The sequence below is a fragment of the Diadema antillarum genome, unplaced genomic scaffold (assembly GCF_040938485.1).
Source record: "Diadema antillarum isolate AM-2024a unplaced genomic scaffold, OU_Dant_1.0 scf00000134, whole genome shotgun sequence".
NCBI lineage: Eukaryota > Metazoa > Echinodermata > Echinoidea > Diadematoida > Diadematidae > Diadema > Diadema antillarum.
This window is the reverse complement of record NW_027271023.1, coordinates 1,687,860-1,820,031: the sequence shown is the minus strand read 5'-3', so window position 1 is coordinate 1,820,031 and position 132,172 is coordinate 1,687,860. Positions and strand designations below refer to the sequence as shown.

General features: G+C 39.0%; 2 protein-coding genes and 1 pseudogene across 3 annotated transcripts; 1 reads left to right on the top strand and 2 right to left on the bottom strand.

Annotated features, from left to right (window-relative positions):
* Positions 1 to 24,212: 24,212 nt before the first annotated feature.
* LOC139720883 (protein lifeguard 2-like) lies at positions 24,213 to 59,276 on the bottom strand. 2 transcript variants are annotated; one of them, XM_071632213.1, is made up of 12 exons: positions 59,193 to 59,276; positions 47,949 to 48,107; positions 43,647 to 43,839; positions 41,559 to 41,665; positions 36,160 to 36,224; positions 34,082 to 34,135; positions 32,183 to 32,273; positions 30,952 to 30,989; positions 29,563 to 29,617; positions 28,967 to 29,098; positions 26,357 to 26,404; positions 24,213 to 25,650 (listed from the first exon to the last, which is right to left on the bottom strand). In XM_071632213.1, exons 2-12 carry the CDS (start codon positions 48,057 to 48,059, stop codon positions 25,504 to 25,506), a joined length of 1,041 nt encoding a protein of 346 aa, XP_071488314.1. In that variant the 5' UTR covers positions 48,060 to 48,107; positions 59,193 to 59,276; the 3' UTR covers positions 24,213 to 25,503. The 2 variants fall into 2 exon arrangements, with proteins under 2 accessions (XP_071488314.1, XP_071488313.1); XM_071632212.1 differs by having other exon boundaries at positions 59,188 to 59,266.
* A 3,985-nt stretch (positions 59,277 to 63,261) lies between these two features.
* LOC139720881 (probable acyl-CoA dehydrogenase 6) lies at positions 63,262 to 88,656 on the top strand (annotated as a pseudogene).
* A 7,338-nt stretch (positions 88,657 to 95,994) lies between these two features.
* LOC139720914 (cysteine sulfinic acid decarboxylase-like) lies at positions 95,995 to 124,843 on the bottom strand. Its single transcript, XM_071632241.1, has 14 exons — positions 124,553 to 124,843; positions 121,989 to 122,339; positions 120,908 to 121,033; positions 119,078 to 119,168; positions 114,842 to 114,948; positions 112,908 to 113,023; positions 111,557 to 111,636; positions 110,656 to 110,710; positions 109,454 to 109,570; positions 105,669 to 105,812; positions 97,771 to 97,973; positions 97,397 to 97,448; positions 96,746 to 96,835; positions 95,995 to 96,187 (listed from the first exon to the last, which is right to left on the bottom strand). The coding sequence occupies exons 2-14, from the start codon at positions 122,218 to 122,220 to the stop codon at positions 96,008 to 96,010; spliced, it is 1,593 nt and encodes a 530-aa protein (XP_071488342.1). The 5' UTR covers positions 122,221 to 122,339; positions 124,553 to 124,843; the 3' UTR covers positions 95,995 to 96,007.
* Positions 124,844 to 132,172: the final 7,329 nt, after the last annotated feature.

Here is a 132,172-nt window from a genome sequence, read left to right as displayed (position 1 = left end):
TCACTTAGCCTTCAACAAAGTGAACAGTGTAGGCTTCTGTCAAATTAAGGTAGAAAATTAAAGAATGATTTAGACATCAGTTACAAGAGAAAATTAAAGTTGATAGCATCACATTACAAGTTTTCAACTCTCTGCTAAGTAGTTCCTGCTGTTGACAGGTTTTTATCTTCTTTTATTTGAATGTAAGATATGTATTCAAGAAGTAATCTACTTCACATATCAAATCTGAAATTTCAGCACCTCCGATATTCGTCCACCTCCTCACGTTATATTGTTTTAATTGCTCTTTGAACATTATGAAGGTGTAGGCGTACCTAACTGAGTTCGTTACAATGAGAAAATGAAGATTTACCAAAAGGGGCAGATTCTACCGAATTATTTAAATAAAACTGGTCAAGACTTTTGCGTACAACCAAACGAGAGCATGTGCGAGAAGACGTCATCTCCGCGTCTACATTGGTTGCTGAGAACGATTATCATAATTATTGGAATCAACTTGAACACGGAGAAGAGTAAAGTGTCCCTTTAATCACTGCACGGCTAGGAAAAGACATTGCGTCAGTGGCGTTGTAATACAACTCATTGCTTTGACAGGTCGCTGGATGGTTCCTGTTTTATTATTGTTGGGATGTGACACCAGGGTTGGGTCGCACATGCATGTGGACTTTTGGAACCCGCCACGGTCCTGGGCAGCGGCAAAGAGCAAGTCGCTCAGTTTGACGGTCAGATGGGGTCAGGAGAGTGAGAGAGAGAGGGTACAGTGTACTTGATCAGGAAAAAGAAGAGGGTGTGACTTACAAAGGGTGTCACAAGAGTCACATTTTGTACAGACTGTACCCAAGAAGAAATGCACTAAATACATTATCCAGCCTAACCTCTTCTGCCTAATCATTGCTCTTCCGGAGGTTCTGTCATTGTCGTCCCCCCCCCCCCCCCAAAAAAAAAAAAAAAATACCGTTAAAAGTCCACGAGGAAAACAAGGAATAAGACCAGTGGTCCAAGGATCGATGGGTGGGTTTGAATCCGGAATCTCCTCTTAAAGAGTCCAGGGTCTATAGCTTATCCTCTTTACACTCAGGGAGGCGAGACGTCTCACCTCCCTGTTATACCGCAGTGCTCCACATAACGACAACCATGATAACGAAACTGCGAAGAGTATGCAAGCTATCTACCATTTATCGCCCCTGTATTAAGTATCAGGAACGAGTATGAAATTTGCTGAACGGTCTTCTGAGAGCTGGATTACTTAAAGTTAAAAAAACCCAAATCTTGAAATATGAATACGAACGGCGAAAGTGTTGACACAACTTTTCTTCAGCAACAATGTCACATCTACGGATGACGAGGAATCACATATTCCACCCAGCGAATCAATCACAAGTGGAAGGCGTCTGAAGCAGTTAAAGAAGATGTAAGCGTGACTTTGTTTGTTGGTGTGTGTGTGTGTGTGTGTGTGTGTGCATGTGTTTTTGTCTTTTGACACTGACGAAAAAGTTGTACCGCTTCTTGCACCAAAGCCCGCTATAAGTGGTCAGACGCATACTTGGTTCTATATATACTGTAACCTATTGTCATCTTTGCTTACTTTTTCGTATTAAAAAAAGAGGATGGGAGATTGGGTGTGGTAAAAATAATGAAAATGCTGTCTTTAACGTAATATATTTCCATGCATTTCGTTGCTAAGTGTTGATAGCTGCATTTTCGTTAAATGTGCAGGGCTTTTCTTCTCTAAATGGGGGTATTAGCAGCAATTACACCCACCCCCCCCCCCCCGAGCAACTCCGAACACTTTGAATACACAAGTCGATCAGGCTTTAGCAGAATTCCACGTATTACAGCGGATGTACTTCGAGTAGCATTGTACCCTTAGAGTGATTAGTATGACTCGATGCTTTTGTTTTGGCTTGAGGTGCTTCTGTTTTGCTTCTCCGATCGAAGGGAAATTAAGTAAGGCCAAAATACTTGTCAAAATAGTTAAAGGACTGCTAATGGCCTGCGACCCGTGAGACACCCATTCAGCTTCTTTGAACGCATCCTTTCAGCCGGGACGAAGTTTCAGGAGTCGTGGATGTGCGTTTCCGGACAAGAACTGAAGAAAAAAAAAAACAACAACTCCTACTGCTACTACTTCTTAACTCTTTCATTACCGATAACCAATTGCTTGTGTACAATATAAGTAGTACTTTGAGACTGTAGTACTGTGAGGATTAACTATCGATTAAGCAGTGAATCATTGGAAGAACTACGCTCGATGGCCTAGCTTCCAACAAACGAAACTACATTAACCTTGCTTCAGGTCATGGGCTCTGAAGTTGGGAACACAGATAGCGATATGTCTTGGGGTTTTCTGAGTGTGTACGCAACACTACTCCTGTAGATGTAACTTGGTACATGTGTGTATGTGTGTGTGTATGTATGTACATGCAGGTTTGTACATATGTGCATATGTATGTAAAATGAACAAATAACTCCTAAACATAAATTCTTGCTGCAAGGCCTTATCATTTTTTTTTCTTTTCAGATCGATGATTTTGACCCTTCGTGACAAAGGTCAAAACTCAAAATCGAGAAAGACTGACGAAGAAGCTGCCTTGCTCAGCATTTTTCCCAAACAGGTCTGTCACTCAGCTGGCGTGTACCAAATTCTTACGCTCCTAAGGGTTGGCACAATCGATATCTTATACACCGGCATTCTGTTTCGATTTAAGCTCATATTTACTCGTGGTGTTAACACCCCGCCGCGGGAATAAATACGCGGGACTAAGCTGGTCAAGCGTTCCAAATTGCTCTGGAGTAGGTGCAATATTTACACCTACCCAGCAGGCAGGCGCATACGATGAAATACTACGATTAAACATGAGTGATTCTTGGGGATTGGGGGGGGGGGGAGCCAGTCCCTAAGACCCCTTGAATGTTTGCCCCCGGTATGTCGGGGTGGTCGTCTCTCAGCAAACCAAGGAGACTTTAAGAAAGGATGGACGCTGCAAGACAATTTAAATCCGACAACAATTGGTAGGGTCATTAGCAGTGACTTCAAATCTCCTTGCAAATTGACGCCGGAGGAAAAGGGCTTGGTCTGGCTTGAAGATATATGGTGCGTGTAAAAGCACCGTCTATTAAATCCGTTTGGTTGTTCATTCCGCAAAATACAGGGCACCGTAAGATATTGTTACCATTAGGGCTCTTTATTCTGCATGATCTACTGTTCACTAATCTTCCAATCGATTTGATAGCAGCTTTTATATTGTGAAGATTCTTCTAACAGTCCCTTTAATCTATAGTAATAGAATAGTCTGATTATAGTTAGTAGGCCTACTGGTGGGTACTTAGAGACCACGTGGATTTCCATGAGCCATTTCCAGGCATGTACAATGGCAGCATCGTGATTATCATTAAGAGTCAACTTCAAAGGGGTTATTTGACTCTGCCATGAAACATCTCATGTACATTTAGCTATAAATCCTCGAAGATACAAGGTTCCTTCGTCATTAAACATTCAAGCTCACTGCATATAAAAGTAATTGCTCATGAAAAAAGTCAGAACCATGTCCACGTAACCCTGGAGTCCTTGACCTAGTGCATCTCGCGAGAAGAGTTGGTCACCGACAGTTGTCAATGGTTGTGGCGATGAAATAGCCTTCAAATAATTATCTTTTGCCATTTTTTTCAAATACTTCACATTGACAATGGAGACGCCGAATGACAACTAATATAATCATGGGCGCATATACAAATATGTGGCCAGTTTTAGAGAATCAATACTGTAGTAGAGAAAACATGCAAATCTCCAAATATCGTTCAATAAAACTGTGTTAATGATGGCGAATTACTGGAAAACAACGAATTTGGAGAGCAAAAGTTCATACTTTCCGAACAAAACTGTCTCAACATGCTCTAAAATATTCTTCACGTATACACATATATACTTTGTGATCTTTCCTACACCCCTCCTACACAAAAAGAAGAAAAAGAAGAAGAAGGAGGAGGAGGAGGAGGAGGAGAAGAAGAAGAAAGATGTAAATATAAATAAAAACAATAAGAGGAATCTCTCTCCAAGATGCATGTCAAAAGTATAAGAGCTCTTAAATAGGTTAGCACCGTCGTGTAGAGATAGGTCTTCGACGAATGAATAAAGGGACTTGGACAATTCAAAAAAAAAAAAAACACCACGGTCTACGTACATTGTAATTAACGTTTCAGACGACGAAAGACGACGCGCTGACGCAAATCAGTCATTCTGGCCACGTGAAGAATGGATGAAAGGGCGGAGGGGGCGGGGCGAGATTAACTTGTGAAGAGCACAGTTTTGTTTGAAACATCTACTCCTACTTCAACTTAAGGTTTCACAGGTTCCCTCCCCATTGTTACCAGGTTCGTTAGTGACTGGGTAGGTACTTGACCGTCGCTGGCAACACAGCTGATGTTCTCGTCCGTACGTTAACATTTTTGTAAGACCAACTAAATCCACGGAAGTCTCCTTTGTCGAGAGTATTTGAGTTGCGGTGTGGAGCCAAAACAAAGCGTGCAGTCTCTGGCAGTCAAAGACGTTTTGTTTGGCGGGTCTCATAATAGGTTCGGCGGATTCGAACTTGACTTTGGCAGCTCATTGTGTCCACGTTTTACACACCGCTGCATCCAAGGCCCAAAGCGCATCATTAAGTATCATAAAGCATGGGTCGCGAGGGCGAAAGGGGAGGGGGTCTCCCCGTAAGGCACAGTGAGTGTAAAAGGGCGTGATGAAAACTTCCTGAGTACGTCAAGTCAAGCTACATGAATTGGGGAGTCAGGGAGTCAACACAGACCACAAGCACTTTTCTCTTCTCTTTCAGGGTTACCTGCCGTGTAGTGTGAAAGATATAAGTGAGTTGACTGTTCGTACAGTAACTTGTGGTCAAACAGAGGGAAAACAATATCTATTAGCATACTCCGTGTGTCTTGTTTCTGCAATCATGGACAATAAAGATAAGGATAGTCAAAAATGTTACGGTTACGATGACAACAACAGGTCTAGCGATATCGGCAACTTGACAAACTTGAGCTAACACTAATCGTGCTCATGTACAGCGCACTAATGATGTTATCTTGCTATGATGCTCTTTTGCCGAGTTCCTTGCTTCGCACTACTATATACAGCACACTCAGGACATTGCAAAGCCTGGAACTCATGAAATTCAGAAAAAGTCCAGATGCTATGTACGATGCACTGATCTACGAGTCAATATGTATGGTGGGATTTCGTCGTTGAATGTTGCGAAATCTAAAACCAAGGACCGGTACTAGATATGATATGATAAGTTATGATAGTCGAGCTTGCTCGCATAGTCATGAACTCGGATGACAAGAAGCTGCATCTCTCGTTTGATGTCAGGGGATGAAGAATCTTTCATCTGGTCCAGTCGCGACTCGGAGGAATTCCTCCTGTGATAAAGCCTCTCTCTCTCCTGTCACTTCGTGCGGGGTGGAAAGGGAAAAGGGTTAAATTCTCCCGCCCGCACGGGGATGTGGTTACTACATCGTGGCGACTCCGCGACGCGGACATCGACCAGACTTTCCCCATGTTAAAGTGAGTGGATGCAGGCCAAAAGTTCGGGACAAAGTCGCAGATGACGGCTCTTACGCCTCTATCGCGCTTACATTTTCGAGCCAACGTGAAACAAGAAAGCAGTAGACAGTGTATTGCTTAAATCGCCTTTGTTGTAGTAACCGTGGATACATAAGACAGGAGTGTTTTGTTAGGAAATAGTTCTTACTTTCTCCAAGGAGGTACTAGCTTTGCCTAGTACCTCCTTGCTTTCTCCGAGTCCAATTCAGACAAATTCAGCTCATTTAAAAGACAAGTTCATTTTGGTATAAGCCTACATGTGGATTGAGTGAATGCAGCAATATACGTAGAGCACATCAGTGAAAGTTTTTCTCTTTTTTTTTTGGGGGGGGGGGTCTCTGCACAATCACTACTGGATTAGAAGACTACTACAGTTCATCATGCGTATAGCGACATGAGAAAAACATAAAGAGAATTCCACAAAGTTCACTTTTTTCGAAAAAAAAAAGTATACATTCCTTCGACTTGTTACTGACATATAGGACCTAAAGGGTAATATCATTCCCCTGCCTTCTGAAAGAGGCAAGCCAAGTGCTCTTTTTTTATGCGAAAGGAGAGAAGATATTTTATTTTTTTATACTTTCTTTATATAATTCTACACATGCGACATCACAAGCTGGAGTAGTCTTCTCATCCATCCATCTCATCAAACATTCGTAACGTTTGTACGGATTGTCTGATATTCTTAAACTTTCACATAATTATGTGTTCTAGAATTACTTCTACTAATATTGCTGCATTCTTTCAATCCTTATGAATATTAAGGTGAACTTGTCCTTTAAAGGCGTTTACAAAATCCCTACTTTTCATCTCATTCGAAAAAAAAAAGAAGAAGACAGAGATGGAGTCGGACTGCTGAGCACAAAATTGCCCCTAAACCAGCTGAAGTTATTATGAGTCGATAAAACTGCCGAAAAGACACAAATAATCTTCGACCGAGTGTGACACGGAGTCCCCATTGAGAATCCCGAAATGTATACAAAACAGATAGCACATGCAGGGAACTATCAACAAGTCTAGAGCGAACATGTAAATACAGATAGGTGGAAGGGGCGTAAATCAAGGTACGTCACCCTTGTATGAATAAGTTATGATTTACGTCTTTCGAGGAGTATACCGATGTCCCTGGGTATTCTTCCCTTAATACCCTTGAAGTCCGCCCTACTTTTGATTCATGTTGAGTTCCCTCTCTCCCCCACCTTCGGAGGAGTGTTTAGACTTGTCGCGATAAGAATGTACCATATTGCATCGGATGGCAGTGAGGTTATTGTATATCCTGGATACCGCATGGAGAAGAAACGATTATTTCCGGAGAAACTTTGCCAAAAATGGACATGGGTAGTATATCTTCGATGATCGTCTGGCGTTGCATGTGGAGAATGTTGTAATTTTAATTTCTTCACACATAGTGATAAGACATCTTGAAGCAACACGCACACACACACGCACACGCACATACACACACATACGTGCACACGCAATGTATAAATATACATATGTATATAATGATGTACATTTATTCATACATAGGCACAGACAGAGAGAAGGGGAGTAATTCTTGTAGTCACCAATAAACATCCATGCCCACTCTAAAATATCATCATGATCATCATCATCATTATTTTACTATGATCCTGCGAAGAAGCAGCAGAAGAAGAAGAAGAAGAAGGAAAAGAAGAAGGAAGAGGAGGAGAAGAAGAAGAAGAAGAGAAGAAGAAGAAGAAGAAGAAGAAGAAGAAGAAAAAGAAAAAAAAAGAAGACTGTAATTCTGGTAACGTAAAACACGTCCACAGGAATATTCACGGCCTTTTTAAGTGTCCTTGTATTTGAATATCCTTTAACCTGATGGACAAAGGACAGCCCTAGTCTTTTCAGAAAAACGTGATGAAACTACCGTTATATCCTGTAAGGGACACCAGAACACAAGAAAATAGTGCACGACCCTTTTGCGAGATCGAAGCTCATGTTCTGGGATAGCTGAAGAATGCATCTCGTGGCTGGATTTCGTGAAAACTACATTGAATCGCATTGGAGTCGGAAGCTCACCCAAACGCATTTCCTGGGGCAAATCTCCTGTTTCGAAACGGTCGTGACGAGTCACGATTCTAATAAGACGTTTTCTGTGTAGTTCAATGATTTTCGCACAATAGTAGGAGGAACAGGCCTTCATCATCATCATCATCATCATCATCATCATCGATCATCGATCATCGATCATGGACCAGCCTGTGTGATATGATAGTTGTAGAAATGTAACAATCGAAATTTATGCTGTGCGTCGGATGCACTAAGTTCATCAAAATTAATCACGCTGAAAAACAGTTCACATCAAAATGAGGGACAAACCGGAGGTGAAAATGCGATTACAAGAAGACACGGCGAGAGACAGAGAAAAAAAGAAAACCAGCAGACTTTGATTCTATGCCTGGTAAACATGCACCTACAACCTCTTGATAAGGGGACTGATCCAAACACTGGATCACTCTTTGAGTCAATACCCACCTTTCTTTTCATAAACTCATTATGGCGACAAAACAAACGCCAAACCAAAAACTACGGATTGCATGCACTTCTCACCGTCTCCCGCTCCCCCACTGAGAGTCACAGATCATAGATGCTAAAACAATTATTTGATTGTCATTTCGAGTGAGACACCAGGACTTTGAGCTCAGTTGCTCTTGAACGACAACTCACGTTCATTATCGGCATCGAACGATAAACTGCCACAAACTGATCAAACACAATGCATGTTAATGGCGATTAGATTAGCAAATATTTCTTTTTCAACAGCATCAATACAGACCACGAAATTCTTCTCTTCCTCTCCATCGTTATTTGATCCGTATTGTCACCTTTCCTTGCCGGTGTCATCAGGATCATTGTCGTCATAATCGTCATCATCATCATCATCATCATCATTTTCACCATCACCATCATCACCACCACCATCATCATCGTCAACATCTTCATTGCGATCAACAACAACAGCAACATCCTTGACATCAGTTATGTCAAAATCATGTTGATCCTGTAGAACAATGGGTAGTTTACATTACTGTTGTCCCTTCACAAAATGAAACTTATCATTTATTAATTCATGCTATGGGTAAGAATACGTGAACGTGTATCTCTCTTGGTATAAGGTCGCAGGAAGGTCGCCATGACTGAACTTTCCCCACACCTACTTAAGAGGGTCTCAGTATCAGTGTGAAAGAGTTCCCGGAAGATGATGACCCCGTCAATGCGGAAGGAATCCCGCCTTCTGGGATAAGAACAGAGCCAGCGAGACGTCCTGAGGTACCATTAGCGAATCCAATAATATTGAAGAGGAGGTACACCGTAAGCCACATCTTACTTACTCAAGGGTGCAATCAGAAAAGTCATGGAACGTAAAAAGCATTCTTTCATAAGGTGTTTCTTGTAGGATACAACACGGAAGAGAGCAATAAACGAAATTCTCATTGATATCCGGATTATCAACCACATATCTAGCGATATTTAGGAAGCATGAAATTAAATGAATTGTTTCCTCCATGGGCGTACAGGAAGGAGATTAAGCCGCGAGTTATCTAATTTGTCGGAGGATCCACCGGCACACGTCTGGGTGTCTAGCTAACTAAGCGCTGGATTTGATTTCATGTTTCACTCCCACATCCGTTCCGCAAAGGGAGCCGAACCTATTCACAGTGAATTAAACTTATTAGCAAAATCTGGTTTCGGGGTTTTCAAACATTAGCGGCATACATGGATGCTCATCCTACAAATCATCTTAACCCGGGCAAGTTTAAGGGTCGACTCTCTTGAGAATACAAGGAAGAGACAAAACGAAGGCATGAGTGAAGAAGAGGTTGGCACGGAAGGATGATATACGAAGGTGGAAAATGAAGATGATGCTGATGCTGATGATGATGTAGAAGAAGGAGAAGGAGAAGAAGAAGAAGAAGAAGAAGAAGAAGAAGAAGAAGAAGAAGAAGAAGAAGAAGAAGAAAAAGAAGGAGGAGGAGAAGAAGGAGAAGAAGAAGCAGACGGGAAAGAAGTTCTTATAGAGGTAGAAGTGGTATATAAGCAAAGGATGAATTCATGAAGAGCAAAATGAAGAAAAAAAAAGAAGAAAAGGGGGAAAAGGGACGAAAGAAGGGGTCAGGGGGCTCCGCGGACAACCCCTCCCCCCCCCCCTTTGCTCCTTGGTATTGCTCGGTATGTGTAAAATAACGGAACTGAACATGAACTTCAACTAAAAAGGTCCACTTTTTCTAATTCTGAACCCCCCATAAAAATCCTAGTTACGGGCCTGATTTTTAACCGACTTCCACTGACTTTTCAATCTCTTAAAATGTTCCGAGAGTGACTTTACCGAGCCTATATGGTACACACGTATCGCGGTCGCGACATCCGATTCGATGAAAATATTCGACTGTTCCCTGCTCCTGACAAATGCCGCCATATCTGCGACGAGGGAGGTGTGGAATACATTGCAGGTCCACATTCCTTTTCTGATCATTCTACCCATGGCCAGCTTTAAAATGACTGACATTTCACACCGAGTGTCTCATATTTACCCGCCATAACAATACTGCCCTCGTATTGATCCTCTCTGTTCTCGATTAAAGGGAGTACCTCTCCCTCCCCCTCTCTCTCTTTCTCTCTCCTCATATACATCCATATAATTATACACTTGAGAGGATAGATAGATATACAGATATAACTATGTATAGATTGACAGACAGAAAGACAGACAGACAGACAGATAGATAGATAGATACGTACATGCATAGCACATACATAGACAAAATAGATAAACAGATGTACATAAAACTAATTCCTATCATAATGTGATATCTAACAGCATCACCTGGCTGAAGCGTTAGTGCATTGATAATTATACGCGAGTGAATTTGGCTGTGAATTGGGTCAAAATTGCTTCCTCTCCCCCGCCCCCATCTCTCTCTCTCTCTCTGATTTTTCTGCACATTTAGATCTGTCAGATAGCCATCATCTTATGCCTGATTAACAGTGACATCCGTCATTCATGAGCGATTGATCACGAAGTATACTACGGAAGAATCACGGTATAGTCCCACGATTATCTGTTCGAATGCATCCGTATGAATAATGCTCAAATCGAGTCTTATGAGGCAATGACAGGTGCAAAAGCGACCTGCATGCTCACTTGAGATATAGAATACAAAAAGTTACACACAAGATTGTTGTGCGCACAACCAATACAAATAAATCAAGTTGAGTGGAAAATGACGGAAGGAGCCGCAATAATCAATATAATTATGATAATGAGGCCGAGAACGAAAATACCAAGGAATAATCCCTTAATATTGCGGTTTTTGATAGATGAGACAAAATCATGAGGAGATAGTTCTTTGAAGCAAAAGGAGTGAAATGCACGGGACAGATCAGAGAATCAGATGTCTTTCTGGAAACTGAGAATCTGTAATGTTTAGGGTTGTTTGATGTCAGTAAGTAGTCATAATGTAACTTCATTCTCTAGCTACTTTATTCATTTTAGGTGACGTCACATTGCAGTGCTTTATTTTCTGTTTCGATCAATCTATTCGAGTGCCATCTTTGTTTGTTCAGTCATGTTGCAATGGTCACTAGATATGTTATCTCAATATTTACTCTATTTCATTGATTTGAATTACAAAGAAACATTCATCCAGGATTTCGCGTATATCGATCATCTCATGAGATCTGGGTCGATCTCATTATGGGTTTCACATCGTGATTGAAAATTTTCAGGCAAAACAAAAAAAAAAGCAAGAAAGAAAAATTAAGAAATGGAACTAAACGCTCCAGATCAATGATCACGGTAAGAAGAACAACATTGCAGCACTGTTTGTTATACATATACCTCTCTTACAATCTCACAACTATTCTGCATTTCCCATACATTTGCTGAGACTGTGCAAACTTATCGCCAAATAGTGCCTTCAATCAATTATCTGTTTTTGTCAATTCCAACTCAAATGCTACCTACCGTGTAGTGAGCATTCGCTACCACAGGAAAAAAATGGAGGTAGAGTCTTTGATTGTGAATCTTAAATTTTGCTTTTATATACACACTTATGATATTTTGCAGTTGCACCTAAAACGGAGTGTTCGCTTGTTTCCCTGTCTCATTTGAGTTACGCCGTCTTGTCCTTGATCAGTAACAACTTTTCAGGCATGTTAAGGGTTATTTCTGGGCAAGGATCACCATATAGAAATGACTGCAAGGCAACACTCGTATAACACCAGCTTTCATATCATGATATTGCGGACTAAACTCAAGTTAACAGGAGGGGAAACCTCCAGATATACTATTATTATGTATTCATTTATTTATTTTTGGTGGGGGATGCGCGCATAACATACCTGTATAATATTTCACCACAACGGTTAGAAGGCTGAAAGGAAATACACATACAAAACAAAATCAAAAACACAGTCTATCATTGCTTTCTGAAGGAAGTTCAATCATTTCTCGTTCGGTTGTCACACTGTTATGAAATTATTTGTGACTTGAGTTTCCTGTGTTGTTTTTGTTGTTGTCTTTTGTACATCTAGTTGTTGGTTGACACCTTGTTTTCTTATAAAATATTCACTTGCATCTTTCCAGTATCTTTCCTTTCTCTACTGCGAAACGAACATAGTCATATGCGATATGATTTTAAATGAGAGTTCCAAAATTTAGTCGATGGGCGATGGTGAGGTTCAACTAATTTCCACACCATCCACTTCGTTGTGATAATTGTTTCCATGGCAACAATTATCATAATCCTTTAGCATACACATGAAAGCCAAAATCAAGATTACACTTATACTCTCATTTTCATCGGCAATGTTATCATAATTATCACCAGCAACAGCAACATGGTCTTTGATATCAGTTATCAAATGACTACCTGAGCTGAGTACCGTCATTACAGTAACTATCCCGTCCTTCACATGTCCTCATACGGTAACCATCTTCATCGGTTTTTTTTTCTTCACAATCATCACTGTCGCAACACTTCTTGTGGCACTCAAGCTTTCATTAGCACTTACCACATTTTTAAGGTGAAATTCGCAAATAATGTCATTGGTAAACGTTAGGAATATTCTTAAAGCCGTTAAACTCACACTGTGCCGTTATTGCCCTCCTCACAAGAAGCATGACGGAGAAAATAATTATTATGGCACTTTAAAAAAAGCGGAATCCTCTGTCCTCCGGTAGCGCGGAGGACAAGCTCGACACATGATGTAGTCCAGAATATCGCATTGTTCAACTTCATGATGTTATCAGGTATCGAATACTCACTATTGTTACGTCAAAACAAACAAACAAAGAAACAAACAAATAAAATGGTGTGAGGGATCCTTGACAACCCATGGGAGTTTTAGGTAGGGGAAGGGGTGAGTTTAAGCATACATACAGGAGCAAAGGTATGATCAGTCTTTCTGCTGTCACATGCGTGAAACGGCAGGTCTACACGGACTTGCATCATCGCACGCAGACCTCCGAACAATCATACAAATTGTGCGCTCAATCGGACACAAAGATAGATGGTGGGATGGAGACAGACATAGAGAAGGATAGATAGAGACAAGATTCACTTCAAAAGTTTCACTCACCCAAAATCTTGAGCATGTTTTCCTCCGTCTCAGTGTCGTAGTTGACAGCAGCTCCCGCGACGTCGTCATAGCTGGCGACAAGCCTGACTCCATCCTGCCGTGCGGAAGCACCAGCCTCAAGATCCCCTGGAGACGGGTCTGTCGTCAAGAAGAAAATGTAGTTCTTCCCCTCCATCACCTCGGCCCAGCACTGTTGTGGGTCGCCGAACCGCCCGACGCGGTAAACATGGGGGTAGTACGTCCTGTACTCGGCGGGGATATCCGCGGTCGGCAGCGCGGTCGCATTCTCGAACAGCTCGTAGCCCTTGTAGACGTCCGCCACGAGCACGTCGGCCGGATACGTGCCGTCCCACATCTGCTGTTCCCGCAGAACGCGAAGGACCGTGGCAGAGATGATGACGTCCGCCAGGGCTGTTCGCTCCTCCACTGATTTCGGCTCGAAGTTGACATGGAGCAGGATGCAACCTTCCGATGCCAGAAACAGACTCATCAGCACCATACCAAAGAGGCCTCGGGACGTTCTCCCCGACGAGCTCATAAAATTTCGCTTCCGCGATGCCATTGTCTTCCGATAATTTGCGTCCAAGGTACAGCTGTAAAACAAGTCCATGCACAATCAGGGATAAAAATAACAGAAATGAAAATGGTGCACTGAGTTACAAAGAGACTAAACTTGGTCTGCGGCACCTGCTCTGTGAACCTCCTATGGCAATCCCATAAATCCGCGGTACGCACTATGATGAAGTCAGAGAAATATAGAAATGCTGTCCATACATTCAGATAGTAAATAGAATCGTGATAAGGAATTTAGTTGGTAAGAGAGCACTATCTATTCCTTTTTATTTAATGAATGTTATCATTTCCCTCAGCAAGTAGACGACGAAGATACGCGAAACTTCGAGATTTCTTCACACCTTTAACAGTTTGGGTGAAATGCGGAAATTAATCACAGCAAGGCGTGTGCCAGTGTCTTAATCCCCTGAAAATCCATTCTCTTTATTTAATCCTCAAATGGGTTCAACTTCAGATTGTTGATGCAATCCACGTAAAGAAAACATAAAAGAAGAAGAAGCACTAATCAAGCCTGCATGGCCGATGCTTGCCCAAGCAGTACCAGGGAGCTTAGTAGTACGCTGCAAGACATCGACTCGACTAGTGGTAGGTACCTCGGACGATCCGATCCCCCTGGGCGCAAAACCTCTGTGAGCATTAAGCTTGTGTAGTGTGAGCTGTGTGCGTGCGTGTGGCTCGACGGTTACCCGAGAAGTGCACGAGCCTGGGCATAGTCTCACCGAGCGTTGCGTTGGTATAGAACTAATCTCCAGAATCGTCACATGAGTGCTTACATACAACTGGCCAGTAGCACCCTGTCTTACGTCCAGCAACTACTGTCAAATACTGTATGGCCCTCTGAACATACACTACAACCGCGCATGCGTCAGTGATCCTCTTCTTTCTTTCTTTCTTTCTTTCTTTCTTTCTTTCTTTCTTTCTTTTTTCTTTCTTTCTTTCTTTCTTTCTTTCTTTCTTTCTTCTTTCTGTCTTTGTTTCTCTCTTTTTTCTTTTTTTCTCTTTGTCCGGCTTTCTTTCTTTCTTTCTATCCAGTCCTCTTCCTTAATTATACCCATTTTCTTCCCCCCTTCCTATCCCCCATCTCTTCCTCTTTCCCAGTATTTTGTTTGCTTTTTTTTTATAGAATTACAAGCACTGAGCTGAAATATGAGCTCACAAAAAAGCTTGCGTCTTTAAAAGATACGTAGATGCTCTCCCTACTTGAAACATGCGAGATACTTTCGCGTTATGCGGGGGGTGAAAGAGCGGTACAATCACACACACACAAACAAACATTGAAAAGTCATTGTAAAGTTGACACTACGAGTACTTAAATTTTGAAATTGATGGAAATAGACTCCAGCTCTTTCTTTACTTCCCCTTGAGCAAGAGTAGAGCTCTTCCAATAGGCGTACATAAACAATGCGCAGAAAATAATATAGACCCCGCCATTACCTCATTCTATGAGCTTTAGATGTCAATGTACTCATGAGAAGTGAAAGTCAGGAGGATGTGCTTTTGATTATTACTCCGATAAGTTCCTAACCCTGCGATGACACAGAGATTACTCGTAATCACAAAACAAAGTATACATTTAAAAAAGATATCGTTATCTGTTGAAGCGACATGTACACCGGGGCTATACCGTCTTTCCTTTGGTGAGCATGCTTGGTGCATGAGAGCCTATAATTCACTGCACATGAAGATGGCAAGACTTGAATGTATTAAAGGGTCGGTCTATTTCCGTCGTTACATACGCTAATAAAATCACGAGAGAAGCGAGACCGGCCCTTTCCGGTCAGTCAATGGACTTTAATCCTTTAAGACTTCCCACTGACGTGTCAATTTCGATCGGTCTGGATTAGTTTAGGCTATTCGAATAGCCATTCCGAGATCGAGTAATCTTAACAGCAGTATAGGCCTATATACTACAGTTTTATTTCTTGCTTATTCAAAACTGTTGTTTGAGTTTTTCTCATTTTGTCCGTGCAGGAGAATTTAGCAACTTCGTGAGAATTTCAGTCAGTAGCAGGGAGTGATTTGATGTGATTTCCTCATCAAATTATCCGGAAGCAACGAGAAATAATGGATGGCGTAATCAGTTAAACACAATAAGACGACAACGGGATAGCAATGCGCTTCTGACATGTTTGAGAGCCTCTCTCAAAACAAGTTGTAATAAAATCAATGTAAACACTGGAAATCCGTGCAACAATGTTTCTTCTCGCCGACACTTCGAGATCGTGCCCATATGTATGTACTCTACCCGATGGAACGTTAAACAAAGCCATATCGATTACAATAGCTTCAAATCAAAACAAACACAAACTCTGCTCTCTGTTCGCTGGTGGTGTTTTGGTGCACGCCACAGTGCCAACGCAAAACAAAAGCCGTGCCCATAATCAACAGTCCTTCCTGGCGACCCACCTTATCGCACATCGAATCGGCTACCCGATACCGTCACATTACAAACCTCATCATGAATGATATAATGTACGTATAGAACCCAAGCCCCTCTTGCAATGTTACCTCATATTTGCAGGTAACTCGTCCCTCCCACAATCATTTAACCCTCCAAGACTGAAAGGCAATCCATGACAGAGATAATGACGACGACGGTATCATCATTAATTATGATAACAATAAAATAATAACGGTAGTAACATCGTCATAATTATAATTATGATACCAATGATTTTTTTTTCTTCTCAGCGAAAGACTTAGCATTTTCAGCAACCTCAGGTTCTGTTTCCCTCAAAGTATACAGTGTATAGTTTTGGTTGAGATGGGGTATTCAGATTACATTTTGCGACATGATTAGAAACTACTTATATAAAACATTAAAGAGCAAACCATTCGAAGAGGAATTAAAAGTTTATTTGAGGAAAATCGGTTTTGAAATTGTAGAGATATCAAAAAACAAAGTAACACCATAAGTGGTCCTAACAAAAGTTGGGACCCACCTTTTATAAGGACCACTACAGTCTTTGATTTTTTTCTTGATATTTCAGCCATTTCAAAAGCGATTTTCATCAAGGAAATTATGTTGAACGTGACTATAGTAACAAAAGGTGTCTGTTATCATCAAGATGATAGTATCGGTCATCGACAGGGATCAATAAATTGTTTTTATCTGGAAGGACCGACTTCAAACAATGCCGAGAAAATTATATTTTGTTGTAGTTTTAATGCATACATGATGTATATTCAGAGGTTTTGGTGCTGGCGTGTCTGACTTTAGTTTCCACAGCCACTGACACAATTGTTTATTTTTGTAAACGGCAAATAGGCCTATTAACACTCGAAACCACTACAGTCACGATTCTACACTTGAAAATGTGTCCTTTTCAACTCTCTCTGTGGTATTTATGATCTCGGAATGTTTAATGTTCACGCATTAATGTGTACCAGATCTCTCACAGAACAATACAACGAAGTGGTGCGTTATGGGCGCTGACGAAGGACAAAAATAAACCAAAACCAAAATACCTAAACGACGAGCGAAGAAATAAATCATGCAGTGATACAATACCTGTATATTACAGTCCTTCGACGTATACGATACCAAATTTCTCTTTGTGGATGTTCTTGTTTCGCTTGCTCCGCTGCATTCTTATCCGCTGAGAAATCTCGCCGCGACGGTAAGGAAGGGTATACTTTGACCTGTGTTTTAGCGATGCTGTTGAAGTACTGCAATGTCGAAGTCGTGGAATTTACTCGAAATGCTTGGAGAGAATGACCGTGAATAGAACGAAGATGGCAATTCTAGAATCTCGACCCTCCTCCTGTTCCCTCTGGTTTTTGGCTCTGCTGGAAGATGACAGAGAGTTCTTTGCTGATCTCCCGCTGCGCTGTCGTCTGGGGTGAAAGATGCACATCACAGCAGGTCAATTACACCAAGGAGGTACTAGGTAGTACCTCCTTGATAACACCAAACCATGGAGCCTCTCCAAATGGAAACGAAGAAAAAAAAAAGGCAAAAACAAACAAACTAAACAATATATATATATATATATATATATATATATATATATATATATATATATATATATATATATATGTAATGTACATACGTGGTGTGTGTGTGTGCTTTATGTGGGTGTTTATGTTCATGTGATTGCGACTTTTACTCGAGATAATTCGAAAGTCAATAATTACTACATACCGTATGGCGAGGTAGAAGGATGCAAAGTAGAAATCAAACATGACAAAACCATTGACCTGCCGTTTGATATCACAAAACATGAAGTGTAATGTGTAGGCCTATATATTGCTTGATATCTTTGATGAGATGAAAACGAATATATGTTTTTATTTGTTTTAACTGAAATCCGCCATCACAGCCTTGCTTGGCAGTGATGAAGGCATAGAGATTTTTTTTTTTTTTTTAAGTAACTTTCACTGGAAATCTACATGAATTAAAGGTGGCACACAATTTCCCCTCTCCTTAACCGCCCCATAAAAGTCTTCCCCTTAGATGAACACCTGAGTGTTTGTTTTAGGATGCGCTATGAGTTCACCGGGTTTAGCTGTGGTTTTGGAATGAGTGGAACACGAGATCTCTCTCGCGCATGCTGGGATGTCAGCTGCGTGTTCGACAAAAAGCAAAGCGTGTCAAGTTAAAGTGAGCCCTCAACGACTAAAGACGTCATAATAAAGCTCTGAGCGGAGTACATTTACCACTGTGGTACAACCAATTCGAAATTGAACAACGGATAGAAATAATACAGTACCGCGTATAGTACATGTACCAATGATCCGAAAGGGTCAATAAATGCTTTATTGTTTCCAAATGCTTTTGAAAGCAGACTACAAAACAACGACAATTATCAATCATACCAAAGTCTTCTTTCGTGAAGTTTGCTTACGGACCAAGCAAACTCTACGGCACCTGTCCAGGCAAACTCCATTGCTGAACCGCAACCATTAACAGCGGTAATGAGCACCTCATGACCATAAAACCGGCCATTCCAGAGAATTCTTTACATAATATAGGTCTTTGAACTTCATGGTTATTATCTCCCTCATTTCTATAAGGTAAGATGGGTAATTCTATTTTATGTGCTTGTTATTGTGATGCGTGTCGTTGTCATTGATAATGATTGATCATCAATCATTATTATTGCTAATTGAACTACACCCCCCTCTTTTTTTCGATTATTATGCGATTTTTATCCTCCACAAAGACCTGGACTGAAATTAAACATTTTGGTGAAATGGCCTTATAATCTTTGCAAAGTAAATAATTATGATAATCAACTTGGAGGTATTATGCAAAACACAGGGGAAATCGTTCTTGCCCTCAGCACATGTTAACGAATAGAACGATCAGGAACATAATGGTTACATTTTGGCTAAAATTGCGCCCATTGATTTGGACTAAATTGAGTTGATCGAAATCATGTTTGGAAATAACCTCTTCAATGAGAAAAGGCTGAACACTGCACAGGTCATGTTAGTGATAATGATTGCAGGGGCGGATCCAGGAATTTCGTAAAGAGGGGGCGCGTTTACAAAATTAAAGGGGGGGGCGCACGTACCCCTCCCTCATTTTTTTCTTTTTATTTCTCTTGTTTCAACAAAAAATAAAGGGGGGGGGGGCGTGCGCCGGTTGCGGTCCTCCCTGGATCCGCCCCTGGATTGTTAAGACACCACAAACAAGGACTGCCTTTTTACTCTCCCTCCATCAGCGTGAATCAATCAGTGTCTTGTCAATGCTTCGACAATTTTTACAACGTGGTTTATGTGCTTGATTTGCTCCTCCATTGCTCATTATGTTTTGATGCCGACTCAAATCAAGCGAATCAATATCAGACCTATTATCTTCGACAAATGTCTTTATGTTATCAGTGCTGCCATAGTAATGCTTGTTTTCCTGCCTATGCGAGTATTACTTAATGTTAAATACTACATCCTAATTATTATCTCACAATCTGTCCTTTTTTTTGGGGGGGGGATGGGAAGGGGGTGGTATCAGTGGAAAAAAATGCAATGCATGATTACTCTTATGGATAAAAGGTGGAAGATAACATTGAAACAAGTGAGAAAACTAGCATGAAGGTTAACTGCCATCATGAGAGAAATTCCAATTATCTGAAATGCCCTCGTGAACCTTCGTAATTCCTATGTTTGCAAAAGAAAAAGAAACTTCTGCGGTTTGTATACTATACTCAGTAGACGAGGCATATCTAGCATTTATTGCGCTTGATCAAACATCCAGCGAATAACGGGCTCGAATCATACGTCAGTCATGCTCGCAAAGTTTATTTTGGCGGCAAAATAAATAAATAAATAAATAAAAAATAAAAGAAAGATGGAGAGAAAGAAAAAGAAAAGCCGTCAAGAGTTACTCATCCAGTACAACAGACTCGAAGTGAATGTGAGTGCAAATAATGCATAGGGAGATATAAATGTGCTAATGAAACATGGCAGTCGATGAAGCTGTGTCAAGGGTATTGTGGCTAACGGATTATGAAGGCCGGATTCTCTTCAGTAATATCGCGCTAACTTGGCATAGAATTTATAATGGCTTCTAATCTGCTATGATGCGATTTAATTCATTCGATGTATTCCTCCCCCTGTTCTATCCCTCGCTCCCTCCACATAGTGATTCGTGGTGTAAGTACAATTTTGCGTAGAGAGAGGACAGCGAGAAGGGAGGGGGGGGGGGGGGGAGAGCTAGAGATCCATGACACCCTCCCCCCCCCCTTCTTTGACTTGTGTGTGTATAGGCCAATTTGTGTGTGTACATGTGTGTGGGGGTGTGTAGGGGGAAGGGTGGTTATTGGTCCTGTCACGCTACTTCAACCCTCTCCGCCATCCACCAAACTCAAACAGGGAGAGTGAAGACTCTTCTATTATGAGAAACATGTGTAACACAGGGTGAGCCACGCTGTCCTTCTACGAAATCGTATGTTGCCGATTTTCGAGGTCAAGTCCAATTATTTCCGGACTTGATTGAGATGGACGTTTGCAAAATAAAACCACATTACCCACATTCAGCCTCCCTCCGTGACAGACACGCGCAGTGGAATCAGTAACAAATATTTCAGTAAACTGTAGATTGCTGATTAATTCCATACCTTCACTTCATTTCCAAACTAATTCGTAACTATTGTAAGGAATGCAGAGGAAATCCGTAAAGCTGTGGTTGACAGAATGCACGACCTATAGCGAGAACTGCTGTGTTTTGAAAGGTTATCATCATCATCATCATCACCACTACCATCATCAACGACAGCCAAAAAAAAATATAGATAAATGAATATACCAGATAACTAAATAAAGAACATGACTAAATGAACATACCCAGCGATTTACTACGTTAGTAAATAGTTCAGTATGCATACCACACTGTGCTAAGTGGCAATCACCAGAAATTGCTACTTGTGCTTTTTAATAGTGCAAGTGCGTATTAGGTACGTTTGACTACGATTATATTAAAAAAAAAAAGAGAGACAAAATACATGTATGTATGTTGAAGGGTAAACACTCATTACTCTTTCTACGGTTGTATATCCATCGTTTGGGGGGTATTTGAGAGTATATAATAATACACTCTACGTTGACATACATGTAAAGCAGCGAGAACACAGACAAGTCGCATCATCAGCACATCTGGTATACAATGAATAATGACAATTGCGTACGACTCGAGTTTTTGATGACTATACATGCACCACGTACAAACATATTTATTCAACTCAATATAAGACCACATAATTTATCATCCCATGTACATTTCTCCATCTCAACACGGCACATTCGTATCAAGTGTAACACATTGACAACCAAAGGACCTAAACCATACAAGACTTATTATTTCGAAAGAGTTTCCATTCAGCTGTTTGTAGACTGCCACGGTACTTGAAAAGAAAGGCAAAAATACAAAAACAAAAACAATAGTTTGATAAATCTCATTATAAAATTCCATTGCACAATAATGAAACATGAAGATACCAAAGAGGAATAGGGTTTACAGAGAGAAAAAAAACAAAAAAAAAACAAAACTGCTTATGATCTAAAGGGACATTTTCTTTTCTTCTCACAGATGTCTGAATGTCCTGATAGTGCATGTAGTTGATAAAGCAAAGGTATGGCAAACATGGACATAGCTTTATTTATTTATTTCTTAACCCCTAGCAAGTCGCTTAACTGCTTAAATGGCAACACTCTATTGCCTATATTTGAACTACAATGCGCACAACTACCGTCGTGCCATTCCATACTTCATGGGTAATCCCACCCCTAACATTATTCTGCAACGCGATGCCCGCCCCACTTGCTATAGAGCTCTTTAGCTCCGTCTCTCCTTCCGCTTCGTCTTCACACAGTCATGTGCACTGCCATCTGGTGAAACTGAAAACCTTTGAGTTGCTTCAGCATCAGGTTCTCGTGCGTGATGCTGTAAAACGCACTATCATTTGTACATAGATATCCTACCAATAGCCAATCTTTATAAACGGATACAGTTGCATAACTAATGCTTATTCTAATTCACTTGTCGCCTTTTTACAACAAAATGCAATGTAAAGTCTGAAGTATCTTTTGAAACACACAAGTACATAAGCTATGGACCAAGGGGCCTGTGGCAGCTACTCTACACTTTGGCTCTTAAAAAAAAAGAAGAAGAAGAAGAAGAAAACTAAAGTAATGCAAGAAAACCCATGAAATTAGAGGGCTCCAGCCCAAGTTTCTTTATGTGGAAGGGGGGTAAGGTGCGTTGAACCCCTTGGTTAACCCGACCAACCACGAGCGCTTTCCCTCCCCCGCTATAAAATGTTCCACGGTCCTGTTTTTATGCTTCTAAGTGTGCAGAGAAACATTCATTCATTATGTCATGCTCAGCTGACAATACACTGTTCCTCTTCTGTTACTTGTTACTTCAGGTTTCAATTTTCTTTCTGGCGAAAAATAAAAATGACCAGCTGCGTGTGGTAACCAAACAGTACAACCATCTCCCTCTCGGCCTATCCGCAACAACTGCAATAATAAAAGCTATTTTACGTACAATCACATGCCCTAAGCAGTCACTTTGGAACTACAAAGTATGAGCGTTCATGAGGTATTTTCTTGGGTAATCAAAGCTGTGTCAATACATTGACACTACAAGGAATAACTGACTTGCTTTATATGCTACCCTTCATTCACATCATAAACAGCCTCTATGCAGATGAATGGGTACTCCAATGTACTTTGTTATTTCTGTTTTGTGCAAGCATGCAAATAAGATAAACAGCTCTCTTTTCACTGACTTTACATATACAGAACACAAATACTAGTACAACTATGCTCATAGCTATATATATATTTATATACGTATATGTACATTGCCACAACACTTAAAAAGCCTAATCATGATACGTAATTGAAGATAGCATGGCACTCTTTCCAGACACAGCTAAGCAAATGAAGTGATGTAATGCAGCTGCTATACCTAAAATGTTTCATAATATCTATTCGTGGTTTGAATTAAATCAATAATCACCACACCCCACAGATATCACGTAATACCAAAGATAATTTCCAAGCAACCATCTTTTCATTTGATGATATTGCAAAGTGCACTGTGAATCATATCGTTGATGTACACTGAGAGAAGAAGTATATTTATGAAATATTTTGATTGAAATAACAATTAATGCTGAATGTACAAATGAATCTTCTTGGGCCATGTTTGATGAAGAGTTATAATTGATTATATAGTTGATTTCTACAGTAAGTCTACGGCAGCCTGTGTGGTAAGGAAATTTATAATCGATTATATCTTTTGATTAAAAGGGGCCTTGGATTGGCAACATACATTATATTATTACTGAGTAACCACAAATAAGTCTATCACTGTAATCCAATACAGGTAGTGGACACTGACCAAACTAGTACTCAAATGGAACCAGAATGCTTTGGTTTAGAAAACAAACAAACAGTTAAAGGATAGTGAGGGTACCACTGGGCAGCGACGATATCAATGCCATTACAGCAACTTATGAGGTACACATCTTGCCAGTCAGTATAACTAAATACTGACTTTCAGTTTCAAAACAGTCCTTGTGCAATTATATTAATATAAACTGCCTTTCAGCCTAAAAAAACAAAGTGCGATGTAAATAAGTGACGAAACATACTTTTTTTAAAATTTTGATTCTCAGTGATATGAAACAGTACAAGCTGGCATTACTAATTTGACAACACAAATGGCTACAATGAATGCATACTGCAATACAAGCGAAATAAAACTGGAAATGTTAATATAAATTACCAATATCTTCTGAAGCCTCTCCATCACACCAAAAAATAAGTCTCACAGTACCTTTACTGGCTATAAGGTATACTTTGGAGAACTAACTGTAATCATGTGACACTCCACATCAGCCATGTCATGCTACATACTTACTTAATATTTATAACATTTCCGTACAAATCTGAGACACAACTAAATGTGTAATGTATGAGAGTATTGAACTGAATACAGACATACACACCTACACACATCCATAGCATAGGTTAGTATGGCCAGTATGTGAATGTAAGTAATGAAATCTACTCGTAACTTGTCAAACTGCCTAAGATTTTGACTTGTAATGTGACGCACAATGAAAGACACTTAAATGATCTCTTAACCCGTAGCCTTCACAATATGGAAACTCTGCAGATTCGGTATTCAGCATATCAAACTCCCAAAGGCAACAGATTACATGTCCCTCTACCTGCAAGCTAAAAACCCCTCTGCAAAGCATGGTATTATGCAGCTATTGAGTACTATGATGAAGCATTTGTTTGACTGCAAAACAATGGTTTTTAACTGCAGTACTATTAACACCTACAATGCACTACTTTAATTTTCACTTGTATTCATGCATTTGCCAGACATTTTACAAATTATGTGGCTGAAAATTTATCAGAATTTTTCCATTCTTTTCTGGCATGTCATGTGGATGACGGCAACATCATGACACAATCTCTGCAAAAAGAAAATGAATCATCACAACAAATGTCAAGTGAGTTCAAACACTGAAATGCGATAATATGAGTAGTGAGTTTGTATCTCGCAACACAAGTTTGAAACATGCAATGGGGCATCCACATGATTGCATAATTAGACAAAAATTATTTAAGTTCACACCTGCACTGCAGTGTCACCCATGCGCACCAGATATATGAGTGTGTCTGCTTCTATGCATACAAGCAAATACTAATTATGTATTTATCTCATGTTTGTGATTCCTGTCATAAGTCCTTAGCGTGATCTATTCAGGGCATATCTGCATACTATGAAAAGTGTCACATGTGTACAAGATGCCAAGTAAAAGCAATGCCATGGCAACATAACAAAGCATTCTCAGGTGCTTACATTAAAGAGGGAAATCAACAAACCCTACACTTGGCATCAAAGATTGATAATGCAGGAAGGCAATCGTTCAGTGCTATTGGAGTAAGTGACTATTTTGAAAATACTAATTTATCATGGTTGCTGGCTTTTCTTTTTCATAACTCGAACCCTGCCCATGATCTAAACTAGATAAGGTTACATATGACATCGTACAATTTCTACATTTTGAAATATGAAAATATTACATTTGTTCATGAAATAGGATTATTAAACATGCTTTATAAATGACATGATGATCACTACGTCAGCTGATTCATAGCCACATTGCTGCTAGTAGAATTTCTGGTCACTGCTCATCATTCTGACCACATGATATCATCTTCTCTCTCATTCGCTCTTCAGAGGTCAAAGATCACTTGCCCCCTCCGAATAAGGACAGGACGATGAGGAATATGTAGACGATGTCCACGTAGAGGTTGAGGGCGCCGTAGATGTATTCCTCTGGGCTCAGCTCATAGCGGCGGCCTCCGATAAGGAGCTGGGTGTCATACGCCAGGAACTGTAACAAGTTTAACAAAAGACAGGTAGCGGTGGACAATACAGTGAAACTCTGGATAGGTGCACATAAGAAATATATGAAATTTGAGTTTTAAATCCTCATGTGGCTTGAAATACATTATACATGATTATGTATGATTATGTATTAGGTGTATTGTTATACTTGCTACATTGTTATACTTCTTGTTGTTACTGCAGTAGGACCTCAATCATCCTGATTCTCTGTTAGCCAGGGACATGTACAGTGTATCCCTGCACTTTCAGTGCCAAATCTCACTCAAAACAAATACATGTTCAACCATTACTGCGTGAATACATGACAGGACATATTCCAATCATCACAGTAGACTATAACTTTTATGTCAGTTTGAGACTGAGATGATGTCAAAGACTGGTGCCGCACTTGTCACTGGTACTGAGTACACAGCAGTGCTTACAGTACAATGCATAGGCAGTATTTGATGAGTCGCAATATCGATCTCATTGTCGGCCAATATAAATTGTACTCCCCCCAAAAAAACAACAAACAAACAAACAAACAAATGCCTCAGGCACCCTTTGGGGCAGAGCCAGGAGAAACAGAGAATTTATAGCCTCGTAGTTTGACTTCTTGGAGCTGGTCTTCATCAGAGGTATTGTACTTTTGATCTAATAAGATTTTCGTCAGTAATATCTCATTGTGAATTCGTTGTGAAGGTTATACTTACCAAACAGAAGAGGACAGCAGCAAGCCAGGCATACACAGTGTAGAGAATCTGCAGAAGAACAGGGTTTAAAAAAAAAGTCATTATCGTGTGTGTATACGTGTATGTGTATATTTTTACATACCGGCCCTTCCCCCTCACCAAACACTTACAATCAATACTGAAGTCAAAAGTACCACGGCCCTGTTTCATAAAGCTGTTCGTAAAGTTACGAACAACTTACGAACGACTGGTAATCAGTTCTGATGTGCTATACCTATCAGAATTTCCATAATTCAGCACAAGAACTGATCACCAGTTGCTCGTAAGTCGTTCATAACTTAACGAATAGCTTTATGAAATGCCACCCCCCCCCCCCCCCACCCCCCCAGGTAGGGCAGGACTCGACGTTAACTTTTTTGTCTGGTGACCCATAGGGGCCACAAAAATCTTTAAATCTAAAGTTTTGGTGGCCCAGAAAAGAAATGTAAAGGCCCAAAATCAACAGAAACACAACAACTCATTTTTAATCCTAAGTGCTCGATCAGGCCACCACAAGATAGTATTTTTGGAAATTTGGTGGAATGACATCAATTCTTAGTGTCCGTGCCCTGGGCCACTGCTAATGTTGAGCCCTGCGGTAGGTGCATATGATCGAACAATATTTGGCTTGAATAAACTTTCCATGACCACTGTATATCATGTGGATATACTTGTATATCCCCTTACTGTACATATCACATTATCTATCATGTACTTGACATCATGTTACACATCAAAAAGCACTGAATCTGGTAGAGAGTGCACAGTACGGTGTATCACATGGATACTCATCAAAACACCCAAACATACACCAAACAAAGAGTTGTGACAGAGGGTTCTTGGTGTTGCAACCAAAGATGTGCCCAAAAAAGAAAGAAAGAAAGAAAGATAGAAGAAAAAACTAACCAAAACATAATGTCATATGGGGGGAGGTATCTCAGTGTATTGTTGTTTACCAATGAAAATGCAAATGTTGAGCAAATACAGCAAAACCTGTCTATAGCGGCCATTCAAAGGAAACAACGAAAATGGCCACGAATAGACAAGTAGTCACTACAGACAGGTCATGGCCATTTTGAATATCAGTAAAGCATCTATTCACAGCGGCATTACTGAAGTCTAGATTTAGTGAAGTGACTGGTAAAACGGCTTTTCACAGCGAAGAGCTGCGTTTGCCAATCATGTCTGTGTGATTGTGACCGAGCTTGAACTCTGTAGAATTCACGCAATGAACGTAAAAGCCAACATACTCATGGCTTTGGGGCTGCTATATGCAGTAAGATGTTCACCACGGGATACAAAATGAGTGGCCACTGGTCCCGTTAGGAAGGTGACCACCCTTTAAAGGGTCTATTATATATTAAAGGGTCTATAAGCAGGTGGCCACTAAGACAGGTTTGATTGTAACCCTTATGACAAAAAACAAAACACACTCACTCAATTTAGGAAAAAGATAAGTATATAAGTAAATAAATGAATTTATATAATAATAATTGAATTAACAAATTTTATATAAGTTATATAAGTTGATATGCTTTGTACTTTGCATTTGTTGGATGGCTCTCACTTTTATTTTTTTATCTTTTTTTCTTTTAGCCACATCTTTGTACACCAGGTTTAGGGCTCCCTGCTTGTTCAGCCCCCTCTACCTTTCATTTATGCTGTGGCTATTTAACACTTTTCCTATTTTCTATTCTCCTGTTATTCCTTATCTCCTTTGATCTTGCCTCCCTATTCATCTTTATCCTTCACAGGTTGCCCCCTATGATCTGTAGGATCATCACTGGCCCACCTCTGCCTTTTGTTTGTTCACCCCCTTGATTTAATCCCCTTCCCTTTAATACCAATTTTTGGCTCCCTGCCTTTGACTTCTAACCCACCCCTTTTGTTTTCATTGTTCCTTGTCCCCAGCCTCCTCAGACTGTGCTTGTTGCGTGTCATCCATTATATTCTATGTGATTGCTTTCCCTGCCTGTTTGTCATTTTGCCTCTGATGAAGATTCTGTTAGGATTGAAAGCTCAGGCCCCTTTTTACTCCTTCCAAATGAACAAACAGTGAAAACAAATGAATGTGAATAAATAATTTTCAACATAAATGAATTAAAAATTAATCAATCCCTAACTAGTACATGAATACATAAATAAAACAAATAAATACATAACTAACTTATTACCTAAATTAACTAATGAACTAACTAATACTTACTAACAAACTAACAAACAAACAAACTAACTAAATCAATAAATATATAAATGAATGAATATAAACAAACAAGGACAGCCAGTTATTTGCATTGATGCAAAACACTGGCCCTACCTGAAGGAGGTTTTCTGTGACCGTTAATCATTGGACAAGTGGTTTCAGGGTATCAACGCACTCTGCCGTAAAAAAAGCATGCTAGTTGCTGCTGACACAGGTCTGTAGAACAGGGCTACATTGTATTTACAGCAGCTAGGGGGTTGAGGGTTAACCCATTCTGCACTGGAACCTGGTGGCCTGTGTATTGAGCATTTCAGAATTCAGTATGGAATGGGTTAAATGGGATAGAGGGAGGAAGAGGGGGTCCATCCCTGGAGTGTTTGGGAACTCACCCTGCTGTATGTGAAGATGGCGATGAAGCCAAAAAGGAAGAGGGAGAGACTGAAGATGAAGAGGAATCCTCCACAGGTCGTGAAGTCAAATCGCGTCTGGATGGCAAACAGTGACACACCAAGGGTGATCCCCTTCAATGGCAAAGACCAGAAAAAAACAAACAAACAAATAAAGTTACTAGATGTAACTACAAACGAGGAAAGAAATTGCAAAAATACAGGGTAGGAATGTCATTCTCACATTAAAAATTTCTTCCTCACGCTGATCAGTACCAACATTCTCTGCTAACATATATATTTTATTTGTACATGTTCAAAAGTTGATAAATGCAAGCAAAAAACAGGCCCCTTCATGGTATGTTTCATCACGAATACAATTTGCTTCAGAGTTGAAATTTTCTTAGGAGTATGCGTTGAGCTAATCTGGACCTGTTTAAAATACGTATGTGGCTGGTCAGAAGGCAATGACACTCAATTTTTATCTATTCCTTTTTTTTGGGGGGGGGGGGGGGTGGGCTGTCGGTCCTTGACACACACAAAAAAAGAAGTACATAGAACAGTTAGGATCCATGAGTAAAGATTCAACACACACTTACAGCACAGATGCCCATGGCGATCAAAACGATGTTCCCACCATTGACATAGTAAAAGCTGAAATGAATAAATGAATGAATGATACAATGAATACCTGAAAAACAAACATACAGACACTGTACACACCACAGCTTCAAGGAATGTGTTTTGACAAATTTCGGACGTAACAAGGACTGGCTGCATTGTTTCCCTCTCTTGCAATTTAAATGTAAAAGTGGAAATTTTTGCGCATTTCGCGCAACCAGATGCTAGCACGAAAATAAAAGCTAACAAATATTTTTCCACGCCATATTTTCCAGTAGTTAATGTCCTGATTCCGCAGAATTAAGAACACACAAAATCCATCTTACCAGGCCGAGCATGAAAAATTACTTGCGCAAAAATATCCACTTTTTACAGTATGACACAAATAAACAAGGAGCACGTGAGGTCAAGCATTCTGGAAAACAGTCACATGACTAAGACAAATTAAGAGTTGTATCATTTTATTACAATTTTTACTTTATATCCATTGTTAATAGGATTTCACATGGTAGAGTAAAACAACAAACAAACAACAACATAATCCTTTTCATTTAGAGCCTTTGTTGTCAATTCATAATTATTTGTTTTAATTAAATAACTTTCCGAAGAATCCAAATTGCTAAATCTACAACTGATTCTGAAATTGGCAATGCATTAGAGACAACTCATTTTTCTGTTTTCTCTCTCAAATTGACAACTTATTTTGTTGTCACAGAACACCCAGAACACCCGGCCACAGAACACCCAAAAATGCCCGGCCTAGTTAGGGTTAAAGTAATGTAACAAATTCAACCCAATTTTTCTCTCAGTGATAAAAGATATGCCATGACATTCAGAGCTGAGCCTATTCATCGAGGAGAGGATATTTTCTGCAGCAATCTGCCTAGGACTTGATGAGTCAAAAACAGGCAACAAAATGCCACGAAGAGTAATTTGTTGTCTTGTGTCCGACTTTGTCAGATTTTCCATGGAACACTGTGCATACATTTATTCACCTCTGTCATCGTTGCAAATTCCAACTTTCTTAAATATACCACATACATATATCATCATTTTACATACATATACTGCAAAAATGGAAATTTTCAGTGTTGAAATTTTCGCGCATTTCGCGCAACCAGAAACTAGCGAGAAAATAAAAGCACACGAATATTTTTGCATGCCATGATATGTTCCAGTGGTTGATGTCTTGATTCCGTGAAAATAAAAACACGCCAAACTCTTCTCCCCCGGCCAAGCGCGAAAAATTAGTCGCGCAAAAATAATCACTTTTACAGTATATACTGGAAAGTTCCACTGTAAATTCTGCTCTTAAAGCGGTGTTTGCCTTGCAAGAATTTTCTATGATGATTGCACAGTCAACTCACCTGGCAATGGTGCCCGTCATGTACGACAGACAGAGAGTCTACACAAATACAAGAGGAATACAAGCAAGAAATCATTTTTTGCATTCATCTCATCTGTTTGATCTTTTTTTTTTCATTAGTGTTTCCTTCATCATTCAAAGATTTTCAAGTAACAGCAAGTACCATTAGCTTTGTTGATATTCTACTTGCATTGTACTATAATTTCAAATACGAAAGGAAAACAAACATGAAATTAATATTTTATTTTCCTGCCATCTATTTAATCTACAATCAAGGTTGTATTTCATTGCTTTTAATCATGTTTCTTTCAATGCCCAAGAGCCCATTGGCAATGGGTACCAATTGCCATGTCGTTTTTCTATCTGTATTGTATTGGGATGTCCACTACATGGGTATTCCACAACGTTGGCATTTTGTTGTCTGCTGCTAAAAAAGTTGGCAGTTACCATGTCAACTACAAGTACATTGGTCCTGAAATGAAAACAAATCCACTGATTCAGGAACAATACAGCATTTTACAGCACCGCAATGGTCCCTTTCACATTATTACACATCAATTGCAGTACTATGCACAGAAGAAGGGCTATCTTTGACTGTGACTGCCACTGTGCACACATTCATGAGCTTTTCAGATATCTATGTGCAGACCTCTCAACTTTTCTCACTTAAAAATACAGATGATTTGGTTCAAAAAGTAGGACAGAAAGAGCAGTTCCCATAGATCTGTAGAGTAAAATTATCAAGAAAAATAGGAAACTGCTAGTGATATCAGAGCTGGGAATGGTCAAAATTCATATTCTTTCCTCCAAGTTCAGAATGGTTGGGAGGTGAACATGTATCTATCCATTTTAATATCAATCCATATATCTATCCATCTATCTATCATGCTACTAATATTAAGAAACATACAATTTATATCACAGCTATGTGTAGGTAGATAAATAAATGATAGAGGAATAGATAGATACAGATAGATAGATAGATAGATAGATAGATAGATACAGATAGATAGATAGATACATACATACATACATACATACATATATACATATATACATATCAAAAGGGGATAGAATATGCAAACAGATCAAACAAATAAATATATTAAAGGTAAATAATCTATCAAGATGAATTAAAAAAATCCCACTTGAATATTCAGTGAACTAGAATAATTCCACTTGAACTATAGTTTGAAAGACAAATATCTACATGTTGAGTGGAGAACACTTACAAACAACATGAGAGCAATCAAATTTCCTGGGTAGTTCCTTCGCACATTTGAGCAGCAGACCAGAGAGAAGTACATTATGATGAAGGCCGCACTGCATGTTGGAATGAAGACAAAAACACACATTAGTATCATTAAAAAGCACTTTTCTATTTACACATTTAATGATTACGCAAACATGAGTAAAGCACAATACTTCTGAGATTTGATCGATTCATAGCAAATAACAGAGATCATATTTCTTAAAATAATTCACAATTGGATACATACACTTGTAATTTGTATGTTTAGGTGAAGTTTGACTATAAATGTTAATACACATCTACATAAAGTGCACTGACATTTAACCCTGACCTTCATCAATATCACTTTATGACAACGATTGTCCATCCACTTTTATCCTTCCCTCAAAATCATAATATCAGTGTCAGTGGATGCTAATATAAAAAATTAGAGCTTGCCAGGAAAAGGCATTCTTAACCACATTTAAGTGACATTTTGACCTCTCGACATGAGGGAAGACCCAAATTTAATTTAAATAGTGCACATACATGTATATTTCATGTGTCATACATGATATAATAATCACAAAACACCACAGGATTTTCCTGAAATCCTATCAATGAGATCTGTGGCAGATGGACAAACAAAACATACAACAAGGCAAGTGCCAAAATGTGTCTCGCCTATTCGCGTAGAAGAAATTAATGTTTTTCTAAATCCCGGAAGTTCATCGACCCTACCTATGACTCTTGACCTTGTGGTGACCTTCAACTCCCCAAGGGACATTTACCAGCCAAGTTCGGTCACAAAGGGACATATGGATCAAAAGTTATGAGGCATAATTAAACGCGCTATACAAAATTAACATTGGGCCCCAAAAGTTTGTTGACCCCTGTCTGTGACCTTTGACCTTGTTATGACCTTCAACTCCCCAAGGGACAACTACCATCCAAGTTTGGTCACAAACGGACAGATACACCACAAGTTATAAGCCATAATTGAAACGCGCCCTTAAAACTTAACATTGGGCCCTAAAAGTTCATTGACCCCTGTCTGTGACCTTTGACCTTGAGGTGACCTTCATTTTGGTTTAACGTGTAACTTTGTATAACCACTCTTCCCTCCAAGTTTGATTGAAATTAAAGTCCTCAGTAGAGAGTTATTCAAGTTTTTGTAGCGTTATGGACAGATGATGGACGGAGGGACGACGGACGGACAGACGCCGCAGGCGATCCCTTTCTCCCCTCACCTCCGGTGGGCTCGACAAAAACATAATGCTTCTAGCACACTTTGAATGTGGAGGCATTAAAAAAATAAATAAATAAAAAAAAAAATCTACCTTCATGCACGCAACCATACAGAAAATATTTTAAAATAATATGAGCAAATATAGTATAATAAACCCTTTTAATACAATAATGATATACATGTATCTGCAGCTTTGTGTGCATTTATATGCACCTTTGATCTTTACTTGGCATAATTACCAATGTTTGCTTTCAGTGTTTCTTCGAAACAGTAAATTGGATGACAAAGTGCTGTTGGTAGAATGATGGACTCAATATATCATTCCTTATCATTCCACCAGTTATAGACCTATAAAAGCAGAGTTAATGTCAATGCATGTCTGACACAATAGAATGCATGTTTATGTTCAAATATGGCTAGAAGGTTGTGTGGAGAAAGGGGGGGGGGGGGAGATGCTGGAAGTTACTTCCCACACATGTCTGTTGTATGTGATGAATACAACACTGCACATAGTTTTTGTTCTGCTTATTTTCTGTTCACACTTATGTCTTGTTATACCTGGATCGTTATATGGTCACTTCAAAAACAAAACAGATGGGCAGACACAGAAATGGTATTAGCAGAAAATACATACAGAATTGGATAACTTACTAAGAACACCAGTAGAGCCAACTGTTGCTCTGGACAAATATCCGCACAGGATCACTGCAAGTATGAACAGAGGAAGTGGGGAGAAAAATAAAAAAATAGGCAGAAGTTACCTTTATGATTGAGAGGAGGCACAAAAGAGAGGACAGAATGACACTGTGAACTGGATTCCCATAGTACACAGCACTTTACACCAGTCACTGAGCTTGAAAATTTTAAAACAGCTTGGCTGCTATAACATGACAACCAAATAAGCATGACAACCAAATAAGCATCACAACATTCACGGCAAGTGAATGAAACCACTGTAGGAATGAGCTGAATGTGCATTAGACTTGCAGTGCAGTAGTATGCTTATTTGGTCCTCAAGTTTTCTACCCCGTCTGGCCACACTGTATGAGTTAATTGCTCAAATACATAAGATAAAAAACAACTTGACAGAATATGATATTTGAGGTTTCTGTTAATTGAAGCACTTCAATAAATCTATACTTCTTACACTGGTACAATGCAAGAAAAGCATTATCTAACCAAACATGCATGGTACACATGTGGTCATCTTTTGTTATATTTGCAGCTAACGACTTCTCCTTCTACGATCCCTCATGTGACTGGTGCTAACAATTTGCGTTTACTGTTCATGTATGGAAATGCAGAATGGAAGTCAATCTGCTGTAATATAAGTCCAATTGATATGAATGCATATTCTGTGTTTATATTAAACCTCTCACTCAAGTGCTACATGGCATCATTACTGGTCAAGTGGTGCTTCTGGGGAGAATCCACAGATGCATCCAAAGTGTAAAGTCATGTTCATTTTTATACACTTCCGCAAAACTGTCAACCACATATTCCATTGTAGTCTGTTGAGTTTCATTACTAGTGATCCCTTGTGTGCTCTGAGTGCTGTTAGCACAGAAAACTCCATGTAGCATTATGGACACTGTCCAAAGTCCCTAGCACAGAAAGGGTTAATGCATCAAGTAGGATATATATCCTGTTCTGCTGCCTACACATGAAAAAAAAAAAAGGAACATAATAATATAATATACAAATATTGACTGCTATGAGGGGCACAGTTAAAATTATGGGCCCGAGGTGATGTGAAAACCAGAACTATGCCCGAAGCGAAGCTGAGGGCATAGTTACGTTTTTTACATCACCGAGGGCCTACAACAGTACATAATTTTAACTGTGCCCCAAATGTCAAGCTGTCATTATTTGTTTTATATACCGAAAATATAGATTCTTCTTATCTGATTGGTTAAAAGGTTACCTGAACTGAGCCCAAAACGGATTGCCTGCATGGTCTCTTTGCAGTACAATTCACCATTCTGTTGACGTGCGCCACAATAGAACTTCCCGATGATATCATCCAGGTCAGAATTTGGCAGTGCAACTACCATTGCCAAATCCATACCAGTAAGCTTCAAGTAATCTTCAAACACCTTCACCGCGAACTTCTCTTGTTGCATAGTACTCTTGCTAGCAGTGGCATCCATTACTGCTTTGAGTTCCTCATCATCCACTAGGTGAAATCTCTGATTTTCAGCCACGTTCTCACTATTTTGACAGTCTGTAAACAAATGCGCTACTACCGTGAACTGGCGATCACGAAGGTCGATAGTCTGCGAACGCGAATGAAAAGTCAAATTCATCGCGACCTGTGACCGCTAGTCTCTTTTACAGCACGCTGATCAAATGTGCGGCGGTCATATCATTGGTGCGTACATATGAGCGATCTATGTGTACGGGGTCGCGACTGTCTCCAAACCTATTTACAGGGCACAGTTGATTTACTGTGCCCCGGCCCCGGGCACAGTAAATCAAAAATGGGCCACAGCTATTTTCATGACTCCACTTTTAACCAATCAGATGAGAGGATTCTATATATGAGGTATATAACATAAGATATGATACTGACATGGCTCCCTTTGGGGTGCAGGTACACATGTATGCAATACAGAAGAGCCAAAATGACTGAGGTCTCTTTTTTCCTGCTGTTTGAGCCTCTTTTTTTTCCGTCACGGGGCACAACAATGTCAAAAGTGACCGAGGCCCATCCTTAAAATAATACTCACACGTAGTAAAAGATGCACACAATCCCAAACGTGATGGTCAACTGTATGAACAGGATGAAATACACCTGCAACCAAAACGAAAGATGAGAAAATCATGTATCTCCAAGTTGTGTAGGTGTAGATTGATTAGTACTTTGTTTAGATTCCCCCTTGCTACAATGAAACAGGACCTCCAGAGGATATACCACACAAAAACATTTTTTTTTTCTTTACTACAAAGAAGGGGGTGAGAGAGACTCCTGTGATGTATGGCTACTACTAAAGCAGAGACTCCAACTCTCCCGTTTTCGACGGGAGATCTCCCGCCGAAAGTCCATTTTTGCAAAATCTCCCGTTCTCCCGCTTGAGATTTTGATTTCTCCCGCCCTGGCTCTGTGTCTCCCGGTGGAAAGGATTTCTTACTTATTGCTATCGTATGTTGAAAAAATAAGCCTTAGATAGCACCAGAAAACATGTAGAACCCTAGGAATTTTGCGCTTCGCACACATCAACTTGGAGTCTCCCGTTTGCTAGGGGTTTCGGGCGGGAGAATCTCCAGATCAGAAGGTGATTGGGGTTGGAGTCTCTGCTAAAGCAATCTCTACAAACTGGTATTTATTAAATAACCAAGTCTTCAATCAATAGCTCGCGACTGTGATGTGGTGTCTTTGTCTTTGCTCTTTACACCTTACATGTTCACACTGCAACATCAAACATAAATGAGGTATGAAACTCGTCACTTTAAGACGAGTTAGGTGATACGCTGGGGGGTCATCAAATGTCGGTCACACCTGATCGACAAAGAAAAGGATGTAATATATAGCAAATTGAAGTTGAATTGAGATACATTTGTCAAGTTGAGTTCTTTGTACATTACAGTAATTCAGATCAAATTCAGATCAAAATTCTGTCAAAAAGTGAAAGTGAAATTACCTCCATTAAAAAACAAGAGACCCGCGGGTCTAGCGCTCACCTGAGTATCGCAAGTTCACCTTTCATGCAGTCACTAATCTAAATTATTCACAGCTCTACCAAAATTTGACCAGGCATTCTAAAGTAGAAGATGAAAATATACAATAAGGGCAAATTTTTAAAGACTCCTTAATTTGGGGGGATTGGGGCCCCCTGGGGCCCTCTGGGTGGGGCATGGTGCCCATTTTGATAAATTGAGATCCTGACCCCCTAGGGATGCTACTTGCCAAGTTTGACGAAAATCCATCATGAGGTTTTAAGGAAGAAGATGAAAATGTACAATTCAGGCCCCCATTTGGACCTTCCCAACCACCCCCCCCCCCCCCCACCCCTGCTCCCAAGAGGGGCACCCCTGGATCTCCTATGAACAAACTTGAAACTACAGTCATTAATGTACTCACTAATAGTATTATCTTAGCTCTATAACTTCTGACTCTAGAGAAGATCTTTAAAGATTCCTTCATTTTGGGGGTGTGGGACCCCCTGGGGCCCCCTGGGTGGGGCATGGTGCCCATTTTAACAAATTGAGATCCTAACCCCTCAGGGATGCTACCTGCCAAGTTTGGTGAAAATGGGTCATGGGGTTCTCAAGAAGAAGATAAAAATGTACAATTTAGGCCCCATTAGGACCCTCCTCACTCCCCTCCCCTGGGTCCCAAGGGGGGCACCCCTGATTCTGCCATGAACAAACTTGAAACTACAGTCATTAATGTACTAACTCATAGTATTAACTTAGCTCTATCACTTCTGGTTCTAGAGAAGAAGATTTTTACAGATTCCTTAATTTTGGGGGGTTTGGGCCCCCTGGGGGCCCCCTGGGTGGGGCATGGTGCCCATTTTAACAAATTGAGTTCCTAACCCCCTAGGGATGCTACCTGCCAAGTTTGGTGAAAATGGGTCATGGGGTTCTTAAGAAGAAGATGAAAATGTACAATTTAGGCCCCATTAGAACCCCTCCCCACCCCCTCCCGTGGGTCCCAAGGGGGGCACCCCTGATTCTGCCATGAACAAACTTGAAACTACAGTCATCAATGTACTAACTCATAGTATTAACTTAGCTCTATCACTTCTGGTTCTAGAGAAGAAGATTTTTACAGATTCCTTAATTTTGGGGGGTTTGGGCCCCCCTGGGGGCCCCCTGGGTGGGGCATGGTGCCCATTTTAACAAATTGAGTTCCTAACCCCCTAGGGATGCTACCTGCTAAGTTTGATGAAAATCGGTCTTGGGGTTTTCAAGAAGAAGATGAAAATGTAAAAAGTTTACGCACGACGCACGACGGACGACGGACGACGGACGACGCACGACGCACGACGCACGACGCACGACGGACGCCGGACGAAGGGCGATCGCAATAGCTCACTTGAGCCTTTGGCTCAGGTGAGCTAAAAAGTAAAAGAAAAGAGGTATTTTGGTTCTTCATCCTGTGGGGTTCGAACCTGCATGTGTGCAAACTTAAGTCTCTGGCGCCAGTGACAGCGCCTTTAACCATTGAGCCATCGATATGTCTCAACGAGCAAAGTGTGTAGAACGTAAGCTTGTATGTGAAAGATAAATCAGGAATGGTTTCGTCCAGATACACATTCCAGAATATTGTCAAATCAATGCATGAATGGGGAAAAAAGTCACCTCCCACAGACATAACACACAATTTTGGCAAATTTTGATGCTTTGCATCTCATCAAATTTTTCAATATGATGACATCATCACAGTGAAAAACAATAATGCTGACTCGCAGTAGGCTACATGTGCCGTGGGTGCATAATACAATACGTATGTATATATGTGGAATTTGTGACTTGCTTCTTTTTTTTTTAAACTTTTAATATTGATTGCACCTTTGACTAGATGATGAATAAGTATCCTGGGATGAATTATGTGGATTTTATGATGTTTGCCTGATAAGGCTGCAAAGTACAATGAACTGCACCAGGCCAAGCACCGAAATGTGATTGCGTACAGCATTACATATATGTGTGGGAATATGGTATGCAATTACAAATTGCAGGACAGTGAAAGCGGGCAAATAAACAAGGTACCCAAGGCTGTAGTTTGTACATCGTATGTCAGCAGTGCTGCTGTGACGTATCAAGATCATAAACTTTCATGTAATTAATAGGAAAACAGGTGAACTGAGCACTTATTTGCCGACAGTCATTATGATCTTTTGTGCAATTTTGTTTATCGCGAGAGGAGTATGACGTCATAGACAAGGCGGCCTGAATGCAATGCAAGTGAATATGGGCGGACGGTGATAACCGCAACAAACCCGTTTAAAAATTGGGTGGTGAGCGAGGGGTCGACACTCACGCATGCGCAGTACGTAAAAAGAAGTCATAGCACAGTGACGCTGGCATCAACGTGCAAATCAAAAAGTGCCTATTATTAACTGTTGTCAATCTCTCTTTCACGTCGAACTTCTCTTAATATGATTCGGCACACCGTACACTGGAGTACGGCGTTGTGTAGCACCATCTCTTGTCCATTATCATACATTTGTGCAATGTTGTCATGGCGACTATATTCTCATCATCAGCGCCGGCATACAGTTGTTAATCAGCGTCGTTATAAATCCAAATGCTGATATTCCTCCATGTCAACTTTTAAACAGTGAGGATTACAACATAGCATGTAAATGTGAAAAAAAAGTTATTATTAGCATGCATTTATTGTTGCATAATCACAAACAAGAAAAACAATTTTGTGCAAAATAGTATGAAAAATAATTTTTACACATTTTTGGTAACCCAGGGAACAAAGATGACAAAGAAATAATAATTCAACAAAATGGCAAATTTTCATTTGGTACCACAGGGTATCAAATATTGCATCATATGAGTATAAATCCTGAAAATTCGCAAGCATTTAAAAAATTCTTACCTTTCAACAGTCACACGATACCTTATTTATCAAAAGAACCAAATTAGCAATAATTTGCTGAAACTGATACCACATATTGTCACAATTCAGTTGTCTAAAACTCCATAACATATTTTTTCTGAATCTTCACAGCGAAGCTATCGTATGTACTGGTACTCATATTTCTTATAGATAACAGATATATCGTATGCAATATGTGACCCTGCATCACAAAACCAACAAAAAGTTGTCCTTAGACATGGTCACTCTTACTCAAATTGCTATTGGTCGATTCTGTGACGCGCTATGTGTATTTTTGGCATGGGCAGCGCCATTACTCGGTGTCTTAGCCGATCCCCCCTTCCCACTCCCCACCCCTCTCCCTACATAAGCACGCGCGCAGAATGAAAAACTGCTTTAGCCAATGGGCGTCTCGTACTGAGTGCGCGAACCTTTGTTACAAGTGCGTGATAAACATGTTGCCCGGGGTGGGGGAGAGCAGGGGGGTCGGCTAAGACACCCACTATGGCTGCGCCCAGTGCCATGAAATGTCTGCTGCCCTCAACGAACCCGAATCGGTCAATAGGATCATGGAAAGAACTGCAATGAGGGTGCAGTTCTTTTCCAGAGCTTTCCCCCCCCCCCCCCCCACACTTTATCTTCACTGCTTCACGTTGTGTCTGCACAATACAGACTGTATATATCATGTAGTGAATAATACACTGGAAAGAAACCATTTTAATGTGTAAAACATACCGTTCTCAGCGGAATTCAAAGTACAAACTTTGTATATTGAATGAAAATTAGCTTTGGAATGGCTGAGACATCCAAAAACAATGTATAAAGAAAAACAAAGCAATCGTAATAAAAGGTGGGTGCCATCTTTTATCAGGATTGCTCCATTTTGAGTATCTGAGCCATTTCAACAGTAATCTTTATCAAATAAATTAGTGGGTTAACTATTTAAGACTAAAGTTCCTTTTATCAAATTTCAAATATCATTTTCATATCTTATGCCAAACACAAATTTTCATATTGAAAAATACTATAATTCTTGTAAAGAATATCAAAATTTACAATATCTTTTAACCTTTCCGAGATTGTATTAAATCAAAATTTTCTATCTAATTTTGTACACTGATATCTTAGGACACCAAAACAGAAATTTCAGGTTTTTATCTCTTTCCACTGCTGAGATATTTGCATAACAATTGTGAGTCATGTCATTAATGCCTGTGTAGTCCCATATCATGATTTTCTGTGGTACTTTGTGCCTGTTGACATCATTTTTAGCTGAAACATGTCTTTTTAGGATAAAACTTAAATTTTTCTGCTTTGGATGGAAAAATTATATGTGTTTGAGTATATAACATGGGTTTACACTTAAATACCTGTTTTTGATAACAAAAAGACACAAAATGTAGCCTAGGGCCACTGAAATGGCCTTTAGCAGCTTACGGTTAAATGTGAGACAGACTCGTCTCCTGATTTTAAAACAGGAACCACTGTACTATGTACTAGAATTGTAAAAGACATGAATGACTCCTGTAAGTTCAAACCTTTGCCTGTTAATGAACCCACTCCACTTACTTTCTTGATAAATGCAGCACGGATGCTCTTGTTGTTAAAGCCACGCCCTCCCTCGAATCCTGTCTCTTCATCGCTATGTCCTCCTCCACTGGTGGGAGCACTGGTTCCTAAATATACAGACATTGAAACAAAGTCACAAATTGCATGAGCTGAGCTGCTGAAAGTTTAAAAAAGAAAGTTTGTAACACTACATGGTGTCTAAACACACACTCGGAAAGAAATATTGAATAGGTTATAAATGAGCAGAGACTTTTTTTTTTTGGTTTGTTTCAAAAGCATGTGATTGTGTGATATGCAGCCCCTAATCACTTTTGACGATATATAGCTTTCACATCATATTTGTCAAAATTCTACATGACTTCATTCAGGCTGAACTAGGAAAGAGGGATTATACATGTATGATGTACGGTATGTAAATGTGTACAGTGTATATTCCCCCCCCCCCCCCCTCCATTTTAATTCTCTCCATCTTTCCCAGTGGGTTCCTTCGGTGTTTCATCGCACTTAAACCATGTCGGCCATTCACAACACTTTCAGATTGAATGTGTAAACACAAGAGAGAGAGAGGAAAAATAAAATGATGTGTAAGCATGAGTGGGCTACATGGGAGCACTGTAAGTATGTAAGTTAGGAAATTCATTCCGACTTGCTTCCTTTTGTGCAGCTGCTGCAGCAGTTGTCCCTATTAGGAAAGATGGCATGATAGTTGTGTCTGCCAGTGAGGGTAACATTTGTCAGTCGTGTTGTCAAGTGCATGTATTCATTAATGAATACAGCCAAGCTACTGTCTGTCATAACTAGTATGGATCTTTCTCTTATAAACACCGAGCAGTATTCAAATGGAGTGCAGACTTTCAATGTTGTTTAACCCCCAAAATGTTCGTTAGTTTCAATTTTTGAATGCTCACAATGTCTACACTATGGTACGGTGTATGTGTACTCTAGTACTGCAGCACTGCTCACTGAATGCATCAGAAGAAACTCAAGATATTTGTCTGCCATGTGCAATCCATTGCAATGCCTCCTCTTCTCATGCTTTCATCATACTGTATATAAATGTGCCATGAGAACATGGCCTTTCACACGTTTTCATCAAGTTCACTGAAATTGACCATTTACCAAGCACTAGCCTATAGAGCCTCTCTCTACAAACAAAACACAGTTAGTTGTATTTTCTTATTACGGTAAGTTTTATCCATTAAACCAAATCATAACACAATCTTTGGGCTTAATACCAGATAAAATCTATAATCAGAAAATAATATTTCAGACTAATTTTTGTGACCTGATAGTGTAGACTTTGATTTTGAAACGGTCGTTTGATTTTGCACAATATCAAATCTGTACCTCTACACTTCATACACAGCATACTAGGGCCAGGTACAGCATGTACTACATATAAAGACAAAAATACTCTTGACAGCACTGCTTAACTCAAGATTCATGTCATCTGGGTGGACGGACAGACAGTAAACCCGAGAACATAATGCCTGCTGCACACTTGGGGCAGAGCCATAAAATTTAATGATGGAGAATTTACCCCTTCAGTCTAACACAGAATCATATATTCAAAGGTTTGTATTTTCATTGTAGTATATTGTCATGTATGTCTTGCTACCTGATCAACACATCTGATTATTTCTTCATTCTCTCACTCTTTCTCTTGCTCTTTGCTGACACATGCAAATGTTATGTAAGTCACTATCAATGCAACTTTGTAAAATCCTAATTTTGTATGCTGCGCAGCCAGGTCTTCATGTGAGCCTGTGGCATTGTTTACACATGAGACGTTTGTCTACTTCCATAGCAAGGGCAAGTTGTGGGAGGATAAATGAGCCAATGCTTGCTATGCAAGTAGCACGTGAATGGTCAGCACATATGAAGGATTAACGGCTGTTTAACCCGTTGAGGACGCACTGACTTTGCTACAAAACGCATTTCCCATAGACACCTGCCCGAGTATACTCGGGACTCGTCCTCAACGGGTTAATAGAGACTCTCCGGTCTCAAAGCACTGACTTTACTACTTGTGCCTTTAGAGGACTGTGTACAGGAGTGAGTCATTCTGGTGACTAATCTACGACTCACCGTAAGATGAAGGGGGCGGGGCAGCTGCTGGCACTCCCTGATAGCCAGGCTGGGTTGGTGGGTAGGGCTGGTTGGCAGGTGGTGGGTAGGCCTGAGATCCTGCAGGGGGGTAGGCCTGGGATCCTGCAGGAGGGGGATAGGGCTGGGCAGCTGTCGGAGGGTAGGGTTGACCAGCAGGTGGTGGATATCCAGCCTGGTAAAAGGCAAAGAACACAAAGTTAATATCATTTAATTACACCCAGTTATGTGCCACATAGGACAGTACATATAAGAAACGAAGTCTAAGAACAGGATCAGGGCTACATGTACTGTACAAGATATGTTTCAGAGGGAGAGATTTGTATTTGTGACCCGCTACAACAAAATGATCCTAAAGTCGGGCAAGGTCGATTATTTGAAAATTGCATGACACAATTCAGTAATATTTCTGCTTTAAATTGATATATAACACATCTTATGAAAAATAATCGGCTGCGGAGATATCGATGTTTAAAAAAGAGCATGTCGAGACGTCTGGGAAATCACTGTTTCGAGAAAAGCGCCCCAAAAGTTCTCCTTGCAACGAAATCACGATCAAGGGACACGCAAGTCAGCATTCACTTCCGGACAATAGAAGGTAAGCCCTAGCAACCCCCGAAATGTTCATTCAAACACAGCGTCGACAGTCTCCTCACCGACCAATCAGTGACCAGGAGGCCAGGAGAAGTGGCTGGGCATAGCGCAACCCGCCAGCACGCATCAGTCGACTGGGCAGTGTGCGAGCTTCACGCTTCGGTTAGCGGCAAGCAGCAAACTGACCAATGAGATCACTCTGGTCGTTGTTAGGGGCGGAGCCTATGTGTGGCACTAAATCCAAATGTTCGAACCAGTTTCTGCTTCGTTGAAACGCCAAAAAAACATGGCCTAGAAAAACGTTATTGTTTAGTCTTTCCTTCCATCATTTTGCTTCAAAATTTCGACAGATGATAGAAGACATGTCAGACTCTAATAATATGTCAAATTCAGAAAATCATAAGTTTTGACCAATTTTGATGCTCTGACTTCAAACTCGATTTTCACGGCTTCGACCGTGCGCGACTTTAGGACCATTTTGTTGTAGCGGGTCACATTTTATCCTAAAGTTGCAATAACCCTACACATATGACAGCAATGCCTGTGAAAGGTATTGTTAGTTGCACAGCTCTAGCCACAACAGTAAAGCAGCATGTGAAACTTGACTTGATCAAATTGTTTAATATCAATTCCGCTTTCAGCCCTTTTAATAGATGATTTCAAATGATATCTGCATAATCTGTGTATGTGTTACGCTTACGTCGACTGTGCATGAACTGGCTTGCACTGCTGCCTGGTGGCACCAGGCACTCGTTAGTGACAGTGGGAGGGTGTGTCACATATATTCTTGGAACAGGTTATTGACCAAGTAACATTAATTGGTCATAAGCTGGTCTAATGCATACTTTGCAGATTCCACGTGTAGATCTAAGTCTGCTGTGTGACTACCTGTAGGCTTACATGTATTTTTTCTCTATCAATACTGACTATAGCTTGAAGACAACTTCAAATGTATTGAATTTACAAGTCTACCCAAGAAGATTGCCTACATACCACATTTGATGTAATGAAGTAGTTGAACTTTTTTATTTTGTTTGTGCCATTCACATTTTATTGTTTTTTTCTTGGGGGGGGGGGGTAGCATGGGAAGGAAAAGGTTATGAATTTGAGAGACAACATTTCCTTTATAGTCTCAATGAGTTGACCTTACCCACACTACAGTAATATCTGGCTAATTTTACCTATAAAACAAAACAAAAATAAAAACAATCTTGATGAAATGGATGGGAATTCTTGCAAAATCAAGAACTGCTAACAAAGAAATTAGTCAGTGGTATCAACTTTGTTGCTGCTGTTTCTGTTTTTGTTTTTTATCAGAGCAGGAACAACTTTAAGCAATGTAAGCTATAAGAATCAAATGCCTGCAATTGCTGGTTAGGTCATGGGAAATAGATTGGAGTACTGTCTGATAATAATGCAACAGGTCATTCATGGAAGATTTACACATGGCCACCTTTCTATCAGATCAGCTTGTAGTTTTGTAACCTGCAATATAGTGTATCTGAGGATGATAAAAAGCTGTTATTGAAGCAATCTTGCTGGTACTATATCTACATAATATGTACAATGTAGTACACACGTCCCTTGTGCTGGCATACTAATCGGGTACAATATGTGGGGTACTTATAAATGTATACTCATAACTATGATTTAAAAAATCTTCAGTTACATACATTGTACATGAAGACAAACTCTGTGAGGTGCAGAACACTGCAAGAACACTTCCCATTTCCCATAGACACCTGCCCGAGTATACTTGGGACTAGTCTAAAAGGGGTTTAAAAGCAACCATTCTTCATTCTCGAAAGTTAACATGCTCACCTAACCCTTTCACTGATGTACTTACATGTATGTGCATGTAGGAACAAACCAAACACCAGTGCATTGAAAAAATGCAATTATCTATTGCATTATAAAACATCACATACATTGTACAAGTTTGTATTAAAGTGTACAAAGGAGCACTACAGACAGTGTTTGAGCGTGATACTGACAATCGCTGCAACTTCTTAGATTTGTTATGTTTTCTGCAGACCATAGAAAACTACTTTTTTGTTTTTCAGCACATGCCATAAGTGACCGTGCATCACAAAACAAACAAAAAGTGGGACCCCCTGATTTTACGTGAGGACACCAAAAAGGTGAAATATGTAGGTCAACCAAGTCAATCTTGAGTTTTTCAGATTTTCTGAAAGAGCTACATGTATTCTTTGTCTACATTGTTTTCAAATTTGGGGTCATAAAATGAATCAATTGGAAAGTGTGTTTTCAGCAGTTTTTCTACAACCCCTTTTTTGTAGAGTAGTGCAATTAGGTACGTCTTTAGAGGTCCCTTTCAATTTCTTTAAAATCCTTTGCAAGCTCTTCACTTTCAGCTCTAATAACTTTTGAAAAGATAGTGCTACCACCTTGAAAGTTGGCATTAGACATGGGCTGAATGTGTTTATAGAGCATGCTCAATTTCAGCTTAATCTGATAATCCCTTCATTGATTTTGCTACTGTGGTTTACATCTTTTGTTTTATTGTCTCATTCATCGCACAGCCAGCAATAGACCGTTTTAATACTTCAGAGCCTCTTTTCTCAGTTCATGCTTTTCCAGAGTGTTTGCTTTCTTTCCAGTATTTTAGATAGGTTAGAAAAGTCTATTTGAATTGAATCATACATCATTTTAAAGCTTTAGTATCTGCTCTTTTATATGTGCCCTTTACTAAAAATCCACCTCTGGCGACTTTTTGTTGGTTTTGTGATGCGGGGTCACATATGGTGTGCTGGAGCACCATGTCTCATTAACAATATGACAACCTGTAGCTGATCAGTGACTTGCAGTAAAACTCAACAGCCCAAATTCACGAAGGTGGTACAATTGAAACCATGGTTTAAATCACGGACAATTTGTATGGAGCGCCAAGTGTCGCATGGCCTATTTCATTACGAAATCAGCCATTTCATCGACGAAATGATCATTCCGTCGACAAAATGTTCATTTCGTTAACAATGTTTGTCACAGCTCTGTCACTTTTCATCTTGTTTTGCCTCCTCTCTCTCTCTCATGTCTATTTTCTCAATTTCTATTAGTTCCTTCCTTCAATGTGCATAGAGACATTAATCTAATTTAGTGATATGTGCTATACATTATATGGTTTATTATCATTATCATTATTATTATTATTATTATTATTATTATTATTATTATTATTATTATCATTATTATTGTTGTTATTATTATTATTATTATTATTATCATTATTATTATTATTTCATTACGAAATGATCATTTCGTCGATGAAATGACCGACTTCGTAACGAAATAGGCCATGCAACACTTGGCACTCCATACAAATTGTCCATGGTTCAAACCATAGTTTCAATTGTACCACCTTCGTGAATTCCGGCCAACCACTCTATCCCAAACACTTATACAACAGTGCAAAGTTATACATGGTATTTCAAAGCAAACAATCATAAGAAGTGATGAACTTTTAATACAAAATGTGTGCAAAGTAACATCTCACCATGTGTAGTATGCTCTGAGGCTATCTACCCTGCTGATCTTGGCACTTCAATGATCAAATGTATAATTCATACAAAAATGTTTATCTTTCTGAAGATTGCTCCTTATGACAGTGTTGGATCGGTCAGAAGAAGTTATACATGTACTGTGGTACTATTGTACATACAGGTACTGTACCTGGTAAGGTGCCCCTGGAGCAGGGTAAGGGGCCGTGGGCTGTACCCCTGGAGGGTAGGCCTTGTCTGAAGTAGCATCCATGTAGCTAGGTGGAGCAGAAGGTTCAGTCATGGCTGCCAAGGTTGTCCACAAAACTTCTCGCTGTCAAACTCAGAGAATCTGTCAAAACAAGTGTGGAGAAAACTTCTGCGTCACAAACCCTGCAGGAATTCAGGTGTAAACACAGCTAACATGTAAGTCCTTCCCACACATGTATGTACACTGTACTTGATAATAAAGTACGATGTACTTCAAGAGATCATGTACAAAATGTTGGAATAACCAAGGAGGTGTTACAGAGAAGGAGTGGAATCCCTCCGCAATTAGTGCAAATTTATGCCTATAGTTCTACAGCACGATAAATAGTATTTCACTAGCTTTGATGTTCCATGCTCCAAGCTACTCTTTGATACAGTTTAAATATGGAGATCAAAGAAGAAATCTTTTACTCTAGCAATTTTTAGCAGTTTTTCAGAGGAAATTTTGAATTCATGTGTCCATCTTGCTGGTAATATACTGTAAAACGAGAAATGTTCGCATGCATTTTTTATTTCGCGAATTTCGCGAGCACCAAGATTCGCGAAATCAAAATGCACGCAAAAGTTCTTGTCTACACTATATGCATTGAACGCCAGTGGAAATTCCCGAAAATTTCATGCCGCAAAAAAGGCCATCGGCTCCAATTCACAAAAATGTCATGCTGCGAATATATCATGTTTTACAGGAGTACAGAACAAACCTTTTCAATCTATTTTTTTCAGATCTTTTTGGTATTGATAATACCAAAGGACTGAAAAAAAGGAATATTACCGGTAGTACTTCATTTACCCTAAAAAGGCCGGGGGGGGGGGGGGGTTGAATCAACCCCCCCTCGACATTTTTTGCAACTTCTCCGCTGCGCGAAATTTTTTGACCACGCCGTTCGCTGACTTTTTACTTTCAAGTCTCGCGCATCTTTTGACACCATTTTCGAGAAAATCGTGCATACCGTTACGACGCTGCATAACGTTTTATACATGCCTGTCAGATCGAAAATTGCTCAAAAACGTGATTTTGTGTATAAAGTCTATGCAAATGGAGTTTTCTCTTCATATTCATAAAGATCTGATTATTTTCACTTTTATAGGCTGAAACTAATCAATTTTAGCATAATTATGCTTGATATAGGTTCTGTCATTAATTTTGTGTAAAAAAAATGATAAAACAAAAGGTCGAAAAAACAAAGAAATACATAAGAAATTCATAAAACAATAAAATACATAAGAAATTGATTTTGATCAAGTACATTGTTAGGAATGCTACAAAGAATGTTTTCACCAAAAATTAGGATTCTTGGAGCTTTAATTTCTGATTTAGAGCAAAATGTATGATTTTATGCATATATTAGCATAATTAATTATTTTGACGAAAATTTCCATTTCTTTTTGTATAGCTTGGTAGATTACGCCACAGGTAATGCACGTGCCAAATTTCATGGTGATTGCGCGATTGACGGCCGAGATCTCGGGGGGGGGGGGGGGGGGGGGGGGGGGGGGGGGGGGGGGGGGGTTTGAATCAACCACTTCCCGGCCACAGAACACCCAAAAAAGCCCGGCCTGGTTAGGGTTAAAAGTTAACGTTTAAACATCTTCCACACACTTAATCATAATTTTATGCATCGAGTTAAGCACTTGAATGTATTGCGTTGCATCAAAATTATGACCAGCAGGATCCCTCAGGATCCTGCTTGAATCAGGATCCTGCAGGATCCTCATTCAAGCAGGATCCTGAGGGATCCTGCTGGTCATAATTTTGATGCAATATTTAGAATCTTTATCCAATAATTGGCTAATGCATGTTTCTGTGTGTTTTTAATAATAGCATTTTACAGATAAAGAAGCGTAATCCTTGACTGATTTTACTTCGTATGTCCTGTTCTCTGCACACAATGTACATGTAGTTGCTGCCAAAATAAAAGAAGGGGCAGCAAACTGCTGCTTGCCAGGTTTCTTGTGACTATTAAAGGAATGACAAATACTGAAACAAAAATGTAATGAGACAAGTTGTTATGAGCAACAGTTTTTTTACATTGAAGTGAAAGATGTATCCATGTGATATACACTGTACGTGTAGCTTTACAACTGTTTTGTTTCGATGGTTTCAAATTTTGGGTTATTTGAACCATCGACATGTCAAGTAAAGCAGCTACCAGTGATTGGTCTTCTGTTTACGGGACACATCACACAAGCGTAGCAAAACATGGCCTTAGTATGATCATAAAATTGAAGTGGAAGTACGATGCTTGTGCAGGGATCTACATGTACAGTTAAAGGACAAGTTCACCTTCACAGACATGTGGGTTGAGTGAATGCAGCAATATTAATAGTAGAACACATCAGTGAGAGTTTGAGCAAAATCTGACAATCCGTTAAAAAGTTATGAATTTTTGAAGTTTCTGCTCAGTCACGGCTGGATGAAAAGACCACTATACAGCTGTAGCTTGTGATGTGACATGAGTACAACGATATAAAGAAAGAATAAAGAAAATTCAACATATTTCCATTTTTCTCGCATAACAAAAGAACGCTCGACTTCTCTCTTTCAAAAGGCAGGGGGAATAATATTACCCTTAACATATGTCAGTAGCAAGTCGAAGAACTGTGCACTTTATCAAAAAAAGTAACATTTTGTGCAATTCTCTTTTTATTTTCCTTATATAGTTGTACGCGTGTGACATCATACACTGTAGTAGTCTTCTCTTCCAGCAGTGACTGCGCAGATACTTGTAACTTTTGAACGGATTGTCCAATTTTCCTCAAACTTTCACTGATGTGTTCTACTAATATTGCTGCATTCTCTCAATCCTTAAATGTGAAGGTGGACTTGTCCTTTAAATGCATCCTTTGCTACAATGTATACAGCACAAGGTTTTAGGAGCTACAATATAAAAACTCCTTACCCTTGCATTCACCATTCACCACTTGAGACAAAAAAACCAAAGTTAATTCTTATGATACTGGAAGGAATATGATTTGCTTGATGTTGTACAATGGGTGATAGGATGTGTTATATATCCAGGATACACACAGTGTAAATGAATGAATGATACCAGCAACAAAAACCAGTACATGTATTTCATACAGAAGTAAATAAATTGTAGATAGGCCCAGGGCCTACAACATCATTTTTGTCTCACATACAATGTAGTTGTATGAAAATGTAGCATGCGTGTGATCACACAATCAATACGTTCTGGCCCACAGTATGCGATGCTGCAGTATAATACAAAAATTGTGTAAATTTTTGTCTTTGGAAATGGGACTTGTAGCCAAGGGGATAAACCACTATCAGTATCACGAGTAGTTTGTGTTCTGCAGTAATATTGTGTTGGTCATGCAAATTTAAGGCTTCCTAGTGTAGTTCAGGAAGTGAAATGGTGTACTGTACTCTACTTGCTTTGCCCCTCTCTCTTTCATTGTTGTATACACTTGTAGTTTGCATTTACCTGTATGGATACAATACAAAGTTGTCATGTGGTACATTGTATCTTTAGAAATTCAGGTACAGTGTAAAAAGTGTGGCATACAATACATTGTCCATTGTATGTCCAGATGTGTCAGTATCGGTCATTATTAAAGCACAGCACAAAATACAAATAGCTGTTCGTGGGAAAGTAAGGCAAAAGGAGGCAAGGGGGACCAATAACAACTTGGACTGAAAACAGTACAAACTACATCTAGGACTTATTTGCTCCGCTGCATTTCATTTGGGCAACAGATACGGAAGGTTGTTGTGAGCTCATCCACATCACAGCAGCACACTGTTTGTGCCAACTGAAACGATGTTGATGGTCGCACAATATGTTTCTGTACATGTACAGTTCGACCTCGACTATCCGGCCATATCGGGAAAGGGGCTCATCTGGATAAGCGAATTGGCCGGATATGGGAGACACAATGTTAATCTACCGTCCAAGCTGCCGTCCCATTGCACTGGCAGCTAGGCAGGTACATCGTAGCGTACCCCACAACAGCGGTGTAATCTATGCTAGCCTGCGCAAAATTGTAGTCTCTTCTTCACAAAAATAAAGTATCTTTATGTGAAAATCATACATGATTTACCTCATTAGATATTGAGCATTGATAAGTCTGAAAGACTTTATGGACGATGCATACATTGTACTTTGTTCAGTTGATTGATGTATCGTTGGCAATACTAAACTACAAATTCACCAATTTCTACTTGTCTGTATAGTTGTGCACTGTTCTGATGTAAGGAGCATGCACACAATGAATACTAGATGTACTAAGACTGCACACAATATGTACATAATGCTTTTCATCAGCACTTGCAATATATGCATCCAATATGTACAAGTTGCTCAACCTCTAAAGTGATGATATTTTTGCCAATAATCCTCCAATGTTAAATGTGCTATCACAATGTGAGTAGCCAGTGGTGCTGAGGATATGATTATGAACACACACTTTGAATTTAATATCCATCCAAATAACGAAGTGTTTGGAATGTGTCCTCTGAAAAAGTTTCTATTCTTGACCTGCTGTAACTGTTACTACGGTGTACATGATTAGCAGTAAAAATTCATTGTGCCCCTTGAGCAATTCATTAATGGAAATGGTGCAATATAAATTGTACAGTCTGTAATTATTATCATTATAAGAATTCATGGTAGCACACAGCAAAGGGGACTCCCCGGAGGCTCAATTCTAATGATTTCATGTTAATAATTGTGAACTCCAAACTGGTCAAACTAAAGCAGATGTACCGGTACATGTACTGCAATATTGCTACTGACCACAGTACTGACAGCGTAGTGTGTTCACGATGACAACATCTTGAAATAACGTACAGTAGTCTACTGTACATGTATTAGACTAGACTGTCTAACACTTGTTAGAAGGCCTAAACTAGTCTGCCACAGGCTAGTCTCATTACCAATACGCAGTTTAACATGGATCCATCTAATCAAGCCAGTCAAGCCCGTCGTTTCTGCAGGTTACTGAAATATCACACTCATCAAATAGACCTGACACTACAAGTAGGGCATAGGGGTGGTAGTTTGAGGTCTTAATTTAGTGTGTAATCAACTTTGTACAAATTGGGAAATTAACCCATTGAAGACAAGCTGGTTTTGGCAGTCCTGGGTTTTACATTAGTGGTTAAATCATTTTACTCTTCCAACTTCAGCACAGCCATACGTACATCTAGGCCTATATGTACCTTACCTTAACCCTAACCCTAAAATAATTTACCCCCTAATAAAGTAAACCCAGGATTGCTAAATTACCTAAACTTATGTTACAGACAGGTGCAGGTGTGCAACTTTTAAAGGTAAATTCACTTCCCATGTGAAACTATATGGTAGCTGAACAAAAGTATTTACATAGAAGTACAGTTTCTACATTTTGCTAATGAAGATATCTGAGCCGTGATACTTTACTGAGACATTACCATTAGTATAACTGTATAGTGCGGTGCCTGCACCTCGCCAGGGGCCCGAATACCGTCACCCTGTTTAAAATTGTTACCAGCGCACTGAACAATAATTTATGCCTGGGACTGTGTTCAGTACACTTGAAACTTGGCAGGAGTACCGCAACTAAGCAAATTGTGGTGAAAACCAAAGAGTTTTTTTTCGAAAATCTGAAATTTATATCATGAATACCTGTTATAAGTATCATTACGCCACTGACGGCCACCCTCTCGCATCTTTCACGTGTAGGAATCCTAGGTCTATGGGAGCATCACGGTCACCCGCACACGTCTTTTACGTGCTTTGTCTACGGGAGCGCGGGTGACGAGTTGCAGGCCCCTTCCTGAGCGCACAACTATTCCGCATCGTTCGCGTTTGACGACAATAGCTGCAAATTTCCGGTATCGATCAGTGAACTTGTGATTCTATTGGAATCTTCAGCATTTTTCCTGTACGTGAGTGGGATTTCATAGAATTTCAGTGACGAATTGTGATTCGAAATGTGAGCTAGCCATGGCATTGCAACACCTCTTCCAGTCATCGATCAACTCTGGCATTGTCCCTCAGGGATGGAAGGAGGCCAATATCACTGCTGTCTTTAAAAAGGGCAACAGAAGATGTGCCGCCAATTATCGGCCCATCTCACTTACCTCGGTGGTGTGTAAAGTTCTGGAACACATTATCCATAGCCATGTTATGAAACACCTTGAATCCCAAAATATCCTCTCGGATGATCAGCATGGCTTCAGGGCTAAGAGATCAACTGAAACCCAACTTACTGTATCTTAACCATACATGATATCAGCAATGAACTGAATAATAACAACTTGGTTGATGCAGAACTGCTAGACTTTACCAAAGGCAAAGCCTTTGACAAGGTCCCACACCGTCGACTCATCTCTAAGTTGAAATATTACGGACTTTACGTGAGATATCCACGTGCGTCCAAAACTTTCTCACCAATCGCACCCAATGAGTTGTCCTGAGTGAGTTGCCCATCAAAACACGGGTGTTTTGATGGGCGCTCTGCATCGGTTGATTAAAACTCGATTTAAAAAAAAAAAACAGATAGGATTTTTTCTTCTTTTCATCATGGATAGTGGACATGTGTGCGTAACAAAAAATCACCGTGCAAAGTTGCGACAATTTATACGTCAGATGTGAGATGAATAGAAGTGAATAGGGGGCCTCATGAGGCGTGGGGGCGGTCCTCATGAGGCGGGGCAGTCCTCGTACACGGGAGCGGTCCTCATGAGCGGGTTTCCCGGACTGATATTTGGCTTTAGTGCGACCTATACTCGAATATGCATCGTCTGCCTGGGACCCTGAAAAGTACAACTAAACAATCCCAGAGACTCCAACTCTCCCGTTTTCGACGGGAGATCTCCCGCCGAAAGCCCATTTTTGCACAATCTCCCGTTCTCCCGTTTGAGATTTGATTTCTCCCGCCCTGGCTCTGTGTCTCCCGGTGGAAAGGATTTCTTACTTATTTCTATCGTATGTTGAAAAAATAAGCCTTAGATAGCACCAGAGAACATCTAGAATCCTAGGAACTTCGCGCTTCTCACACATCAACTTGGAGTTTCCCGTTTGCTAGGGGTTTCGGGCGGGAGAATCTCCAGATCAGAAGGTGCTTGGGGTTGGAGTCTCTGCAATCCATCAACTCTCTCTCTCTTGAGAGAGAGAATCCAATGGCAGGCAGCCAGATTCTGCACGAACACCCACACTAGGGAAGAGGGTTCTGTCACAAGGGCATTATCCGAGTTGGGCTGGGAATCACTCCAGACAAGGAGAAAACATCAGAGCCCAGGCTTTGCATGTTGTACAAAATGAAAAACAAACTACTGGTAGTCAAAGTCCCCCTGCATGACTACGTTCAACCCAACACACGTAACACCAGGGCAGAGGTAACAATAAAAAAATTCATCCAACAACGGCACAGAGCTACAGTCTTCCAGGATTCCTTCTTCTATACGACTGTTAAAGACTGGAACCAGCTCCCTAATGCAGTAGTTTAATGTTCGTCATTGTCTCTGTTCAAGCAAAATCTGAAGCAATTTCAATAGTATCTTTTTGGTCGCACTCTGTCCACACGTAGTGCTCCTCAACAAGTTCAGTTCGGGAAACCCACTCACAAGGGGGGCCCCTCCTTATAAGTAACCCGTCCCCCTTATAAGTAACCCCGTCCCCCTTATAAGTAACCCCCAGGGCACCCCTTATAAGGAGTCTCCACGCTTTTTTGCAATGCAACGCGAAAATGAAAGGACTGCGGCAATTCGCTTGATTATGTCCATAAAGCTTCACAACTTTCCTAGTTACTCACGAAATTTGAGCAAAATCGGTTTGAGGCATCATATCTAAAATCATGGATTTAAATGCGATGTCAAACGACCCATGCGAATGCTGAAATGCGAGCGGTTACTGGCGTGAGTGTCGCCAGGCGCGGCGGCGCGGCAATGCTTGAGTGCAGACGTGGCTACTTCTGCACTCAAGCATTGCCGCGCCGCCGCGCCTGGCGACACTCACGCCAGTAATCGCTCGCATTTCAGCATTCGCATGGGTCGTTTGACATCGCATTTAAATCCATGCTTTTAGATATGATGCCTCAAACCGATTTTGCTCAAATTTCGTGAGTAACTAGGAAACTTGTGAAGCTTTATGGACATAATCAAGCGAATTGCCGCAGTCCTTTCATTTTCGCGTTGCATTGCAAAAAAGCGTGGAGACTCCTTATAAGGGGTGCCCCGGGGGTTACTTATAAGGGGGACGGGGTTACTTATAGGGGGACGGGTTACTTATAAGGAGGGGCCCCCCTTGTGAGTGGGTTTCCCGAACTGAGTTAGCGTGGATGTGTCGTCTTGGACAATTTGCTGACTAAACCATACAGATAACGTTACAGATACAGATTCAAATATGCATTTCTATGACGAGGTGCAGGTCATCCAAGTAGTTCTAAACCACAACCATTGGCATTACAGCCACTACTGTAGTACTGCACATCATAACATGCATTTTCATGCAATTTTGTTTCATCATAATTATTTTCAAAGCTGCATTGTATTTTTACTTTTAACGTACAAGCTTCTCTGCCATCTGGCTTGCCGGCGGCAGTGGAGATAATGAGATCAAACTCAGGTGTCAAAGCAAGTAAGAATGTTTAAAATGTTTTTGTGACACTTTTTTGACACAGACAGTCTGAGACTGAACTGAGACTGAGAGGCATGCATTAGATATCTAGAGGTTCTAGAATCTAGCAAATGATGCATGTCCATTTCCATGTAATTGTTAGAGTTCTTATCTAGTTCTAACTTGTTTAAAAATAGTAATAGGCCCTAGTATAGCTATTAGTATCTAATCTAGCATACAGATCTAGTTAGGTGATACGCTATCAGCGTATCACCTATTGTGATTGTCAAAATCTCTCTTTATTTTTTTTTATTCTTCTTTCTTTCTGGACAATTTTGTGTCGTCAATATCTCAACAATGACATTACGGAATGACATGAAATTTTCAGTCAACATGTCTCATAACAATATCTAGCCACAATAAGGTTTTCATGACAGTAACATATCTATGACGTCATCTAGGCGCCATTTTGTGATTTTCGGACCTTGTCACATGATCGATCATAACTTCATAACTAGATGTCATTTCTGCATCATTTTCGGTGGACATAAAGTTCAGGTCACGCTCTATCTTACTTTTTAACGCTAGTTACCCAGGTCTTCATTACGCGCGCCTACGCGCGCGTCAAAATTTTAAAAGGCTCAAAACGACTTCCCAATGGGAAATCTCGAAGTTTCAGACAATTTTAAGCGTTTCAAACATTTTCTCGCGTGCGCGTCCGTCCGCGCAATTTCACGCGCAGAGGGCGTAACCAACATGAAAATGCAATTTTTTTGACTGATTTGGATTCCTGATACTTTGAGTAACAATATCCACTGATTTCCGATCGATGTTGACCTATAACAAAGGAATGCACTGGCGTCAAAGTTGAAATTCCGCGCGCGCGTCTTTCTGCAAATATAGTGAAAAAACATGTCTTTGTTTATTTCGCCATAGCTCTTTAAATCGTCCGTTGACCCGATATTTCTATTGCATATTACAAAAGCATATGAATTGTAAATAACATTCCTAGTATCAATATTGCCAGGAAAACGCGATGAAGTGATCATATCGTCATTTTGAATAAAAAAAGTGGAATTGATTTTTTTGAGGTACTGTTTCTGACATTCATTTGCTCGTATCTCTGTTGTTTAAGCTCAATATTATCCCAAATTCACATATGTTGTCCTTTAAACATTTGCCTTTCAAGTCCATGTCATGGTTTTGAAATTTGATGACGTCATCATACTTTAAATTGTGATTAAAAGTAAAGATGCAAAATCGGACAAGTTTACGTGTTATGTCTATGGGAGGTGATTTTTTTTAAAAGCATGCATTGACTTAACAACGTTTAAGCACCTTTATCTCAGCTGATTTTGCTTCATTTCCTCTGAAACTTTAGTATGTTGTAGCTGAGACAATAAGCTGCAGTAATCATGCATTTTATTCTTTGAAATCTCCTCATCAGATTGACAATTTTGCAGTTTAAAACTGAAAATGAAAATGGAATGTGGACAAAACGATTCCTCATGTATCTTTCATATACATAAGTTTACGTTCCCCATATTTTCTCGTCGAGACGTATGGCCGAGTGGTTAAAGGCGCCGTCTCAGAGACGTGAGGTTGCGGGTTCGAACCCCACAAGATCACGAAACAATTTTTTTTTATTTTACTTTTTTTTCTTCAATTTGTATTATATATTCGTCCATGTAGAAATCACGTTCGTATATAAACGCACCTATACACACACACAGACACACACACACGCCATATCCCTCTTTTTTGTGTGTTGGAGACCACATTGCTTCGACTGCAGCAACATTTTGCAGGTTGACTTTGTCAAACCGATCATAGTATGTAATGACGACGACTGAGGTGTTGTACTTTGAACAATTGTCTTTCAAGACGATGTCATTGTTTTGTAATTTGATGACGTCATTACACTGAAAATTGTGATTAAAGGCAAGGTATCAAAACCAGCCGATTATAGGTTTTATGTCTGCGGGACGTATTTTTCCCAAGTTGCCAGAAATGGCATAGCGACCTCAGTCGTTACAAGGCCGCTTTTCCGTCTAGCAATGCAATAGATGTTCACACGGCCACGTTAGTTGAGTGGGCATTGACTTTCCCCCTGTTATATCTATACATTGTTTTTTTTTTTTTTTGTCTTACCATTTCCGTGGATGACCCGTGGCCGAGTGGTTACAGAAACGGTTTCGCATGCACGCTCAATATAACTTCAAGGTGCCTATATCACATTCTTTTCTTTGTCGATCACAGATGACTGTCATCTGATGACCACAAGCGTATCACCTAACTCGTCCTCAATGTGACGAGTTTTCATGTCTCGTCTAGATCTAGTTTAGTAATGGGTCCATGCATAACAATACATACACAATACATCATGCTTGGTGTACCGGTATAGTCTAATGCCGATGCCATGCCTGGCGTCACCAGTGCCGTGGCAGTGCAGTGCCAGTGCAGTGGCGATGATACGCGAATGAAATCTAGGTAACCCTTAGAACAAATTCCAAATTAAAGTATGGTATTTGATCAGACAGTAATCTAGCTAGTGTCTATGACTATAGAACACTCGATCTAGTATAAATCAGAGTTTCTCACCTGACCTTTTACTTTGTGCGTATAAACACAGACGAGCTTTGCCTTTGGGGTTGGGTCACGTCACCTCGGCTGTGACATGTATGCTGTACATACCGAACAAATAACACTCGTACTGTACACAACCACTGTGTACACTTTACGTCTGCGTCGCAGCATGCAGTGTTTGCTCGTAGCAAAAAGTGAACGACGCCATCAAGCGATTTGTGCGTTACAACTGACATGCACTGCGTCTTCTTCCTCCAAACTTCAACAGATGGGATTCTTTTTCTTCCTTTTCTTTTTCATTTTCTTCTTCTTCTTCCTCCTCTTTTCTCATTTTCCTCTTCTTCCTTCTCTTTCTCTTTCATTTTCTTTGCATTTAATTTCTCTGCTTTCCTCTTCTCCTTATTTTTGACACTGCACTCATTTTCAAGAAGAGAGACCGCAATAACCAATGATGTATACTACAGAGGAAAAAAAAAAAAAAAAAAAAGGGGGGGGGGGCCAAGAACACGTTTTTCATTTTCATAATCACCTATAATCGTATAGGCCTATGTTATATACAAGCATTATATGAATCACGGAGGCACCTCTAGCTGATGTGAATAAAGTTCCATTTAGAAATATATATATATATATATATATATATATATATATATATATATATATATATCTTCCTCGACTTCTTCTCCTCCTCTTTTGTCGTTTCGTTTGTTTTCCTTTCCATTACAGACATTTACACATTAGTTATACACAGCAATGTTTTCAGTACTTAAAAAGTAATTATGATAAAGACATTGTATTGAAATAAATACAATTATGAAGAAAATACATTATAGACCCTACAAACCTGAGAATGGTACAACACAGGGCCGGCGGAGCGTTTTCAAAAGTGGGGGCCCTGTTGCACTTCCGGGTTTCATGAGCTAAAGGGGGAAAAAACACACACAAAAGGTCCTCAGCTCATCTCTCCCCTGCCATTCCCGGGTTTCTTCAGCTGACAAGCAAAAAAAAAAAAAAAAAAAAAAAAAAAAAAAAAAAATTATAATAAAAAAGAAAAGAAAAGAAAAGAAAAGTCTTCAGCGGAAACAACATGACACAAAATAACATAGATAAAGACAGGAAAAAAAAAGAAAACTCTCTTATTCTGGTATAATCACCAAGCATCTCCCTTGACTCGCTTCTTTGCTTCTTATTCAGTTAGTATTCTCTTATATAAACAGTCAATGATTATCTAACAGTTTAATGCTCCTCTGCGTCCCTTAGTATGGGAGTGCTGGTGTTCGCTACTCATTGATTGGACCAGTTTCATTCATGTATTCAAGTTTGGTTGTTAGAAGCTTATAGATAGTTATACATGAAAATGAATACATTGTGAAACTCCCCGTTCCGTTGTTTATTCCTTCGTCACATCAGGCGTCTTCCCAATCGTGCTTATCGTCACTCCCCGTACTTGCACACGTGTCTTGTGCACGTCTTGCTGTCTAATCATCTGATCATCTCCTTTCTAAATGGTCTGTATCATAATTCTGTTCCAGTTTCTACATATATAATTGTTTTGATTGATACACCCAGATAAGATGAAATTTATCGTCTTTACAAATCTGATAAATGCTAAACGACCTTAGGTTTATGTCCCGTGTTTCATTGTGCCGCGATTGTGACGTTCTCTTATCTCGATAAGCTCGATTCGAATTTTGTTTGTTTGCTTGTTTTAAGGTATAGGCCTATTTATGATCGCCAAGGGGTGTCCTTATGTTTCCTTGAATTCAGCCGAAACGTGCAATACAATCGTTAATTTTGTAATCCATCGAAACTGAAGTTACAAAATGATCCATCATGTCGAACCTCGCATCCTCCTTCACTCTCACACACACACTGCATCAACACACATACAATCACACACACATTCACACACAAGCACACACATGTGGACACATAATTCACACATACTCCCAAACCCTTCATACACGCATATATATACATGATTTTATGTGACATAACGGTTTGCCCTCACATTTTTTCTCCAAACGAACCTTTACATTTCAATTGTGACCGTGCACCTCAAAACGAACATAAATTCGCACACACTGATTTTGCGTGAGGACTGAAAATAAGTGAAATGGGTCAACCTATAGCCGAACTTGACTTTTTAATATTTTCTGAAAGAGCGGGTATTCTTTTAAATTTTGCTAAAATTTGGTATCATAAAATGGGCAGGAAAGTGTGTTTTTTAGCAGTTTATCTCGAACATTTTTGGTAAAATAGTGTGATTAGGTGTGTCTTTAGAATCCCTTTCTCATTTCTGAAAAAACCTTGTCCACACTCTTCACTTTCAACTTTAATAACTTTTGAAAGGATAGAGCTACTGTTTTGAAAGTTGGCATTATGGACAAAATGTGTTCGCAAGAGGCATGCTTAATTTCAATTTAATCTAATAATCCCTTCATTGTTGCTACTCTGGTGGTTTACTTCCTGTTCTTTGTCCCATTCATCGCACAGCCAGCACGGTATAGTAAAGATTAAGCGCTTGAATATAGACACTGTACTTCAGAGACTCTTTTCTCAGTTTACACTTTTCATGAGTTTGTGCTTTCTGTCCAATATTTAGATAGGTTAGGAGAGTCCATTTGATTTGAGTTATCATACATCATTTTAAAGCTTAAAATCTGCTCTCTCAGAATATGTAAAAATTCATGTCTGGCGACTTTTTGTTTGTTTTGAGATGCAGGGTCACAATTATGAATTCAAATGATATGTATATTTTTACCATGAGTTTAGCAACTCAGAGGAGATATTATACTATGTACCTAATTCACAAATTGAACCGAATCCATGCCCATCGATGGTAATCATGCACATGACAGTTTAAATAATAAGCACCATGCAATTTTGAACAAACCCGATTAGCAACTTCTTGATCAGTTTATTTCACTCGAATGCCAGAAGTTTAAACAATTAGAACTTTGAGTCCTTGAAATCACTTCATTCCTCTCTTCAAAATTTTCCATTTCTACAAACGGGAGGGCCGACGGAAACACGGCTACGTCACACCTCTCCTAACCTATCTAATAATTATTATTGATGATTATTATTGGTCCGTTGTGATCGTAAAGCCGGTAGAGGTGGTGGCGGGGTGACCATTGTGTTCACAATGAATTACGGTTTAAAGGTTAGAAATGATATTCATAATATTGAAGCTTGCTGAAATTATTAATGAAAAACATCGAAATAGAATAATCGGTGTTATTTACAGACCACCAAATTATGTAGACAACACAGTTTGAAATAATCTTCAAGGATCTTTTTTTTTTTGTTACTTCTGAAATAAAGAAGTTCATCTCATGGGTGAATACAACATTGATATGAAAAAAAAAAAATGCAGTACATTATAGCTTGTAATTTACTTAATACAGTAGCGTCATTCATTTTTCATTCTCATACCAGAAAAAAAAAAATGAGAAGAAAGAAATCCGAGGAGAATCATCAGAAATTCTAGAACACTGTGGGATAATATTTTTTTCCCAAATGGTATATTGATACAAAATATTTCATATTTCACATCATCACCGCACTGATCTACGCTTGAATAGCACATATTTGTGGACGGGATATACTTTTGTTAGGAGGCTATATCATAACCTATAGTATTAGGTGAGATCACTCAGTGAGGTGGAAAGAAACTTAATTTCATTTATAGATTTTAATGAATAATACAAGCAATTTAAAGCAATACCCGACATTGTAGAGTTCAAAATGAATCTTCAGATAACTCAGAAAGCTAGCGGCAACAAAACTCGATCACAGGCACAATGCACCTGTGGCATAAACTACTCAGTAGTAGTTCGTAAATGCTTCACCAACTGTATGCACGTATAAACAGGATTGTGTAAACCGCGCGCTCCGCGGATCCGTATGCCCCGCTGCCCGCATAGGACCTGTTTGTAGAGGTGACCTTCTTATCTGGGTTTACACGACTGGTATACTACATACTGCTAGTATTGTAAATGATCGCACCCCTACGCATTGCATAACAAACACATAGCATAGTCGCCGAGCGCCGAGCTGATTAATGATCAGAATATTATACTACTAAAAGTAATAGTGAGTCCAGTCTGCATGGGGAAGGATCAACACACTGCTAGTTCATCAAGTTTTGATTTAAGTATTGATTGATTTGCTGCAACAAAGCAGACTCGACTGCCCGGTCTACTTTTCTCAAGTTCAGAGAGAAACTCGGAGCATAATCCGCAAAATGTTTCGAGTGGTTGCTCGACGATTCTCTGCAAAGGAATTGGGCCTAGCAAAGCGGGCACGGCCGGCGGCTTGTGTCGGCTCATGTCGTCGCCCCATGTCGGTGGAATCAGCAGCGGCTGACGGTGCGGAAATGACAATTGGTAACCACGATATCATCTACACAGATAGTCACATGGAAATCCGACAGTCGTTGAAAAAGGTAAAACTGATGTGGCACGTATTCGTTCATTTTCACTTGATTGATAGTAATAGACGTGTCTACTGCTGTCAGGGATTTTAGAAGAAAGCAGCAGTTTTAAAAATAAGGCACTAATAAAAGGACGATGACCCACATTCACTTGCACAGCCAAACTAACGACTAGCGTTAGACCGGTCTACCCAAGCAAAGCATAGACTAGACACTAGAGTAGATAGATCAGGAACAGCACACTAACTTGCAGTGCAAGTACAGGTGTATGGGTGGTAAATTTACCACTGCCAAGGTTGGCACTGAGAGTACCAGACAGACTACAATGTATGTGGTTCTAAGCCAGGTTCTAGACTCAATAGTAGAGTAGATAAAGATAGTATCACCGAACGCTTTTTAAAGTTTTTTTTCGTGGCTTTGAATTCCGTAGGCCTACTCAGAGGATGAAATTACGGCTAAAAATAACACCACTTCACAGACTCCTGGCAATTACGAATTCAGCCAACTTATGTCAATTGTTCGCTCCAGATTTTAGAAAATATGCTTCAAACATAATTTAATACCCCTGTAAAAAAAGTTGTCTTTTTGCACGGTGCAAAATCGCATTGTAATTCCGGACACGCTGTTCGTAAATGGAATAATCGACCTCATTTCACATCTTGTCCTTGCACCAGAATTGCAGTTCATACACGATTCACTGTACACATTCCTATCGAGCGGACGACAAAGAAAAAAATCGGCAAATGACGCTCAAATTTCGTACTTTACAGTAAAATGTCTGACATGAACATTTCGAACAGTTCACGCGATAAAATCTTGAGAAAAATCGATGTCTTCTAAACTAGCGTTTTTCACATTTTTGTGTCACATTTTTTGCGATTTCGGTCCATGCAACGCTCTATGTGGCTAGTCTACGAAGCCCTGCGAGTATTGAATGTCATCAGTACGCAGAAATGTGCGTGTCCGGAATTACCATGCATGCTGTCCGGTAATACCATACCTGTATGTCATAATTTACTACGGTAGATCAAAATAGTGCCTAGTCGAGATGCCAGCAAAGAAAAGACAGAATAAACTGAGAATGGATAGGGATCTAGATTCAAGATATAGTCTTGGTAGTGCACATTATCATTGAACGAGGGCCAATTAATAGTGATGTCTTGATCAATTGAGTGTTGACATTTCAAAATTCCATACTAACATGCCCTGGCATAGTATCTATAGGTACAAACATGTATGTAGGCCTATCGAGTATTATATACCTCATATATAGGTTCCTCTCATCTGATTGGTTAAAAGTGGAGTCATATCTGTGCCCCATTTTTGATCAAAATGACGTCATGATTTACTGTGCCCGGGGCATAGAATCAACTGTGCCCTGTACAGTATGTAAATAGGTTTGGAGACAGTCGCAACCCCGTACACATAGATCGCTCATATGTACACACCAATGATACGACCGCCGCGCTGTCGATCAGCATTGATTACAAGTGCTGCTTTTAGTCCTTGTTTAATTCAGGTAACCTTTTATCCAATCAGATAAGAAGAATCTATATTTTCGGTATATAAAACAAATAATGACAGCTTGATATTCGGGGCACAGTTAAAATTATGTAGGCCCTCGGCCATGTGAAAACCATAACTATGCCGTCAGCTTCGCTTCGGGCATAGTTGATTTTAACTGTGCCCCCCATAGCAGTCATTATTTGTATACTACTACTGCATGTCATACTCGGGATCAATAATGCCTTCATCGCATAACAGAAATGTATTGTCTCCAAGTTGAAAAATTACAAACTTGTTTTTCTCTTTAAAGGGAGGCAGTCCTGAGAATTTTTACTTAACTGATAATTATGAAGAGTAAAAAAATATAACCTTTCACCAGTTTATACACGTGTGTGGAAATCAAACACTCTCTCCGTACGCGATTTTTGAAAAATAATTCCTGCAAGCGATCGTGTCAGAGCCTGCAAAAAGGTGCAACGTCAGTGATGCCCAACTCACCAAGTTGACAGCCGTGCCTCAGAAAAGCCAATCACTTGTGAAATTGTCGTACAAGTCCTAATTCACAAAACACACCATATTGTGGTGAATGGTATTGACAGAGTGTAAATACTACTATTATCGCCAGAGTTGAAGCATCCATTCTTATTGATTAAATTATTCTTTACTTGCACCTTTCACTTTTGATTGCAAAAATTCCTAAACATCACTGTCTGGTCAGTCATTTACTGCACACGCGCCCCATCCCAGTTTAGCTTCCAAAATGAGCTGCAAAAGGGATTACTGCTGCAAAGTACAAGCTTCACTACAAGGAAACAGGCAAACCTGTGTTGATGACAAAACTACATGAGTCCATAAAAGATGCAAGACTGTAATTGATACAGCTGAAAAATATCCCAGCAAGAACTTTTGTTCTCTCAGTACGTGATGAGATACACTGTATTAAAGCGACTGTACAGTACTGGTTGAGGTGGGGATTCATGTTTTGAACATTCTGAAGTGAGATAATCAGAAACCTCTTCTGAAATATGAAAGAGCATGTAATTTCAAGAAGGATTCAACATTTATTTGATAAAAATTGGTTTTCAAATGGCTGAGATATCCAACAAAAGTGGTAATAATAAAAGGCGACAGGCCACGCTTTTATTAGGGTCTCTTTGTTTCACCTTGTTTTTGGATATCTCAGCCATTTCAATACCGATTTTCATCAAATAAACTTTTGATACCCCTTAGAATTGCATGCTCTTTGACATCTCATACAGTGGTTTCTGAATATCTCGCAAAACGTTAAATGCTAAATCCTCACCTCAACAGTTCTGTACACACCCTTTAAACCTGGTAGGCTGTAGATGGTAAAGAAATACCATCACCCATGTGATTTAGTGCAGATTAAAATTTGCAGAGCATCAAATAATCAGTACGGCCTTCAGGCATCACTTGTACTGTAGTTCAGGGGTTTGCATCATTGCCAGAAACTGAAGGAATTGATTCTCCCAATTTTTCTGAATCACCTTCATTTTGGGTTTTCTATCTTTTTACATTTTCCAGCTTATCGAAAAGGAAATCAATCCTTATGTAGATGAGTGGGAGAAAGAGAAGCAGTTTCCTGCCCATAAGGTCATGAAGACACTAGGAGAAGCTGGTTTCTTGGGGGTCTCAAGACCAACAGGTAAGTCTTTGAGTACTAGCCCAAGCCTGCAAGATTCATTTTATTGTAGTTTGACTATTTTGTATGTTTGTAATTATTGTTAGGCGATATACTTGTATGAACATGTGATGCATTATACTGTATAGATGCACTATTTATAATCTCGTATGCTTCTTAACGCGATGAGGACGGACTGATTTTGCCACAACACGCATTTCCCATAGACACCTGCGCGAGTATACTCGGGACTCGTCCTCCACGGGTTAAAGTGATATCATGACCCAGGGCTACCATGTCAACTTGGCATCCAGTCGCTCTACCTTTGTTGCAGTTTGTGCTTCTTAAAATGAAACAAGTCAACCCATTTGACTTTCTTTGAGGTTAAAAAAGAAAAATTATGTTTTTCTCCATTCCAATGTCTTTCCTCACTAGAGTATGGTGGACTTGGCCTAGATTACACTTACAGTGTGGCTGTTGCAGAAGAGCTTGGTGGAATCAGGTGCGGAGGGGTTCCCATGGCGATAGGTGTCCAGACAGATATGGCGACTCCAGCTCTGGCAAGGTAAGAGTGCAGTCTGAAGTATGAAGGTTACACCTCTCATGCAGCCAGCCTCTTGATACAATTGTAGGTGATAAAGTGCACTTTGACTGTACAATTTGTTATGAGTTATTTACTGTGACCATCCACTTGGTTTTAATCAGCACTCAGTAATCCATCCAAACTTTAACTCAGGGTGTATTGATGTGCCTCAGTCTAACAGGAAGACCATGTTGATGCAATAGGGATTATCATGTTATAATTAATGATTGTTTTTATTATCATTGTATCCGTAACCTGCTCTTGTTGGTTGACTCTCACTTTCATTTTGTTGCCTCTTCTTTGTACACCAGATTAGGGCATGCTGCTTGTTCAGCCCCTACCCCTTCACTCATGCTGTTGCTATTTCACTCTTTCCCTATTCCTTATCCCTCTATTGTTAATATCTTGTTTGATGTTGCCTCCCTATTCATCCGTATCCTTCACAGGTTGCCCCCATGATCATTGGGATCATCACTCACCCACCTCTGCCTTTTGTCTGTCCACCTTCCTGCTTTCATCCACCTCCCTTTATACATGGATGTGTTGGCCTCCTTGCCCTTGACTTCCAACCCATCCCTCTTGTTTTCTTTGTTCTGTGTCCCTAGCCCTCCCTGACTGTTCTTGTTGTGTGTAGTCCTTTAAGTGATTGTTTTCCCTCCCTGTCTCTGACAAAGATTCTGTTAGGATTGAAAGCTCAGGCCCCTTCTGACTCCACAATAGGGATTAAGAAGATTTGGTGATATCTAAAGGAAACCGAAACCCAAATCTACGTGGATTTAGTGAAAGCAGCAATAGTAGAACACATGAGTGAAAGTTTGAGGAAAATCGAAGATTCAGTGCTATTATTGCGAGGTGTGAGAAGACTACTGCAGTTCATGATATTATGTATGGACAACAATAGAAAATGCAAAGAAAATGTGACTTTTTCTGTCATAGTGAAAGAACACTTGTACATGTACATGTATAGGCAATGCACACATATAGTTGGATAACCTATCTATAGTGGTCACCTGTCTATAATGGCCACTTTTTTCGTTTCCCTTGGGTGGCCGCTATAGACAGGTTTGACTGTACTAGAAAGATACCATAATCAGATTGATTGTTAACATTCATACATGTACATATTTGATATTATACTGTTACAATGTATCTTGTTACCTTTCATCACATGTAACAATACCTTGAACTAAGCTTAGCCATGAGTCTTGGGAAAATGAGCTTAATACATAGTACCCTGCTGTTGATCCATGTATTTCGTGTTGCCGTTTGATTGGGTTTTATAGCACCACAATTGTGGTTCAAAACTTTTAACTTGTTGGTCTGAGCATGCTACCAAGGACAAAAATTAATTGTGATTAAACCAGAATATCTGCATCCAGTTGATGTATGCTATCATTATGGGCAGATAAGAGAAGTTCATTTTGCAATACCTATCAAACAGTTATGTATGAAATCTCATAAAACCTTAAGTACTGATCAATATGATATAGAAATTGATATAGAATAATCCTTTCATGTCTCAGAACAGTCCCAGTAAATAAAGCTTTCAGACAAAATTATAAATTATTATAAATTATTATTTAAAGACATTGTATCAAATGGAAACAGAATATATTGACAAACTCCAGTCAGACTTTTTGTGGATAAAAGGGATGCTGGGTGGTAAAAAGACTCTATTTCTGTGGAGGATGGCTGAAAATGGGGTTGCCATGGCAATTCCCAAATTGTTTTCACGCGACATTATTGTAGGGCAGGGTAATTAATCAAAACCCCGTTGAGGACGAGTCCTGAGTATACTTAGGCAAGTGTCTGTGGGGAATGCGTGTTGAAGCAAAATCACCCCGTCCTCGATGGGTTAATGCCTCTCTGAAAAATATTCAGACAAGCGTACATGTAGCTACATATCACTGCTGTATAACATGTAAATTTGTACAATTACATGTATGTAGCCAATGCACAACCCCGTTTGCGATGATGATACGACGTGGAGATCGTGTAAAGTGTATGAAAAACATTCAAAGAGCATTTGATGTTGAGACAGCAATATCTAAAGAACTTTGGTGATATGGATGTACTTGTGCTATTTATGGATGTACTTGTGCTATTTATGGATGTCTAGGGTTACATTCGTCATAAGATTTTTTTTCTTTTGCAGCTTATCTCTCTCTTTTGCTCATGGATACACAATAGGGGGATTCACACGTACACCAATTAGCGGGATACAAATCTCGAGATTTGCATCGCGATCGTCATCCTGAGTTTTTTTGCACGTGTGGACAGAAAAAACCTGAAAATTAGCGGGATAAGCATCGCGATGCTAATCCCAAGAAATCTTGCGCTGGTTTGTCAATTAGCGGGATAATTGGCCCCGCGCTGGTACGTGTGAACGGTCGGGATGAGAATCTCAAGTTTTTATATCCCATCATGCAATGCGCACATCACAACAGTGAGGCCTCTAGCTCTGCGAAGTGGTCCTTCACCTCTTTGGAGCACAACAACAGCGCATGAACCACACCACTGACGCGTAAAAGACAATGGACAAAGGGCGCTGTGTGACCCAGTTTGCAGGCTTTGCTGTTATCTCTATCGGCAATTAGCGGGATAATACGGTATGTGTGGATGCTCGCCAAATTAGCGGGATGTTTAACAGAAAATATCGCAATCGGTATCCCGCTAATTTGGTACATGTGGACGCTCGCAAAAAAAAACTCGGGATGTGCATCGCGATCGTCATCCCGCTATTTTGTACGTGTGAACCCGGTTATTGTATCTAAAGTCTGCACACTCGAAAAATGTCATATCTTGGCTCATTTTCTGTTAAACAATACATGTATCTCAGACTTTGTAATATCTCATGTACATGTACACTGTACATGTAGTAATGGCTAGAGAGGGGGGGGGGGGGGGGGAAGAGATAAGATGTGATGTGTTAAACTTTGTTCTGGCTGTTTTTGGCAATCTGTGAATTTGACTAGACTGCAGTGTCAGCAGAGCTATTTATGACCAGTTGATAGTCATTTATCACACAAGAGTATTTTAGAATTCAAGCATCAGTAATCTTTTTTTTTATAGTGCCTCGAGTCACAAGGACTTGTTCTTGCACAATGTTGCATGCATTCTCTGCTGCTAATTAGGTGATCCGAGTATCCTCTCGGATCACCTTCTATATCTGTACTGATTCTTTGTTTTTTCTTCTTTTTCTTCTTCTTTCTCCTCAAAAGTTGTGCAGAGGTTAGCTCAGAAAGTCCTCTTGCTATCAATTTCAAAATCATACCATATGTGTATCATGTCCCAAAGGTCAGGTCAGGTCAACCCTGTACGCCCCCTGGCGTGTAGGGCAGCGACGAAAGCTCTCCACCCATCTCTGTTGCTGGCCATCCTCTGTAGAGAAGCCCAGGACTGTCTGTGATCTGATATTTCTCCTTCTACTGTTCTTCTCCACGTCTGCTTGGGCCTACCACGTCTTCTTTTCCCTTCAGGTGTCCAACGAAGAGCCACTCTGGGGATGGAGTTTGCGTCCATTCTTAAGACATGTCCAATCCATCTCCATCTCTTCCTGGTGATTATAGTCTCCAGGTCCTCAGTGCGGCAATGTAAGAAGAGGTAGCAGTTGGATATCTTGTTGGGCCAATAAATGCGCAGGATTCTACGCAGGCATGTTGTGTGGAATGCTGATAGCTTGGCAGCATCGCATCTGGTCATTCGCCAGCATTCAGATCCGTACATAAGGGTTGACAGCACATTCCAAAATCCTACCTTCATCTTCACTTTGGCTGTGTTTAGTGCTTCCTTGGTCGTGCCAGTAGCTTCCTCACGACTTTCACTACTGCCAGTCATACAAGTCCCAGACTGGAACTCAGGGGCACTGCCCACATCAGATCGAGTGTTTTTTCTTGTCGCTGTTTCCGTAACATGAGATTTTTTCATAGAATTGTTAGTCCTATGCCCAACCCCCAACCTGGAGGGCCAGTGGGTTACCCGTCATCTGGTCTCTACCCTTCGACCAATCCGGCCTGGGTGGCCCTACCAGGAGTAAACACTCCCGCCGGCATAGCTCTCCGGGTCACTGAGACACTCAAGCCCACTGACCACTACAAGGTGGTAACCCATGCAGTGGGATGTCCCAAAGACGACAAATCTAATGTATCATTGTGATCAGTCTACCGTGACGTCACTATCACGTCATTATATGAAAACACATTCTCAATCATATCTCATTAATGGAATGGAATTTTTCAATGAAATTACGTCACATATATTTCAAGTTATGCGCATTCTACTCATGTTGTAAAACTTCATATTTTCTCTTAAAATGTGCACGTACGCGTGCGTTGAAATATTTGTATGCTCAAATCGAGCTCAAATTTTTTTGCACACGTTTCAGACCATTTGGAGCATTTTTTTAAAAATTGGAAAAATTGGACGGACGCGCACGCGCACATATACGCACGCACAGCTCTTATGCAATAGAAATGTCCCATTTTTTCACACTTATCGGATGCCTGAAATGTCAAGGAATATTTCTACCAAGTTTCAAGTCAATCCGACTCAATATGACGTCATATGGGCCCGGTTGCCATGGCAATTCCCAAATTGTTTTCATGCGACATTATTGTAGGGCAGGGTAATTAATCAAAACCCCGTTGAGGACGAGTCCTGAGTATACTTAGGCAAGTGTCTGTGGGAAATGCGTGTTGAAGCAAAATCACCCCGTCCTCAATGGGTTAATGCCTCTCTGAAAAATATTCAGACAAGCGTACATGTAGCTAAATATCACTGCTGTATAACATGTAAATTTGTACAATTATGTAGCCAATGCACAACCCCGTTTGCGATGATGATACGACGTGGAGATCGTGTAAAGTGTATGAAAAACATTCAAAGAGCATTTGATGTTGAGACAGCAATATCTAAAGAACTTTGGTGATATGGATGTACTTGTGCTATTTATGGATGTACTTGTGCTATTTATGGATGTCTAGGGTTACATTCGTCATAAGATTTTTTTTTTCTTTTGCAGCTTATCTCTCTCTTTTGCTCATGGATACACAATAGGGGGATTCACACGTACACCAATTAGCGGGATACAAATCTCGAGATTTGCAATGCGATCGTCATCCCGAGTTTTTTGCACGTGTGGACAGAAAAAACCCGAAAATTAGCGGGATAAGCATCGCGAACGGTGAACGGTCGGGATGAGACAATGGACAAAGGGCGCTGTGTGACCCAGTTTGCAGGCTTTGCTGTTATCTCTATCGGCAATTAGCGGGATAATACGGTACGTGTGGATGCTCGCCAAATTAGCGGGATACCAATCGCGATCGCTATCCCGCTAATTTGGTACATGTGGACGCTCGCAAAAAAAACTAGGAATATGCATCGCGATCGTCATCCCGCTATTTTGTACATGTGAACCCGGCTATTGTATCTAAAGTCTGCACACTCGAAAAATGTCATATCTTGGCTCATTTTCTGTTAAACAATACATGCATCTCAGACTTTGTAATATCTCATGTACATGTACACTGTACATGTAGTAATGGCTAGAGAGAGAGGGGGTGGGGGGAAGAGATAAGATGTGATGTGTTAAACTTTGTTCTGGCTGTTTTTGGCAATCTATGAATTTGACTAGACTGCAGTGTCAGCAGAGCTATTTATGACCAATTGATAGTCATTTATCACACAGGATTATTTTAGAATTCAAGCATCAGTAATCTTTTTTTTTTATAGTGCCTCGAGTCACAAGGACTTGTTCTTGCACAATGTTGCATGCATTCTCTGCTGCTAATTAGGTGATCCGAGTATCCTTTCGGATCACCTTCTATATCTGTACTGATTCTTTGTTTTTCTTCTTTTTCTTCTTCTTTCTCCTCAAAAGTTGTGCAGAGGTTAGCTCAGAAAGTCCTCTTGCTATCAATTTCAAAATCATACCATATGTGTATCATGTCCCAAAGACGACAAATCTAATGTATCACTGTGATCAGTCGACCGTGACGTCACTATGACGTCATTATATGAAAACACATTCTCAGTCATATCTCATTAATGGAATGGAATTTTTCTATGAAATTTATGTCACATATATTTCAAGTTATGCGCATTGTACTCATGTTGTAAAAATACATATTTTCTCTTAAAATGTGCGAATACGCGTGCGTTGAAATATTTGTATGCTCAAATCGAGCTCAAATTTTTTTGCACACGTTTCAGACCGTTTGGAGCATTTTTTTAAAAATTGAAAAAATTGGACGGACGCGTATGCGCGCGCACATATATACGCACGCACAGCTCTTATGCAATAGAAATTTCCCATTTTTTCACACTTATCGGATGCCTGAAATGTCAAGGAATATTTCTACCAAGTTTCAAGTCAATCCGACTCAATATGACGTCATACGGGCCCGTCAAATTTGAAATAAGCCAGTTCGGGGTTCCAGTTTGAGCATGAGTAGAAAAAGGTCATTTGTGCCGAGAGACAGGTTGGTTTTTAATTTCACTGAGATAAGCATCTGTAATGCTATGATTATTCATGAATCCTACGATTATTCATGAATCCTTATAAATGGTGCCTGCCAGTACATCCACCTGACAGCAAGCCTGGTATTTGGCAATGTTAACAGAAAAAGTTTGTTAATGTATTCAAAATAGCACAATGAAATAGATGCTTCCCAAAGTGTCGATTGACGAACCATTCTGGTCACTTCAGCTACACAAGTTCATTCTTTGTTAGAATACAAGTTCCATAAATTGCTATGTTGGGCAAGCTGCTGCATTATGTCGCTTTGAATTGAGTGAAGTGCCTAACTAACTGAGAAAAATGAAAGGTCATTTGTACCCATGTGCACATGAGCTATCTCCGAAAACAGGCTTATTCCGCGCGCGCGTCAATGGCGATATACAGTGCAACAATGCAAAAAAAAATCGCCAATTTTAAATCCGATTTTACTCGTCAGGATGGACGGTGACCCCCCATTTTCTTTACATATTCTGAAAGCTGATGAGTTGTACATGTCATTTCATGGGTTGGCGATGCTGGAAAAATGATTAAAAGACATCAAATTTCTTAATAAGATAAAAGAAGTAAATTTTCAAAATGACGTCATCAAATTTCAAGTTCACTGGAGCGTATCTCACTTATCCTTTGTTAATTTTCACCCAGATTTCAGTATGTTGTAGCTTATTAAACAGTCTTTATATAGTAACAACATTTTGATTGATGGACGGCATCACCTCGTAAAAATGGATTGAAAGTAATCTTGTCAAATTTGACCAGTTTACGTGTTATCTCTATGGGAGTGCAGTTTTTCTGGAAATGAAAATTGACATGACTATCTTTTTTGAGCAGTAGCTCACTTATGCTTCAATGAATTTCTCCCAGATTTTAATATGTTGTAGTTGAGACTTTGGGCTATCGTAATCGTATCCTTTGTTTTTTCATAATATGGTGTCGAGATCACGTCCAAAAACTTGGTTGAAATTAAAGCTTATCTTCGATGTATTTTCATATTCCTTTCTTTTTGCAACTTTGTTTGCCATAACTCAAGAAAAACAAGCCTTATCAGCCCAATATTTTGCACATGTTTAGTTCATGTCACGTACATTATTTCATAAAATAACAAATACTTGATCGGACACCATCTTGGGTATGTAAATTAGGGTCAAAGGTCATAAATGTTTTATCCTGTATCTTGGTGAATACATGTCTTTTCTTTCCCATATTTTGCACATGCAAAGACCATGTTACAAGAATCATTTCACAAAATAACCAGTTTTTGCTCAGATGCCATCTTGTTTGTGCAAAGTGGGGTCAAAGGTCATATGTACTTCTTTGTGTATCTTCGTTATGACGTGTTATCTCTATGGGAGGGAATTTTTCTAGATGTGAAAATTGACATGATTGTCTTTATCGAGCACTAGCTCACTTACCCTTCGGTGAATTTCTCCCAGATTTTAATATGTTGTAGCTGAGACTGCGCGCTATCGGAATGTGCCCTTTGTTTCTCATGCGGTGTCGGGATCACATCAAAAAACGTGGTTGAAATTAAAGCTTATCTTCGATGTAGAGATATTTCTTTCTTTCTGCAACTTTCTTTGCAGTAACTAAAAAAGAAGATACGTGTACCCTATCACCCCCATATTTTGCACATATTTAGTTCATGTCACGTATAACAATTCATAAAATGACAGCTACTTGATCAGACGCCATCTTGGGTATGTAAATTAGGGTCAAAGGTCATAAATGTTTCATCCTGTATCTTGGTTAATACATGTCTTATCTTTCCCATATTTTGCACACGTAAAGACCACGTTACAAGGATCATTTCACGACATAGCCACTTTTGGCTCAGATGCCATCTTGTCTGTGCAAAGTGGGGTCAAATGTCATATGTACTTCTTTGTGTATCTTTGTTATGACGTGTTATCTCTATGGGAGGGAATTTTTGTAGATGTGAAAATTGACATGATTGTCTTTATCGAGCACTAGCTCACTTTAATACCCTTCGGTGAATTTCTCCCAGATTTTAATATGTTGTAGCTGAGACTGCGCACTATCAATAACTTGTCCTCCGTTTTTTCATACAACATCGAAATGAGGTTAGAAAACCTCGCTAAAATCAAAGTTTAGCTTCGATGTATTTTCATATTTCTTTCTTTTTGCAACTTTCTTTGCAATAACTCAAGAAAAACAGGCCCTATCAGCCCAATATTTTGCACATGTTTAGTTCATGTCAAGTACATTATTTCGTAAAGTAACAACTACTTGATCGGACACCATCTTGTGTAGGTAAATTAGGGTCAAAGGTCATAACATTTATTTCTGAATATATTTGTAGATTGAGTTTATCAGAAGTCATTTGTCTTGATTGCCTTGACTTACAACTCATTAGAATTAAAAAAGGAAAAGAAAAGGGGGAGAAATCAGTGCTAAATACACTTGTACTGTACTACTTTGAGGGTCAAGAGCAGCATTAGGGAGTGAAGCATCCATCTCCTGAAACTCCTCATTTTTGTCTCGCCCACCGGAGGTGAAGGCGAGACCAAGGGATCCAAATGGCGTCCGTCCGTCGTCCATCCGTCGTCCGTCACAAATGTTAAAGTTTACCTGCAAGACTCTCTTATGATGCATAACTTGGCAACTGTTACAGCAATGACAGCCACACTTGGGTGATAGAAGCACTAGGGGTATTTTCATGTTATGGTGTTGTCGGAGGTCATGTGATGAAATCAAAGGTCATTTGAGGTCATACGTTAAAGTTTACTTGCAAGACTGTCACAGACAGGGGTCAACGAACTTTTAGGGCCCAATGTTAAGTTTTTATGGCGCGTTTTCATTATGGCTCATAACTTTTGATCCCTTTGTGTGTTTGTGACCAAACTTGGATGGTAGATGTCCCTTGGGGAGGTGAAGGTCATCACAAGGTCAATGGTCACATACAGGGGTCAACGAACTTTTAGGGCCCAATGTTAAGTTTTTATGGCACATTTTGATTATGGCTCATAACTTTTGATCCCTTTGTCCCTTTGTGACCAAACTTGGATGGTAGATGTCCCTTGGGGAGATGAAGGTCATCACAAGGTTAAAGGTCACAGACAGGGGTCAACAAATTTTTAGGGCCCAAAATGTTCAGTTTTTAAGGGCGCGTTTCGATTGTGGTTCAGAACTTTAGCTCCCTATGTCCATTTGTGACCAAACTTGGACGGTATATGTCCCTTGGGGAATTAAGGGTCATCACAAGGTCAATGGTCACAGAAAGGGGTCAACAAATTTTTAGGGCCCATTGTTAAATTTTTCTGGCACGTTTTGATTATGGCTCATAACTTTTGATCCCTTTGTCTGTTTGTGACCAAACTTGGATGCTAAATGTCCCTCGGGGAGTTGAAGGTCACCACAAGGTCAAAGGTCATAGGCGGGTCAATGAACTTCTGGGCGTTACAAAAATATTATACAAATAGTGAATGGTCATGAGTGCAATGGTACGAGATATCGCATGAGGTGAAAGATAGAGGCGCTCTATTCAACGAGGCGAAGCCGAGTTGAATAGTGCGCCTCATCTTTCACCGAGTGCAAATTCTCGTTCCATTGCACGAGTAAAGACCATACACTATTTGATTTATACAACGTCCAAGTAGATCTCTGTTTGGGTGGAGGATTGTTAGGTAGGTCTAAGTAGGCCTATGTAGTAGATATGAAAAATATAGCCATACTTACATGTGGATCCACTGCGATTCTCTTTCTGGCTTGTGCAATCAGTGCAGATACAGGTAACAGCTAGCGCTCATACATGTACACGAACACTACGTACGTAGGCCTTCATACGCGCATGGGATGTACCGCACGTATGTCCATCGCGCTAGCTGCAATTTATATGCAACACACAGTACATGCAGTATAGTCAGGTATCCTATTACAGAACGCTTACTTTGTCAATGGAGCGCGTACAACAACTCGAATACGCATTTATTGCACTACACGCTGTTATCTCACAGGGGAAGCCAGTGCCGAAAATTGCTAAACTGCAGCAAAAAACAAAACAAAACGTAATTTACCTCAAATTTACGTAATAATTGCTAAAATTTCGATATTCGTTGTCCTGCGTTAATAAACATTGACCGAAAATACAATGTACAAATTTCCCCATACAGAGGGCGCACGTTCGGTAATACAATACGATTTGCGTCAGTAAAAAGAGACAACTTTTGTGGAAGGGTTATTTGAAATACGGATTTTTTCTAGAAGTTGGCTTATTTTTCAAGTATTTTCGTTACAGCTAAAGTCATCAGCATTTCAATTATCTATAAGGATATTTTTGGCTGAATTATTGCATAATGTTGCCCGTTTGGAGCAATAAAACAAAAATCGTTCGGTAATAGGATACACCTCCATACCGTACAATTTCTCGAACCGTGGAATAGAACGAAAAAATCGAACCAAGTTGCATGCAAAAATAGATCCAAAATTGCACGGCGCTTTGAATGGAGTACTTATTGAATATCAAGTCACCAACAATCCTCCAATCAAATTACAAGGATCTACTTGGGCGTTGTATAATAATTTCTTGTATGCGAATGGGCGAGACACAGTTTGGCACTTGCCTTGTTGAAGAAATTGGTTAATAACAAAATTATGTTTGAAAACATACACAAAGCATGGGTGTTCTCATCTAGGGCACGTGTTTAAAAAAAATAGAAATCGTAGTGAAAGTAGAAGCTACTAGAATTTGTAAACCATTCATTGTCTGAGAAAGTTTTGTCATTTTTTAGTATGTTTATGATGCGTGCAAAGAAATCAAGAGTCCTTTCGTTTGTCTGTGATAGAATATATAGATAAGTTGTATAATATTATATGGTATGTGACCGTGCATTACAAAGCCAACAAAAAGGTGTATGACCTGATTCTATGTGAGGACTCAAAATAGGTGTAATGTGTCAGCCTTGTCCATCTTTTTTTTTTTCATATTTTCTGAAAGAGCTTTTCTTCGTCTACATTTCCAGTGCTAAACTTTTGGATTATAAAACAGATGGGATGTTGTGTTTTTTTACAGTTTTTCCAGAGCATTTTTTCTTTCACAAGTATAGAATATTGTGCCTAGGTACATACGTGCACATGTCAGAGAGGCCTCTTTCATTTCTTGCAAAAAATCTTTTACACTCTCATTGCTTTCAGTTCTAATAACTTTTGAAAGGATGATGATACTCCATTGAAAGTTATTGTTAGTCATGCCAAGAATATGCCAATATACTACTGTAGTGAACAAAATTTCAGCTAAATCTTATAATCCATTGATTGTTTTTGCCATTGAGTTGTACAGGATCCTGTTTTTTTGTCCTATTTATTGCACAGAACACAGCATGGTGAGATTTTAAGCACTTGAATAGACCTTTAACTTCAGAGCCTCTTTTCTCAACAAACTCTTTTAAAAGAGCACTGTGCACTTTCTTTCCATTATTTGATGAGTTAGCAAAGTCCATGTGTATTGAGTTACACATACCATTTTTTTGAAAGCTTAGAGTAAGCTGCTCTTTCAAAAATTTGGTGCTTTTGTGTTGCAGGGTCGCGCAATATACACACTGTATATAAATGCATGGTGATGGTGGTTGACGTGATGCTGATATTCATTGTTGTTCATAACACATCCATTTTTGTGCTTTTCCTCTGCATTTTTTGTAGATTTGGGTCAGACGAGTTAAAGAGAACATTCCTCGCCCCAGCTATAGCTGGTGACATGGTGGTATGTCTTGGAGTGAGCGAACCAGTGGCCGGCTCCGATGTGGCAAGTAAGGGTCTATATTGCTTTAATAAAGCTTTGTGTGCTATGACTGCCAATTGGCACAGAAAACCCCATAGAGTTGTACCCACTGTCCAACAGTCTGGGACAGAAAGGGTTAAAGGACAACTCTGCTACTGCACATGTTCAAGAACGAAGTAAAGTCATTCAAGCAGAGCAGTGAGAGTTAATAGAAATAGGACATGAAAAAGTTTTGGAATATACAGTTATACTGTAAAAGTGGAAATTTTCGCGGTATGGAAATTTTCTCGCATTTCACGCTATCAGAAGCTAGTGCAAAAATAAAAGCATGCAAATATTTTTTGATGCTATGTGTTCCAGTGGATACCTTACATGGTTCTATCATAGATATTGCTTTGTGCATCACCAATTATAGATGACAGCAACTTTTGTGTGTATGTGTGTGTGTGTGTGTGCGTGTGTATGAGATGTTCATTTAAAAGCACGAAGGATCATACAATTAATGATTGTACAGTGCTGTATAAATTCATTCAATTGCTTTTAATGGTGGTGCGTACCAGCTACTGAGCATTTTTTTCTCTCCTCTGCTCTGTTGTCAACCAAGATATTCACACCACTGCAAAGAAGCAGGGCGATGACTTCATCATCAACGGTAGCAAGATGTGGATCACCAATGGTCACCAGGCGGACTGGATGTGCCTGCTGGCCAACACTGGAGAGGGTCCCGCCCACAAGAACAAGTCCCTTATCATTTTGCCGATGAACTCCAAGGGTGGGTACACCAAGTGTTGGTGGGGGGGGGGGGGGGGGGAGGCTGGATGATATCCCCGTAGTCACAAGGTTTAAACAAGCATTGAGGTACCATGGTATTTGATTTATATATACTTGGAAAATGATCTTTGATGGTGATAGAATAGTACTGACAATGATGACAACAAGAATGAAGATAGAAAAGTAAGAATGAGGACGAAACTGAGAATGAGCATGATGATAATAATTTTCTTAATGTAATAGTAATATTGATGTCAGTGAATATCTATTAAATGATAAGCTATAGTATTATTTATATGTGAATGTTGACATAATTTAGAGAGTAATGTTAATTGTGATTTTGTTTGGACAGAACAAAGGCTGAGAAATTTTACTTCTCACAAATTTCAGTTGTTGTTGCGAATGACTATCATTTCATTAAACCAAATTGGAAATAGAAAAACTCTATACATGTGTGCAATCTTGTAGAATCTTTGATTAGAAGTTTCCTTAGTTTATCCTGCATTATTGTATTTCATCAAGAAATATTGTCTCCTTACACGTTGACAGTTGATGAGGGTGTAGAGTTGCAGTTTTAGCCATGAATTTACGTTGTGGAGAAGCTTTGAGAAGTATAGATGACCGCCCTGATCAACACCCACAAAAAGTCACAGATTATGATTCTCTTGTCATGGACCAAAATATGTCATTTGGGTAGACTGACTCAATTTTTTTTTTCTTAGTTTGTCTTACCCTAGAGAGTAATCTTTTCTCTACGTACTGTCAAAATTTGACAGCTTGAAACAAAACTGAAATTGAAATATTAGCATTTTTCTGAATCATATTTTTTTGACAGGCACTACATGTACTTTCACTGTGAAATAGAACATGTTTGCATAGATGCTTCTACACAGCACACCTGTGTGACTGTTATCTGTAAATCTTCCTTTCTCCCTTTTCTAGAAACTGCACCTCCTAACTCTGAGATATTTTAATCTCCTTTGTAATGGGTTAGGATGGTCCAATTTAACCATGTCATACATCATTTTGAAGCTTCAGAGCTTGCTTTTTGAAACCAAGTGGAAAAGTGGAAATTTATTGTGGCCTTCTTTTTGGGGGTTTTGAACTGGGCAAATGCTTCAAGAATAGGTAGAAAATTTGAATGCCTCATGCGTGATACAATATATTTTAATTTTAATCCATGTGTCAACTGCATCCCAATTTCACTCATTCCAGGTGTTGTGAGGGGGAGACACATCGACAAGATTGGCATGCACTCCTCTGACACAGCTGAGATCTTCTTCGAAGACGTGCGCGTCCCACAGAGCAACCTGATTGGCCAGGAGGGGGCAGGCTTCCTCTATCAGATGATGCAGTTTCAGGAGGAGCGGCTGTGGGGAGCAGCTGCATGTAGGATGAGTGACAGATAAATTGTACCCTCGAAACGCTCTTGAAAATGTCGGGCAAACTACAGTCACTATCTGTTGTTTTGTATACGAATATTGACTGCTTCGAGGGGCGCAGTTAGTACTATTTGCCCAGAGGGGACTTTCCAACAGTGCTATGCTCCAAGATGAAGTCATAGGGCATATAGCACCGTTGAGAAATCACCCAGTGCAAAATAGTTTCATCTGCGACCCCCCCCCCAAAAAAAAACAAAACAACAACAACAACAACAACAACAACAAACAAACAAACAGTCAATATTTGTTTTATGTACCACATCCCACTTAATTTGATATATTTATACTAATTCAAGAGGCATTTAAATGAAGTTGTTGTGCTACCAGTCAGAGAAATTACATAAAGTGTAATTTCACAATGCACCACTATGATAGATACGTGACCAACAGTGATAGACATGTACATACACGCATGTTACTCAGCCTACTAGCTGACTGACTTGCTTGGCAGTATAGCAAAAAATTAGTGACTGCACCTTTTACCAATCAGAATCAAGGATTCATCAAAGGAGATATATAATCACTTCTCATGACTGGCAATATAAGCCGTACATACTGTCACTGCATACTGTACCATCAAAATGACCAGGGTCCCGGTTTATACAATGTCAAAAAATGTTAGCTAGAATAGCAACTTGTAGCAATAACCAATCAGGAAGCTGGATTCTTCTCACTTCCATGACACTTGACATTGCAGCAAGAGTTGCTGTCACATCAACTTTTTATGAAATGGGGCGCAGATGTGTGCTTTTGGTGTCGTTATTGTTAGATGTAGCAATGTCACAAAGTTTGCAAGGCGCTATCAATCCTGAGATGATCTGGATGTAGCTTTCTTCAAAGAATGGCTTTCCTCGGAAAAAACAAAAACAACAACAACATTATAATAACAAAGATTCCCTGGGCTTTCATTCCAAGTTAATGAGAACTTTCGTAAAAGTATGGTATTTAGTTTAGATTTATTTTCACATGTATGTTTTCATTACATTGAGAAATTTGTAACCAGAAGCATTATGTTATCTTCCTTAATACCAATACCTGTCAGGTTGTTTAGATGTTACAAACTCCCCTTTTATGGAAACAACATATTTTAAGAATAATCAAACAAATAAGCAGACAAGAAAGTGCTAGCTATAATTTACAGATGCCTAAATTATCTTCAACAGTAAGTAATGCATTATAGCTTGAACGAAGGACTTCAGCTAAAACATCACAGCATTCATCATGTGAATACCTGGAGGTGAGATGAGACATAAGTCCCGAAATCATCTTTATTTTTCTAATTTATCCACAAAACTTATGTTCACTTATTTGCCGCCACCCCCATGTTGTTTACATCTCCTGCACTGTCTTCCCCTTCTGCTGCTGTACAAACACAGCTCTTCAGCCCCTGGACTTGATGATCGACGATGCTATTGAGTACACTCGACAGCGCAAGATCTTTGGCAAGCCTGTCCTGGACCAACCAGGTGGTGCACTTCAAGCTGGCCGAGCTCAAGACAGAGACAGAGCTTCTAAGGTCGCTTGTGTACCGGGCAACAGGTGGGAGGCCTGTCTTGAGGTCCTTTTCTGAGATGCAATACCCTTTCACATGAAAAGTTGTAGGGTAATCTGAACTGACAAAGTGAAAGGAAGTGGTATCGGCAGTGCATTGCTTTGTGTTTGTGGTTTAGCATTATTGTTGCAGTGTAAGTCTGTTGTATCTGTTTGAGTATAACGAGTGGAACAGGGATATTAAACTTTACCCTTCCTTCACAGTCCAAACCAGCCCATTTTGTCTGAGAAATTGAACGTCTGCCAGTAGGACTTTGATCCATGATGCAGATTTCATGATTTCCTCCTCTCTGTTCACTATGAGTTATTCTAGTTTAAATGAATATTCAGCAGTTGTGTCTCGGGCATGACAACTTATGCACATTGTCTGATTCTACAGACTGAAAGCTGTTAGTCCAATGCTAGCTAGCCTTTGGCATGGCCTCCTGGCTGAGGCTTGGAAAAGAGACTAACTGCAAGGGAACAAGAGAATGCGAGACTGAGTGCAGCAGCCAAGAGGTCGTTTGGACTCTGACATGAATTTCTTATCTTGAACCTTGTTTCTTGCCGATTCTGCTGCCAAACAAAGGTAGCGTCCAGTCAGTGACTGCCGTGCTCGTAATTACACCGCATCTAACTGAATATGCATTAGTATGTGCGTCAGCGGCTTGCTCATCTGTATCCAGCCTGCGCTGCCTGCCTGCTGTAGCGTTATACTGCTTGCATTGAAAGCATTGACATGTAACATTTGCATACCAACTACGGTTTGACTCATGAATACATGTATAATTCATACTCGCATACATTGTGAGGCGGCAGGAAAAATCAAAGGGTTTGAAAAGGCTTCGTGGCTGCGCCACTTAGTCTCGTGTTCACCCGTTTCTCGCAGTGCTCGGTGTGGCAAGTTAGTCTCATTCCTCAGTCACGAGGCCTTGTCAAAGGCTATTATGCTAGCTGGCTCACAAGCATTTTGGGGACCGTTTCATGAAAATTTTTGTCAGTGATTTACACTGACAAATGTTAAAAGCTACTGAAATCCTTGCATCTGATTGGCTGATAGCAAATTTGTCGGTGAAAACCTCCGACGAACACGTTGATGAAACGCCCCCCAGGTCTTCATCATTGGCTATGTCAGATTGAGATAAATCCAAATACTCACACTGCTCATGAGCCCATTTAGGTATTTCGCTTGAATCAGTAAAATAATTCAGACTGATCCATTGACAGCTGGACCCACCATTTTATGTCAATTTACTAGTAATCCAGTCCAATTCAAGATGTTTCCACTGATGACAAGACCTGTCCAGTGTTAACTGTTGTGGCCAGAATAATTCCACTGTACACCAGGATAAAGATGTTGTGTTATTTTCAAATGCTGCAGCTTACTGGCTGTGGCTGTCTGCACAAAAAGTAATACAATTCTTACAGAGCACAGTGTACAGTTTTGTAGACGCACGCTCATTATTATTGCAAACCAAAATGTCTTGATCTTGCCAGTTAATGAGTGGAGCATGCAGTGTGAGTAGATCTAGCTATTGCTAGAGCCAGCCATGGCAGTTTACTGTATGTCCTGTCACAGTTTGACAGAACATGATACTTCCTAAAGTCATATTTGCCAATGTGTCTGGTATTTACTACTTCAAAATGTACTTGACAAAACCATCTTGCCATCTCACATAATAGCTTCATGAGTTTTGGAAACCTACTTGTATACACCAGAAAAATTATATTTTATTAGAATTGTGACTTAAAAGTGTGATATTGCAGTGTGACTGAAAATGACAAATGAAATTCTGGTACTGAATATGATTAAAATGTTCATGAAAGTACATAATTATTATCAGTCGGTCACTGAAATCATGTGGCATACACTTCTAAAGTTGTACCTTCTTGTAGGACATAATTGTGTGTCACGATAAAGAAAACTGTTGCACACTTAATGCAGTTTCGTTCCACTCAAATTCAGTGTCCGTGGATTTAGCCTGACCGTCTTGGAATTCAGTACATTGTAGGCACTAGTGTGATTTTGTCCATGAAAGAGTGAACCTCATTAACCTGTCCCTATTATAGTTGAATTTAGTTTACTGTCCACTGTGGAAACTTCTCCCATCCACTCCAAGCCATTTAGTTCAATTTGCTCATTTGTAGACCACATCACCAGCTTTGGTCAAAGATCATCAATTCACATAGAAACGGAACATACATTTGTACATCTTGCAGTCCTCGTGGATCGTTCACCTGCAGCCGTACTAATCAACTCTTCTCAGCCGTGATATGGCAAAAGCATGTATCAGGGTATAATGTAGATTTTATAAATTTGTCCAATTCTGGGGTCTTTGAGGCCATAAATTTAAGACAATTCTCAGATATTCTAGAGTTTTGTTCCTGAGATAACAGGAGGTATTTTTAAATCATTTTCACATGTTTGGGGGGTAAATTGGATAGCAAATTGGTGTATCTCTAGATACACCCTTTTGTCATGTAGAGAGCTGGCAAGAGAAGAGATTTGTATCATGTACCTACAGTTGTACCTTTTTTACCCTTAAAGAGGCCAATGTGGCCCATGACAGGATTTGTTGGCAGAAGGATGAATCTGGATAAACCTGACTCTAATCCTGGTGATGAGTGGTTTGAAAAGCTAAGAAACATGAAAAAATGATAAAAAAGACAAAAAGACAACTCCATCATCAAATATATCTGTTCCTGTGGCTTCTAGCCCAGACTCTAAAGCAATTTATCTCGATCCCCCCCCCCCCCCCCCCCCTCCTCCAGTGTGGAGCTCTGGTACACCCTTTTGTTATAATATTGCAGTTCTGGTTGAATAAAATGTTATATTGAAAATAAATTGACTTCCATGCCCGGCTTTGCTTTTCGGTGTGTGTCTCACTCCAGCGCTGTATGTTCAGGGACAGGATATGACCAAGATGGCATCCATGGCCAAGCTCAAGGGGGGCCGACTCCTCCGGGAGGCCAGCGATGCTTGCCTCCAGTACTACGGTGGCATGGGCTTCACGAATGACATGCTCGTCTCTAGATACTACCGTGATACTAGGTGAGATGTAAAATGTGGTTAGTTCACACGCAGTTTATTGCGAGTTGAATCACTTTCCTTGCTACAGGGTACAGGGTACCTGTAGATTTATGGAAAAGCTGCTAAAGGTCTGACTAGTAAATTTCACTGCTTACAATAAGGTGTCAGTCAGGTGTCATTTGACTTTTGAATACATGTACAGTCAACCTTGCCTAAGTTGAATCTATTTGGACTGAAGAAATAGCCTGACTTAGAGAAAATTCAATTTATGATGGATTAAAATTGATAGAGTATAAAGAGAAGAGGACTTGAAAAGAACTTTTACTTCAACAATTGTTCGATGTGAGGTCGACTTCAGCAAAGTTAACTATATGTGTGTATTTCCTTAATGTCACAATTGATCCCATCAGTCTTCATTTGTATCTAGAAAGCATGAAATATGACGTTATGTTGTACATACAAATGGGGGGGGGGGGGGCAGTCACATCAAGTGGTTTCATACTAGTCAACTGATGCTTTATACAGGAAGAAACCCATAGAACCTGATGTTTTGTGACTTGTCTCTAAAATCTTTCATGATGTCATCGTAGACTCCCTCAATATGTCTTGTTTCTGAATGCTTTCACTAGAATGTGTTATCCTTCAGATCAATTCTCCTTTTATCTTTCATGTACAAGGCACATCCATGATGGTAATATCTGTGTGGATGGCTAACCAGAAAATGTTCATTTCAATTTTCTTCTAATATCTTCAGGTTGGGATCCATTGGAGGTGGTGCAGATGAGGTGATGCTTTCAATTCTCTGCAAGTTTATGGGAACCTTACCAAAGTGAACGTGATCCTGGAATTCTTTTGCTATAGACTTATTCAGTTTTAAAGCACCATAACTGGAGGGCTTCTAAAATAAGAAGAAAAAGTATTCAAATGGTTAAGCAATGAGTTGAGTGCATTGCTATGTAAGTGCATATACAGTGTATGAATTGATTGTTGTTAGACATATTAAAGTCCCCTAGTGATGGCTGAAATAGACATTGACATAAAATGCAGCCCCCGAAACCGAACAGGTCTATAAGCACTGGGGAGAAATTGACAGATTTGTATTGAGGGAAGGCCCAAAAGTGCTGCTGGTATTCAATGTTGCACACTCCTGATAGCTAACTCTTTAAGTTTGGGATAATAAAATGATTGGGAAAGTGCATTTTCAGCAGTTTTTCTACAACCTTTTTTTGTAAAGTAGTGAGATCAGGTATGTCTTAGAGGCCCCTTTTCATTTCTTGATAATCCTTTGCACACTCTTCACTTTCAAGTCTGATAACTTTTGAAGATATAATGCTACTGCTTTGAAAGTTGGCAGTAATCATGTATAGAATGTATTAATAGAGTATGGTCAATTTCAACTTAATCTAATAATCCCTTCATTGTTGTTGTTCCAGTGATATATGCCCTGTTTTTTTGTCCCATTTATTGCACAGCTAGCACGGTTTGGTAAAGATCATAAAGCGCTTGAACAGACAGATAGACCCTGTACTTCAGAGCCTCTTTTCTCAGTTCATACTTTTCCAGAGTGTGTTCTTTCTTTCCAATATGTAGATAGGTTAGGAGAGTCCATTTCAATTGAGCTATTCATCGTTGTAAAGCTTAGAGTCTGCTCTTTCGCAATCTGCCCTTAACCATAAATCCATGTCTGGCAATTTTTTTTTTTGTCTTATGATGCAGGGTCACATATTCATATCATGGTTTTAGATTGAATGTAGCGCTACTCCAGTAAGGTACATTGACACTTTATCCTTTTCAAACTGTCATTGATTCAGGCATAATGGTATTGCATGATGTACTTGTTCAGGGTGAATTAAGAATAGGATATACATGGTATACATGTGCATGTGGTTGCATGGAACAAAATTAGTGTAATAACACTTGTACCACCCGTTCAATAAATTTTCAGATGTTTTTACTTGTCTTCTTTTGTCAATGTAGCATTTTATATCTTATGTACATGTAAGTATCCACATGTAACAGGAAGTAAATATGTACACTGGTAGTTGACCAGCAGAGCAAAGTGATTGGTGGAAGTAATGTTGCTCTATTTTTGTATGCAACTTGTCTACGGTCCTCATTTTATAAAATACTTCTGCATAACTTTGTGTATTGAGCAGCTGAGTTGAGGTGTGCTGTATGATACATCCACTGCCCCTCAACCAATTATCATATTTTTCTGTATGAACAACAACTTTGTGCAGAAATTAATTTGGGTGATCATGATGCATGGGCCATTCTATTGATTGTTGATAGACCTGTGAGTTTTTTTTTTTTGTTTTTTTTTTAGCTATTTGTATTCTGAACAGGTTATACCTACTGTGTCTAGATTATTAGATATTGCTGGATGAACTTAAGCTAGAATATGACATTCTCTGCCACAGTTGTAGTAACTTTTGACCCAACTATTGATCTTTTCCCTTACATGTATTTCTTTTTCTTTAATAATGTGTCTATAGTTACAATATGATCCTTAATGCTTTGATTGTAGCACTACTAGCCATTAAAATTTGTGTCAGTGAGGTATAGAATGAAGTGATAGATGGATGGGGGAAAGTACAACCCAAATCCATACAAAAATGAATTTAATTTTTCTGTGAATGGCTTATCCAATGGGAAACGATTTTGCATTTTGAAATGAAAAAAAAATATAGATGAGTAAGAAAATCTGTGATTGGTTTTCTTGAGCAGATGTGGGTGTAGTCATGCAATGCAATGCAATGGGAATACAAATTTATACCTCGTTTGCAGTGAAAAATGAGATGAGTATTTGTGAGTACCAGGTAGAATGTATGTCTGTTCAGGGTCTGATCATTCACTTTATGTAAAAGCTATTTTGGAGGAAGACCTTGCCATTGTTTTAATTGTAGCCTATTTGACTGCCCAGAAAAAGTGTTTTGTTTTGTTTTGGTTTTTTTTTGTGATTGATCTCTCTCCATGATCACATACAAGCTGTAATCCTTTCATCCATGGGAATGCAGTTTATGATGAGGTCGACACAATGTCCAGTTAAACCTAGTAGCTGATGTTGGACCAAGAAGGTTCAAGAGAATGGAGTCACAACTGTCTTATTTCCTTTGAACCCATGTTCGAAGCCCCGCTCAAAAATATTTGAAGCATGTGCCAAACAGGATCTGCCGCTCAGATACGAAGACAATTGACTTGTGTTTCATTGCATAATCACCAGCCACCTTCAAAGGAAGATATGTCTTTGTGATGGTAATTACTTTTCGCTATCCCTTCTTATAAAAGGTAGGTGGTACAGACACGAGGATGCGCGAATAGAAATTGAGCAAAAAATGCTGAAATAAAGATGAAAATTACTCGACTGGGCATACCCGGGCACTAATCTGATATATCTGTCAATAAAGAATTATACTTGAAGATTATTCCATATTAGTTTCATTTGTGGAAATTAATCGGAAAAGTGATAAAACCAGCTTTCCAGGATGGTACACTTTTAAACATTTTCACATGATACAGCTCTGATTTACACTTTTGCACAAATTTCTGGACGGGATTGACTTTTGTTTTACATGCTTTATCATTAAGTGAAATTTCATTTCATTTAACAAATAAATAAGCAAAATATGACCAACATTATGATAACGTTCAAAATGAATCTTCAGATTGCTCAGCAAGACGGCAGCGTCGAACATCGACCATCAAAGGCACAAGTGCACCTGTGGAATTCTTTTGTACATCAATAGAAATCTGACAACTGTTTGAATAATTACAGCCAGTTGGAACTCCATGTATAAAACCTCCTTGGTTAGACACAGGAAATATCTGTGACCAGCCAGGTAAAGTGTTTTTTAAGAACTGAATTTCTATCTCCTGATGTCTCGATATGCTCAATATACATAATTATAGATATACATGTATGACTATATAAATATTCTGCTGTATGTAAAGTTTCTTGACATGAAAATAAAGATTTACGAGTCGATCAATCTGATTTATCATTTTTTTCTGTGTAGTGTTCAAATTCATATACAACTCCGTAGTTTGAGTACATGAACCTAATTTTAGTTCCTTGTCGTATTTCTGCTACAGAAGAAGTAAAGAATGGCTGGAAATCATGGCTGGGTTTTAAACTTCATAAAAATGCAGTGTAGTAGCTAAAAAGTGTACATTATCTCCAGCCATGCCAGCAGGGAGCCTTTCGAGTTAAATCCTAAAAAAAATATATATATATACATGTATATATGTATTTCTCTTAGAGCCTCTTGCCCCACCCTAGGGACACTCACACAACACACACACACATACACATGCATGCACACACACACGCGTGCGAACCAACACCCACAACAAACAAACACACACCTGTGTACGTAGATGCTGGGCAAACCTACATTTGGACACACAGATACACACACATGCACACAAGTGTACACCTGGAAGATGCACAAAGGACACTCTTTACACATGTACCTGTAATTTCCAAAACACTGTTTTCCTTGTGACCTTTATTCACTGTCACAAACTTGTACTTTACTGCTTCTCCCTACATACATGTAATTGATCCAAAATTTGGTGTCTCTTGGAATTTATAGACAAATACAGTACATCTTTTTTTTTTCTGAGGGTCATGATATTTGATGTGCATTTTCACAAAATTGTTAAGCAGTGATTCCACATTATCCTGCACACAAAACAAAACAAAAGAAATACCAACCACATATGCAGCATTGAACCTTAGGATAGGGGATATGTCAAGTTAGTCTCTGTACAGACACACTATAAAGGTTAAATTCTGATGATCATGTTATGTAACAATTTACCACCACCTCCAAAATTGTTTTACTCAATTCAATCACATAGTGTAGTTGCATAATCACACTGGCAGCCTCCTGGGTATATGAAATACATTGTACCTACTTTACAATCAAAGGAAAACACTGTCATTTGGTTTGTATATACGTAGCACCATTCTACGTTCATAGCGCTCAAAGTGTGAAGTTAAATTTACTAAATGTATTTCTTTTTTTCTGGAAGCTTAAACTTGTATCTTCCTAACATATTCTTTAACTTCAATTACACATACTTTCTGCACATTTTCATTAGCTTGCCATCGGAGTGGAGTGATCAGCATTACTACCACCTCAGATATTAAAGAAATAAAAAGGATTTTAAAAGCTCAACCAAGCAAGGAAATTGACATATTGGTACATACTGTGTGGGAATGTATATCTTGCTAAATTACAAATGTCCAGTTCATATGAATGTATACCTCACAGAATGTGTGTTTTCAATGGATTTTGGTTGTACATCTTGCACACCTGGCTCATGATTATAATTATGTATACATATACATATTCATATAAATGTATATAAACTTACATTATACATGTATATTATGACTATACTATATATTTGTTGATACTTCCTACAAGTAGTTCACACAGTGAACGCAATAAACAGTGTGACACTTACAGCTTCAGTCATACATACACAATAGGGCCTACTCTGTTGTCGTTCTCTTCAGCTATGTAACTTTGGTTTCTTTGACTCTTGGGTGCACCAAGGTCTCTCGTCCGACTCGGCAGACGGCTTGCCAACATCGAAGATTTTTCCCCGTCGCACAAACTGATCCATACACCACAATAATATCCCACAGTACATTGAGAGCATCACGCACAATTCTATTCCTGACACAGATTGTGCATCTAGCTTGCAGTGCATGGTAGCTATATAGTGTATGTTCCACAGGGATTTTGGGAGTAAATTTCAATTTTCCATCAAGGTTGTCTTCAAAAAGTCATGCTTCCCAGAACAATTCATAAAGGTATGCGTAATTACGGGGCATTTTTCTTCCTTTTTTTTTTAAAAGGCAATCAGCAGAAACCCATTCTAAATGTGATTCAGCCATGGTATGGATGGTATAGAAGGCAAACATTGACACATGTTTGATGTGGTGGTATCTCCATGCATCCCAGTAGCTCGTGGCACTTTCCAAAACCGGCATTCTATTTGTTTTCGCACTAGCACACCTTTTTCACATAAACATGTACACAATGTATCGTGACCTTTGATTATCTTGAATGTGAAGCATGGTTGGCAGGACGGACTGAACTAGAATAAAGAGCTAGCACCCAATCTCATTGTCCAATACCTTTAATAGAGGTGTGTGAGAAAACCTCTCCTTTACCCTTACACAAAGTATCAGGAGGATAATACTTCCTACAAAAATAATCACGCAAACACTTTCTTGCAATGGGATGCTATGAGTTCCATTAAAGTTGTATGCACACGTTTCCTCTCAAAAATGCAAGAGCTGTTGAATTTGCCTCTCCATTAAACCAAAATAACAACAACAAAAACCAACACCCAAACCCAAAACACACACATATCACAATATTAATTCATTGAAAAATACAAATATATTTCAACTTTACAACAAATCTTAATTTATCATTTTCACTTTTTCCCCCTTCAAATATGGCCATAGTACATGTATATTATTCCAGTAATTACAGGCACCACTCTTTACAATGAAAGCAGTAATACTATCATGGTCTAACCCGTACCTTGAGCGATAACCTACTGAACCGAAACAAAAAACGGAAGAAAAAAAAAAACAAGCAAACCCCTCCTTATCACTTCTTCCCGCCCCCCCCCCCCCCCCCCCAAAAAAAGAAAAAAAAAAACATATACTGTAACAATAACGGCTACATTTTGAGTCAGTGATCCATATGATTTAAGTAAAAAAAAAAAAAAAAATCAAAGAGCAATGATAATTAATACTGATATGGAAGTGCAAAGCTTCAAAATTATTTTTCAACTCTGTTTCTCCTCCTCCCAGTTTTACTTTTGTTACACAGGCATGATTAATCAGACATGATTTTCATCTTTACATTAAAAATTTCATGACAATGATTCAAGATGATAAATCTATATAATCTACAAATATCACTGATGTTGTTTAATACCCATGCATAACACTTCTGTACTAGTACACTGTAGACAAATAAACAATAACTAAATGTGACCGTGCACCTCAAAACGAACATAAAGTTGCACACACTGATTTTGCGTGAGGACTGAAAATAAGTGAAATGGGTCAACCTAGCCGAACTTGACTTTTTCATATTTTCTGAAAGAGCGGGTCTTCTTTTACATTATGCTAAAATTTGGTATCATAAAACGGGCAGGAAAGTGTGTCTTTTAGCAGTTTATCTCGAACATTTTTGGTAGAATAGTGTGATTAGGTGTGTCTTTAGAATCCCTTTTTCATTTCTGAAAAACCTTGTCCACACTCTAATAACTTTTGAAAGGATAGTGCTACTGCTTTGAAAGTTGACATTGATTATGGACAGAATGTGTTTATGAGGCATGCTTAATTTCACTTCAATCTGATAATCTTTTCATTGTTTTTATTCTGGTGGTTTACTTCCTGTTTTTGTCCCATTCATCGCACAGCCAGCACGGTTTGGTAAAGATTAAGCGCTTGAATAGACACTGTACTTCAGAGCCTCTTTTCTCAGTTCACACTTTTCCTGAGTTTGTGCTTTCTTTCCAATATTTAGGTAGGTTAGGAGAGTCCATTTGATTTGAGTTATACATCATTTTAAAGCTTAAAGTCTGCTCTTTCAGAATATGGTCTTAACTGAAAATTCATGTCTGGCGACTTTTTGTTTGTTTTGAGGTGCACAGTCACAAATGCAGTTTCCATGGCAACATACATTCTGTTACTCTTAAAAACTATGTCTTGCATGAATTTACATCACATGTGCCGAGTTTCTTCTGAATCACTTATGAATTAAAGAAGTTAAATCCGCATGACTTTTTCTCGAGTTGGGGGCAATAATGCTATGCTGCCATGGCAACACTTTCTGATACTCCCTAAAATTTTTCCTGCGTATCATTGCATCGCAATCAACAAATGTACCAATTTTTATATGCATCGCTCAAAGACTGGAAAAAAAAAGAATCTCTATCTGCAAGGTTTTTGCGCGATTTGGGAAGGGGGTTAAAATGCACCATTGCCATGGCAACACACTTTCCAGTTGAAAAATGTGTCTGGCACAACTTTAGCACGACTGCTTCTTGTACCGGTATGCCAATTTTCTTGTAAATTTTTTTCTGTCAAAAACTACAGAAGGAGATAGATCTGCAGGCCTTTTACCTGATTTTGAGGCATATACATGTACACTGTATGTTCTCACTGTGGCAATGCACTTTCCACTGCTGTTGCAAAATGTGGCTTGCACAGCTCTACTCTAAGCTCAACCATTGTCTGCTAAATTTCCTTTGGAATCGCTTTCAAAAAATGGAGAAGCAGATTGATCCACAACATTTGCAATGGGCTGACCGCATGCCTGCCTGACCAAGCGCTGATTCCTACAACCATACTTTAACACATAAAATTACTTTCAAACTTTGGCACATGTATGGGATATGACTTTTTTATTCTTCATGACAAGCCTCCACCCCTTATCTCCACATACAGAATGTTGCTATGCATATTAATATTTACATCAGCTACACCACATCAATTAGAATGTAAATAGAGCTTTGTTGATTATGTACAATTATGGGATGGAAAGGTCTAATGAAAAGATAGCACCTCTACAGGCTCTTGGTTTGGGAAAAATAACACAAAAATATCTTATTGCAACCACTGCAATCTTGCAGCTAGTTGTGAAACAAAAATCAAACATATTTAAAGAACACACATTTATAGTATATATAGCATTCTATACTGCCAGCCTGTAGACTGTGTCTTGCATTATATGAGTATTAAAGCCTCCATATTCCTCACTTGTCTTATAAGCCTTGATAAAAAGCTGCTGAAATGAGTTTCACTCTGTTAATAAATACAACCTCTCATCAGTGAAAATCAACTTTATGCTTTACCATGATTGTACTACATTCAAATGAATAAGTAGAAGTCTTTATGAGAACTGTATCTGAGACATTTTGGTCACAGTAGTCCTACAGACAGCTAACTCTCTTGTATACCAAGTAGGAAAATATATAACTTCATATCATTTATCGTCCTTTTTCTGACTGCCTCACCTATTACACTTCAGTGAAAGACCAATTATCCACAGAGACAAACACACAAAAAAGACAAATCACTTTGGCTCAACAATGTACGGTGAAAGTTAATGGCACACCTCACAGGTTCTACAGATCTGAAGGTGAATATCCAATCCTACAATGTACATTCTTTAATACTAATCTTCCATCCTTAAACTCTAACGTTAGATGGATAATATTGTATATGCCACATATTAAGCGAGTATGATTTTGTGCAAATCGCGGTGGACTTTCTGACAAGTTTAAGAGTGGTTTACATTTGTATTTGTGGTTGTGGAGTAGAGTAATGAATGGAGAAATGAACTCGTGCACATCGCACTCACGTCTGGCTTAGAGTTAATATCCTAGTGTGTTGTTGAATATGTGATTATCGTTCGGCTTGAAAAATTTGAGAAATAATCTTTTTTTTTTATAAAAAGCGACAATTTTTCACAGAATATTTGGCAAATACAGTAATTAGGAGGAACTGGGGTGGGGGGAGGGGGGTGGGGGGAGGGAACTGATGACACAGCCTCATCATCTTCCATGGCAGAGAGCCGTCTGGGAGGACTTCCCGCTCCTTAGACCTGAATGTCCCTGCCCAGACGGTCGATCTCGTCCAGCACGAACCCCACGCTCTCCCGGGTGACCCGCGCGTTGGCGAAGATGATGCGGAAGAAGTTGACGAAGGATCCGTTGGGCTGGTAGCCGATCAGCATGGTCCCGCTCTGGACCATGCCCTGCTTGATTTGCGGAGCAACCTGGCATTGGGAGTTGGGAAGGGGAAAACAAACAGACCGGGGTGAAAATTACAGACTGTTCAAAAACACAATGTACAGACTTACTATGTATTTCACTTCCATGTTTTCATTTGTCTCCCTCTGTGCCCGATTTTCTCACTTCTCTTTCATTCTAAGAACCTACTCCAAATAAATCAAACAAACAAAAACACACAAAAGCATCCCTTATTCATCAAAGAGCAAATTCATATACACTGTTCATATACAGCAAACACATTAAAAAAAAAAGGAATAGGAAAATATCCATTGAAGATGAAACACTTATAAATCATACCATGAGTGAATTATTCATACCAAATCTCACACTGTGTCTCTCTCTTTTAAAATCCTCAGTTTCATTTTGCATCCTTGTAATTTCACAGTCACTGGAAAACATAATGACACAAGACACACTGAAAATGGAAGATCTAATGTTATCGTTACACCAGGCAATAAAATGCACTGACAGGATACAAGGTTGTAGTTGCACTGCAAGAATGCAAGCGGAGACTTGTCAGAGAAGTGTGTTTTCAGACAAACCTTGTGTAACCTCTGCCAGAACTCGGGGGTCCTCTCCTCATTCCGCAGGCACAGCGGGAAGTACCAGAAGCCCACGTTGGTACACTGTGGCTGTAGTTAGAAAATTTTTTGAAAGAGAAGAAGAGGAGGAGGAAGAAATAATAAACATAGTTGAAGATGACATGATTAAAGATACGAACAGAAGAAATGCTGTATAAAGACAATTTGAAAGACAGCTTCGTTTAAATGAAATTATCTTGCTCTATTCAGTGGATGAATTCCCTATTCAATAACTTGTGAGTAGTAAATGTAAAAATCCCATAGAATCTCACTCAAAATCATATGATGAAATTGAATTACTGATAACATGGATTATGTATGTTGTTACTGCATAATCATTCAATAACTGATTGCACAACCATTTACACAGCCACTTCACCTGACACATCAAAACTGACTTACTTCAGAGATACAAAATGGCAGAATTAACTTACAGGCAGCAACAAAAGCTGGTAAAATTGGTAAAAGTTTCATACAAAAATGCATATGGCAGGCAGGTTTTGTGATGACCTTTGCCTTTTTGATATGCGAGGAAGTTATTCATATGTTCAAGAAATAAATCTAGTTTGTGACTGGCCTTTACACTCTTCACATAGAAGAAAATATACTCACCTCCATGACTAGTTCAAAGCCTTCACGCTCCTTCACCAAGTCCGCAAAATACCTGGGGGAAAAACAAAGGTATTTAAGAAAGTAAGTGTCAGATACATACAGCGTGTATTGAAATACCGATGAACACCCACAGAAGAACTGCTGGACTGTGGCACATTATTGCTACACCCAAGTAATCTTGCAAATCTACACCTAGGTCAAATTGGGATGGGTAATTGAATGCTGATAAATATGCTTGGCTGGTAAAGTAAGGTGCATGCCCACATGAAAGGTTACCTGCTTAAAAAGACACACTGAGACCCTCATATGTACAAGGTGTACAATGCAGTAAAGACTATCTGTTGTGAAGCTTCTAGGATTTTTTTTTTTTGTACCTGGAGATGGCAAACTTGTGGTCTATCTCAGCTTCAAAGCCCCTGTTGCCCTTGGCACGCCACATCAGCCACAACTTGAAGGCATCCACCTTGCGGCCACACTGCAGCGACTTGTCGCCGGTGTCGTAGCTGACGTCGTAGAACTTGTCCTGCTGGAACAGGTACTTTGCCTTGGCACTCATGCCGCGGGCCATCAGGTCATCCTGGACATGGAGATGTTAAAAGGGGTCAAAGAGTCAAGGATGCGCCAACATAATAAGGTCACAAGGACATGGGCAGCGATTGTCTACGTCAATGTTGCCATCATTGCATCATTCAGCAATCTCTATCACATTGGATCACAAGTCACCAACATAGGGCCTAGATCTACTTATACTAATGAACCTTTAACCTCTATTTTGGTACCCAAAAGTACTTTAACCCATTGAGGACGGACTGATTTTGCTACAACACGCATTTCTCACAGACATCTGCCCGAGTATACTCGGGACTCGTCCTCAACGGCTTAACCCGTTAAAAAAAGGGCTGATTTTGCGACAACACGCATTTCCCATAGACACATGACCGAGTATACTCAGGACTCGTCCTCAACAGGTGAAACATCATATCATTTGCCCTACTTCTTGTGAATCCACAGACACATAACACTCACTGCATTCTTTGGGTGCTCTTAAGGAGCATTCCATTTCCTTTGTACACATAGGAATAAGGAAGGAATAATATTACATAAGCAAAATGAAATGATTAATATCAAGACAAAGAATAAAAACAAAAATAAATTAAATAGAAGTACGGAAAAGAAAATAATAAAATGAAGTAATAGATATAACAGATAGATGAAATGACAACAATATACTCATTTGCATAAATGGGCATTTGAGCAATGGCCCCACAGTTGGAAAAGGCAAATGTCCGTTCATATTCAATGGCAGAAAGTGAGCTCTTGTTGCCTGGAGCGAGAGGGTAAGTGGGTTTGCATGCAACAGTCATCATTTATCTTTAGTCTTTGCAAAGGGGAAGATGCCTGTAATAAGTGGCCAAATTATTAACACAAGAGAATTATGCCATATAATGTCTTCAAGTATTAAAGAAGCAGCAGGGGCAATATCAATTTGTCTGTCAACTGTGGTTGTTGACCCATAACACTGTGTCTCCAAGACATGTAAAACTAAAAATGAATGAATAAATAAATATATTTGTAAATAAAAATATTTATCTTGATTCCATGTATGATATCAGTGAAACTTTGCTGACTCATGAATTGTTCTTTAGGGTGGGATTTCACGGAGCACGCGAACGATTTGCGAAGGACGCGAATGACAAAATCCAACATTCGGAAAAGTTTTTCTCCGAATGTGTTCCGACAATGAAGCCGAAAACTATTCTTGCGCATTTTGTGCGAAGTTTCCACGACGTTTGTGCGAATGTCGTGTGTATCATTGCGAAAGTACAGCATGTTACGTACACGAAGAACACGCGACGGAAATGCGAACAACGAAACATTTCCAATAATCATGGGAGAAAATGTACCCAAGGAGAGGTGGAAGCTGTCTTGAGTTGAATTTTTTTTTCTTTCCTCTATTTCTCCTTACTTTTTCTCTCATTTCTCTATCGTGTGCTTGCCTACATTCTTTTTCCTAATACCTATCTCCACTAGAAACGAGCATCTGATTTTTTTTTTCAGTTCTTCCGACACATAATCTCTATAGTTCAAATGAAATTTTACATACTTAAGATTAATCTTAAGTGTATTCTGCGATTTTTTTTTGTATATCAAACATTTCTTTCTCTTTGCTAGTCTTTAATTTCTTTTGTTACTATAGTTGTTAATAATTCTTTGATGTTTAGATGTATGCTACGATTTTTATCTGTAGAAAACGTATAAGTCATACATCCCCCAAACGTGCGCTAAATGTTCGCGAGAATGTCTCAAAATGTACGCGAACAGTTTGCGATTACGTCGTAAAATGATCGGAAAAACTTCGCAGATTTCGCATAACATACGCGAGACATTCTCCAAAGTTTCGGAGTCTGTTTGGGGTTTCACGAACATTTTGCGAACATCGCGCGTGTCTTGCGAAGGTCTTGCGCATATGACGAGGCTTTAAAGACACTTTCGAGAACAATTCACGAGCAAATCCCGACCAAGTGTGCGGAAAAGGTTCGCAAAAAATTTCAAACTTTTTTGAAATTCTCGCCGAAGTAAAAACGACATTCGCGAACAACTGACGACGCTTCCGAACCCTCACGTTCGTTTGGCGAACTTTTGCAGACTAAAATACGAATGCTGGATTTTGCCATTCGCGTCCTTCGCAAATCGTTCGCGTGCTCCGTGAAATCCCACCCTTACTCTTTTTAATATTTAATCAGATGCAAATAATAGCCATAATACTAAAAAAAAAAAAAAAAAAAAAAAAAACATACATGTCCTACAGCCAATGAAGCCCGTACAAACTGCACTGCACTATTGAACTTCTGTGCAAAGGGATAGTGCAAATTTTCCATCAGCATGGGGGGGGGGGGGGGGGGGGAAGACAGGGAAAGAGAAGAGTCAAGTGCATAACTTCAAAGAATTACCAGTGTAGCACAGTGATTGTGTGAAGTATGAATCATGTCATTCATGAGCAACCTGGCTGTAAATTTCCGTCACACCATGAGCACCAGGTCATGGGCAGGTGAAAAAAACCCAGAAAACAGAACAAAGCAAAACAAAGAAACAACCAAACAGGGCCAATGGCTTCCATGCATAAAAATAGAAGGAAAAAATAAAGGTATCCCTTCCACATTAATCCTGCATGCATTCGCTCAGCTACTGAGAGTCAAGTTCTTCTGAGATATACATGTACACTGCCTCAGGACAGTACAACAAAGACAGTAAACTTCCATCATGCACCCGTTACATGGGGGTGGCATCCCTGCTCAGTGACAAGAGTCTGTGGGGGTAAAATCCCCTTAGAATTGACTTTGAAGCACACATTGGGTATATTACAGAACAGTCAGAAGAGGGGGACTCCTATTAATTTCAGTTCGTGGTGCTGATCAGCCGACGAACAACAGGTGTATCACTGATATCTAATTCTTTGTCAAAAGCACAAAGGTTTAAAAAGCAGTCCAGGAGATGCTTGTGTGGTATATATTCACAATAATCAGAAGAAGCTTTTAGGTAGGGACCATATGGTATTTCTCCAACATTTCTACTTCGACTTGATAATTGACCGCTATGTTCTATGTTAATAATATATATATATTTTTTGTACATCCAAGGTGGATATCATGTATCATCTTGTCTTGTAACATGTCATTTATTTTTTTACAGAGAAAGTAATATGAAAATAAATTGAAATGAAATGGAAGATGACCCCAAAATTAGGGAGGGCCTTTTGTATTCTTTTATCCAGGACAAGAAATAACATAGTTTCCAGAAAGCCTCCTGGAGAATCAGGGACACTTCACACACACAGCCCTACTACTAAAGAAAATTCACATGTCACATGCAAATTAGCATGTTACAAATCTTGAGATTTGCATCGTGATCGCAAGCTCGAGATTTGTGCACATGTGGACACAAGAACATCCACAATTTGGTGATCAGCTGCACAATGCTTAACCCAAAAACATCCACAATTTAGTGTGATCAGCTGCACAATGCACGCTCATTTCTGAATTAGCACACTGCTTTGCCCCGACGTGACAGTGTGAATGCTGGACCAAATAATTTCGAGCTTTTATATTCCATTATTCAAAGCGCACATCACAACAGCGTGCACACCACACCACTATGAGGTGCAAAAACAATTGATTTATCGATTTATGGATCGAAACTAGAGCAAGCTTTTTCTGTTCCTGTGAACGCTTGCAAAAAATCTCGAGATTTTAAGCGCGATCGTTATCTCGCTATTTTGTATGTGTGAATGCGGCTATTGTGTTATATGCAGGAATGTAAGTTTTTCCTTCTGATTTAATACCCACCCCTCTTTGCAACCCAAGGGCTTTCTTCACAACATTTTGTGGCATGACAGAAATGAGATTTGTCAATGATCTAATATGCTCAAAGAACTTCACTTCTTCTTCTCTCAGTGTCAAAACATCCAAATAAATAGTAGTGGAAGCAGCAACAAGAAAACAAAATTCGGGCAGTGACAATGCATTGAGAAAATAAAAAAGAAGACAAGGGGAAAAGAAACATTCCACGTATGTGGTACTTGGTGATCGTGAATGGTCTATTCATGCACCCACAACAATGGATGTATCAAACAAAAGTCAAAAACACAAAACGATAATGGATTTTATACCTGACAGATTATGCTTGCCATACCCCCAACAGCACTGGATCACAATTGCTTTTTCAGAACAAGGATGGGTATCAGTAATCCCAAGGATCAAAATTCCCCCTCCATCCCCCACGGACTCTTAGGATGTTGTCTATCTATAATGGCAAGCACATCAATCACAACCACAATAATTCCTCCGCATATCTTCAAATTTTTTGATCCCTTTAATACTTTGATGCAGTTTCCCGCGTCCTATCTGTGAGATCACAGACAATTTTCCTCATCAAAATATCTTCTATAATTCAAAATGAGCAAAACACTATGTACACGTAACAACACCATTAACAAGGTTAAAAATATTAAAAAAAAAAGAAAAGAAAAGAGAATGTTGCATGCTGATGGGAAAAGGCTGTGACAATATAAACCATAAGAGAAGAACTGAACTTGTAAAGCAGACATCTTTGGGCTTTACAAGCATTTTCACGCGTCATCTAAAGTGCATAGCCGGGTGTTGAATAATTATGGACCATAGTTTTGACATGGTCAAATTCCAACAAAATATTGAATTTGAGGCTGCTGTTGTTCTTTTTCCTCAATTTCACTGATATTCTATTGTAGCCTCTCTTGAACACACAAATATGCCTTCTCATTCAATCAAAACATAAATGCCTTTATTTGAAAAACACTATATGTGAAGTCTCAAAATAATGGATCTTGGATCATAGCTCCCATTTATGGCCAACACATCTGATCTACGCTCCGTTTCATCAAAATATGTAATTGATTATAAATTTCATTACCACACAGGCTGTCATAGACTTAGCATAGAAATCAACTATATACTAGTAATTGATTATAACTCTTCATAAAACAGGGCCCAGATGCACTTTGTTTGGTCATAATAAATACATACATGTGGAGTTCATCATACAACAAAAGGTGTATCCCTGATGGCATTCCGACATCTAATTCTTTGTCAAAGCACATAGGTTTCAAAAGCAGTCCAGGAGATGCATGTGTGTCATATTCACAATAATCAGATGAAGCTTTTACGTATAAAGTGCCATCATACTTTTTCTGTCAGCATTTTTACTTGAATTTGATATATCGACCGCTATGTCCCATGTCAATAATATTTCATTGTACATCCAAGCTGGATATCATGTACCATTTTTACTGAGAAATATGAAAACGAATTGAAATGAAATGAAAGATGACCCAAAATCGGGGAGGGCCTTCTGTATTCTTTTATCCGTGACAAGAAATAACAGAGTTTTCAGAAAGCTTCCTGTAGAATCAGGGACACTTGGTAGCCCTGCTATTGTGTTTAAAGCAGGGATGTCTTTTTCTTTCTGCTAACCCACCCCCAAAGGCTTTCTTCACAACATTCTGTGGCATTACAGAAAAAGAGATTTGTCAATGATGTAATATGCTTACAAACTTTACTTCTTTTTCTCTCAGAGTCAAAACATCCAAGTAAATAGTAGAAGCAGAAGCGACAATATATTAAAAAAAAAACAACCGGCAGTGACAATGCGTGGATAAAATTCAAAAGACAAGGGGGCGGATATACTTCACGTATGCTTGGTGAACATGAATGGTCTATTCATGCACCTGCAACAATGGATGTATCAAATAAAAGTCATAAACACACAAACTCCCCCCCCCCCCCCCCAAAAAAAAAAAAAAAAAAAATGTTTTTATACATGACAGATTATGCTTGTCATACCCCCAATGGTACTGGATCACAATCATTTTCTAGAACAAGGATGGTATCAGTAATCCCATGGATCAAAATACCTCCTCAATACCCAACGGACTATAAAGTTATTGTCTATCTATAATGGCAAGCACATCAATCACAAATAGAATACTACCTCCTCGTAAATTCAAATAATTTGATCCCTCTAATACTTTGATGCAGTTTCAGCCGTCCCACCCGTGAGATCAGAATACATTTTCCTTGTCAAAATGTCACGCATTATTCAAAATGAGCAAAACACTGAGTAACAACACCACTACGGAGATTTTAAAGAAAAGAAAAGGAATGTTGCTTGCAGCAGGCAAAAAGCTGTGACAATAGAAACCATAGGAGAAGATCTGAACTTGTAAAGCATACGTCCTTGAGCTTTACAAGCATTTTCACGGGTCATCCAAAGTGCATCATACAATCCGCCAGGGATGGAATTATCGATCAGTTTTGACATGGCTCCAAGGGGGGGGGGGGGGGGGGGGGGGGGGCACCCCTTGATCCGCCATGAACAAACTTGAAACTACAGAACACTTATCAATAGTATGTACTAACTCATAGTACTATTCAACTTTGATAGCTCTATCAGTTCTGGTTGTAGTGAAGAATATTTTCAAAGATTCCTTAATTCTGGAAGGTTTGGGCCCCCCTGATGGCCCAAAGGGGAGCATGATGCCCACCTGAACAAGTCGAGATCGTATCCCCCAAGGGATGCCACCTGCCAAGTTTAATGAAAATCTGTCATGGGGTTTTCAAGCATGATCGACAATGCACAACGGATGATGCAAGACGGACGCTGGACAGTGAGCTATTGTATTGCAATAGCTCACTTGAGCCTTCTGCTCGGGTGAGCTAAAAATGAATGAAACTATTACACTGGAACTGTGAATTGATGTTTGGCAAATTTCTGCAAAGTGAACACCGTTGAGCCCAGCAAACTACACATTCATGCTTCGACACTGAAAAACATACACTTCTGTGCAATTTAGGCTGCCTTTAATATGTTACCCCCCCCCCCCCCCCCCACACACACACACACACACACAAAGTCATCACACAGTGTATAGATCCTTATACTGAGTTTGGTGTGTATGTAGAATGAATGGATACATGTATGCGAGCAATGTCACAGTCAGTTAACTGTTACTGTGCTTTGTTTGTCCATATAGGCACATACATTGTACACCTGGAAACTTTTGTTCAGTCGATATTCAAAGAGTTTACCTCGTGACCCTAATCCTGATTGTCTCACCATGGCCCGCCCACAGGATTGAGTCACACCTCAGTGGGCTTGCAAATCTACAAGTACAGTATGTCCAGTTTTGATGGATTTCATACTGCATGCTGATGGAAAGGCTTGGCAAATTAACCCGTTGAGGATGAGTCCCGAGTACAATGTATACTCGGGCAGGTCTCTATGGGTAATGCGTGTTGTAACAAAATCAGTCCGTCCTCAACGGGTTAAGCTACTTGTAAGTGCCTGTATGGGCACATAAAAAGGACAACTGCTAGAAACAGGCATTTTGAGGTTTTCATATGATGAACAATGTACATTTGTATGTCAGTTTTCTCAATTTTAGAACATTCATGCCTTTGTTTGGTTTAATTAACACACAATGATGCCTCAAATACGTAATATTTCTATGCTGCTTTAATTTTCCATTCTTTATTGTTTTCAGCAATTGTTGTGATTGTCTAAATCAAATCTAAATATGCACAATTCTGGAAAGGTTCTGCAAAGAAATAATAATAGCCCTATCAAAATTTAAGAAACTAAAGAAACAATGCCACTACCTAAAAGCAAACAAATAAAAAAGATAAAGAAAACATGGATTTAGACCTTGAAATTAATTAGAGAGCTAAATTGTTCCTCTTACCTTTCCATTCAGGAGGAAGGCGGAACACTGCAACTGGACCCCCATCATTTTATGCTGGCACCACGTCATGGAATCTGAACGCTCAATTCCGTTTAAGTAGTGTCTGTACTTCTTGGACAACAGGGCTCCTCCTCCCCATGCAGCCTGAGAGACAGACAGATAGATGGATAGATGGATGGATAGATAGATAGATAGATAGATAGATAGATAGATAGTTAGATAGATAGATAGTGATAGATGGAGAGGAGAAAATAGATGGTAAGAGAGAGAGATAGATATAAAAAGAAAAAGAATGAAAATATACATGACATGAAAGACATGCATTGAAAAAAAAAAACAGAAAACATTTGTAGACACCAAATATATATCACTCCAACTGATTTACATCAAGAAAGAAAGAAAGAAAAGGTAATCCTGAATGAGTGAATGAATTTATTGCATGCTCTGTTGACAGAAAAGAAGATGCTAGCTGGTTTTCAAAATATATGTTTATTTATGTGGCGGATGCCAAATTGGTGGCCACCTACATGTACACGCTCTAGCATTTTTTGTAATCATTTATCTGTAAGCTTATTGCAGCTTTTTTCAGATCACTGCTGCGATTGTGCTTGGGGTAAAAGCTGCACTTCCCAGATAGCACACCTTCATGGCTGAATATGCTGTTCCTGCTTCATGTCATATAAAAAAGTTAAGAGTGTATTCAAATGAAGAAAACATGTTCCTTCCTTGTGTTGCTTTCATCTACAATTGAAACTATTAACTCTTCATAATTTCTCTTCAAAGAAACAGTTCATTATCATTTTTTCAAGTTAAAGGCATGATTTATCATTTGTAGATGAAACAAAAACCCAGCATTAGTGCTTCAAAATAGTTCTAAAATGTGAGTTTGGGATAGAAACAACCACTGTAAAAATTTGAATCCGTATTATCGATATTAAATATTGTTAAATACACAAAATGTGAACAATAGTTATAATGAAAATGTTTCCAGACTAAACCATCTACAGTTATGGTTTATGAAGAATGAAACTTAAAGAATAAAAATTATCTCCTGATATTTTAGGCTTTATTGTGAAAATCTTATATGGTAGGATGTTTTGTAATACAACAGACCTACACATGCTGTATGCATCAAATGTGATATCTTGAAAATTTTTTAAATCACTGCTCCCAAAGGTAAACTGGACCTTTTAAATAGATACTTCACATACAGTGTATGCTTGCACTAGGTACAAATTCTGTACATGTATGACAAGGGTTCCATAGATCTCAATGCAAACATCATGGTTTTCTATCAGTTGTTTCTTCACTAACTAATGTATCACTGGGGCACACCGGCACAGTGAATGAACATGGATTATATACACAATTACTATTAAATAAAACACATGTCATGTGTGTTCACACAAAGCAATGCCACACAATGTACGCATACCTTTCTTTTCTCTTTACACTTCATAAGTGAAAGGTATGATCATCATATTCCCTAATCTGCATACTTTACAGACCTACATTGTACTGTATACAGGCGGTCACCATAAAGATCGATGTAATCTAATATCAGTACATTACAAATTTACAATGTGATAGTATCTCTTCCCCATCTCCCGTGAAAAAAGAAAAAAGTCTCTATCTCAAATTACCATCTTGACCTTGTGTCCCATTATTGGAGTGGCACATTTTCACGGATCCAGTGGAAGTGAGCACCTAATAATATCACAACTGCTCATGGTTTAATGCTGACAATGTTGATGGAAATTTCCATGATGCCATGTACCAATCAGTCATTTGAAACTTTATCACTTGACCTTGTAGACAGCTTGGTAAGTAATATACCGCTAGTCAATCTATTCCATCTGTGTTTTGGGTTTTAAGTTTCAGTCTCTTTCGAAAGCAAACCAAAATTGACACCCTGAGCGATCAGTCTGGTGCATCCCAACCTGCAGACTTTTGTTTCCATTTCAGGTATCTCAGACAGGTTATGGAATCCTTTAAATATCTTGTAGGCAGAATTCTTAATCATAGAATATAGAACATTAATTCTTAAGAAATCTAACACAGCTTTGCTCATATTTTAATAATCATGTCACGTCACATTATGTGCCATCACGGTACTGTTAACATTGATTTTTGTTTTCTTTTTCAATCAAATTTTTGAACTAGGTTGTGTGAGATGATTCTTATAATGTTTCTAAATCTACTGGCTGTCAACACATCTGCTGGATGTGGTAAAAATTCACATGGGCAAAATATGGTGCAGGAAATATTTCACGACTTTTTTAATCATTTTGTTCTTAGTATCAAATCATGCAAACATGCTAGATCTGATCATTTCCATGGGGTAAAATGTCCCTGTGCATCTACAGTGTGTAAGACAACATCTCACTAGAAGCCAGTTGGTACACTGTACTTTTACTCAGGACAGTGCAAAACACATTCACGGGGCAAGTATATTAGAATTTCATCGACCGCTTGGTACAGTGACACACAATCTTGTAGGATTGACGACAATAAATTTGGATACATATAGTTCCCTTTACACAGGACCGCATGTTCATCAATTCATTGAGGGAGAGCAGGTTTTTACGTATGTATAACAATTAACATGCATTTCCCATAGACACCAGACCTAGTACACTCAGGACTAGATTTCAACAGGTTAATATATGATCCAGTGAGTGATATAGTCTGGTAACAGCTGTTGCATAATGTGTTCCATGTACACTGCATCACCTGACATTGCACCCATAGATCTCACAGCACAAAGTGGGCAAACATTGCCCTGTTTTTAGAGTCGTCTTCACATAAGCAGTGATATTTGAACAGTATTTTGATGAAGTCAGGCATGAAAAAAAAAAGGTATCCTAATATTTACATATAGCGGCTAGTGCTTTGTCAAAGTCCAAAAGTCCACCAGTCCCCCCCCCCCCCCCAAGTCTCAAGTATACAAAGTGCAAGTTTTGGCACTTTACAATTACTGTTCTCTCTTGTTTAGTGCAAATAAACAAATGCACAAGTCACAACAGATGTGGGAGCTCCCCGATCTTTCATTGAAAGAATGAATTAGTCTTAGGCAGAGTTAGCTCATTCCTTATGAGATTTTACATGTAAATCCTTTTCTGCAGACTTCAAACAAGAATCCAAGGTTCCAGTATACAATGGATTCACAGACTTAGAACAGACATTGAGCTAGGTATGTATTGTTTCTTGTACTCATCTGCCTTGACAACAAAACTATACATGCTTAACTCACATCTAGTTTCATCACCGGGATTGATTATTTGTAAATCTCATGAGCTGCACTTTATTCCTATCTCTATACAAGATCCTCAACACAGACACACACTTGTCTCAAAATTGTGAAAATTCAAGCCAAGACGAAACAGGGAATTCTCGCCATTGTTGCATTAGATTTGAAAGTGAAAGTTTGATAGACAAATGAAAGAGAGCAACTTAACAATGATAATCATCCATGATTGGCATAATTGAGTGGTTTTGAGTTGAGACTTTCAATATCCATGTATCCCTGCCCCCCCCCCAAGTACAATTACATGTCACTGTACAGATCTTGTAGTTTTACAGTAGACACTTTACAATGATGCATTTATATATGAAAGCTACTGATCATGTAGGCAAAATTGCTCACATTCCAAACAGAGGGAAGTGCCCGCAACAAGTCAAAATATATTCTCCAATTGCATTAACTAGAAGCTTTGCTACATTGTCGCAAATGTTTATCTTTTTTTTTTTATTATCTAAACCTCTGCACCATCGCACAAACTCACATCAATGTGGAACCAGATGCCATATTTCTCGCAGACGTCCGCAATCTTGTCGAGAGGATCATAGGCTCCAAGAACTGTGGTTCCTGAGGTGCCCACTACCACAAGAGGAATCGTATCCTAGGGAAAAGGAGAAATGAGAGATCGCCATGTTAGCGCAAATCACATGACAATCTTGACAAGTTCACCTTAATAAATTTATATTATGTGTGGACTGAGTGAATACAGCAATATTAGTAGAACACAACAGTGAAAGCTTGAGGAAAATCAGACAATCTTGTCAAATGTTATAAATCTTTAAAGGTTTCAGTGCCGCCATTTCTGTATGAGAAGACTACAACTTGTACTACAGTTTGTGATGCTACTTGCCTAAAGAAAATAAAGAGAGAATTCCACAACATTTCATTCTTTTATTCAATGTACACATTCCCTCAATTACTGATGTATTTTAAGGGTAATGTAATTCCCCCTGCGAGAAACGAGTGCTCTCTTATTATGAGAGAAAAGTGAAAATATGTAGAACTTTCATTACATTTTCTTTTACATTGTTCTACAGTGTATGCATATGACCTCACATTATATTGTAGTTTTGTCCAATTCTCCTAAAACTTTCACTGATGTGTTCTACTAACATTGATGCATTCACCCAATCAACACATATTTTTCGGTGAATTTGTCCTTTAAAGATGCTATTGTGTTTCACAGTACTTCAACAGTTTAACAAGGAATTCCCATATGTATTGCATGTACAATGTAGAATCCTACATTGCTTATAATCACAAAAAATAGTACACCATACCCATGTATTTTCATGGATTGTACATGGCTGATTGCAGACAAATGTACATCATCAAGTTACATTGTCACAGATCATGCAACATGAACACAGTCATTCTTCAAAGTCCTCACCAAAAATTCTTATCTGCATGTAAATTACAGCAGAAGTACATCACAAAAGGAATTTCCAAAGGTACTTGTACTTTAAGAGGAATTTCTCTTTATATTGTATTCATTCAACTAAGTGTTTTAACCCAGTTCATTAATCATTCCATAGTGTATGTTGCAAATACCAGAATGACAGCAATGACTCTCATAGTATATTGCAAAAATGATGTCAGAGTCAACACATTGTCTACAGAAGTCAAGTCGGTCCCATTCAAAGTTTATGGGGCGTTCATTATCAGAAGCAGATTGCACTAACTTACTCTGGCTTTTGCGGCAAGGATCTCCTCTTCCAGAGATGAGGGCAACATTCGTCCGCTATTTAGCAAATAAAATTGGCAAGATATGATGACTGTTTGGTAATAAAACATAGTTAAGAGTGGCAGTGATCAGCAAAATGGCAACTTGATAAATATATTTCAAGCAAGCACCTTAAGTTTAGCATGGCAACTGTACAGTAGGATCACAGAAAAAAAAAAACCACAATAAAACAAAACAAAAACAGATTACTGAACAACTTGCTTGCACACAAATATTTCTCAAGGTAAAAAAAAAAAGAGGAAATATGAAAAGATGGAAATACATTGAACCTGCAAGGAAACAACTTGTACAGAGTAGTTTTCAGGTGCTACACTGCACTGCTATCTATTTTGTTTGGTGAGATGGCTTGAAGTGTGATGTTTGCAGTGCACTCTGTGACAAACCAATACAAGGACCAACAAGTCTGCCTTCCTTTATCCTCCGATTACTTCACTGAAGAACTCATCTTCATGCAGCTTCTCCATGCAATATGCTTCCCAGAAGATAAATACCCACTGTCAGTCACATCTTCCCTCACAATAAAGAGCCAAACTGCCTAATATTTCAGACATATCACAGACTTCCACCTAGCGCAGCACAAGCTCCTACTATCAACGTTATGTAAGAATGCATTAGCATGCTGATCGTAAATCCCCTGTGACTGCTGCCACAAAATGTCAGTGACAGTATAAATAACTTGCCTATATGGCCATAAGGAACTCACAAAAGGCCATTTTGTGGCAAAATATGTCATTGGCAATCACAACAATCACTTCATTTAAATTGACGCATGAGGAGGCTGTAATGCTCGCGAAAGTATCCCGAGGTATAAGAAAGATGGTTTCGAGAGATGCCAAACCTCACCTGCTGTCTGTCTTCACCTTGATGACGTTCTCCGTCCCAATGCCGAGAAAGGCTGCCCCCTTCAGGACTGAGTAGTGGCTCTGTGGTGGACAGAAGAGAGATATTACATGTAGCCATCTTCACATATCACTGTAAATCAAGTGAAATGTGTTTGCAATATTTCCAAGAACACTTTGACAGCCAAGCAACACTACAATAGGTGACATTAGGCCTACATTAGTGTGCATTGCACATCTACACAGATGTACATATGAATGTAAGTGTGTACCCGTCATTCTTTTCAGATATCTAAATAGAAAACAAATGCATCATTTAAACGCAAGCCATCATTTCAAGCAACACATCAGGAGAGAAATTATACAGAGCACTGCATCATGAAGTCAACTTGGACGCTTGCAGTTTCTAAAGCTACGTACTGTCGTATCACCGTAAAGCCAGTATGACCTCTCATTTCTATTTCTTTCAATTTCAATACTCTTAAAAACTGTTGGTCAAACTTACATGTGTACGTACCCACTGCCCTGAAACAATTCAGGCCTACAAAATGATTCCGAGCAGTGCATCTTCCCCTCATATAAACATACCTACCATAAACCAAATTTGTGAGATGGACATCCAACAAAAATACTCTCTTGCTGGTATTATTGTTAAAAAAACAGGTAGGTGGCAAGACAGAAAACACAATATCGTATTAAAATACAATGTATCCCGGCACCCTCCAGAGTCAGGGGCATCAAAATGTAGACATCAAAATGTAGACATTGCAACATATCACATCGTTATGGGTCGTCTGATGTCAAGACATTTAGACCTCAACAACTGAATGGAAGGAAAAGAAAAAGGAAAAGGAAAAAACATTAATGCCTCCGGCACCACTTCATGGCGGAGGCATAAAAACGTTTCATTGCAACATTCTTCATGCAGTATGTTTTCAAGCAACAGAAAAATGTCTTCTTTTGCCTTTTTTTTTTCCAAGCATCAGAACATGAGGCTGCTGACACACACATGGCAATCACACATACAAAAAAAAAAAATTGTTAAGTTCACAAAGATCAATCAGAAAGATATGCGCGTGTGTAAAGTATCTCAATTAGGCAAGGAGCATTCCTAAGATTTGATATTCCCTTGCCAGGACATGATGAGATACCTCTTATCCTCTTCTTCTTCTTTTTTTTTTTTTTGTTCTTGTTGATGTCACTGTTGTTGTTGGTATTTGTGCTGTTGTTCTCGTTGTTGTTGCAGTTGTTGTTGAAATGTTTTCTTTGTTTCTTGCCTTCTTTTTTCCAATGGGACTTATGGAGAATAAGGGAAACTTGGCAGCTCTGAGGCATGATGGTGTATTACCACTGACCTGGTCTGAAGCAAATATCACCAGGGGCTTGGAGCCAAATGTGCCCTTGATCTTGTAGTCATTGTTGAGCTGGTACCTGGCAAGATTAATGCCATACATGTTGGCTGTGGAACCCCCTGATGGACAAAGGTATGGCAACAGAAACAATATATCAATAAAAATGATAAACAAACAACTCTTTTTATAGTATAATTCATAATCTTATACATAAAAGCACAAGGCAAGAGTGTACACATAGACGATAGTTTGTTGTGAATTTACACTCTATGGTGTTATTTCCAGTGCATGTCTAAGAAATCATGCACTGTCAGTAATTCTCACATTTGCCATGTCTTGCACTTTGAACACAATGGCAGAACGCTTCCAGTCATTTAACTGCCCATGGTCGCTCATGCAGTTACTATAAAAGTTTGCAAGCATAGATTACATCGTATCCAGACACAGACGCCATTCGATTACAGAATGAGCCACAGTGTATGCCATTGAATTTCTAAGGTCTGTCATTTCCCCAGTTGCAACTTCAATTCACTATTGATAATGAAATTATGACAATTCCTCTTCTACATTGTTCCCTTTTGATCAAGCAAAATGCTGACATTAAATTAAAAGCCCCACAAGTCAAGGAGTCGACAGACAATTAAAGCATTGGATGAAGATTGTGGCTATCCACCCTCAGGAAAAAAAAAAGCAAATTTAATATACAGGTAGTTCAATGAACTAATCACATTAGGCTGTACGAGTTGAATCAGATTATCTCAAAAGGAGATTCAAAATTGAAGAGAGGCCGGATCTACGGCTGTGTTTATCTTCTATGAATATTACATGTATGCGTGCCACACCAACTGAGGAATCAATGGTGATAGCAGTTTGAAATCCAATTACATTTACCCCAACAGTTTGCCTTGTTGTGCTGCTGAAATCATATTACATTTGAATGTAATGGAATTTATCTGCCAAATTCCTTCTGCAAACATTCATCAATCTAATTGACAATTCTGTCTGACCTTTGCTCATGATGTTTTTCAAGTCACTGTAGGCGTTTTGTAGTGTGAGCACTTCTACGTCAATATGCCACCAAAGCTTAAAGAGGACTACATTGTAATTGCCACAAGTTGGGTTGGAACACAGACTACTTTACAGTATACAGTCTTCATTCTTTTCCTCTATAAAAAGTTTGTTTTGTCTTCCTCTGTCTCTTCCCTGTCTCTTCTCTGTCTCTTCCCCATGCTCTGCCTTAATCATTCCTGAAAATGTTTTTATTTGTTTCATATTTTCTCTAGCACTGAACTTCATCCATGGCGGCCATGTGCCAGTCTGATTTCTGAATCCACTTCAGAACTTGACTGGGTGTGTATGGCAAAGATGGTAGATCTACAAAATATGGCTACCGGTATCAAACACAGAGGTGCAATTCAGCAGATGGTATCATTACAATGCAAGAATTTTAATAGGGTGGAAAAGGTGATAAATATCAGAACAAAATCTTCACACAATCTGTGCCAACACTGACTATGAGAAGGCTTTTCTTTCACATATTTAAAACATGCCTTCACAATTGCAAAAAAAAAAAAGTGCATTAAAGCATAATTATGGTATTGCCATCAACTCATAGAAAGCATTTGCTTGCTTGAAATGTAAGCTATTGATACTAGCAATTATTACTTTTTCAGCAGCACCTACAGAAATGTGAATACACTACTTGTATGGTTTACAAAAAACCCTGATATACAATGATACACGAAAGTGTGATTCATTCCATACCAGTTAAATGTAGCTCGGAGGAAACAGAATAAAATCAGCAACAGACAGAATGGTGGTACCAGGTAAGTTCCAATATGGGCTTATTATCAAATGTTTCTGTCATGCATTATACACAATGTGAATTTAAGATCACATGCTATTTAGAATATATCTATTTCATTTTTCTTTCTCACCAGGACAGAAGATGCCGTCTCCCTTTGTGTAACCACACAGCTCCCGTAGCTTCTTCATGACTTCCTGCTCCATCAAGGTGAATACTGGGGCGACTTCATAGGTGTACCTACGTGTATGGGGGGTGGGGGCAAGATTTCAAAAGGATAATTTCTGTTGTAACACAAAAATACAGGTCTCCCTCAGTAGCATGATTAGTGATCACGTTTTACATGCCCTCCCCCATTAAAGGCCCTGTTTACCTTTGGGAGCAGTGATTTAAAAATGTTCAAGATATCACTTTTGATGCATCCATGTGTAAGTTAGTTGTATCACAAAACATCCTACCTTACAAAATTTTTGCAATATAGCCTAAAATATAAAGAAATATCATTATTTTTCTCATTAAACTGTAACTGTGGATGGTTCAGTCTGGAAACATTTTTATCATAACTATTGTTCACATTTTGTATATCTCACTTCTTTTTACTTAACATCGATTATACTATGTGTCTTGTTCAAATTTGTTACATAGGTTGTTTTTCTCCCTAATTCACATTTTAGAATTATTTCAAGCACTAAAGCTGGGTTTTTGTTTCATCTGCAAATGGTAAATTATGCCTTTAAGTTGTCACAAGGAAAAGATTCATGTTTTGAGAGAAATGTCAAATTTCATGGCTGCATAGAAAAATATAGAATTAAAAGGCCACAGGGTTCATCACTGTGCCAGTCTACATCATACATGTACAATTATATGTGGCCTAATGATGCCATTGAAGTATTTGGAAGTGCAATTCCACATCGTGTTTTGGTAAAATTGATAATTTAATAAAATCAGATGAACAGAGTACCAGAGAGTTTTCATCAAAATCAGACTTACAGTAATGCAAATTCTAAGGTTTATACAAGTGCATGTTAAATACCAAGTACAATGTACAAGCAGAGGAATCAGGAAAGAGGCTGCTTTCAATTCAGCATCTATAAAAGAAATGAGCTACAGCACACTGTACATTGAGAATTGCTTGCACATAGACAATAACACTGATTAGTTTGTCTTTTAAAACCCAAAAGTGCATTGAACAAGCACAAAAAATACAAACAGCAAAATTAGCAACTTTTGTTCAATCCAGAGATTGTACAAATGTGTGTGTATGGTCAATATTTCAACAACACACATTAAAAGGATCACAGGTCACATTTCCTATGCTTCCTACAGAATTAGAATAAAAGACATTGTTGGATGATTAATATTTCACACTACAGACACATTTTGAGCTAATATTTATAAATACTCCCTTGGGTAAGTTCTCACATTATCATTATTCACTTATGTACATGATTGTAGAAGAAAAAATATTAACAATATTGTTCTGCGCACAACTATAAACTTTCTTGTTTCCATGGCAATCATTGATGTGACTGACTTGGGCTGCAGAGTTGAGTCAAACTGGCTGAATATTCAGGTGTGAATTTTCTTCAATTAGTCTCACTCAAATTGAAATTTCTTCTCCCCCCCCCCCCCCCCTGGTATGTTTGTTAACTTACAGATCAGCAGTGGTTGCGATCTTACAAATTTCATTCAACCACATTCATGGCTGACACATGGCCTTACATACAGGTACAGTAGCTCTATGAGGTCCTCAATCCCATTGATTTTTTTTTTTTTTTTAATTGTATGTACACCGTATACTCACACTAATTAGTTGATCGTGTTCACTGGCATAAGAATATGCATTATCCAACAAACACAAAGCAACAAACACAAAAGTAGCCCAACAAAAGTAATCTAGTGCGTTGCTGGCTACTGACACATTATTTAGAATTTAAAAAAAGTGAGAGAGAGACAGAGAGACAGAGAGAGACAGACAGACAGACAGACAGAGACAAGAGTGGAAGTTACAAATAATGTGTAGCTTCTTCCAAATGAAAAAAAAAAAATGTTTAAAAAAAAGGCGAGTTTAAAGTTAGTCAAACAGGGCATTTACAGTAATCTTATACGAAACATGGCATGAAAAGGTGTCAGGAACTACTATCAAAGTGACCTTGAGTTCCACCCAAACTTGACATGCAACAGCAAGAACTGAATTTCAAAAGCCCAGGGTTCACAGACAGTCTACACTTTGTAGGACTATGATCACTCATGAGAAGAGTGACAAAGGAAATCCCCATGTAACAACTGCCCCTGTAGCCCTGGGCTATATCACTACGGTATGTACTGGACAAGAGTTGCCTTCACTCATTCAGACCCACATCAGTGATGCTCACATGGGCACCTTATCATTGACAGAGCACATGTACCATCAATGACATACCGAAATTGCTCCACAAAACAATGAACTTGTTCTTGCAGAGCTTTATCATCCTTGATAGAACTTGTAGTTTTTATCTATAAGCACCACTCCAAAGATTAAATCGGGAAGTGTAGTGAGCGCGTATGACGAACCCCTTTTCAAAGCACTATTGTACATGAAGCAGCTGCAGTATTTTGAAGTGAGAAGAACAAGCATTCACTCAGGTTCTATTACAACCTGTAGCTTGAAGTTAAACTTAAAACCCTTCAAGCGCAACTATAAAGTTATTCAAGTAAGTTCCATGTTCACCTATATTAAACTAATATTGGAAGGTGACACAGCATTTTTTTTTGGGGGGGGGAGGGAACTGTATGGTTGATTTATTACACAAAGTCATCGTGTACATAACAGTAGTCTTGCTCAACAACAACTCTCAGCTGGAGAAAATAAAAACATATTAATGAATAATAAACATATGAACAAATCATAACCATACCACTAATGAAGATATCTTTCAATGGCTTTGATTCTACTTTGTAGAGAACTAGTAGTTCACCATGATGGTCTTTGTTCAGTTTCATAACCAGGTGAAAATCTACAACACATTCTCTTTTCCACTTGTAACTTATTAAGTGAATGTGTACATAACAGTACTTAGTCTTGCTCAACAACAATTCTCAGCTAGAGAAAATAAAAACATATTAATGAATAATGAACAAATGAACAAATCATAACCACAACATTGATGAAGATACCTTTCATTGGCTTTGAGAGTTTGATTCTACTTTGTATGGGACTAGTCGTTCATCATGATGGCTCTTTTAACAATATCAAAATCAGTTTCATAACCAGGGGGGAATATGAACAAATTTTCTTTTCCACTTTTAACTTATTGAAAAATGGAGGCGAAGTCGATGCATTCACTTTATGTAACAGGGACCTCACACTGTGAGGAAAAACTTTTGTTCACAGATTAGGTTTAACGCTAATCAAGCTATTTTTGTAAGTATGACAGCAAACTTCAATTATCCTTTAAAACTAATCATGGGATATTGTGGGCCTTTTTTCCAGTTAAAGTTTACATGATTGTGGAGGCATGTTTGCATGCTTGTCCAAATGGTCCGAACTCTACAACACAACCGAGGAGGTGGAGCTAAGTTTGACCTTGTCTTTTACCTCCACTGGCATGCACTTAGCACGTGTAGTCTTGGTGTGTTTGTCCACAGAAAATGGAATTTGTAAAACAGGTGCTGTATGGATTGGCATTCAGACATTGTATGAGCATTACCACAGTGTGGTCTTTCAGTTCAGTGTCAGAACGCTCCATTACTTTAAAACAGTTTTCAGGAATAGAATATATTGAATAAATATAATGTGTTTTTAGAATGGATGTTTTGTTTTGTTTTGTTTTGTTTATAGCAAGTCTGAAATCCCCAAATGAACACCATTCTGTTCATCTACTCAACATTGAACATACACATGATGTACGCAAATCTGCAAACCAGTCTGCGAGCCTACAATTTTTTTTTATTTTTAACATGAAGTGTTTCTTCCCATCAAATTATTATGGTCATAAAAAATAAAACAAAACAAAACCTAGCAAATATGACTGGAATTTAAAGGGCAAGCTGTCGTAAATCATCAAGAAAGAAGAAAAAAAATTTACTGTAACACTTTGCACATAAACTAAAAAGAAGTTGTGAGGTGATGACATTGCATTTATTTATTGCCACCTCAAATTGTTTGTATGAATCTCAATTCAACAATTTTTCCATTTCCCGTCCAACTTTGATGAAACTTTTGTTATTCCATTTACTAGCATTTAATATCTTCTCACATTCATTGAAGTCACTTGAAAATAGCGCAGCAGAGTAATTTAGATTTTGCTTGTGTGCTCGCATCACTTTGGCTTCCTCCTTTTGAAAAATATTTGAAAGAATATGAAGCAAAAATTGTGTTTCAACTCACTGGCTCTCGTTAATACATTCCGTCATCCATGAGCCCGCCAGGCCATAGGTGTCTTGTCCCGCAAACAACTGGTTATAAAACTGCGGGTGACCTGTGGGGAAAACACAAAAAATACATGTGAAAACAATAATTGCATCTCTTTGGCTCATTACACATGAAGTCCTAAAATCAGTTTGGCTTGATTCAAAGCATTTAAGTGTGTTTAAATTAAGTGGCATCCTGCAAAGAAAAAAAAAATAATCATAAGGATTTCCATGAAAATTCTACATCAGCGGACAATTAGGTCATAATGCTCCGTATCCCCAAAATAAAAAATGGCATCCTTTTGTCCAGAAGATACAGCGTACAGGATTGATTGTGTCAGTGTCACAATAGTACAACAAATTTTATTTTATAAAACGAATTTACATGCACCCCTGACAGAAATAAAAATGGTATGCTATGGGGAAATTTGCTAGCCAGCCTTCTGCAGAATGAAGAACAGACCTGTGCTCTTCCATTATGCTTGTAGATAAAAGTATGTGAAATGCTTTTGAAAAAAAAAAAAATTCTACTTTGACCTCACAAACTGGCAACAGCATATTACAGACTATAAAAAAGGGGGAAAAAACACCTTTATTTTATAAAAGTCCAAATATACAAATGTATGTAACATTTCAGCATGACATTCAATCCACAATACAATGTATTTGGGGTAAAATTCCCTTTAAAATGAGATTCCACATCATGCTCAGGCTGAATTTATTCAAGCAATGAATAATACATTCAAATCTATCAATAGAATTCTTAATGTTTCATAAGATTCAGAGATCGCATAGAACATTTCTGGGTTCCATTTCATAAAAGATGTTACAAAAGCAAGTCTTGCCAAAATGGTAACTTCTCTTGGCATCAGCCAATCAGGAAGCAAGATTCTTGTCATTACCATGACACTTGCTATAACACCTGCAGTTGCTTTCATGGCAACTTTTATGAAATAGGCCCCTGGACTTTTAAAAGCTTTTTTTTAATGTTTTAATCAATACACACAGGTTGGAAGAGGAGCTGCCATTGGCACAACACTCTCAGCTCTCCCATTGGTTTGTATACAAAGTGGGGATGAAATGAAAGCATGATTGTTAGCGTTGTTTTTAAACTGAAATCCTATTTTCTTTTCCCAGGAAATCATTATTGCTTGTGTATAAAATGACTATTACATGAATTCAGTGTAACTTGTTTCTGATTGGTTAATGGGCTTCAGGATTGGTTGATGGCGTTCAGGCTCCTTCTTCTCTCTATTTGATTTATCCTTGACCATTTTTTTTTTTTTTGAAACACACACTGGGGGGTGTTTCATCAAGGAGTTCGTCGGAGGTTTTCACCGACAAATTTGAAAAGCTACTGAAATCCTTGCGTCTGATTGGCTGATTGCAAATTCGTCGGTGAAAACCTCCGACGAACTCGTTGATGAAACGCCCCCCAGGTTTCCTTGCAGTGCTACACATTTAACCATACATTTTGTAAAGGCCAGATATTCTAACAAAGTAATATAGGACTGCACAAGACTTCAAAAAGTTCTCACAGGTTTAAAGGTGAAATGGCAAAGGGGGACCAGCACATGGCTACCAAATGTCAATATTCAAGCTAAGAATACAAAGGCACATAAATTTATTTGTGGGTATATACACATGAAATATCGGGCTAGGTTACAGACCTCCTTCATCACTGTGTTTAAAATGTTCAGTTTCCTCTATACATTCTTCTACAACAACCAGTTTTACAATGTTCAGCAGTTAAGGGTTATTAATTGTGCTGAATAGCAGTTAATTAGAACAATACGTCAACACTCACCAACTTTAACGCTGTTGGCAAAGACATCCCGGCACAGTTCCAAAAGCTGGTCATGCGTTTCAGGTTCATCACGGATTTCAAGGTCCATTGCCTGTTTCAGATCTTTTGGATGCTTGAAGTTGATGACTGAGTGTACAGAAAGGGCAGAAATTCTTTGCATTAATGTTTACATGATCAAAAGTTTGGGTTGCAAACTGTTTCTCATGTTTTTGGATACATGTAATACTCGATATTTCAGCTCGCAAGCATTTGATTTTATGCAGTGGTTTGGTTATTGAATAGTTTGGCAATTATCTAAAATTAGACTTGGCAAAAGGTCCAATTACTGGCTCTTTTATTATTGAGCTATATATTTTATAGCTCTATTATCTAGCCAAATCTTCACATTTGTGCATTCAACTTACATTTTTCTTTTCTTTTCTTTTATCTCTGAAAAGCTAAAAGTGAATATCTTGTCTATTTCATGCCAACTACGGTTGTATGCCTGAGAATACTGCTTCAGGAACTTTTTTTTTTGTCAACATGAGAGATACAGTTTGTACCAACATTTCATTCTCTGTCCAGCTTTATAGTTTTCTCATCTAATACAGTCAAGTACAACAACAATAATTATGTTGATCATTTGATTAAAACATGATGACATGTTAAATCTCTTACAGAGGATGGTGATGTACTTGTTACTGATTGTTTCCTATTGAAGTCAACTGTATTACATTACTTTTGATCACAAAATTTCAGACAAATAATTCAAGAATAAGACGCTATATTGCAACAACATGACAATTGAAAAAAAAAAAGAAAAGAAAAAAAAAGAACAAGTATTGATTCTGCAGTTAGGGATTGCTCCTATCTGGGATAATGAAAATTGTATTGTTGACATACTGTATGACTGCTATCCAAGCTCTGATACACCTTTGCATGAGGAAACAAAAATTCAGGAATAAAGAGGGGTGGGGGGGGGGGGGGTGGGGGAGAGAAACACGCCCTCCAGTCATACATTGAAGGGGTGTGTTCATATTTCTTCCACCTAGATATATTTTCATATTCATCGAGGATGCCTGAATGCGTTCTTGGTGCTTACCTTTACAATCGCCATCAAGAGGCTTGACATAGCCCTCGGTAATCATCAAGTTGAAACACTCCTGGAGGAACCTGACCTCCTCGCTCCTATTGCAGTTTCCCTGCTCTCCGACAAGGATGCCTGTCATCTTCGCGTTGCCCCCGTTGGTGTGGGGTGCCGCCGTTCCGTTGGCAGCGGCCATCTTCAGAACCTTAGCCTCTGGCTTGTATTCGGTACTCCCGTTTTGTTGCATCACGTTCCTCCTTTGATGTCCGGTTATCCAAAAGACGGCGCTTGGATTGCTCCTGGGGATGAAGGGTCGTCGTTGAAAGTGACAGAGGGGTGGTCCTCTCAGAAGTTGGTTTGCAAGCCCTGGGGGAAGGGGGAGATATAATTACAAAAAGCTTTTGTGAATTCCATTGTGAGTGTCTAAATAAGTGTACAATAATGGAGGGGCTTATACATTACAGTCATGTGAATGCAATAACATATAGGCCTAGTGAACAAGTGGAATGAATGCAACAAAGAAAGCATAAATGCATCACATACAGCTGCACCCATTCATGCGTAAGATGAAAGGACTGTCCTAGCTCACACAAACAAATGGAAACTCAAAACGTGTCACAGAAATTACAAAGCTTCAGCACGATTTTAATATTGAAGATCAAATTTTCTTTTAAAAACCTGAGCAATGTACTATTCCATTCATCCATGCACGATGGCATCAGAAAATTAAACAATTTGACTTTAACCCTTTGTAATATAAAAAAAATAACAGAGGATAAAGAGGACAGCACAGGTTTCATCACATATAATTTTCAATTAACAGAATTCCAAAGTTTCACAACAATGTATGGCAAGTCAATGCTACAATTAATAATAATGCAAAGTGGAAGAGGTGCAGATATCATCACCTCACAGACCTTGAACTCCCATTGGCATTTCAATATTTACTACATAATTTCCTTTTCGCACATTAATCATATCAAACCAGCAGAATTAGGCTATGTAAAAAAAAAAAAAAAAAAAAATATATATATATATATATATATAAACCCAACCTGTAATTCAACTCAGCAATGATCAAACTGACTCCAAGGTAGGAAAGGATGAAAGCTGCTACAGTATCAACAGTAAATGAATGAAAGCACACACACATAATACATGTACATTGTATGTGACAAATTTACGCTGATACACCACAAGGTGGCCTGTACTTCATCGAAAGAAGAATCAGAACTGAGATTCTGCAAAAATTCTGCAAGAATCCACTGGATTGTTGAGTTGAATAGTCAAGCTTTTATTTTTGGAAATAAAAAACAACTCTTCATCCTTTTCAAAAAACTTGTACATGTACATGTAACAAAATATATTTAATTCCAGTTATCAATTCATATCCAGGCATGTACATGTACCTAGAATTTTCTCACTTTACTCAGGTTCTACATGTACAATAAATTGGACTTAATTTGTCAACAATGACTGGGTTATCTCTCCTTGTGATAAAGTTGCCTGCAAAATTTGCCTTAATATTGGGCTGGACAACAGTTGTCTACTGAAAGTTATTTAAAAACAAAGATGAATTTTAAAAACTATGAATTTAAGGGGGAAAAAAAACCCCCTCAGTCTATGGCCTACCCAAGAGAATCAAGAATCAAGTAAGTTAAACAAGTTAATCAAATTGCTTTAAAACTTCATATTGTTGTAAACTCCAACTACAGTTAACATCTTTTACGTATTGCTTAATACAAATTCATCAATAATGTATACTGTATATTTGTAGCATCGTTAATATCTGCTAAAATGTGCTAAAAGATATACAATCTGATGGGAATGTGTCTAAACTTGATCAGATCTTCGAACTGATTGACCCAATATCAATTCATCTTTAACACTAACAGATCTAAATTCAGACAAGCATTGGTGAATCCAACACAAATGACACACATAGTTGACATTATTGCTCTGCGCACCATTTCCGCGAACAAAGAGATTTCATGAGAGAGAGAAAAAAAAAGTATCGTGAATTGAAAATAGCTTTTATTTCTCTCCATTCAACTGATTTCACATTTCCTACATTTTTTTTTTTTTTAAAGTCAAACCTTGGTGTAGATTTTTTATGCATCATATATGTATAGACAAACGTAAAACCTCATTCTTTCAAAATTTATTTTTACATTCCATTGACATCTAGACCATTATAATTTACAATCATCAATTTAAAAAGCCACATGGATGATAGTCTTCAGCTGACTCTTATGTCATTCGAGATTCCATTTGTCAAAAACTTACATTACAATAAAATTACAACTTCCTGCCTTATCATTATTCATATATCTCTGTCTGTTCGGGTTCATTGACAATGTTTTTTTTTTTTTCACTTTCTTTCATCATATTAGCTAGTGTCTATAGATATTTTATCATGAAATGGCAATTTCATGAAAAAAAAAAGGTGACAACATTCATTTGTTTGAAAAGCGTATAGGGCCTACACGCATTTGTGAAATTTGGGGTAAGTAACGAACGGCTCAAGACCTATTGAATGTAAGACTACTCAACTATGCAAAATGCTGCTTTTGACTTACAATAACCTTTAACTCCACTTTTGAGCGCGGTTGGTACACATGCCTGACGACCGCACGGCGTATAAAGCGTGACAATGAGCTCGGCCTCTCTAGCGACTCGCTGATTCCACTGAGCCCCAGCCTGGCCGCCTATGTTGCCTTGATCGTGCTCGTATTAAATAACAGCGCGATTACTAGTAATACACCTTATGAGGAGAGAGCTGAATGGCGAAGCCCTTTCTAGAATTTGACGAATTCCAGGGGTGATGTTCTTTTCCTCTACCACACAGCATCTCCCGATCCCGACACAAATTTTCGACGAACGTACCATGGTTTGAGCTTTCGCAACATTGTACATTCTACAATGTATCACACCATGTCGCGACACACAACACGTGCAAGTAGGGACTTTTATGTCCATAGTATGGCACGTAGGCAGGAACACAAGATCAGCTGATCCACACATGCAATCGTTCGCTTGTAATTTTCCACGAATTTAGAAGTGAGACGGAGTGTAGGCCTATTCAGTTGCCCTATCCGGGAGGCGTTCTCATTAACCGTCGTAATTACTACTAGTAAAATGCTGAGATCTAAACGTAGATTTTCTTTTCTTTTAATTTATTATTCCTAGCATCACGGATCAAGGCCGCACTTGACATGTAAATTGTTTCATTAGCCTAAAACAGGTGGATAAACACCCATGACGGATCCAGGGGCGGATCCAGGAATTCGTATTAAAGGGCGGGGGCATCTTTACAAAATTAAAGGGGGTGCTCGCGCACCCCCCCCCCCCGGCCCTCCCCCCCCCCCCCCCCCATTCGTTTCTTTTTACTTCTTTGATTTCAACATAAAATAAGGGGGGGGGGGGGTGCGCGTCCCCGCCTGGACCCCGTTAATGTAAGGACTTGGTATAACATGATTTATTTATTTATTTATTCTTTTTTTTTGGGGGGGGGGGGAGGGGCCAGGCCTACGTGGATCGATTTTCGAAGAATTAAAAAAATCAAGTACTAAATGGTACGAGTAGGCCTATCATTAGGCATTGGCATTCTTTATGATTTTGAAGGTGGCGATGTACAATCTTGTACGTGTGTAGGCCTATAGGTCAAAGTGATTTGTCAGAATTAAAGGATTATAATTTTAACATAAATTCAAGCTATAGTATAGTCATCAATTACTTCAGAGTATTATAACATCATGGAAAACCTTCGTGTTTGTCCAAGAAATGCAAGGAGGACCTATTGGTCATACACCTTATTATAGGCCTACAGGTCTTTAGGCCTATAGCTGAAGTTCGTCAGCAGGAGTAGACATTCCGGTTCATGTTCTCATGACTTTGAAGGTCATAAGTACAGTGTAAGAGTCATTGCCAGATAAGCTAAGTGAATGTAATTCACGTATAGATTACTAGCAATTAGTATCTTGGTCTTTTATCAGCTATGCCTACATATAAAAGACCACGTAAAGCCTTTGAGCTTCTGAAAGTATCACTACTTTGTGTATCGTGCCATAAAGCACCGGTTGTGTGTGGACTTTATTGACGGCCCATGATTTTAGAAACATTTTCATAAGGTCAAGTTATTAATATTCCGGTGAACAATAAAGCGATACTAGATCGTGAAGAAGAGCACATAATAGGCCCCCTACGTAGGCTGCTTATTTCATAATTCTTGAAAAAAAACAGTGAAGTACTGTTTTAAAATGCTTATTAGGCCTATAGGCCTACATGCAATATTATTACAAAGAGAAATTTCTCTTTATAATTCTTAAGAATGTATACGGTAATGATATAGCAATAAAGGGTTTTATAAAATTTTGGATTAAATTTTGAACAAGGTCGCTAGTTATGCATCAAAAGCGCTTTGAGGTGCATAATTATCACTAAAACAATTGTGTATAAAAGATTATTCTTATTGCAAATATCACAGGGCTGGGACTTTTCATCTTGAAGGTGTGGAAACTCGAAAAGTCCTCTAAACCCCGTGATATTCGGTGGCATCTTTACTATTTAACATATCGGGAATACACACACACACACAAAATAAATAAATAAAAAATCAAAGATGATACAGGTAAATTTCTATCAAACACACACATTGATGCCATTCCAAGGACTGGACAAAGGTTGGACGAAGGGTGTACTAAGTAGGGCCTATGATCCGTGAATGACCATCATAATATTGAACTTGGCACATTTTTACTGTTTGCTAACTTTGAGGGCGCTCTCCGTAAAAATGGTATGCACGAAAATGATTGCGCTGATTTTTCGCAGAATACTTGTATTACGGAGCAAATCAAAATCTTTAAAGGGACATTCCAGACGATTTTCATAATTTCATATCATGTAGTACATAAATTGACTACTCCATGTATAGATTTGTGAAATTTATTGTGGTTCTTGAGCAGAGAAACAATACTTTAAAAAAACCTTAAACAAATTACACTGAACAAGGATGATGACATAGGAGGTTCACATATTTCAGAAATGTAGCAGTGTAATTCTATTACAATATCGCTTGCTTGCGAGTTCACCTGTGAATAATCTATGCATGCCTTCTTCTTTTGTTCTGCTTCCTTGAGCCCCAACTCATGCATTCTTATGGTGACTCTGCCATGTCATCATCCTTGTTCATTGCAATTTGTTCTAAATTTTGAAAATATTCTTATTCTTCATCCCAATTATCACAAATTTTTAAACTCTGTCCTCAGTATTACTAATTTATAGTTGTTCAAATGTAAAAATCTGAAAATCATCCGGAGGTCTCCTTTAACAGAACAATATTTTTTTTTTTAACCAAAGGTGATAATATTGAAGATATAAGCCTATATCTTTTTTTATAAAGATTTTGAAATTGACATTTACCACTATTTTCGGTGACCTCGTGCGCGTTAACAAACAGAGACTCAAACCCAAAGCACCTTCTGATCTGGAGATTCTCCCGCCTGAAACCCCTAGCAAACGGGAGACTCCAAGTTGATGTGTGCGAGGCACGAAGTTCCTAGGGTTCTAGATGCTCTCTGGTGCTATCGAAGGCTTATTTTTTCAACATACAATAGCAATAAGTAAAAAATCCTTTCCAACGGGAGACACAGAGCCAGGGCGGGAGAAATTAAATCTCAAGCGGGAGAACGGGAGATTTTGCAAAAATGGGTTTTCGGCGGGAGATCTCCCGTCGAAAACGGGAGAGTTGGAGTCTCTGAACAAAATGTCAAGTTCGCATCACAGTCAACTTGTATTGCACAGGGTATAAATTTCTTTGAATTTCCAGATAATGAGCATTGTTGCATAAAAAAAAAACCCACTCAATAAAAATTGCGTAATTTTCGTTAAACTCATATGTTGGAATGCGCACTGGTAGCTTTGTGAGGCTATCACTTAGCGACCAATGGACATTGGGGCATGTTTGTTAGTTACAGTTAGTTAGTTAGTTTGTTTGTTTGTTTGTTTGTTTGTTTGTTTGTTTATTGTTGTTGCTTTTTTCCGCCAGACACTCTGGGGAACATTTTATCGAAGGGAGTCGGGTGACAAGCATTGATGATTTGACATGGATTTATCCACATACCCTATTATGTTTGAAAAAGAAGAAGAAGAAGAAGAAGAAGAAGAAGAAGAAGAAGAAATTTCAAGATAAGTCGTATATTACGCAGTGTTCAAACTATTTGGCAAGTTGTGTGATGACATCAACTCACTCATAATATTTTCCATGCTAATCATATTGACTGTTCAAGAACTCTTCTGTGAAAATTAGCGAATCTTCACAATTAAAGAACTCTCCTTAATTTTGTTCGATTTTAAATTGAAAAAAAAAAAGTTTCACTGTATAGGCCTACTAGTTCTAGGGCTCACACCTACAAATAAAATGAAATGTCCCAGACCCCTTCACAAATTCGTACCAACGATACTAAAATAAATTAAGAAAAAAAATGTGTTATAAAAATCAATAATGCAATTTGGCATAAAATTGAATAGTTGGAGATATTGAGTATGAATTCCTCTACAAACTGCATTTTGGTTTGAAGATGAAAGCTTTTCTCATGGAATTTGAAGAGGCTATATTTCATTGGGTGCATGTACAGAAAATATAGGTGATTTTTTGAGTGAAAAGAACTCGTAGCCTGGCTTTGCGAACCCTTGGACAGAGTTTGAGCTGAAGAACCCGCCTTGGAAATTTGATGGATGACAGCTAGGGTATATCTCACTTATTCAGGTTTAGTGAAGATCAAACACCTCATTTCTCCCAGCTATTTTACAGAATTTTTTGAATTTTGGATTTTAACACACGTCTCTATGGGGAATTATTTACCCGTGTGAGCCCTATGGAGAATGCACGCAATGCACACAAGTCAATGTGAAGTATTCATCCTATACAAGCTCTGCTGGTTTGTGTTGATCTATTCTGTCAAATCCCTCCCTCCCTCCCCTCCCCCTCTCCTCTCCTATACCCCCTCCCCTCTTCCCCCTCTACCCCCCCCCCCACCTCTAACCATGCTTAATTACAAATTGTTTTCTTATTATGTTCTTGTGGCACTAGATCTTAGTACATAGTTGTCATGAGTATCAAATAACTTAGAATGATTGTGACTATTTTCTTTGTTTGGGATACCACTGAAACAGCTCATACATAAAGTTAATCTGTTTGATAAATCAAAGTGTTTTACAGTACTTTACTTTAGGCAATAAGGTGATGATGACACCCCCTTAATCAAGGATAACTGCCTGCATCTATGTAGGCCTATTCATCTTATGAGAAACTAATCAAAACTGCAAGATTTATTTTTAAAAAACCCCAAAGGGCATCATTTTCAAGTGTCCCTTTGAGAAGCTTTACAACCCTCCAATGTGCAATTTCTCATATGATGTAGGGGCAAATACCATCAAAAACACATTTATTATGTTAAAAACTCAATTAAGAAAATAAATGATGACGTATACTATAGATGCGATGTGGTGACGTTACCCTATGGAACGCCATCTGTTCTACACAACAGATTCTCGGTGATCGAGTGAATGATACGCTTTGCAAATTCTTCCAGCGGGAGCCTCTCTCACATGCACGTCCCTGCAACCAGGGAGGTGAGAGGAAATGGCCAGGGAGGTTAGTATTGATGAGGAAACAAAACATAAAACATGTATCAATTTTCTGTTTTTATGTTTGAGGTATTTCATATATGTGTGCAAATTTCAAGATCATCACCATCCAACTTTTGAGGCATTTCTGGTTTTTGCAAAAATGAAACAAAATATTGAAAAGAAAATTGCAGAAAAGACAGACAAATTACCGTACCATTTGAATAAATGGACAATCCAACTTAACCCTCCATAATGTTTTTTTTTTATTGTATGCCCGTTTTAGGTACTTTTATGAGATGATATAATATATTGTAATATTTGGCAACTATATAAATAACATCCAATTCCCACAAGATATTGACAGCTGAAACTTCTGTATAATTAATATTCTGCATACTTAGCATGTGATATGTTGACCTTGCTGATATTGACTTTATGTGAACCTGTTGTAAATATTGTAGATATGTTGTTTACCTGTTGGCTTACATCCAATAAAAAGTTTTTTAAAAAGTATGGCCAGAGAGGAGTGTCTCTCCCATCCTCTGCAATTTAGTTAGTACAATATAGCAATCAAATCATTACATATACTAGGTCCTACAAAATTATGGACTCGGGTGGCAGATTGGGTAAAATGAAAGCAATTATCGCTTCGTTTGACTGCTTCAAGACGTCGTCCAGTTAGTTTTACAGTAAAATGATACATTTTCTGAAATCCTTTACCCGTCATTTCAAGCTTTATTTTGCAATACATAGTTTGATGTCACACAAAAAGACACAACGGCGTTAGGATGAATCAACATCTCGCGCGGACGACCCCCTCCGTTTGATCAACCTGAGTGTATCATGACAAATTAACCCTTGAAAGCTACACCTGATCCTTTTGAATGTCTAATGGCTTCATGAGATCATGACAACACCAAATATTTTCTTAATGCTTACCGCTCCATGGTCGTCTGTTTCCCGTCTCACAAAGTGACATCGAAAAATCTTGAAGGAATCGACGATGGTTTGACCGAAACACTGCGCTGATTTTGTGCTGCATTGCTAATACTCAAACATTAGATAGATTTTCGCTTATGATTTCAAGACGCAGGTTGGGCGTCTTTACAGCCTGTTAAGTTAACAGACCTCTAATGGGCTTCCAGCCAGCGGCGTTATATACAGCACTGGAACGGTAGTTTTACTTGCAATAAGTTGGTTCTATAAATCATGGTGTCATGCATTTTGCACCTGCTCTCCGTATAGAAATAAAAAAGCTTTCCTTGTGACATGTAAGACTCATGTACTGCAGGTTGTTGGATAGATACTCCCCTATCAACTCTGAAATACCAATAAACCAAACGGACTACTAGGACAGCACGGTAAATGAATCGAACGCAAGGTCCAAATTCCATGGGACCGCCAATAAACCATCAATGTCCCTTCAAATTGCATTTTGATAGCGTGCTTATTGTTCGTTGATTATGCAGGGCCCTTGATTATCACAATATCTACAATGACAATGAGTTATAACAAGTTTAGCTGTATTGAAACTATACAGAGTAACTGAGCTTGAATTGTGTTCAAGTCAAATTTAGTTTGGATCATGTAAACTTTAACCGAATGCAGTAAAAGTCCCATCAGAGAGGTGATCACCTCCCTAGTCCCGTAAAAGTCCTGCAACCAAAGACATTGATTACCTGGTACCATTATGTATACCGCTGCACAGCTAAGTGCTCCAACCATGCGGGAGCTACAAAACAAAAGAGCTATAATAGGCCTACATAAATCACCTTGCTGTGAATATCATCGTTGATAGAAAGTATGCGTACACTCTTAAAAAGGAAAGGGTAAATCAGCGTTTTAGAAGGGGCGAGGAGTGACAGCGTTTTTAAAATGTTGTATTCACCCCTTTTCTTGCTGTATGTAGCACATCTAATTGTTGGATTCAGCCGGATAAAAGGGTGAAAACAACAGTTTAAAAACGTTGTCACTCCTCGCCCCTTTTAAATGTTGATTTACCCTTTTCTTTTTAAGAGTGTATTAAAGGGGAAAAATCGTCTATATACATAAATAGCGGATGGCCCTGTGGCCCGGGGACACTAAAAATTGTTGTCAGGCCACCAAATTTCGACAATGGCTATCTTTTGGTGGCCCGGATTAGGCAACTAAAGTTGCTTTTGTTTTTATTGGGGGCCACCTTCATTCCTCTTTCAGGCCACCAAAATTTCAGGTTTCAAGATTTTAATGACCCATGAGCCACCAGAAAAAAAAAAAAGTAGTTATTGTCAAGCCCTATACATTATAACAGGGCATATGTGGGCCTTATATATATTTCTTTCTGATCATTTGCAGATCGATAGATTCAACTAGTTGTATGTAATCTCTCTCCAATATAAGATATAGGCTACCCGACGGCGTAAAATGGGTTAATTTCGCTAGCGCGAGTATCTTCTTTTTTTTTCGCACTCGGCTGGGCATTAAAGACGAATTTCGCGAGTTTTTAATTCCGCGGAATCAAAACACTTATTAGTGGATCATTATTTATGATGTGCAAGAAGATTCACATGTTTGTTTGTTTTTTTTTTCCA

Bases quoted from the DNA above. Each gene is read 5' to 3' on its own strand.
- LOC139720883 (XM_071632213.1), bottom strand. From the start codon at position 48,059: ATGACTGAACCTTCTGCTCCACCTAGCTACATGGATGCTACTTCAGAC. The intron at 43,840-47,948 runs GTACAGTACCTG...GCCTTTTACCAG, and splicing joins CTCCAGGGGCACCTTACCAG to GCTGGATATCCACCACCTGC. The intron at 29,099-29,562 runs GTAAGTGTGTGT...TTGCCATTGAAG, and splicing joins TCGCCATGGGCATCTGTGCT to GGGATCACCCTTGGTGTGTC.
- LOC139720914 (XM_071632241.1), bottom strand. From the start codon at position 122,220: ATGCAACAAAACGGGAGTACCGAATACAAGCCAGAGGCTAAGGTTCTG. The intron at 119,169-120,907 runs GTGAGTGTTGAC...TTTTCCCCACAG, and splicing joins TGCCAACAGCGTTAAAGTTG to GTCACCCGCAGTTTTATAAC. The intron at 114,949-119,077 runs GTGAGTTGAAAC...CCATACACGTAG, and splicing joins GAATGTATTAACGAGAGCCA to GTACACCTATGAAGTCGCCC.